We start from the raw sequence: 144179 nt of genomic DNA, 5'->3' as shown, positions 1-144179 counted from the left end.
TTTCCTCTTAGTTTGGGAGATCTTTTTGCCCTCTGTTCTACTTTTGGTTTGTGTGCCTGCTGGCCTGTGACTGGGACCGTGCAGCTCTCTTGAGCTGGTGTAGTTCCTAGCTAATGCGGTACTCATTTCCTTTTTTTGTATTGGTTGTGGCCCGAGACTACCTGTTTGCTCTTGTATCTGTTTGGGTTAGGCATGGCATGTCCATGCCCTGTGGGGAGTTAGGGTTGGTTTGTTTGGGCGATGGTGAGTGTTTGGAGGTATGTATGGTGTGTATGATGTTATGTATGTGGGACTTGCTCTTTCAGGGTCTGCAAGATGATTGGACACCGGGAGCTTTGAGGTGTACTGCTATCTTGTTTGTTGTGTGGATACTAATGCTGGGGGGGGGGAGGGGAAATATGGCTGGGACGTCCCTGCCCCCTGTCACTATAAGTCTATATTCTTTACTCTGGCCTTTTCTACTGATGCTCTATAATGGCTGAAATGAATATGAAATCTCTTATGTTGATGGAATACATTCCCCAATTAAACAACAAATCACTCAGACAACTCAGAAGGGAAGCAAGAAATGGAAGCTCAAGTCAGAAGATGAGCTTTCCAGTCTTCTGTACCGGCTGCAATATGTATGACTACCTCCCTTCGGGGATTCGGGCGTACATTTGCAGCCGATGCATGGGGCTGGATAGCTTGATATGGCAAGTCTGGCTACTAGAGAAGACAGCGATGGAACTGAAAGAACTCCTCACCTTTGAAGATAGAATCCGAGATAGAATCCGCGAACAGGAGAAGTTTCTAGTGGAGTTCAGTCTAAATGAAGAGGTCAAGGAGCTTGAAAGATTCATCGAGGAAGCTCACCAGCAACATGTGGAGATCCCAGGGCTGGAGAACTGTACCCGAGCAACCCAGGAATATGGTCTGGATGAGAGGAGAGTAGACACCCCTACAAATTCGGAAGAGACTGAAGCTGAGACTGGGGATGACCGCACACCAGGAGAAAGAGAAAGAATGCATGAAGACATCCCTCCACACAAAGAGCCGAAAACAACTTCAAGTGTATCGCAGGAGGAAGAAGATTGGCCCTACACCATGGACGTGGATTTATGACTCCCATGGAACCCCCAAATAAAGAAGATGGGGATCATCGTAGGAGACTCCATTATACGACATGTGGAGAGTGGATAGAATCGTCACCTGCCTGCCTGGAGCAAGAGTGAAGGATGTGGCAAACAGGATCTCCAGGATCATAGACAGCGTAGGGGGAGAGGACACTGCTGTGCTTATCCACGTGGGAACCAACGATGTGAGCGGACGGAAATATGACAGGGAAGAGATGAAGGGCCAGCTCCGCTCACTTGGAAGAAAACTAAAGATCAGGGAGGTGAAGGTGGCTTTCTATGAGATCCTCCCAGTACCAAGATCGGATGGAAGGAGACAAGGAGAATTGCAAGCAATAAACGCCTGGATGAGACTATGGTGCGAAGATGAAGGCTTTGACTTTGTATGCAACTGGACGATGTTCTGGGGAAAAAGCAAGTACTACAGAAAAGACGGACTACACCTCAACAAGGAAGGAGCAAGAGTATTGTCAAGCAACATGAATAGGGCCATCGAGAAGGCTTTAAACTAAAGGACAGGGGAAAGCCAACAGTCGACCACCAGTCGATGGCCCGGGAGACAGGATCACCCGAAAAAGAAACTACGGACAACTACTCAGACACGGGAGGAGACGACCACAAAGCAAATAAGGGAGATAACGCAGGAACAGAAAAGGATACCGTGAAAGAAACAGTAGAGATTGCTAAGCTTAGAAAGTCCAAGAAGGTAACATAAAGGGAGCTCAAATGTATGTATACGAATGCTAGAAGTCTGAGAAACAAAATGGGAGAATTAGAGACAATAGCAAGACACGATAAACTGGAAATCATTGGCATAACAGAAACATGGTGGAATGATGAAAATGAATGGGACACAGTACTACAGGGATACAAACTGTACAGAAGAGACAGAGTAGGGCAGAAAGGAGGAGGTATTGCCCTGTATGTTCAGGAGGGAGTGGAATCTGTTAGAGAAGCTACGGCGGATAGGAAAGAGAAGCTGGAGTCCCTCTGGATCAAGATTCCTAGACACAATGGTTCGGACACAAAAATTGGCCTTTACTATCGACCCCCAGGGCAGACAAAGGAGGCAGACTCAGAAATGATAGAGGAAATTAAACAAGAATGTAAGACAGGTAATGTAATAATCATGGGTGACTTCAATTTCCCGGGGATAGAATGGAACCTGGGAACTTCGAACTGCGGCAAGGAGGTCAAAGTTCCTGGAGGTGCTAGGGGACTGCTTCCTGAAACAAATGGTAGGAGAGCCGACGAGAGGAAACGCCACCTTGGACTTGGTCCTAAATGGTAAGGACTGTTTGTCCTATTTAGTCCGAGAATGGTCCACCGAATTGGGCTTGGAGGTTACTTTCCATGACCTTCACCAACTTTTTCAAACACTTTATACTCATGTGAAGGCTGCCTCTTTACAAGAGACCCAATTCAAAATACTCCATAGAGCATATGTCACCCTATGTCAGCATATGTCACCATATGTCAGCTCTAGGGGCTTCGTAATGGGGGCTTTGGGCAGATAGTACTTGTATTAAGTGTAAGACTCAGAGGGGGAACTTTCTTCACTCCTTTTTCGATTGTCCTGTTTTGACTTTTTGGGTACCCGTCAAGCAATACTTGTCTACCCTGCTCTGCAGGAATAATCCTGCTCTGTTACTGGGGGATGTACAAGATTTTGTACAACAGGGGTTGGATTTGACAATGGCCAAGTTTCTGTTGCATGTGATTTTCTTGGGTAAACAACTTATTTTACAGCATTGGGTGTCGGTGGATGTGCCTTCCTATGCTATGTGGCTTGCTCAGATGCAGATATAAGTCCGCTACGAATTGGATACCTACTCTGTTCGATCTGCAGACTCATGAAAGACATACTGCACTTTGTGGGAGATGTTCCTCACTGCTTCAGCCTGCCTTGATTGACTCCTGCACTGGCTGTTGTTTCCTGGCTTCCAGCTTTGCATTGGACCCTTTGTATCATGTCTCCTTATGCGCCTTTTGTGCATCATTTTGTATTTTGATTTTGTTTGTTTGGTCTCTGGATTTACTTCTGGGTCTCTCTACTGCTACCCTGGGGATAGGCAGATCCTCGGGCTGCCTCCCGTCTCTCTCTCTCTCTCTCTCTCTTTCTATCTCTTTCTCTCTCTTTCTACCTTTTTACACACTGCCCTTGTCCTGTTTGGGTCTACCGGTGTCCAGCTGTTTGAGTCTGTGCGCGTCTGTTTTCAGTTGTGTGCTGCATGGGGTGTGTGTTGGATGTTAGGGGGTTTGTCAGTATGGAATCATTTGGGGATTCTTTCTGGGGTGTATATATAAAACTGACAGGGGTGGCCATTTGCCTGTTTTATGCCTTTGTGCCTGCATCATGATTGGGTGCTAGAGTGCTTTTCTGTGCTTATGGCAAGGCTATGTCTTTCATGCAGCTGTACTGTGATTTTGCCTTGGTTCTTCATTCCTTTGTATCCCGGTTTCCTTGTGTCATAATAAAGATATTACACACACAAAAAAAAAGACTACCTTCAATTAGGATTATTTTACTGTCCCAGGAGCATCAGGCCACTAAGCCATGGCCTAATACTCCCAGGCACTGTTCCCGCTAAGCTGAGCAGGAGTCCTCCACCCAGTGGGGGAGCTGTTTCACTAGCACATTTTCAATAGTAATGGATAGGAAAGACCTGCAGGATTCCAGGGAACCTGCCAGCTCCTAGTAATTGGAAATACAATATTGCACCATCATCAACTAACAGCAATGAAGTTGGAGGATTCTCGCTCAGCTTAGATGACCAAGCAAAATGAAGAAAAAAATTACTGAACATATAGCAAACATGTTTTATTGAAACTGAGTCAACATGGATTTAGCAAAGGGAAGCCTTGCCTTAACGGTCTGCTACATTTTTGTGAAGGTGTGACTAAGCATATAGATAAAGATTAGCCAGTTGATATAGAGGGGCATACTTGAAAGGATGTCAAAGCCAGAATAGAGATGTCCATCTCATATTATTTTCCAACAGGAAACATGACAGGATTCCTGTTCAAAAATACATGAGATGGATGTTCGTGTGTTGAGGATGTCCAACATGAACAGCCATTTTACAAACATCTGTCCAGCTATATTCTTAGAAAAATGGCCACACAAACATCTATATAGAGCAGAGGGTCAGGTGAAACAGAAAAATATCTATTGAACCTGAATGTACAGGCTTATACAGTATATTTAGGTGTAGTAGGTATTTTTCTGTTTCTGGAGGGCTCACAATTTTTTTAAAAAAGTGTTAAAATGGAATTTGAACCTGGGTCCATTTGTTTAAATTCCATTGTGCTAATCACTAGGCTACTCCTCAGGCTTGCTTCTTATTTTGCTAAAAATGCCCACAATACCCGAAGCTGTCATAGAGCCTGCTCAATCAGAACACCTTTTTGTACCCTGGATGTGAGTGAAACATGACATCCTTCTTATTAGATTTGAATGTTTCTTGCTGTTCAGTAATTGCTGATTTTGGGCCCACCAAACTCCCACTCAAAATGTACCCAAAACATGCCCACTTACTATTTGGACTTACTGCATAGAGGAGAGCGTTAGAACATAAGAATAGCCTTATTGGGTCAGACCAATGGTCCATCAAGCCCAGTAGCCCGTTCTCAGGGTGGCCAATCCAGGTTACTCATACCTGGCCAAAACCCAAGGTGTAGCAATATTCAATGCAAAGCCTTTGACACTGTTCTGCACAGACATCTAATAAATAAACTGAGTGTTCTCAGTATGGGTACCAGACTTGGTCAGGAACTTGTTGAGTGGAAGGCAGCAGAGTATAGTGGTCAATGAAGATCTTTCTGAGGAAAAGAGATGTTACCAGTGGTGTGCCTCAGATTTCAGTTCTTGGGCCAGTTCTTTTTAACATTTTTGTAAGCGATATTACTGAAAGGCTGTCTGGTAAGATTTGCCTCTTTGTAGATACCAAAATCTGATAATGTGGAAACCCTGAGGAAGGACCTTGTGAAGCTTGAGGAATGGTCCGAAATTTGGCAGCTATGATTTAATGATAAGAAATGCAAAGTCATACATTTGGGCTGCAAAAACCAGAAGTTTAGGGAGTGAAAAACTTTTGTGCATGAAAGAGGAGACGGACTTGGGTGTGATAGTATGTGATGATCTTAAAGTGGTCAAACAGGTTAAAAAGGCAACGATGAAAGCTAGAAGGATGCTTGGGTGCATAGTGAGAGAAATGTCCAGTAGGAAAAAGGAGGTATTGGTGCCCCTATCTAAGAATCTGGTGAGACCTCATTTAGAATATTGTATACAGCTCTGGAGACCGCACCTTCAAAAAGATATAAACAGGATGGAGTCAGTCCAGAGGAAGACTACTAAAACGTTTGGTGTTTTTTGTCATAAGGCATATGGGGACAGACCTAAAGATCACAATATATTTTGGAGGAAAGGCGGGAGATGGGAGATATGATAGATAAATTTAAATATATTTAACAATGTTTATAATGTTACCAGCCAGTGGTGGGTTTGCCCACAAGAAAAAAAACCCACATTACTCAAAACATGGAGAAAAAAAAGACGGCAATCACCAATGATTTCAAGCCGCTTGTTTATTATACGCAGTTAAAAAAAAAAAAACTCCACAAAATAATGCAACTTTCAAAAGGGGACCGAAGCCTACCACTGTGCACAGGGTTTAAATGGAATCAGAAAAATCACAAAATTGAAAACATTAGTACTCAGCTTTAGGATGTTAACAACTCCTTCTCCTGACTCATATTTAGACAGCGAACTTCAAACGTCAGCTCTCTGAAGTAACGCCTTATTGGAGAACCCTTCCATGCAGGCTTCAAGCCTCCAACAAGACTCTTGTTTCGCCGATGAATGGAAACAGCAAAACTCCATAGTCTCTGATGATGTCACTTCCAGTGCGCTGACGTATTCACTCCACTGAATACCAGCTGATTAGAAAAATGCACACCATTCCCTACTCTGCCCCTGGAATGCCCATGGATTTAACTGCTTTAGAATTTTGCACAAACCAGTCATTTTAAGTGGATATAAGCAGTTAAGTACCACTTAAAATGACCATATAGCCACAAACAAGCTATTTAATTAGTAGGCGGCCATTTCGGGACAGTTAAATCATTTTGAATATCATTCAGAATGTTTTCATTTTGAATTTAACTTTTGGAAATCTGCATTGCAGATTTCTTTATATTTTATTCAGTAGAAGAGGAAATGTTATTTCTCCAGTGCTGCAGTACATGCCAAGTCTAAGTTCTTGGGGTTCTCAGTTCAATTTTTGTTTTCGTATTTCCATTTCTAATTTATAACTTGTATTTGGTCAGGGTCTATCTGTGCTTAAGCAACAACATTTTTTGTGTGTGGGGGTGGGGTGTAATGCTGAACCATGGAATGACAGAAGGGAAGGGGAAATGCTGGGGTTGGAGGCAGAGTTGTGGTGAAGCTGGGGCAGAACTGGGGGTAGTGTTGGGGATGGCACCTTCCCTCTTCAAACAAAAAGGTATTCTGCTTCCCTAGCCACGTAGGAAATTAAAAAGCAAAGGGCTAAAAGGCAATGTTCTGTTATAGATTGGGAACTTGTTGCAAGATAGAAAACAGAGAATGGTTAAATAATTAATTCTCTCATTAGAGGAAGAAAAATAGTGGAGTGCAAAGGAAAAGGAATCCCAAGATAATCCCACATGATGCAGACAGAAAAAAACACAGTGGGAATGGCCCAACAGTGAACCAGGATTTCATCAAGGGTGTCATTTAATCAGCAATAGTGTGCAATGCACATATGCTCAGGATAAATAATTGTAATGAGGCAATGTTTTGGTTTCAACTCATTCATCAGGAGTCCTAGTTGAGATGTCTTCTGTGTTAGCATCTAATGATAATTAGCTAATGCCAATGATATCTCAAGTTTGGTTTCTTTGATAATAATCTATTTGGTAAACCTTCGTTTAATCTTGCTAACATATTAGAGAGACAGAGATTAAGCATACCGGTGTTTAATTATAAAGAGGTAGAACTTATGCAGAGTGCCAGATTCAACTCTGGCTACCTTTTTAGGCAGATTGGCTGGACCGTGCTGTTTTTTTCTTCCAACATCAGTGGCATGTGGTCAGGGTCTTCAGTGAATCCCCAGATATAGAGCCATGTTTTATTAAATGTTTTGCCTGAAGCAGTTTGATTGATTGAGCAAACTGCCTGCTCAATCAAACTGCTTTAAGCAAAATGTAAGCACTGAGCAGAGAGTCACTGAGTTCCTCAAAGACACTGAAGGTACTACTCTTAATTTGATTGGTTGAACAGGCAGCAGTTTCTGACTGCTCTACTAATAAGATTCAGTAGTAGTGCCATCAGGGCCTTTGGTAGACTTAGCATATCTCTAGAAGGACTTGACAGCACTGATCTGCTTGAGGGGCATAGCTATGGGTGGTTCTGGGCTTGGGCCTACCCAGTCTCCATTTGAGTGCCAATGAGATGGCACAGTGCTGCTGGGGGATGCATTCAGCTACATGCAGCTCCAGTGTCCAGCAAGCAAGCAGTCTTGTAAACTAAACTAAAACTTAGTTTTATAGACCGGGTCATCAACCAAAAGGAGCTTGACTGGGTTAACAGCAATGTAATACATAATACATAAACTTGACAAGGAAAATTAGATTAGAATAGTTAGTTTCCAAAATGTTTAGCAAACAAAAAGATTTTCAGAGTTTTCCGGAATAAAGCAAAAGAACCTAAAACTGCTGTTCTGGCCTGGAGTAGGGCATCAGGGCCTCTGTCTCAGTTTCCCTGCTGCAAGAGTTCTACCCAGGTGCACATATTAAGGCAGGGAACTTGACACCAATGATCCAACTTTGGAATGTGCTCAGTTAAAAGGAAGCTTGGAATGCAACTGCTGCATCCCCTACTTCCTTCTCATCCTGGAGGGTCAGGGGGATGAAGATGAGGATGAGGCAGGAACAATGCTGGTGACTTGGAGCCTTCATGTTTCTGTTGTTGGGAGTGTTCCTCATTCGTAAGTTTCATGTTTTGTGGTGGTTGGGGGGGGCTCTCCACTGCCCAGGTTAAACAAAAAAGCTATATACTCAGTGATGGTATGCTTCTGGGTGGGATGAGGGATTGGGAAGGGTAGGGCTGATGCTGGACAATGGGGGAGGGCATGGCTGATGCTGTATTACAGGGAGGGATGTAGAGTAGGGAAAGGAATGGCTGATGCCGGCCTACAGGAACAGATGGATGGTAGGGAAGGAAAGAACTGATGCCAGGCTACAGTGACAGATTAGGGGGTAGGGAACGGAAGAGTTGAGATTGCGATACAGGGAGGGATGGGGCAGAGAAAGGGAATGTTGAGGCTAGGCATTTTTCTGGTTCCATTTAAACCCTATGCACAGTGCTGGGCTTTGGTCCCTTTTTGAAAGTTGCTGAGGCCAGGCTATAGAGAGGGATGGGGAGATGGGACAGGGAATGGAAGGGAAGAGCTGAGGCTGGGCTACAGGGAGGCATGGGGAGATGGGGAAGGGAAAGGAAGGGCTGAGGCCGGGCTACAGGGAGGCATGGGCAGATAGGGAAGGGCTGAGGCCAGGCTATAGAACAATTCCTAATTTTTTGTCCTTTATCCTGTAATTTGTGAGTGTTTGTCTGTATTCTTCATGTTACCAAGGTGAGAGATCCTGTTGACATGTGGTTTGGGTGGTGATCTATGTGAGTCTAAATTGTTTGGCTTTTCCGGTAGGATGTGTATTGCTGTTTTGTATATTTACTGCTTCCCTTTTAAAAGGTACAGTTATTGGCACTGGTGTGTTCAGAATTGATGGTGTTAAGGTTTGCAGCATAGACTCTGAGATGCTTCTTTGCAGGATATAATGTTACTTCACCAAGGGGGTATTTTACTAATAGTGCATGTTTTCTACTGCAAAGCCCATAGGAATACGAGTCCTATGATAAATAATAAATACAAGCTAGTTGTTAGTAAAAGTCCTCCAAAATATTTGGAAGTAAAGGAATTTTGTACTAGCATGATTTGAATACATTTTTTGTATGGAAAGTTGTTAGAGGAAACATTTTAGCTGTGTAGTGTATGATACAGATTCCACAGTAGGTGGGGGGGAAAATCTTGATGCTGACAGTGCATAAGTATGACAGTGCAATAGTATGATGCAGGACAGCTGTTGGGCAGCCTATTTACTTAGAAATACTCATCAAGTGTACTCTAAGGCATTATTTAGTAGTATTCTTTAAAAGCACTACTCATACCTATATACTCGTACGGTTTCATCCTCCATCATGACAACACTCCGGGTCACACATATCTTCTGGTATGGCAATTTCTGTCAAATAAAAACATTATGGTATATCCTACTACTATTACTATTAATTATTTCTATAGCGCTACCAGACGCACACAGCGATGCACAGAGTCACAAAGAATAAGAAAACAGTCCCTGCTCGAAAGAGCTTACAATCTAAACATGCAAGACAGACAAACAAGATGTCATGGATACAGTTAAGGGGAACGGTTAATCAGCGGACTAGGTTGGAGGCAGAGGAGTAGGGTTAATGATTGAAAGCAGATGACTTACCTATTTCACCCATACTTCTCAAATCCACTCTGTTAAAATTTACCAACACTGTAAAAATTCTCGGGGTTATACTAGATAAAAAAACTGACGTTTCACAAACAAATAGGATCCTTTGTTAAAAAATGTTTTTACAAACCAAGAATGATAAGGTTCATTTCAAATCTATTGGAACCATCCTCTCTTAATATCCTTCTTCACTCCTTAATCATTTCTCAATTAGATTACTGTAATTAGTTGTATAATGGTCTTCCCCAAAAGAAACTTCAGAGATTACAAATCATCCAGAATACTGCTGTTAAAATAATACATAGAAACATAGAAACATAGAAATTGATGGCAGATAAGGGCCACGGCCCATCCAGTCTGCCCACCCTAATGACCCTCCCCTGCCTTTACGTTGCAAATAGATCCCACGTGTCGATCCCATTTGGCCTTAAAATCAGGCACGCTGCTGGCCTCAATCACCTGAAGTGGAAGACCATTCCAGCGATCAACCACCCTTTCGGTGAAAAAGAATTTCCTGGTGTCACCGCGCAGTTTCCCGCCTCTGATTTTACACGGATGTCCTCTTGTTGCCGTGGGACCCTTGAAAAAGAAGATATCCTCCTCTGCATCGATGCGGCCCGTGAGATACTTGAACGTCTCGATCATGTCTCCCCTCTCTCTGCGCTCCTCGAGCGAGTATAGCTGTAATTTATCTAACCGTTCTTCGTACGGGAGATCCTTCAGTCCCAAGACCATCCGGGTGGCCAATCTCTGGACCGATTCCAGCCTCAGCACATCCTTACGGTAATGCGGCCTCCAGAATTGCACACAGTATTCCAGGTGGGGTCTCACCATGGATCTATACAAAGGCATAATGACTTCAGGCTTACGGCTGACGAAACCCCTGCGTATGCAACCTATGATTTGTCTTGCCTTGGAAGAAGCTTGCTCCACTTGATTGGCAGCCTTCATGTCCTCACTGAAGATCACCCCTAAGTCCCGTTCTGCTACCGTTCTTGTTAGGATCTCGCCATTAAGGGTATAAGTCCTGCATGGATTTTGGGTACCCAGGTGCATAACTTTGCATTTTTTGGCATTGAAGCTGAGCTGCCATGTCTTAGACCAGTTCTCTAGTAAGAGTAGATCGTGCATCATATTGTCAGGCATTGAATTTTTATCTATTGTGCTTTTGCCCACTACATTGCTTAGTTTGGCGTCATCGGCAAATAATGTTATCTTACCTCGGAGCCCTTCTGCCAAGTCCCTTATAAAGATATTGAATAGTATCGGGCCCAAGACAGAGCCCTGGGGCACTCCGCTGATCACATAATACATAAAGGGAAAGAATTTGATCATGTTACTCCGTTCCTAATAAAATCACACTGGCTTCCGATGTCGAATCACATAAAATTTTACTGTTAACAAACAAAATCTTTACATACACCAACTTTCTTGGACAGATTGATTATTCCTCTAGAACACTAAGGGATGAGACTAGCCCCCTCTTCTACGAAACTGCGCTAACGGTTTTTAGTGCAGAGAGCCAAGTTGAATGCCCCGAGCGGCTCCTGACGCTCATAGGAACTCAATGAGCGTCAGGAGCAGCGCAGGCCATTCAGAGTGGCTCTCTGCACTAAAAACCAGTAGCGCAGTTTCATAGAAGAGGGGGTAAGATCTAATACTCAGAATCTTTTACATATTCCTTCGGTCAGACATATTTTTTACGATAACACCCGAAAACTTTTTTTTTTTCTGTTTGTGCTCCCAAACATTGGAACTCATTACCGGCGCATTTAAGAGAAGTGGAAAATATTGATAAATTTAAAACAAACTTAAAAACCTTAATGTTTAGGGATGCTTACAACTTATGAATTTTCTCTGAAGGATAGGAAATCACAGACCTAATAGAAGAGCATAGTTCCCCTAACCAATGGCATACCAAGAGGGGGGCCGGAGGGGAGGGGGCGATCTGCCCCGGGTGCACGGCTTGGGGGGGTACACAGATGGCCAGGTTCGGGTCCTCCTACCCTTCCTTTCACCCGGCCGTACCGCTACAATCCTACCTCCCCCAGCCAACAAGAAGTTTTTCCGACATTAATTCTGACGTCGGAAAGGACGTTCCGGGCCAGCCAGGCAGTGATTGGCTGGCCCGGAACGTCTTCTCCGACGTCAGAATTGACGCCGGAAAGACTTCTTGTCGGCGGGTGGAGGTAAGATTTCAGGCGCGGACCAGGGGAGAGGTGCTTTTTTTTCTTTTTTTCCGCAGCAGGGAAGGCAGGAAGTAGGCAGGCAAGCTGGCTGGCTTTAGAGTTGCAGGGAGGGAGGGAGATAGATAGGCAGGCAGGCAGGCTGGCTTTGGGGGTGGACAAAATCTGGAAGGTAGTGGGGGGACATAAGAAGGAGGAACTGGGGGCACTAAGGACACTGGAAGGAGGCACTGAGGGCGCTATGAACACAAGACAGAGGCACTGGGGGCACTATGGACACAGGATGGAGACACTAAGGACATGAGGAGGCACTGGCGGCACTAAGGACACAAGACGGAGGCACTGGGGGCACTATGGATACAGGACGGAGACACTAAGAACATGAGAAGGAGGCACTGGGGGCACTAAGGACATGGGAAGGGGGCACTATGGACACGGGAAGGAGGCACTGGGGGCACTAGGGACACGGGAAGGAGGCACTGGGGGCACTAAGGACACGGGACGGAGGCACTGGGGGTACTAAGGACACAGGACGGAGGCACTGGGGGCACTAAGAACACAGGTCGGGGGCACTGGGGGCACTAAGGACATGGGAAGGAAGGAGGGAGGGAATAGAAAAGGACAATTGTTGGGCCTGAGTGCAGAAAGAAAGAAATGAAAGAAAGGATACACAGTCAATTAATAGATGTCCCCTTTTGATGAAAAAAAGGTCACGTTACCTCTGACTTACTTTCTCTGAAGCAGAGTCGGCAGTCGTGCTGAGGTGCAGGAAGGTCCTGTGCTGACTCATCTGCTGGCTCTGCTCCGGAAGAAGTAAGTTACGTCGGAGGGGGTGGACCCGGCAGACACAGTCATTGCGGGACTTTGCCACAACTCCCAGCGTCTGCTGGGTTCACCCCCTCCGACATAACTTACTTCTTCTGCAGCAGAGTCAGCAGATGAGTCATCGCGGAACCTTCCAGCATGTGGCTGCTGAGTCCGCTCCAGAGTAAATACTTCAGAGTGGGGTGGACTGGCAGCCGGCAGCTACAATCATCGTGGGACCTTGCTTGTATGAAGGGAGAGAAAGGAGCAAGATTGCTGGAATGGAAGAGTGGTGAAGGGAAAGAAATGGGGCAGGGTGGTATGGAAGAATTGATGGTACTGATAGAATTGATGTACAGAGAAAGGGGAGAGACATAAGGGGGAAGGATATTGGAGGGAGAGAAAGGGGGTAGATGCTGATTGAAGAGGGGTGGATGGCGAGAGAAAGGGCAAACATTGGATGGTAGTGGGGAGCCTATGCTGGATGGAAGTGCAGATGGGAGAGATAAGGGAGCAAATGCAGGAAGGAAATGGAAGGAGAGAAAGAGGGGAGCAGACGCTGGAGGCTATTAAACTCTTTGAAGGGAGCAAGACTCAGGCAACTGATGTTGGAACTAACAAGGGATCAGGCAATACTGGACCTGATACTTACCAATGGAGAAAGTGTCACAGAGGTCTCGGTGGGCGACACATTGGCCTCCAGTGACCACAACATGGTATGGTTCAATCTCAGGAAAGGTTTCACTAAATCTACCACACTGACCAAGGTCCTCAAATTCAAGGACACAAATTTCAAAGAAATGGGAGACTTCGTTCACCAGGCGCTACAAAGCCAAGCAGAAACCGATAACGTGGAAGAAATGTGGTCGACTTTGAAAGCAACCATACAAGAAGCAACAAACCGCTATGTTAAATCAGTAAGTAAAAGGCGAAGGAACAATAAGCCACAGTGGTTTACTGCGGAGATCTCAGACCTCATCAAGGAGAAGAAAAAAGCATTCATCTCTTACAAACAATCAGGGAAGCAGGACTCTAGAGCAGACTACCTGACCAAATCAAAAGCCGTCAAAACAGCAGTCAGGGAGGCTAAATTCCACATGGAGGAGTCTCTGGCAAAGAACATCCAGAAGGGAGATACATCCTTCTTTAGGTATATCAATGATAGAAGAAAAAACTCGGGCGGGATTGTACGTCTTAGGAATCCAGACGGAGACTATGTAGAAAAGGATTCGGAAAAAGCCCAACTATTAAATGAATACTTCTGCTCAGTCTTCACCCAAGAAGCGCTGGGGCTCGGCCCTCAGCTACAGACAAGGGTTGGCTCAGCTGACCCGTTTAGTAACTTTGAGTTTACGCCCAGCAGTGTCTAAGGTGAGCTGTCAAAGCTCAAGGTTAACAAAGCAATGGGGCCGGACAACCTGCACCCCAGGGTGCTTAGGGAGCTGAGTGATGTCTTGGCGGAGCCACTGTCCGCACTCTTCAACCTCTCCCTTAGTACAGGCAGCGTTCCGTTGGACTGGATGACGGCTAACGTCATTCCACTCCACAAGAAAGGCTCAAAGATGGAGACAGCAAACTACAGACCAGTGAGTCTAACATCGATAGTGAGCAAACTAATGGAAACTCTAATCAAACACCAATTGGATAAGATCCTGGATGAGGAGAATCTACGGGATCCCCGACAACATGGATTTACTAAGGGGAGATCATGCCAATCCAACCTGATCAGCTTCTTTGATTGGGTGACGGGGAAGCTGGATATTGGGGAGTCCCTGGACATCGTGTACCTGGACTTTAACAAAGCATTCGATAGCGTACCACACCGCAGATTGCTGAGCAAGATGAGTTCTATAGGATTAGGTGACACATTGATGCAATGGGTTGGGAACTGGCTTGGAGATAGGCTTCAAAGGGTGGTGGTGAACGGCACCCCCTCCGAAATGATGGAGGTGATCAGTGGAGTGCCACAGGGCTCAGTCTTGGGCCCAATCCTATTCAACATCTTTATAAGGGACTTGGCAGAAGGGCTTCGAGGTAAAATAACATTATTCGCCGATGACGCCAAACTAAGTAATGTAGTGGGCAAATGCACAACGGACGAAGACTCAATGCCCGACAACATGATGCATGACCTACTCCTACTGGAGCGATGGTCTAGGACATGGCAACTCAACTTCAATGCCAAAAAATGCAAAGTTATGCACCTGGGCAGCCAAAATCCATGCAAGTCTTATACCCTTAATGGCAAGATCCTAGCAAAAACGGTAGCAGAACGAGACTTGGGGGTAATCGTCAGTGAGGACATGAAGTCTGCCAATCAAGTGGAGCAGGCTTCGTCCAAGGCAAGACAAATCATGGGCTGCATACGAAGGGGTTTCGTCAGTCATAAGGCGGAAGTCATTATGCCATTGTATAGATCAATGGTGAGGCCCCACCTGGAATACTGTGTGCAATTCTGGAGGCCGCATTATCGCAAGGATGTGCTGAGACTGGAGTCGGTGCAGAGAATGGCCACCCGGATGGTCTCAGGACTCAAGGATCTTCCATACGAAGAATGGCTTGACAAATTACAGCTATACTCGCTCGAGGAGCGCAGAGAGAGGGGAGACATGATCGAGACGTTAAAGTATCTTACGGGCCGCATCGAGGCGGAGGAAGATATCTTCTTTTTCAAGGGTCCCACGACAACAAGAGGGCATCCGTGGAAAATCAGGGGCGGGAAACTACGAGGTGACACCAGGAAATTATTTTTCACTGAAAGAGTGGTTGATCGCTGGAATAGTCTTCCACTACAGGTGATTGAGGCCAGCAGCGTGCCTGATTTTAAGGCCAAATGGGATCGGCACATGGGATCTATTCACAGGGCAAAGGTAGGGGAGGGACATTAGGGTGGGCAGACTAGATGGGCCGTGGCCCTTATCTGCCGTCTATTTCTATGTTTCTATGGAGTGGACAGAGAGAGGAGAAGGTACTAGATGGAAGGGTTGGAGAAAGAGGGTACTTGATGGAAGGAGGGGATAAATAAAAGGAGGGCACATGATGGGGAGAAAAGGATTGAGTTAGGGAAACACTGGAGGGGTGAGGGAAAGAGGTGGCAAGCTTTAGGTAGACAGTAAAAAAAAGACATTGATGAGAGGGTAGTAAGAACGTAATCTAGACAGATGCAGAAAATAAATTGAAAAGGAAAATGAGGGAAAAAAGGGAAAGGGATTGCAGAGGAGAGGTAATGTAATGTAATGTAATGTAATTTATTTCTTATATACCGCTACATCCGTTAGGTGTGGGAGAGGGAAGGAGAGGAGAGAGATGCTAGACCAATGGAGGTGAAAGGAGAGGAATACAGTTTCTGGAAGGGGCATAGAAGGAGAGAAGATGCCACATAGGGGAAGAGAGATGGCAGATAGTGGATGGAAGGAAGAGAGTTACAAGAAGATGAGGAAAGCAGAAATCACAGAAGACAAAGGTAGAAAAAATTTTCTATTTATTTATTGCTTTAGGAGACATGTGTCACTGTTTCTGTGATGTTGCATTGTATGCAGAGTCCAGCTTCTTGCTGGTTCAATTTAACCTTTGTCTATGTATTTCTATTTTATCCCCCCTTTTACAAAACTGTGGAGCGTTTTTTTAGCGCCAGCCGTGGTAGTAGCAGCTCTGATGCTCAGAATTCTATGAGCATCAGAGCTGTTACCATCGTGGCTAAAATCCACACTACAGTTTTGTAAAAGGGGGAGAGGTTAGTTTGTGATGACATATTCCATACTAGGCGAAGGTGTTTTCTGTGTTCTGTGTGTTCGAAAGACATGGTTTTCTGTTAGGATTGACTGTAGGATTGATCTTTACTAGTCTGGCTTGTTTAGTTTTACAATGGGTGTATTGCTGTTGTACTTCTCACTGCAGTATGTAAGATGCTGCCTTTTCCTAGGTACTCATGTGTGACATGTGGCTTGTTACTAAAAATCATGTTTTTCGTACAGATGAGGGGGGGGGTGTCAAAAAATGATGGGCCCCGGGTGTCACATATGCTAGGTATGCCACTGCCCCTAACCTACTGTGCTACCCTTCTTCTTTCTTTCCTATAAATAATTGTAGTTTCACCCCTCTTTCCTTTTATTTTGATTTGTCATGTATCCACCCAAAATAATCTAATCTAATTTAATTTCCATTTTATATACCGGATCATTCCAGCAAGGACTCGAGCCAGTTAATAAAGATTTAAAAAAATATAATAGAAAAATAATGAAGGTAATAGAAAAATTTTCAATAAATTAGATCAGTCCTCAGTTAAGAATCTCTGAAAGAGATAAGTTTTCAGATTTTTCCTAAAAAGTGATAGAGATAATGACGTTCTGATAATCGAGGGTCGATCATTCCAAACTTTTACTATGGAATACAATAAGGAATGTGAGAATTTACCTAGGGTTTTAATCCCTTTAACAGAAGGGAAGAGCAGTTTAAATGTATGTGTATTCCTGAACTTGAAGAGAGTGTGAACCTGAAGAGAGTTAAATGATAGAGGTAATAAAGATGAAAAAATTCCATGTAAAATTTAAAAAATTACATTGGCACACTTAAATTGAATTTGCCAGTAAACAGGAAGCCAATGAAGTAACCTCAACAATGGAGAGGCATGATCATATTTATGTCTTCCAAAAATTAATTTGGCCGTAGTGTTTTAAATAAGTTGTAGCCTCTTCAGATTAAATTTGATTAATCTGATACAGGGAATTTGCATAATCCAGATGTGCCAAAATAATCGCTTGAACCAAAACCATAAAATGATTTTGATGGAAAAAACCTCAAACACTCCTCAACACCATCTGTCAAACACCATCTGTAGCCATATCAGGATCTCTTCAGGATTTCAGATATATGAAGATCAAAATAAAATATATTCCTAATCTATACTTATTGTTAACTTACATTTGTTAACTTATAGCTACCTAAATGAATTTCTATTGTGTAATTTTACTGCCTTACTGAAATTTACTAAAACTTAAATTTATACAACATCCTCAACATCCGTAAACTAAAATAGCACTATTCAGATAAATTGTTAATTTGATTATTTAAAGATAAAGAAGAATCTAAAATAAAACCAAGGATTCTAGAGTTTCCTGATTTCAATGCTATAACCTGAGGTAGATTGTGTAGTAAGGGACAAAACCATAGCAGTCTGGTTTTAGAAGTATTCAATTTCAAGTACTAATGGTATGTCATTGATTTTATAATTTTAAATGTATTGTGCACCGCTTTGACAGTTTTAAGGCGGTATATCAAATTTTAATATACAGTGGTGCCTCGCATAACGGCCGCCTCGCACAGCGAACGCTGCGCACAACGAACTTTATGTCTTGATTCGTACAACGGACTTCGTTTCACACAACGAAGTCGCCCGAGCTGCATCCTTCCGGGGTTCTTGCGGGGTTGGATCGCAGCGGGGTTGGTCGAGCCGCGAGGGTAGTCTCCTTCTCCTTACCTGCCCTGTCGCAGCCGCACACAGCCGAACGGAAATCTTCCCGATGTCAGCGCTGACGTCGGAGGGAGGGCTTAAGCAAAGCCCTCCCTTCCTCCGACGTCAGCGCTGACATCAGGAAGACTTCCGGTCGGCTGTGTGCGGCTGCGGCAGGGCAGGTAGGAAGAAGGCAATGGCGAACGAAAGAGGGGGGAGGGGGCGGTCCGCCCCGAAGAATGTGCACAGCTGGTCAGGTCCCCCGATCGACCGACAACAGGCCCGGCCGACAAACCTCCCTGCCCTGTAGCCGCGAATCTAAATTACCTCTTACAGCAGCTTCAATAATCCAGCTGCTGTAAGAAGGTAATTTAGATTCGCGGCTACAGGACAGGGAGATTTGTCCGACCGGGCCTGTTCTGTTGTCGGTCGGGTGCAAAAGCGCCACAAAGGTGGAGGCAGGGAGGGAGGAAAGGTGGAGTGGAGAAGAAAAGACGCTTAAGGGGGGAGAAGGCCGCTGAAAGCACATGTTGGAGCAGGGGATGAGAGGGAGGGATAGAAGGGGAAATATTGGACAAGGGCAGAAGGGATGCTAAATCATAGGGTGACAGGCAGAGAGAACAACAGGAAAAAGAGTGGAAGCAATCTTGAACCCTGAGGGTGAGGGCAGAGAGAGGTGGTGAGATGATTGATCATGGGGAGAGGGACAAAAGGGAATAGAGATGGGATAGGAAGATAGTGGAAGTAAAAGGACAGGGAGATGTATGTTTTTAGATGTATCTAAATAAAAATAATAACAAAAAATTTATCTTTTTTTATGTCATCTTAACATATTTTATGCTACAGAACGAATTATTTTTTTTAACATGTATTGTTATGGGAAAACGCGTTTCACATAACGAACTTTTCGCATAACAAACTTGCTCCTGGAACCAATTAAGTTCGTTGTGTGAGGCACCACTGTACTTAGAAACTTTTTAGTCTACTTTTAAACAAGGGAAGGGGCTTAACAGAGAAACTCAGGTAATTTATTCCAGTGTCCTCATCCACCTTAATCACTGGATCTGTTACCATATGACTTCTGGCTCTTCTCCAAAATCAAAATGACCATGAAAGTTAAACATTTTGAATTGATTCAGGACGTTGAGACAGCCACAACAGCACAACTAAAGACACTCATGACAGATAACATAAGAACATAAGAAGTTGCCTCCACTGGGTCAGACCAGAGGTCCATCTCGCCCAGCGGTCCGCTCCCGCGGCGGCCCATCAGGTCTGTGGCCTGTGAAGTGGTCTCTGACCACTTCTATAACCTACCTCAAGTTCTATTTGTACCCCTCTATCCTCTAGAACTGCTTCAGAAAGTGGCAAGAACGATGAGATAAGTGTGTTGGAAGTGAAGGGGAGTATTTTGAGGGGGATTAATGGCAATGTGTCTTTTACTGTAATATTTTTTTAAATATTTAAACATTCACTGTATTTTTTAATCACACCTCTTAGGTCTACTATTGAGACTGTGGAGGGGAGGGAGGGAGGGGGAGCATGGCTAGCTCCCACAGTCGGTACTGAACCTGGATATTCAGAGCCAGGCCATTTCCAGTAATCAGTGTTGAATATCCATTAATGCTGGAAAATGGAAATCAGTCTTTTTTCTGGCTGTGAGAAGAAATGGCCTTAGTACACGGGAAAGACTTTCATAAGGTCACTCTAAGCACTGTAAAAATGCTAGCGCAAGCATGGTCCCTTTTTAAGGACACAGTCACCGAGGCGCAAAATCTATATATACCGTGTATCAACAAGGGATCCAAGACGAAAAAGAACAAGGAACTGGCATGGCTCACTGTAGCAGTGAAAGAAGCGATCAGAGACAAGAAGACTGGAATGGAAATTAATGGAATGGAAAAGGTCAAAAATGGATGAAAACTGGAAAAAGCACAAACAACATCAAAGCAGGGGCCACAAGGCGGTAAGAGGGGACAAAAGCGACTATGGGGAAAAAATAGCCAAGGAGGTGAAAAACTTCAAGCCGTTCATTCGATATATTAAAGGGAAATTACCCACGAAGAAAGTACTGAGGCCATTAGATAACCATGGAATAAAGGGAGTGCGAAAGGAGGAGAAAGCCATCGCCAACAAACTGAACACATTTTTTGCGCCTGTATTTACCGAAGAGGATATACACAACATACCGGAAGCCGACAGGCTATACGCAGGAAACGAAGACGAGAAACTGACAGGGTTGATGGTCAGTCTAGAAGAGGTATACAGGCAGATTGATAAACTTAAAAGCCATAAATCCCCGGGACCGGATGGCATCCATCCGAGGGTAATCAAGGAACTGAAAGGGGCTATAGCTGAACTGCTTCAATCAGGAATGATTCTAGAAGACTGGAAAATGGCAAATGTTATGCCAATCTTTAAGAAAGATCGAGGGGAGATCTGGGAAACTACAGACCTGCGAGTTTGACCTTGGTGCCGGGAAAGATAATAAAGACACTGATAAAGGACCGCATCATTGATCACCTTGATGGACACGATCTGATGAGGACCAGCCAGCACAGCTTCAGCAAGGGAAGATCTTGCTTGACAAACTTGCTGCACTTCCTCGAGGGAGTAAACAAGCAGATAGACAAGGGTTAGCCGGTCGACATTGTATATCTGAATTTTCAGAAGGCGTTCGACAAGGTCCCGCATGAATGACTATTTCAAAAAATTGCGAGCCATGGAATCGAGGGTGAAATACTCATGTGGTTTAAAAACTGGTTGGCAAATAGGAACCAGAGAGTGGGGGTAAATGGACAATACTCAAACTGGAAAAGAGTCACAAGTGGAGTGCCGCAGGGTTCGGTGCTAGGACCCATGCTCTTCAACATATTTATAAATGACCTGGAAATTGGTATGACGAGCGAGTTGATTAAAATTGTGGACGATACGAAGCTATTCAGAGTAGGGAAGATGCAGAAGGATTGCAAAGACCTGCAACGTGACATAAACATGCTCGAGAAATGGGCTGTGACATGGCAAATGAGGTTTAACGTGAATAAGTGTAAGCTGATGCATGTCGGTAACAAAAATCTTATACACGAATACAGGATGTCTGTTGCATTACTCGGAGAGACCCCCAAGGAAAGAGACTTGGGAGTACTGGTCGACAAGTCAATGAACTTGTCCACACAATGCGCGGCGGCTGTGATAAAGACGAAAAGAATGTTAGGAATGATTAATAAGGGGATCACAAAAAGATCGGAGAAGGTTATCATGCCGGTATACTGGGCCATGATACGCCCCCACCTGGAATACTGCTTCTAGCACTAGTTGCCGTACATGAAAAGGACACGGTACTACTCGAAAGGGTCCAGCAAAGAGCGACTAAAATGGTTAAGGGGCTGAAGTAGTTGCGTACAGTAAGAGATTAGAGAAACTGGGCCTCTTCTCCCTTGAAAAGAGGAGTCTGAGAGGGGACATGATCGAAACATTCAAGATAATGAAGGGAATAGGCTTAGTAGATAGAGACAGGTTGTTCACCCTCTCCAAGGTAGGGAGAATGAGAGGGCACTCTCTAAAGTTAAAAGGGAATAGATTCCGTACAAACGTAAGGAAGTTCTTCTTCACTCAGAGAGTGGTGGAAAACTGGAACGCTCTTCCGGAGGTTGTTATAGGGGAAAGCACCCTCCAGAGATTCAAGACAAGGTTAGACAAGTTCCTGCTGAACCGGAACGTATGCAGGTAAGGCTAGTCTGTTAGGGCAATGTTCTTTGACCTAAGGGCTGTCGCGGGAGCGGACTCCTGAGCATGATGGACCACTGGTCTAACCCAGCAGCGGCAATTCATATGTTCTTATGTTCCTGTACCTTTGTAAATGGATGCCTAAGTTTGCTGAAATATATATGCCTTTTTATTCCCTACCTATAGATAAATGAGTAGTTTCTTCTTCAGTTTTGAAAGACAACAGCATCCTATTATATGCAATTATTTGCATCCATAACAATTATTCATAATGGAAACTGGAATGGCAGCTCATTGTGAATTTTGTCTTTTGTGTTATAGCTTTTCAGGGAACTGTTAAACAATTGCATGTGTAATAAGGGAGTTTTCAAATGTTCTTGACAGGTTCTACCATGAATTAAGTATAAATTGAAAAACTAACCCTACATTACCTCTAGTTTTTCACTAGTAGCACAATTCAATACTTATTTTTCTTTAATTTCAGAAATGTGTTCTTAAAGTTGAGAGAAGTGATATTCATACCAATTATGTGTTTGCTAGCTGCCAGTGAATATATAATTGGTTTATTTTCTGGATAGTAGCAATGTTCAGTGACTAAACATGCATATACTGTATATATATGCATAATCTTCCAGATTCTATATAGGGTGCCATTATTTGGGCACAAATCTCAGACATGCATGCAAATTAGTTAATGAACCATTATCAGCCACTGGTTTTAATTGGCACTCATTTTGGTTTGCACATGGATCTGCCCGAATTTTATAGCAGCTACCCCAGCTAACCTCAACGGCGGCAGCCGCAAGGGAGGGAGTTGGAGCCGGCGTGGGAGACGAACTCCGCCCCCCAACAGCCCTTGAGGTGCAAATTTTTCAAAGATCTCCATCTTCAAGGCAGCTCCACTGCCATCGGGAGCTGCCCCAGCTAACCTAAACAACGCCAGCCGCAAGGTAGGGAGTTGGAGCCAGCGTGGGAGATGAACTCCGCCCCCCAACAGCCCTTGCGGCGCGACTTTCCAAAGATTTTCACCACCAGGGTAGCTCCATTGCTATCAGGAGCTGCCCAAGCTGACTTCATCGGCGACAGCCGCAAGTGAGGGAGTTGGAACCGGCGTGAGAGACGAACTCCGCCCCCAACAGCCCTTGCAGCGCAATTTTCCAAAGATTTTCACCTCCAGGACAGCTCCATTGCTATCGGGAGCTGCCCAAGCTGACTTCATCGGCGACAGCTGCAAGGGAGGGAGTTGGAGCCAGCATGGGAGACTAACTCTGCCCCCAACAGCCCTTGCGGTGCGATTTTCCAAAGATTTTCACCACCAGGATGGCTCCATTGCTATCGGGAGCTGCCCAAGCTGACTTCATCGGTGCCAGCCGCAAGGGAGGGAGTTGGAGCCGGTGTGGGAGATGAACTCTGCCCCCCCCCCCAACAGCCCTTGCGGCGTGGCTTTCCAAAGATTTTCACCACCAGGGCAGCTCCATTGCTATCGGGAGCTGCCCAAGCTGACTTCATCGGTGACAGCCGCAAGGGAGGGAATTGGAGCCGGCGCAGGAGACGAATTCTGCCTCCCAACAGCCCTTGCAGCGCGAATTTTCGAAGATCTTCATCTTCAAGGCAGCTCCACTGCCATCGGGAGCTTCCCCAGCTAACCTCAACGGCGGCAGCCGAAAGGGAGAGAGTTGGAGCCGGCGTGGGAAACGAACTCCAACCCCCAACAGCCCTCGCGGTGCGAATTTTCAACAACTTCCTCCACAGACAGGGAGCACACAAGGGCAGACACAATACACTTAAGGGCAGACACAATACACAATCAACTATCTAACCACTGAAAACCACACTGCCTCTTATCATCTGCCCCCACCTTCATAATGAAGCTAACTCCACAAACAAACACCAAGATCATCCTATTAATAATCCTTCTCATCTCCAGTTATAAGATAGAAGCAAACAACCTACCCAACATTCCCACTAGCTCAATTGCAAACAAAACCCATCACCCTTACAGGAGAGTCCCAACAGAAACTCCAACCACCAAACAAGCGTTCAACACCCTATAACACCAGCATGGGGAAGAAGAGCAACACAACCCAAGACCAAACCTCACCACAATCCACATTCACTCATTTACCCTAAAACGAATCACAACTACCAAACAGAAACCACCACCCTTAAATGTGCCTATTAAACATCAGAGCCCTAGGCCCAAAAACAGAACGTATAAAAAACTGGATAAAAAATGAAAACCTAGACAGCCTCTTCCTCACAGAAACCTGGCTAACATCGGACACAGACCCAAGAATTATGGAAGTCTTCCCTCAGGGATACAAAATTACAGTGACCTGCAGAGAGAAAAAAAAAGGAGGTGGATTAGCAATCTTAATCAGACTCCCTAACCCTAAACATATCAGAAAAAATATCCACCCCTTACATAGACCTTCTAGCATGTCAAATCTCATCCACCACACTAAAAAACACACTAAATTGCATGCTGTTATATAACACCGGGAGATTGGACCATGGTTAGATCTGAATTTGAAAACTTCATATACCAAAATTCACTAACAGCAGCACACAACCTTATCCTAGGAGATCTAAACCTTTATCTTGAAGACCATTCATCCAAGCCAGTAGACAACCTCCTTTCTTTCCTCAATGCCTTATCCTTCCAAATTTTAAACCCACAAACTACCCATGAGAAAGGTCACCAACTTGACATTGCAGCCTTCATGACCCATCAATCATCTACTTCAGAAATTCAAATGTCTAACGGAACCTGGTCCCCATCCCTCTGGTCAGACCACTATGCTTACACCTTCAACATCAACTGGACCAAAAACAAAACCAAACCAATTTCCAAAATAGTAACCTACACATCACGCAAACGCATCAAGCCCTCCACATTCTGGTCCAAAGTAGATGAAACAATCCAAGAAGATAACCCCAAAGACTTAATTTCACACTGGGGCAATTTGAGCAATAACATCCTTGATGAACAAGCCCCACTACGAACCAAAACTAGAACCTGCAGACGATCAGACCAATGGTTCGACAATGAATTACTCCTACTCAAGAGACAATGTAGACATCTGGAAAGAAAATGGAGAAAAACCAACCTAGATCACACGAAAACTGCCTGGAAAAAAATTAACAAACAATACAAACTTCTACTAAAAGAAAAGAGGAAAAAACATTACACCAACCTAATAGGCACGGAAACCTAAGACACCAAAAAACTATTCCAAATATTAAAAGATCTAACTAACACCATATCCTATTTGACCACTAACAATAACCCGTCCCCTTCAGCCTCCCTCCTAGCAGAACCCTTCAAGAATAAAATTACAAACACCAGAACTACTCTTAATAGTAACCCAGCCCACCTAATTGAAGTCACAATGCTTCCCACAGAAAATGAATCTTATGCTGCAGACAGAACCTGGTCCCAATTCCCTAAGATACATTAGACCGAATTCAACAAACTCTACAATAAGTACAGCCACACATCCTGTGAACTCAACCACTGCCCGCCATATCTCCTGTCTTCAGCGAGCACTAAGTTCCGTACCTTACTCCTACACTGGATACAAACCATGCTCACAGACGGCATTTTCCCGACTGATCTCAGCGAAATCATCATCCCAATCCTAAAAGACCCAAAAGGACCAACAGATCACTCATCCAACTACAGACCAATCGCCTCAATACCTCTATTTATCAAACTAATAGAAAGATTAGTAGCTAAACTCCTCACCAACTATCTCGAGGACCATAACTTACTCCATCCCACGCAATCTGGCTTCAGAACTAACTTCAGCACAGAGACACTACTAGGCTCCCTTATCGACACAGCAAGACAACACCTCAGCATTGGAAAAAAAAATGCTGCTCATACAATTGGACCTGATGGCGGCATTTGACTTGGTAGACCATAACATCCTACTGCAAATCTTGGACTCAATAGGCATCTCAGATAAAGTATACTCCTGGTTTGAAGGTTTCTTAAAATCCAGAACATACAAAGTAAAATCAGACAAAGAAAACTCGAAACCTTGGTCCAACCCCTGTGGCGTTCCACAAGGATCCCCACTGTCCCCTACTCTCTTCAACCTATATACGACCTCTCTTGGCGTTTACCTGAACAAACAAGGCCTAACCTCTTATAGCTATGCTGATGACATCACTATCCTCATTCCTTTTGACCAATCAAAGCTCTTAATGACAGACACACTACACCGAACTCTAGTTACTGTTATGACTTGTATGAAAGACCACAAACTGAAACTCAACCTGATCAGGATAATTGCACACAAGCGTACTTATAGCTATTCTAGGGTTGTAAAATGAAATGACAAAAATAATGATACAAAATATTTTAATAAAATCCAAATCTTATTTTTTATTGGTTATCAATATTTGATCATAAGAGTAATCAATTATTATCAATTGATTATCATTTGCATCATGAGAATTATTACAGAAGCCAAAAGCTGGCCTTGCTCATAAAAAATTCCAACGTTTTACCAGTTACACGTCCATATATATCCTAAATGACGACATTCCTTCGTTACAATCCATCTGCAATATAATTGGTCCACATTATTTATTTCCATATAAGGCTAGCTTCATATAGGCATGTCCTAAAATTACATTCTTATATCTAAAAACTTACATTCTCACATTAAGCTTACATATTTTATAAAAAGAAGAAATGCATAGACAAATATTGTAATATACGCACAAAGGCTATACAACTTTTAAATCCTTTCCTGTAAACATCAGTGTCCTTTCTATACTGAGATCTTTGTCTCACTAAGACTGAACAAAGAAAAGATGGAAAGAGCAGGTACCCCTCCCATCAAGATTCTACGAAGTAGAAAAAAGTTGCTCAAGGTCAGAGGTCAAACACCATCTGTAGCCATATCAGGATCTCTTCAGGATTTCAGATATATGAAGATCAAAATAAAATATATTCCTAATCTATACTTATTGTTAACTTACATTTGTTAACTTATTACCTATAGCTACCTAAATGAATTTCTATTGTGTAATTTTACTGCCTTACTGAAATTTACTAAAACTTAAATTTATACATACCATTCACTGTTCCCTCTAAGCTGAGCAGGTGTCCTCCAGCTGCATTGCTACCACTAGGGGGTGGAATATTTTCAGTCGCTAAGGACAGGTATGTTCCCTGGAGTCCTGCAGAACTTGCCTGTCCCTCACAATTGAAAAATGTGACAGTGAAACAGCACCCTCTATCCAACAGCAAACTCAAGTCATGGCAAACTTAGGGCCCCCTGGTATGTGGATACCAGGTCAAAAGCCAACTCCTGTCTGCCTACATTTCCCTAAGGATTGGCCTAGTTCAGGCTGGTCACTCTTTAGGACAAAGAAGCCCTATAAACTTAAGCTTTTCCATCTGGAGTACATTTGGTATGGTAGTTATCAATCACCGAATGTCTTAGCTTGCCTTCCTGTACCAGTCAAGCACATGAGACATGTGTCAAATCAATATGTTAACTTAAAATTCCTGTCTTGAACTTTTGTATTTTTGATTATTACATTCCAGCTTATCCAATTTTTATATATTTAGCTACCAATATCACATTCTCACTTGCTCTTGGATTAGGCCCTATCTATCAACAGGTTTTTCTAACTAGTAAATCCTGGTGCAATGTGAGAAAGTGTAATAGCTGAATTTTTATGTTTGCTCACCCGTACCTGTCCAGGTAAACCAAGCTGGCCCTCCTCAGAAATACTTAAGGCATAGGACAAGGTCAAACCCAGACAAAACTAAATTCATCCTCCTAGAAAATAACAAACTTAGAAATCAACTCTATCAATTACCCTTTGCAAACCACCCTAAAACTACTAGGTATGACTATTGACAAAGGCTGCACCATGCAACCACAAATAAATAAAATAATACAGAAATCTTTCGCAGTAATGAGAAACCTTAGACAAGTCCGAAAATTCTTCGATAAAACACAATTTCAGCTCCTAGTACAATCTCTAATCCTAAGTATCCTAGACTACTGCAACATCCTCTACCTCCCCTGCCCTGCAATAATGATTAAACAACTACAGACAATTCAGAATACAGCTCTGAGACTCTTCTACTCACTGAAGAAACATGACCACATTACTGAGGCTTTCATCAACTCACATTGGCTTCCAATCCAGGAAAGAATACAATTTAAATTCTACTGTATACTATTTAAAACTATAAATGGAGACAGCTCAATCTACCTGAACGACCGCCTCATCCAAACTACCTCTACCAGGCATAGAAAAACACACACCCCATTCACTTACCCCCAATCAAAGAAGTAAAACGGAAAAAAACTATACGACGGCCTACTAGCCACTCAAGCTGCAAAAATAGATAACCAAATCTCCAACCTATTGATAACTACCCCAGACTACAAGATGTTCAGAAAGGAAATAAAAACTATGCTCTTCAAGAAATCCCTTAATAAAGCTTAATACCATGAATACCCCTTCTAACCTTCCCTTCTCCAAACCCTGATCCTTCTTATCCCTCTCTTGGAAACGATCTCTGATCTAACTTTGTAACCCTTCTCTCATAACTCTTTTTGTAATCCGCTTTGAACCGAAAGGTAATGGTGGAATAGAAATCTGTAATGTAATGACCACTTTCCAAAAGTTGTGAATCTCACTAAAATCCTTGGGATTAGGCTATCATACAAGGCTATAAATACTGTCATGTATAATTTAGAGACGAACCGGGAATCTCAAGCGCTCACAATCAGAAGCCCGAAAGTATTATCAAGGCTGGTGACTTATTTAGTGAGCTATCATCGGCCCAGTTATGTTCTCTATATTTTTATTAATTTATTAATTTAATTATTTTAAATATTTTTTCTTTTCTTTTTTAAAACAACTGATAAAGTATTCAGGGTTACTTAGCTTTCAATGAAAGCTAAGTAACCCTGAATAATATATGAGAGGGTAACAGATATTTAGAACATTAGACTACTTTATCAGTTGTTTTAAAAAAGAAGAGAAAAAATATTTAAAATAATTAAATTAATAAATTAATAAAAATATAGAGAACATAACTGGGCCGATGATAGCTCACTAAATAAGTCACCAGCCTTGATAATACTTTCGGGCTTCTGATTGTGAGCGCTTGAGATTCCCGGTTCGTCTCTAAATTATACATGACAGTATTTACAGCCTTGTATGATAGCCTAATCCCAAGGATGTAATGTAATGAGGCAAGGCTATGGTAGGGACATGGGCAGAGGCATTACCAGAAATTAGGAGTGATATAATCAGTGGCATAGTGGCCAGGGTGGAGGCAGCCTCCCCCGCTGTCTTTTCTGACCCCCCTGCCGTGTGTGCATTCCCTTCACATTCCCCATACCGTTTTAACTTTTCTAGTGCGAGCAGCATGCCCACGTTGGTGTCGGCCCACCCTTTGTTGTCACTTCCTAGGCGTGGGCCCCAGAAGTGACATCAGAGAGCACCGATGTCACTGTGGGCAGCAACCTTGCGCTGGAGAAATAAAAAAGGTACGGGGGAAGGCAAGGGGCATACGGCAAGCAGAGAAGCAGGGAAAAAGGGCAGAGAGGAGGAGGGGTGCTGCATCCTCAGCAAGACTGCTGCCGAGGCAGACCACCCCTCCTGCCCACCCCCCCTTTACTACACCACTGAATATAATAGAATAGGGTAATTTACCCACCCAACTGCCATTAGTTGAGAAAGACATGGGGGAAGCCACTACTTGCCCTGGATCAGTAGCATGGAATGTTGCTACTCCTTGGGTTTTGGCCAGGTACAAGGGGCATAGATTGGCCACCGTGAGAACGGGCTACTGGGCTTGATGGGCCATTCATCTGACCTAGTAAGGCTATTCTTATTCTTATACCAGGTTTCAGCAGGCATGTATGTGATGTCCAAAGTTAGGTACAAGAGCTACACTAAACTTGTATTCTATAAACGGCACTTCATGCAGTGCTAGGATTACCATATCACTCCAGAAAAAGGAGGACGGATTGAGACTTCTGGGGGTTTACTTGGAAATAAAACCCAGATATCTCAATCTCTCTTCCATTTTTTGGAGTCATATGGTAACCCTATGCAGAACATCTTTTACAGAATACTGGTTTAGAATAAATTTTCCCAGTGTCTAACTTTAAGTACCATTTATAGAATTCCCTCCAAAATGTGTCAATGGATTCCACCTCAACACTGAGAAATCATTCAGGGTCTTGGAAGTCAATCTAGACAGCTGACATTTGAAAATCAGATCAACAACATAATTCAAAAGTCCTTTGCCACACCACAAAGTTGAGAAGGATTAGACCCTACTTTCTCCACCAACACTATAAGATACTGCTGCCATCAACGATCTTGTCACTACTAGACTATACAATGCAATTATCTCATGACTTCTGAATACATTAACAAAGAAACTTCAACTAGTACAGAATACAGCAGCTAGACTTTTATTCAACAAATCGAGATTCAATCACGTCAATTTGGTTTCTAGTAGAGAAGTGGGCCAATTTCAAACTCTGCTGTTTAAAGTGCAAAATCCTGCATGGAGAGAATCAGGTTGGGCAGACTGGATGGACCATTCGGGTCTTTATCTGCCGTCATCTACTATGTTATGTTATTGTCTAGGAGCCTAGCTCAACCTAAATTTTAAATTATGTATCAAATACACTAATCCACAATCTGCTATTTCAAAAACCCATCTCAACCTAAACTTTGATTACAAAGGCCAACAGGCCAATAAAAAAAAAAGATTTTCTTTATGCCTTGTTTTTTTTTTACCTGTTCCTGGGGTTATTTGGGGCACTGATTCAGAAAATTGCATTGGATAGAATGCATCAGCTCTAGTTTCTTAGATATGGTTGAATTTTATTTTATTTTTTTACTGCTATTTAAAAGAGCCAATCATGGTCGGATCCAAGATGGCCGCGGATGCAAGCCGCTGAAGCAGTCGCCGAACAGACGCTAAAGTTTGAAAGCTTTTGAGCTCTTTGAGCTGAATTTTGCCTCCTAATATGCCGAAAAGAAGGGGAAAGAGCACTGGTGGGGCCTCCCTGCGTTCCGGAACACCTACCTCCGGCAATATTGAAGTGCTGTTTCGGCGTTTCCAGGGCACCATGATGACGTTGGGATTTCAGTTAGAGACACCCCATGGGAACGGAGCAGAGGTGTCTCACAGAAGTCTTGAGACCACTTTGAGCCCCGACGTAAGACCTCCTCCCTTGCACCCCCGTGCAACCAGCTCCCCAGGGGTAGAGAGCCTACTGGAAGTCGGGATGAGCTCTCCCCTAGAGGCTGCGCGGAGCTGTGTTGAAGAAGCCGTTTCAGGTTCACAGGCTTTGCAGGAGAGCCTGAATATGGACGGGAGTGCTGCAACAACTAAAACTGGACCTACTCAAGCGGAGGGAAGTGGAGGAGAGCGGTCGAATGGTGAGCACAAACTTTTGATTACACATTTACAAATTCCTACCATAGTTAAGCCCCAAGAAGTCACTTTAGATACCTTGTGGGACCTGGTGGCAAATATGGCGAAAACAATTAATGTCCAACAAGTGCAAGTGGAGGGGAAAATGAAAGACCAAGAAAAAGAAATTACTTTAATAAAGCAAGATATTGCTGACTCAAATAAATCATTAGACAGTATCAAAAATGAATTAAAATCTTCCAAACAGCTTCAAGAGACTTTAATTAAGGACAATGTAAGTTTAAGAAGGAAGATTGAAACATTTGAAAATTTTTCAAGAGGCAACAATATCAGATTGATTAATTTTCCACGAATCACAACTATTACCACGTGAGAAATGTTAAAACGATACCTGACGGAAATACTAGAAGTTCCTGAGGGTTCATTACCTCCATTTACACAGGTGTACTACCTTCCCAAGAAAAATCAAATTCAGCAACAGGAAGACAGCCAAGGTCCAATAGATGTATCGGTATTATTGGAATTATCAGATAAAGAGTTGGCTACTCCAGCAACATTAGTGGCAACTTTAGCTCTAACAATGGATAAGAACTGGATTTTGAGACTTTTCTTTAAAAATAGAGCAAAAGAATTTATGGGACTCAAAATACAAATGTTCCCAGATTTAGCCAGGGACACACAAAGGCGAAGAAAAGAGTTTCTTATGATAAAACCGGGAATTATAGCTCTTGGAGCAACCTTTTTCCTGCGATATCCTTGTAAATGTGTTATACAATGTAATTCCCAAAAATATGTTTTCTTTGAACCTTACAAGCTGACAACTTTCCTATCTCTTTCTCGGCTTGAGAAGGAAAAGAATGGAGGAGTATAGAAAATTTAAGATGTCCTCATCAGCTGACTTGCATTATCTTCCTTAATACTATTTCTTTGTTCTTTCCGTTTATAATTACATTTTAGATCATTTGTGGACTTGAGCTGATTTAAGTTAATTGGTATCCTTGAAAATTATAATATTGTTGTGATTTTCTTTTCTTGACTTAAAGCTTTCTGTACAAGTAAATCTTGAATTGTATTTTGAAAATTGAATAAATAAATAATATAAAAGAGCCAATCATGAATATTGGCCAAAAAAAAAGATTGGCCTCCGAGGGAATATATGGTGGTTAGAGGACAAAATGTAATCAATGAACCTTTGGTAGCATGAGATAGAATCATACTGCTATCACTACATATAAAGCTAGGCCTGATGAAACAATTTATAAAAGCTTTGAATAAAAATGTTAGGACACAATTGGGAGGCCTACAATTGGGATGCCATTTATAGAATTTTCCCCAAATTCTTCTCTAAATTGGTTGCTAAACACACAAATTGATATTCTTTGCCCATAGATCCCCAATTTAACATGTAAGTTTCCCATCTAGACTATCGTACTGCATTAAGACTCCTTGTACGGTATTATTAGACTTATTATATGTTATTGTATTTAGACTCGCTGTATTATTTACTATTGTATTTAGACTGTATTATATGTTATTGTATTTAGACTCACTGTATTGTTTTGTAAGTGGATCTATGATATCGTATTGTATTAAGATCTTTGCTATTCGCTGAATGTCCAGCCTTCTTATAATGTAAACCGCCTAGAAGTCGCCTGACTATGGCGGTATAGAAAAATAAAGTTATTATTATTATTATTATTATGTATCATTTGGTAGTTGCAGGGGATTTTAATATTACCAGTGACTCCTCCATTGATTGGAAGCCGCCTTGAAAATCCCCTCTAGATGTAGAGAGCAAAAGGAGTTAACTTTATGATGGAGGAACTTTCCCTGGTTGACCTTTGGAGACACCAGTAGCATGTTAATGTAGATTTTACCTTTTATTCATGCCCACATGGAGTACCACCTATGACTGGATTATGGATTATGTATGGTGAGCATGGGCCAAATAAAGCAGCAGAGCAATCCAGTATCATTGCCAGTGCAAACCAAGGAAGAGCTGTAGGCTATCTGGATACAATTACTGATCCAAGCCCACACAAGACTATGGAGTAATCAGCCATGGTAAAGGAAGAGCAAACTTCAGACAGCCCAGATAAGGCTGAGAGGGTGGATCCTCAAGAGGAACATGGACCTCAAAGGCAAGGCCTGATATAGGAGCTTATTCTATAAGTAGCAGCAAGGTGTTTAAATGAGAGTATTCTAGTCATGTACAGTACATGTAAAAATGGCCAATGACACTCATATATGGCTTACTATAGAATACCAAATAGCAGAAAAGGATGCGCCATTTTTGATGGCAGATACTTTGCTAGGAGTTAACTCAAGGCAGTGTACAGCAAGAATAAGTCAAAACTAAACAATACACAATTACAGTGGTTAAAGAAAAAAAAAAATCAGATTACAATACAAACTAAGGCATAGTATGTTACATTACAATGTCAACACAATGCTTAAAAAAACATTTTAATAGACAGCACAGGATGTAAGCAAGAAGGAGCATATAGATGGAAGAGATGAAGTAACAGAGGATAGAAAATAAGGGACTAATTTGAAGAATGTTACACATGACTCGCAACGTTCCCTCTAAGGATTGATGAGGTGTGTGCAAAAAAAAATATGCATGAGCGACAAGTTACATACTCCACAAATTTATGAGCAGGCGCGGAGGACGCATTTTTAAACAAATGTAGTTTATTCTTGTACTCCTTATGTAATTTTAATCATCTATGAATATGTTTGTATGTTTATTGTTCAAATGGTTTTATTCATTTCCCCAAATTTATTTTTGTTATACGCATTGAAAATATTTGATATTGTGTTTAAATCAAAATCTCAATAAACTTGAAACTTCAAACGAGTGCCCGTGAGATTGTGGGAGGGTTAAATACTCAAAGCTTAGAAGAATAACAATTTACTTAAAGTTTTTGCTACGCCAGCTTTCTGGTATCTTTACATACAGTGGCGTACCTAGCATATGTAACACCCGGGGCCCATCATTTTTTGGCATCCCCCCCCCCCCCCATCTGTAAGAAAAACATGATTTTTAGTAACAAACCACACGTCACACATGAGTACCTAGGAAAAGGCAGCATCTTACATATTGCAGTGAGCAGTACATCAATACACCCATTGTAAAACTAAACAAGCCAGACCAGCACAGATCAATCCTACACCGTCAATCCTAACAGAAAAGCATGTCTTTTGAACACACAGAATACAGAAAACACCTTCGCCTAGTATGGAATATGTCATCACAAACTAACCCCTCCCCCTTTTACAAAACTGTAGTGTGGATTTTAGCCACGGTGGTAGCAACCCTGACGCTCATAGAATTCTGAGCATCAGAGCTGCTACCACCACGGCTGACGTTAAAAAACGCTCCACAGTTTTGTAAAAGGGGGGATAAAATAGAAATACACAGCTTCAACGCTCTAGCTCAGGGGTGCCCAAATGTTTTGGGCTTGTGAGCTACTTTAAAATGACCAAGTCAAAATGATCTACCAACAATAAAATTAAAAAACACAAAGCACACTATACGCTGAGAAAATGTTAATTATCATTCCTATTCTGGGTTTTTTTTCAAAGAGGTCAAGGCAGATGACTCTTTGCATTGTCACCTCAGTAACAACCAAACAAAAATAGACAAATATACCCCCCATCCTTTTTATTAAACCACAATAGCAGTTTTTAGCGCAGGGAACTGCGCTAAATGCCCAGTGCTGCTCTCGACGCTCATAGGCTCCCTGCGCTAAAAAACACTATTGTGATTTAGTAAAAGGGGGCCATAGTGCAAAATATAGACAGCATATATAAATTCAGACACATTTTGATCACTAAATTTAAAATAAAATCATTTTTCCTACCTTGTCTGGTGATTTCATGAGTCTCTGGTTGCACTTTCATCTTTTGACTGTGCATCCAATCTTTCTTCCCTTCTTTCAGCCTGTATGCTTCCTCTCCTCCAGGCCTCATTCCCTCCCCTAACTTTTTCTTCCTCTCTCCTTGCCCTTTCTTTCTTTTTTCTCTCTTGATGCCCCATTTCTTTTTTTCTGTTTCCCTTCTGTCTCCCTGCCTGCCCCCTTTCTTTCTCCCTACCCTCCACAAAACCACTGCTGCCATCATCGGGGGAAACAGGCCCCAAAGCCACCGCCGCAACCATCGGGGGAAACAGGCCCCAAAGCCACCGCTGCGGCTGCCCCAAGCTCTCTCTGTTTCCCACCGGGCCAACCAGCATTCCCCCGACGTCAATTCTGCCGTCGGAGAGGAAGTTCCGCCCAGCCAGGCAGCGATTGGCTGGCCCGAACTTCCTCTCCGGCTGCAGCCTTAGGGCGGGTGCACAGCCGGGGCGGACCGCCCCCCCCCCCCTTGGTAGGACATTGAGGACGTGGCAGCGGCTCCTCTCACGAATCCCCACCTGCGTCGGAAGTCCGATGCAGTTGGGGATCTTGAGAGGAGCCGCCGCTGCATCTTTTAACTTTAAAATACAGGCCGCCGCCGCCGCTTCCTCTCACCTCCTCCCGCCCTCAAGTGAGCGACAGGGGAAAGCGTATGAGCGACGCCACTGAAAATAGTGAGCGATCGCTCATGCGCTCACCTTAGAGGGAACACTGCATGAGGTCAGACTGGTACTTGAAAATGATCTTATCTAGGGCAGGAGTAGATAAACATGTCCTGCAATAGCAGTGTATCTCAAAATGTGTGCTGCGGCACGCTAGTGTGCCACAGCAGATTCCAGGTGTGCCCCGAGATGCCGGCAAGGAGGAGAGGTGCTGGTGAAGGCTGACTGCTTACAGGACATATCTCTCGTGGCGAGAGGCACGTCCTTTAGGCAGGCAGCCGGCGCCGATGACTCTCCTCCTCGCCAGCCATCTCTCCTCCTCTCCCCAGACCTCTCTTCCTCCACTGGCGATGTGACAGGTTCAGGGTTGCAGCCAGAGGGCTTCCACGCATGAACAGACATTGATGTGATGGTGTCAGTCGACGTCAGTGAACTTCCATCTGCCTTCCGGCTGGGGTAGCAGCTTTAATGTGTCGCAGCACCAAAAAGTATGCGGGACACTATGCTATAGTTTGTGCAGCCAAGTGTCACTCCCTGTGTGTGTGTGACTTGCAAGTTAGTTACTTTTTCTAGTGAATGACATGGGGACACATTTATCCCCGTCCCTGCAGGAACTCATTTTCCCATCCAGGCAAGTTCTTTTCCTGTCTCTGCCCCATTCCTGCAATCTCTGTCCACATCTGCACAAGCCTCAAACACTTTAAAATCATAAGTGTTTGAGGCTTGTGTGGTTAAAGCAGAGCTTACAGGAATGGGACAGGGACAGTGATAAAACTCGCAGGGATGGGGAAAAATTTGTCCCCATGTCATTCTCTAACTTTTTTTCATTAAAAGTCGGGTTGAAGAATCAAGTAGAGTTAGTTTGGTATTAAGCAAAGCTTTTAAGGGAGTGCATTTTTTGGAGAAGACTTGCTAGTGGGTATCACATTGTGTGATGTCCTACGAAGATGGTGTGGTTAGGGATAGTCCTTGGGAGGACCTTAGTGACCTTGAAGGTTAAAGGTGCTCTGGACCATTTCCATTGAGGGCCTTGAAGATCAGACTTATGAGTGCCAACATTAAGCTCAGGCATTTACACCAGCAACAGAGCTGGAAAACAGAAGTGAGTAGTATGAGATAGGAAAGACTTTCAGCATGAGGACAAAGCATTGACAGCTAGTTTTCTGTCAGAGGCAATACACGTCTTTGATAAATTAATACAAAATGGTAAGTCACCAAATTATTATTCTGCTGCATCAATGTATACTTCCATATTGGTTGAATATAGGATATGAACACTTGAAAACTTGGCTCTTTTCAAAAATCTAATCACCTCCCGTGCTCTAGTATCCTGTTCCCCTCTATCTCCTCAGTCCCTCTCCTATTTCCTTTCCTTGTAGTTCCTTTCCTCTCAACCTCTGTAAACCGTGCCGAGCTCTGCGCACGCGGAGATGGTGCGGTATACAAACCTAAGGTTTAGTTTAGTTTAGTTTAGAATATAATATTATTTTAAATAGGACAGAATGCTTCTGAGAAACCAGATGGGTATTATTTTTATTTTGAGTTATTCCATTTGCAGTACAGTACCATTCGCTTGTGCTTTGTAGATCATTTTACCCACAATTGAAAGTAACACAATAAAAGCAAAAAAAGCAAACATTCTTCATAAGCTTCTTTAAGGTTTGATGAGAACATCACTCTAGCTATTGGGACTTGCTGAATATTTTCCTAAGAAAATCATTCTATGGTACAATTTTATTGATTACTAGTCATTAAGCCCGTTACATTAACGGGTGCTAGAATACATGTCTGTCTGTCTCCCTTCCGCTGACTCTCTTTCTCTCTCCATGGCCCCCTTTCTCAGTCTGTCTTTCTGTTCCTCTCCCTGCCCCTGTGTCTTTCTTTCTTTCTGTCTCCCTCCCTCCCGCTGTCTGTCTGTCATTTTCCCCCATTTTCCTGTGCAGCAGCATTTCCATCCCACTTACCTATGCAGCAGCAACAGCATTTCCCTCCTATCCCCCCCTTTCTTGTGCAGAAGCAGCAGCGGTATTTCCCTTCCCCTCCAAGTCCCTGTATAGCAGTAGCAGCATTTTCCCCCACCCCCCTTTCCCTTCTCTTACCACGATCTGGCCTGCTCCGTTTGGCCCCTCCCCCTTCTTTTAGTGCCGTTGCTCTGCTCGATCTGGCCTGCTCCTGACCCTCCCACCGCCGACAAACCTCTGGGCGAAGGTGAACGCCAGTCCCAAGTCTGAGCGATCCTCCCAAACTTGACCTCCCTTACCCGGGTTGCGTTAGCCAGTGCTAATGTGTGCAAGCGGCTGTAGCACCGGCTTCTCCACCCGGACCCTGAGCACGCGCCGCGCTCCGCCCCTTAGCTACCCGGAAGTACCGGGCTTCACTCGCCTGCTCCCAGTGGGCCAAGAGAGAGGGGGGAGTGGCTGCCGTGGTGATCTGGCCGACTCCCTGGTGACAGGAGCCGCGGCGGCACCTTTAAAGTGAAAAAATAACTGTGGCAAGGGAGCCGGCCAACTGGCAGTTCAAGTTGGAGCTTTGGTCTGGCCTGCTCCCTGCCCGCCTTGCCATATTGTATTTTTTTATTTGAAAGACGCGGCGGTGGCTCCTCTCATGATCCCCACCTGCGTCGGAAGTCTGACCCAGGCGGGGATCGTGAGAGGAGCCACCGCCGCTTCTTTCAACTAAAAAATACAATACGGCAGGGAGCAGGCCAGACTGAAGCTCCAACTTGAACTGCCAGTTGGCCGGCTCCCTTGCCACAGTTATTTTTTCACTTTAAAGGTGCCGCCGCGGCTCCTGTCACCAGGGAGTCGGCCAGATCACCACGGCAGCCACTCCCCCCTCTCTCTTGGCCCACTGGGAGCAGGCGAGTTCAGGTGAAAGGAAGAACTACATACCTGTTTAGCTCGTGGTTTTAAAGTTAGGCGGCCAGGCCAGGTCTTCAAAGCAGCTGCAGCCGCGGGTTTAAAGTTAGGCGGTCAGGTATTCAGAGCGGCAGGGGGAGGCAACCTTTTATTCAATGTCTGCCGGGTAAAGCGCCGTGCCGAGTAGAGGAAGCAAACGCCGTGGCAGGAGAGCAGGGAGTGAGTTTTTCCTATGCGGTTGTTTGGGGGGGGGGGGTTGTGAACAGGAAGTCGAGCAGAGGCGGGAGTGAGCTGTTCAGCTTCCCCTATCTTGGCAAACCGCTCTGGCGAAAATGTAGTGAAGTGCCGCGTGGGGCCGTAGAAAGAGCGGGGCATGCTGCAGTCTTGGCGGCCACGGACATACGGATCACGGAAGCACGCTGATAAGACTGCGCATGCGCCGCTTACGGTTTTATTATATAGATGGTTAATGGCACTAGTCCAAAATTAAGTAATTAGTGGATGGAAAGGTATAAACATGATGTGAACAAGTTCAGCACAAACATGTTCAAATGAACATGGACAATAAGGTCAAGGTGGTGATTTTCATTAAGAAAATTCAGCCTTTTGAACTGTATTTTTTATGCAGCTCTTTCCTGTCTGAGTGGCACCATCTAGTGGCAGGAAGTAAAAAATGACTTCCAAACAGTATTATTCATGGAAACAGATGGGACTTAAGGAAAACTGAGGGAATAGTAAAGAGAATAGAGAGTGACCTAGTGGTTAGAGATGCTGCCCCAGCACCCTGAGGTTCTGAGTTTGATCCCAGCCTGCTCCTTGTGACTCTTGGCAAGTCATTTAACTTGCCATTTTCCCAGGTACCACAGTTACATTATGAGTCTGCCAGGACAGATGGGGAAAGTACTTAAGTACTATTCAATGTATTGTAAACCACTTCGGGTGAATCTCTTCATGAAAATGCAGTTGATAAATCCCAATAAACAATCGTTAGCGTAGTGTGCTGCAAACCTGGTGAACTAGGTTCAGTTTCCTGTGTGGCTCTTTGTGACCCCAGGCAAGTCGCTTAACCTTCCGTTGCCCCAGATACAAAACTTAGATTGTGAGTGCACTAGGGATTCAGAGAGTAAGCTCAGGAAAATAAGTTATATAGGTAAGAGGGAAGGGCCTATTTTGCACCGGTAACTGGTTCATGGATAGGAAACAAAGGAATGGCGAGAGGTAAATAATGGATGGACCACTGCTCTGACCCAGCAGCGGCAAATCTCATGTTCCCCTAAGGTTAAGAGAATTAGGCTTACTTCAATCCTTTCACAAAAGCGTAAAAACTTGGTTATTCTCAAAATTTTTTAATTTATTGTAAACCAAGTCGAGCTTCATTATACGAAGATGACCCAGTCTATCTAGTCTGCCTAGCCATGCCTTCTAATATCCTCTCCTCTCCATTAGGGATCCAATGTATTTGCCCAAAGATTTCTTGAATTCACATACACTTGGGGGCTGATTCTACAAAGGGTGCCTAAAGTAAGGCGCCTAACTTAATTGGCAAAATACCTTTAACAGGCTCAGTAATTGCTAAAAAAATAATAATAATAATAATAATTTAATTGGGGAACAGGTGCCTATATGATTCTATTAAAAAAATAGAAACCTATCACATAGCACTTAGCAACACCTAACACCTAAGTGGGCATTTCTATGGGCAGAGAGTGACTTAGGCACTGCTAAGTTCGATACTCCAAAAACTTAATTACCTGAAATTTAGGTCTTTAAAACCTTGCTTACATTTCAGGCGCCTACATTTTTACATAGGCACCACTAGCCATGTTTCATTTTTCGGTCCCAGCGTTTTTGATTGCGACACGCTTGGGAACCGCAGGATTTTTTCCACCGACAAACGAAATAGTTTATGTCGGGCTCTTCATCTACTTTATATAGATATACTGATTTAAACCTGTCTCCACTCCTGACAAAGTGGCGAAACGGAGCTCTGTCGAGTGGTGATATTCATGAGTGATTTCTTAAGTAGTGATACATTTGTTTGATTGGGCTCCATCTGAGCCGGTGTATGAGTGAGTGTACTTGTGTATTTGTGTGGCACATGTGTGAATGTTTAACATTTGCCAGTTCAGTATCCATCATTTATTATTTTTGCTTAGTGCGTCTGTGTGTGTGTTTGTGGAGCTTATAACTTATAGTTAGTGAGAAACTGCACTTGCATTCTAAACGGTGGGATCTGTATTTATACTTTATATTTAGATTCCTCTTCGTATGTATAAGTGTGTATTTGGTGCTATAGACTGTATTTGCACTTTATGTTCCATTCTTGCCATACTTTTTGCACTTTATATATATTTTCGTGACATCTATTGACCAGGTATTTTTCATTATGGTGCTATAGGTTGCATTCGCACTTTATGTCTTATTCTAGTCACACACTTTGTACTTTATGAAGCACCTTGCACTTTGAATCATTATTTATTAATTATTTATTGAGCATTTATGTATTTATCTTTCTCATTCGCACTTTACACACAGACACCGTTACATCTCTCATATATTCTTTTATATGTATATTTATAGTATTTATTATATTTATTGTTGTGTGTATATGTTTTTTCACAAGGTGTGTATTCAGGGACAGTATGTATGTGTTGCCCATCTAAATCCCTTTTCCTTGGTGTAAAAAGGTCTATTTAGTTCTGGGAGGTGGTGTAATGCAGTTTGCATTTTCAGACACATATGGACTATATGATGTATGAGGCTATTCTCAATTAGACTGCGGTCTGGTGCTGGTCACCTCTTGAGATATTGCCTGAGCCAGAGGTTTACATTCGTTTATGTACGAAGGGCTCATACTGATGTCCATTATTTATTTACTAATCTGTAGATTTGCCCCATCTCCTTAGACTTTTTCACCCCAAGGATCAGGTGAGTTTGCCAATTTCTTTGTACCCTAAATACAAATGAAAGAACATTTTCTGTTGTAGCATGTTACGATTAATTTTGCTGGAGCTAAATTATAAATGTGCCAAGAAATGATTACTTTTGAAGGATTTTAAATAAAGTATATTTCTAACTTGGTTTCTGAAAGATTTGAGCCAACACTGCTTTCAGCCATCTGCCAAGAATAAAGACAAAAGAAATCCAGGGTGGATATCAGTGTTAAACAGAACTTTATACACTTAAGAGATCAGACTCCATAAGTGACGCTAGAGGGGAAGAATGCTAGCCTAGTGCCTAACCCTCAGTAAGCCTGGCTCTAAAAAAGAGGTTGTAGAGCAGGGGTGTCAAACTCAATCGCAAAAGCGACCAAAATCTAAAACATAGGCTAAGTCACAGGCCAAATTTTCTATTAAGATACTTAGGGGTCCTTTTATTAAGGTGCGCTAACCGATTTAGTGCGTGCAAAATGAGCACCTTAATAAAAGGACCCTTTAGTCTTAGCAGAAGTATAGGGTTACAACCTCTCCAACCCCATGCCGGCTCTGTGATGTAAACAAAATAAATAAAGACTTTTCCTCTCTCTTTTAGGTCCTAGTTCATATTTGCTGTCTAACACCAGTTCTGGCAGGATACACATTTCAAATCTGACATGTAATCACAAAACAGAAAATAAAATTATTTTTCTACCTTTTGTCATCTGTCATTATTCAAATCATGTTGGTCCCAGGTTCTGGTTGTCTTCTGATAACTCGCTTGTCAAGATAATAATAATAATAACAGCTTATATACCGCAATGCCGTCAAGTTCTATGCGGTTTACAAAGATTAAGCAAAGGTACAAATTGATTGACTTTAAGAGGGGAGGAAGAAAGAGGGTAAATAGGACAGGAAATCCATTTTTAAGGAGAGAGTGATCTATAGAACAAGTTATTCGCTATAGAGGGGAGAGAGAGGAGAGGATCAGTTGTCTAGATACTTTAGGAACAGGTATGTTTTCAGACGTTTCCTAAATTCCTCATAAGTAGTGGGCAAAAGCAATTGTTCTAGGTCTTTACCCCATGATGCTGCTTGGTGCGAAAGAAGATATTCATGGTGTTTTTTCAGTTTACAACCTCTCACTGGGGGGAAACGAAGTTGGAATGTGAGCTTCTCTTGTGTCTGTTGGCTGAGAAGACGAAAAGGTCAGTTATATATTTAGGGGCAAGTCCGTGTAGTGCTTTGAAGCAGAAGCAGGCAAATTTAAACTTTATGCGCGCCTCCATTGGCAGCCAATGCAGCTGCCGGTAGTAGGGTGTCACGTGGTCAAACTTCCTCAGCCCAAAGATCAGTTTGACCGCTGCATTTTGCATCAATTGTAAACGCTGCATGTTCTTTTGGGAAATTGCTAAATAGGCGAAGTTACAGTAGTCAAGTAGACTCAGTACGAGGGATTGGACTAGGTTCTGAATGCCGCTGTATCGAAATAAGCTTTAATGGATCTGAGTTTCCAGAGAGTGAAAAATCCCTTTCTGATCAATGAGTCCACCTGGTCTCTCATGGTTAGGCACTGATCCAAAGTTACACCTAGTATCTTTATGGTATGGTTGTCATTTCCTTCTTTCTCTATGCTAACCATTCATCTTCCATCTCTGTCCTCCCCTTCCATTTCCCTTCCCTCCCCCAGAGGTCTGGCATCTTTCCTTTTTTTCGTCTCCATCCCCGCAGCTGCAGCGATGGACCCCTCTTTCCCCAGATCCACCATTTCTCCTTTTCTCAACTACCCTTTCAACTAGCATCTCTCCCTCCTTCCCTACTACCCAGGGTCCACCATCTCTACTTTTCTCTACCCAACTACCCCCCTTTGCAGTATTTGTATCCCCCCTCCATATCATCCCTTGTGTCCAACTTCTCTCCCTTTCTGTTCCTTCCCTCCATCCCATTGTCAACCATCTCTCTCTCTCTCCTTTGTTTTTAGACCCATTATTTCTTCTCCTCCTCCCTACCCTTAGTCCAGCATATGCACGTCTGTTTGGACCCCTCCTTCCCTCCCTCCATGTACTTCTATACCAGGTGTCAAAGATTTCCAGCAATGAGGAAGAAATGTCTGTGCTGAGGGAAGACAGCTGCATTCAGATTATGGAACAATGCAAGATTGGTACTATGGCTCCCCCCGCCCTTGAACTGAAGAACCGGTATGCTGTCCTAGAGGAGATGAGAGCATCCCAAGGAGAGGAAGAACCAAAGCTTGAAATTCCCAAAATTACTAGATCTGTGACCACTGGGAGGGATAAGGTAGTGGTAGTTCTGAGGGGTACAGAAGCATCCATCTGCAGACCAGAGATGATGTCACAAGAGGTATGGTGTCTGCCTGGTGCCAAAATCCAAGATGTTACGGAAAGCTTGCTGAGACTCATCAAGCCTGATGACTATTCCGATGATGCTCATTCATGTTGGCACTAATGATGCTGCCAGGTACCCCTGTGAACATATCAAAAGCTACTTTGTGGCTCTGGGAGAGAAGGTGAAACAGACAGGTGTGCAGGTGGTATTTTTGTCCATCTTCCCTGTTGAAGGTAAAGGCCATGGCAGAAAAGCTCGCATCCTTGCTACTTGGATGGTGTCATCGAAAGTGTTTTGGCTACCTGGACCATGGGATGATTTTCCAAGGGCTGCTGAGTAGGGATGGTGTGCATCTATCAAAGAAGGGAAGAAGTGTCTTCGGCAGCAGGCTAGCTAATCTACTGAAGAGGGCTTTAAACTAGAATTGATGGGGCAGGGTGATCAAATCCCCCAGGTGAGTATAAGCCCTCAGGTAAGTAAATCACTGAATACCTCTACATGAATGGGAAAAGGGGGCAATGTCTGGAAAGCAGTATATACTAATATTCGAAGTATAGGAAACAAGATTCTGGATCTAGAAGCTGTGATGGAAGAAGATGAGTTGGATATAGTGGCGATCATGGAGACGTGGTTCACGGAGAACCATGACTAGGATGTAGTTATACTGGGCTATAATCTGTTCAGGAAAGACAGGATAGGAAGAAAAGGAGGGGGATAGCATTATATGTTAAAGATCGTATTAAAACCACACAATTGCAGGATCTGCAAGGCAAGGAAGAGGCACTGTGGATTAATTTGGAAAGAGGGAATGGTGAATATATTTACATTGGTGTGATATACAGGCCTCCTTCACAAACGGAAGAAATGGACAGAGATTTACAGTAGAAATTCAGAATATATCTTAAAAAGGGGAAGTTTTACTAATAGGTGATTTTAACATGCCAGATGTTGATTGGGGTATCACAATTACAGGGTCTTCTAGAAGAAGAGAGATCCTGGATTCTCTACAAGGAGAACTGTTCCAGTAGTTGATAATGAATCCTATGCGGGATGGGGTCATACTGGACTTAGTGTTTACAAACAGGGAAAGTGTTTCTGATGTTACAGTGGGTGATCATCTGGCATCCAGTGATCACTGCTTGGTACAGTTTAATATTCAGATGGGTATAGAGAGGACTCATTCAAAAGCAAAGGTTATAGATTTAAAAAACAAACAAAAAACAACTAACTTTGTTTGAATGGGGGATTACGCCAAGGAATTGTTGTGTGGAAGGGAACGTCTAGGAGGAGTGGAAATGCAGTGGACTTCTTTTCCTCTTACTTTCACTTACTTTCCTTATAAAATGGTTTGTTGCCCTTACAATAACTCCTTTCAGGTTTTTTTCCCCGACTGCTTTCCTACTTCTTCCAGCTGTTCCCACCTAGACAACAACTTCTTGATGTAATCCCCCATCTTAATAAAGTTAGTTATTTTAAAGTCTAGAACCTTCACTTTCGAATGAGCCCTCCATACATCTGCCTTAATATAGAGAATAGTTACCACTTAATGTAACACATCCACTGCGTAAGTATCTTAATCTTATTCAGGAAACAGGGCCTCAGATTCGGAGCATACGCGTAGTCCTATCATAGACTCGACTATCAGCGTATCCTTATAGCTCCATGCTCCAGTCATAGGCCCATAACCCAAATTAAATTTTTGAAACTTTTCTTAAATAGAGCTTAAATAGACTACAAATCCAAAACTTTTAAAGGTGAAACTTAAATGCTAAAATTCAATCATATACGGTTTAGGGTTGAAGCATATACACAGTGTATTCTTATTTTGATAGGCAGCTGAATTACTTATCTCAAGCAATTTTTTTTTATTTTTTTTTTTTTCTTTATTTCTTTATGGACGTGAAAGCCATAAAGAAAAAAAGAAAAAAGAAAAATTGCTTGAGATAAGTAATTCAGCTGCCTACCAAAATAAGAATACACTGTGTATATGCTTCAACCCTAAACCGTATATGATTGAATTTTAGCATTTAAGTTTCACCTTTAAAAGTTTTGGATTTGTAGTCACTATATTTAAGCTCTATTTAAGAAAAGTTTCAAAAATTTAATTTGGGTTATGGGCCTATGACTGGAGCATGGAGCTATAAGGATACGCTGATAGTCGAGTCTATGATAGGACTACGCGTATGCTCCGAATCTGAGGCCCTGTTTCCTGAATAAGATTAAGATACTTACGCAGTGGATGTGTTACATTAAGTGGTAACTATTCTCTATATGAGTAAGTGATATTTTGACCACTTGGGCTGATTATATTTAGTTAATATAGAGCACACCATGTGATGATCACCACTGTAACAGAAGCACTTTCTCCATTTGTACAGTAAGTACTAAGTCCAACCAAATTGTTTCATGGCGGATTATCCTATTTTCTTTTCTAAAGATTACGGGGAGGGGGGGGGACTCATTTGGCTGTTGTGGGATAGGGTGTAGGAATACTTGAACAAATATTCTTTTAATGTATTTTCGCAAGCCAGAGTTAAAATTTGTATACAAAATTCTGATCCTGCACAGCTCTTCCTGTGCTCAACAGTCTCTTCATCTCTTCAGTTTTGTTGGGTTTTTTCCCTGATCAACCAAAAGGAGAGCAAAACTAAGCTCTCCCATGTAGTTTTTTTCTCCAACAATGGGTTGTTGTTTTTTTATTTACTGTATTTCTTATAATGTTTCTCTTGTTGCTATGTTTCTGAAGTAGGACTTTTTTACATGACTAAAATGTGGCATGCAAACCAAACCCTTCTTATGCCTCAGTCCTGAACACATGAAAAAGGAAAATATACACTGTTCTCAAATGTGACCAAGAGAACAGGGAGATCATCTCACTCAACTCAAATAGCACTTGGATAACCAAAAAGAAGCTCATCTTAGAAACAGTCTTGCAAGAAAAGGCTTCCTTTGCACAGAAACCATCTACTTCTGCACAGATCAATTGAGAATCTTCCATGGAAAAGGTTTCCAAACTCTCAGTGCAATGGCCCCGAGTCCAGTCACCCAAAGGGCAAAGACCGTGCAGATACTTGAGCAGAGATTGCTTGCATCAACTCCATCCAAACAGTTATATAAGAGAAAGCATACCATTTTAGTAGCCTTCCTCTGGATTGACTACATCCTTTTTATATCTTTTATAGAAACAATAGTGTGTAAGCCCATTACATTAACGGATGATAGAATAGATGTGTAGACTTAGGCATTTATTTATTTATTTCTGTATGTCTGTCTTTCTTTCTCTCTCCTGCCCCCTTTCTTTTTGTCTCTCTTCTTGGCCGCTGTCTGTCTTTTTTTCTTTCTGTCTCTCTCCTTGGCTGCTGTCTATCTGTCTGTCTTTTTTTCTTTCTCTCTCTCTCCTTGGCTGCTATCTCTCTGTCTTTTTTCATTGTCTCTCTCTCCTTGGCCGCTGTCTGTTTTTTTCTTTCTGTCTCTCTCCTTGGCCAATGTCTGTCTGTCTATCTTTCTTTCTCTCTCTCCTTGGCCACTGTCTGTCTGTCTGTATTTCTTTCTCTATCCTTGACTGCTATCTATCTGCTGTCTCCCTCCTTGGCCGCTGGCTGCCTATCTGTCTTTCTATCTTTCTCTCTCTCTCCTTGGCCGCTGTCTTTCTTTATTTCTGTCTCTCTCCTTGGCTGCTATCTGTCTGGTTTTTTTTCTTTCTGTCTCTCTCCTTGGCTGCTGTCTGTCTGTCTTTTTTTCTGTCTCTCTCTCTCTCTCTTCTTGGCTGCTGTCTGGTGTTTTTTTTTTTCTTTCTATCTCCCTAGCCCCCTGTCTTTCTGTGTGTTTGTCTTTATTTCTGTCTGTCTATCTCCCTGCCTGTCTATCGTACCCCTTCTCCCACCTACCTTTTTCCATTTTTTTTTTTTAAATCATGTTTTATAGAGTGAAAAGGGCAACTAGCGCACACAAACCACCGCAGGCTCCAGCTGGAGGAAGTTCAGGAAAGCACTGCAAGTGATATAAACTGCCATGCGCGCCGCAAACCATCAAGCGCGCAAGCGCTGAATGTGCGCACACGCCGCATGTGATGAATGCGTGTACGTGCCGCATGCTGTACTACCATGTTTCTGCCATGGAGCTACGGATCACGGAGGCAGGAATCACGGCATTAGAAGTGCGCATGCGCGCTTTAGGGTTTTATTATGATTGATGCTTTTAAAGTGTTTGAGGCTTGTGCAGATGAGGACGGAGCTTGCAGGAATGGGGCAGGGACAGGAAAAGAACTCGCGGGGATGGGATGGGAAAAAGAGTTCCTGCGGGAATAGGGAAAAATATGTCCCCGTGTTATTCTCTAATGCATACTTACACCCATTCCCTCAGTGAACAACATCCTATTACTTGGCAATCTTCTGTGCAATGACCTTCTGTTGTGCTGGAGTAACATTATGGAATTCACTGGTAGAGCAGTTGAGAAAATGCACTGACAGAGGAACTTTTAGGAATTACTGGGTATTAAAATTTTAGATGATTTGTTCTTTTCTTGTGCTGTTTTAGCTATTATGTATGTACATATTTGTAAACCACCTAAGAATTAGACGGTATAGAAACTTTTAAAATAAATAAATAAATATCCTACTTCTAAGATACCAGTAGTGGTTTCAGTACTTGAAGAATGTTCATTAGCCTTTTTTTTCAGCTTTCTAAGCATCCCCAGTTCTTTCTTCAAAGATTTATTATTTTTTAATTGTTTACTTACCCCCTTCTCTTTTACTAACGCGTAGAGTGGGTTTTAGCACCGGCAGCAGCGGTAACTGCTCCGGCGCTCATTGGAATTCTATGAGCGCCAGCGCAATTACCGCCACTGCCGGCGCTAAAACCCATGCTATGCATTAGTAAAAAAGTGGGTTAGTGAAATATTTTTTACTTAAAATCATGAGCAAACAAAACCTTGCTATAGAAAATAAATTTTAAATAAAAGACAAATCCAAAAGGAAATGATCAGAAAGAAGATAATAAGCAGCCAAACTTTCACTAGTCCACAACTTAGGAGAGATCCATTTCACCACATACAGGAAAAGGCAAAGAAGAAAGCAACATTAGTGCTTATTATAGTAGCTTAAATGGTATGGTAAGTGACAGTACTATTGAAGTTGATTAAGTTTTTTTTAAAATTAACAATTGAGTTCCACGCAGAACTCAAATTAGCGCCTAGTGACTCCTGCTGAGGTGCCCTACAACACCTAATGATGCCTACCTGAAAAGTAGGTGTGGTTAGGACCAGAGAATAGGCGTGGTTGACTTAGCCTGGCCTAATATACTGGAGCCTACCTCTAGGATGCCTAGAGATGCCTAAGGGTGCCTAAATTGCTGCTAGGCATGATTCTATAAGCGGCACTGTGCAGTTGATTGACAACCATGCCTACCGACACCTACAATAAGGATGTGCTTAGGCATCATTTATAGAATCTGCCCCTTAGAGGTCACAAAGGAAGTCAAATGTTACAGTTCATTAAAAAAAAAAATTGTAGCATACACGCTGATATTTAATTAAACATTTACAACAATAACATTAAGAAGAATAAGGCCCCAATCCTCAGCACTGCCAGTTTGAGTAATAAGAATTCTCTCCTCCTTTTCTTCATGTCTTTGAACACATCTGGGAAAACCTGAACTTTAATGTTCATAATAGTAGTGTCTTTTGCCCAGAAAAATATCTGGATTGAATATATATGTTATCAAAAGGGTATTGGAGAAGTTCCTGGAGGAAAAATCCATAGGCTGCTATTTATTAAAAATTTATATACTGCATAAAACTATGCAGTTCACATATTGGTTACACACATAATATACTAATCGCCCTTTAGCTGCATAAATATAGACAAACATCTTATCAATAAAACGTTTAGCAATAAAACTGTAAAACGTTAAAACCCAGATATTCATTGGCACTATATCTTACAAGAATAAAAGTAGGTGCACTTTATAAAAAAGCATTAACAAAGAGCTGCGTTTTCAACATTTTCTTAAAATTGATCTTTCCAACACAAAAACGCAGTATACTATTGAGACAGACATGGGGAAAGCCACTGTTTGTCCTGGATTTGGTAGAAAAGAAGGTTATCTGAATTTCTGCCAGGTACTTGTGACCTGGAATGGCGACTTTGGAAACAGGATACTAGACTTCAGTGGTTAAAGCTACAGCTTCAGTTCCTTGAGGTTGTGGGTTTAAACCCACGCTGCTCCTTGTGACCCTGCGAAATTCACATAATTCCCCCATTGCCCCAGATTGTGAGCACACTGGAACAGACAGGGAAAAATACTCAAGTACCTGAATAAATCCATGTAAACTGTTTTGAGCTCCCCTGGGAGAACAGTATAGAAAATTGAATAAATAAATAGATGGACCATTGGTCTGACCCAGTAGGGCTATTCTTATGTAGCCACCACAGGGTCAGAATCCAATCTTTGAAGAAAGTCAGTTAAATCCAAGCTATCCATTTCTAAGGTGATGCCTGCACTGCACCTTCTCTTTTCTTCACTTGAGGGAGATAATAAACTAATCTAGTCTAATTCTTAGTCTTAGTCTTATATACCGAATCATCTCTTAAAAATAGGAAATTGATTCGGTTTACATAATTTGTTCACAAAGAAAGATCCATTAACATTCATTGGAGCTAAAACCTAAAAAGTGATGAAACAGTGGTTTTTAAGGTTTTGCAAAAGATCTGAAGAGATAAACACGATCTAATTTGAGGAGGTAGTCCATTCCATATCACAGTAAGTATTGAAAGGGATGTGAAATTTTACTAATGGACTTGATTCCTCTTAATGATGAAAAAGAGAGCTTATACTTATGAGTTGTTCTTGTGCCCAAAGATCTTGTGGAGGGGCATAATTGAAAGGGACGTCTAAGTCCGTTTGCGTCTAAGTCGCAAGTCGTCCAAAGTAAAAAACAGCCTAGGACACATTTTCGAAAAATATGTCCAAAATTTTTTTTGTTTCTAAAATCATCTAATTATACGTCCTGCCGATCTGATCGTCCAAGCCGCTAAATCGTCCATCTTTATACCACATTTCCGTCCAACTTTTCATCCAAGTCAAAAACACCTAGAACAAGCCCTGTTGGATGTGGGAGGGGTCTGCAAAGTGATGGACTGAACACCCAGACATACCACCTAAATAGTGGGGTACCTTACAGGGCACTGCTGTGAACTTCACAAAAAGTGTGTCATGTCTTCTCCTCACTACAGCTCCCTTATAGGTCATGGTGAGCCCCCCAAACCACCTCCAGAATCCCATACACCCACTTATCTACCACCCCAATAGCTCTTATGGCTGTAGGAGCCACATATATGCCAGTACAAAAGGGTTTTGGGGGTGTACAGGGGAGTGCACATGTTTAAGTATCAATGCAGTGATTACAGGGGCTTATGGGCTTGGGTCCTCCTCTGCATGAGTCCCTAACCCACCCCCAAGATGGCTTAAGCCACCTCTGTGCTGGACAACTAGGCTTTCCTATGCCAGGCTGCCAGGTGATGATGGTCTGGAGGCTGAATTTTAAAAGTGTGATTAACATTTTTATGGGGATGGGAGGGGGGGTCGGTGATCACTGGGGTAATGTGTGGGAGTCTGTTTTATGTGTTTGCAGTGCTTATTTGGTGACTTTAGGTGGGTTTTTATGACTTAGACCATGTTTTTACATGGTCTGTCACAACGTCCAGGTTCCATCGATCCTGGGCTGTATAACTTTCGGTTATACACGCTGTATGACTAAGTCTAAGCCGGTCCACGTCCCGCCCAACTCCCACCCTCGACACTCCTCCTGAAATGCCCCGTTTAGCTTTGGTCATTCAGCGGCACTATGAAGGCCTAGGTCATTTAGAAATACATCCAAAACTCGTTTTTATTATGGGCACTTGGACGTATTTGGGAAATATTTGTCCAAGTGCTGACTTAGGCCGGTTTTTGGACATTTTTCTCTTTCAATTATGAGCCCTACAGTGTTTAGAGATAAAGACATCAAAGGAACAAATAGTCAATGTAAAATTTTAAAAACTATATCTGTACAGGCACATTTAAATTGAACACTCAATTGAAATGGAAGCCAATGTAATTTTCTCAACAGAGGTGACAAGTGATCAAATTTTTTCTTTCCAAAAATCAGTCTGGCTGCAGCATTTTGAATCAATTGCAGCTGTTTCTCATTTCCTTTGCTTAATCCCACATAAATGGAATTACAGTAATCCAGCTGTGCCGAGATAATGGTTTGAACCAATTCTGCAAAATGATCTTGATGGAACAGATGACAAATTTTCTGGTAAGATTATTTGGCACTGAAAAAAGAGAGAAAAATCCAAAACACCCAATGCTCTAAAACAAGCATATCAAACTTGTGGCCTACAACAAACATCTTTGGGGCCCAGCCAATATAATCCAATAAATCATAACTAGAGTCACAAAATTTCTCCCACAATCCATCAGCGCTGAGCAGTCGCCTATCGAAAACAATGATACAATGTATGAGTATAACTGGTTGCTTATTCTTATTAAGTACTACAATGCGGACACCTTTGGTACCCGAGACAAGTTCGCGCCTCAATTATTATGTGTCTGGTAAGTTAATATTTCAGAAAAAGATATTGATTTTATTGAAATGTTTTATTTTTTTGTATTAATGATTACTCATTTATTTCAACTCTTTGTATTCAGTATGTCTTTATCGAAACCAAGTAGTAGTAAAACTAAATGCTGATGAACATCAAAATTTTCAAGAAAAGTGGGAATTGGAATATTTTTGCTGTGAAGTAAAAGATAAAATAATTTGCTTGCTATGTAATAATGCTATTAGTGTGCCAAAGTTATATAACATTAAATAGCACTATGAACAGCATAAATCAAAATATGACAATTACGAAGAATTAATGAAACAAGAAAAGTTGAAAGAGCTCAAGTTGGGACAGAAAAAGCAACAGTTCATATTTACTAAAGTATCACAAGAAAGTGAAGCAGCAGTGCATGCAAGCTACACCTTGTCAGAGTTGATAGCTAAACACTCGAAGTTTTTAACCAAATGTGATTTCATCAAGGAATGTCTAATTAAAGCTACAGAAATTTTTTGTCCTAGAAGTGTGAAGGTTTTTTCAAACAATCCTTGTCTCGAAATACAGTTGCAGAAAGAATTACTGGTTTGACCGGCAATTTAAATGATCAGATCAAAGCAAAATATATCTAATTTTGAAGCTTTTTCCATTGCCTGTGACGAGAGTACAGACATTGGGGGCGTAGCTCAATTAGCTGTGTTTCTTCATGCTTGCGACACAAATTTCAACATTTTTGAGGAATTATTGGAACTAGTACCGATGCGTGGCACTGCAATGGGACAAGATATATTTAATTGTGTTTATGAACTTCTGCAAAAATGCAATTTACCCCTGTCAAAACTAACTTCTGTAGCTACAGATGGAGCTTCCTCAATGGCTGGAACAACCAATGGTTTTGTGGCATTACTGCGAAAAATAACAAAGTAAAACTTGTGACGGATCCAAGATTTATCATACTCTTTGCATTATACATCAAGAAGTATTATGCAAAAAGGTAATAAACATGGAAAATGTGCTGACATTTGTCAAAAAAATTATCAATTTCATAAGATCTTGATGCTTAAATCAGTGACAATTTTCTGCTTTCTTAAGTGAATTAGAAAGCGTATATTCTGGTTTGTCCTACTTTACCGAGGTACATTGGCTATCCTGCTCCAAGGTCCTTAGACAATTCTGGGACGTGAAAGAAGAAATATGTCAGTTTTTAATAACTAAAAATCAAGACACAAGGTTGTTTTCTGATCCAGTATGGTTACAAGATTTATCATGGTTGATATAACAAAACACTTAAATGATTTAAATTTAAAACTGCAAGGAAAAGATCAGATCTATACGAACATGTGTGATCAAGTTAAAGCATTCCAATGTAAGCTAGTTCTTTGGGAAAAGCAATTGAAACATGAAGATTTAATGAACTTTCCGATATGCAACATAAACAAATCAAGTTTAGTTAAAATTGCATCATTTCAAAAATATGCAGAAAAACTTTTAAGCCTTAGAACTGAGTTTGAAAAAAGATTTGTAGATTTTAAATCTTTGGAAGACAAAGTTTTCTTTGTTTTTATCAATAAATAGAGAATCAGTATCTAATCATATGCAAATGAAAGTAATTAAGATCCAATGCAATTCAGATTTGAAGACAAAATACAGTGAAGTTGACTTGTTTGAATTTTACAAATATTTGCCAGCCAGGTTTGAAAATGCTTGAAAATTCACATATGAAATTATTTCCATGTTTGGAAGTACTTATCTGTGCAAGCAGTTATTTGCACTTATGAAAGGAAATGTCTCCTATCAGATCCAGAATTACCGACATTCACCTTGGGTCAGTTTTAAAAGTAATCACTGCGGACAAAAATTTCCCCTGAAATATGAAAAATAGTAGCAGAGAAGAGATGCCAAGTGTCAGGAAGAGAACGTTAATTTTATTGTTGCTCTTGTTCTTTTTTATACTGTACTTTTCAAAATAAACCTAAGGGCTCCTTTTACGAAGGCGCGTTAGCGGGTATAACTCACGCGACTTTTCGTCATACGCTAGCCGGAAAACTACCGCCTGCTCAAGAGGAGGCGGTAGCGGCTAGCACGGCCGGTGGTTTAGCGTGCGCTATTACACGCGTTAAACCGCTAACGCACTTTAATAAAAGGAGCCCTAAGTTTCTATGAAAAATTACGCTTTTGATTTTTTTTGCGGCCCATATAAACTTAAATCTTGTTTATTTGGCCTGTGTCAACTTTTGAGTTTGACATGCTTGCTCTAGAACAGGGGTCTCAAAGTCCCTCCTTGAGGGCCGCAATCCAGTCGGGTTTTCAGGATTTCCCCAATGAATATGCATGAGATCTATGTGCATGCACTGCTTTCAATGCATATTCATTGGGGAAATCCTGAAAACCCGACTGGATTGCGGCCCTCAAGGAGGGACTTTGAGATCTCTGCTCTAGAAGATGATTATATATGCAAAAATCACTGGAATTAAGAATAACTAAAGATGTAGCAGAATGGGATTTAGGAGTAATAATCAGTGAAGACATGAAAACTGCCAATCAGGTGGAGAAGGCTTCATCCAAGGCTAGACAAATGATGGGTTGTATCCGCAGAAGCTTTGTCAGCCAGAAGCCCGAAGTCATCATGCCGTTGTACATATCCATGGTGAGACCTCACCTGGAATATTGTGTACAATTCTGGAGGCCACAATTCTGGAGTCGAGTCGGTTCAAAGAATGGCCACCAGGATGGTCTCGGGGCTTAGGGATCTCTCGTATGAGGAAAGGCTGAATAAATTGCAGCTGTACTCACTCGAGGAACGGAGAGAGAGAGAGGAGACATGATTGAGACATTTAAATATATCACAGGCCGTTTCGAGGTGGAAGATGATATCTTCTTTCTTAAAGGGCCCTCGGCCACAAGAGGGCATCCGCTAAAAATCAGAGGAGGGAAATTTCATGGCGACACCAGGAAGTATTTCTTCACCGAAAGGGTGGTTGATCATTGGAACAAACTTTCACTGCAGGTGATTGTGGCCAGCAGCGTGCAAGATTTTAAAAGTAAATGGGATAAGCATGTGGGTTCTCTAGGGGGGTAAAGTCGAGGGGGTGGGTCATTAAAGTGGGCAGACTTGATGGGCTATGGCCCTTTTCTGCCGTCATTTTCTATGTTTCTATGGGAAATTGCCAATTTCTGGGCCAAACCATAATAATTTTGACTTTGTTGCGTTAAGCTTCACATGAGCCTGAAGTGACCACGATTGCAATTTAGATATACAAGAGTTTTTATATTAGCTGTAAAGTTGCTCAAATTAGGATCAGCTTCTAACAGGAAGAAGATATCGTCAACATAAGTGAACATCGTCTCAATGGAACTCAATTTATAGTGTTTTAATGTGGTCATATAAATGTTGAAAAGAATCAGAGACAATGAAGAGCCCTGTGGGACACTACAATCTAGTGTCCATGCAGCTGATGTCTTACCTTCAAAGTTTACAGTTCAAAACAACACAGTGAAAAACACTCAGTAAACAATAAACAACACTTTTCACAAATAAATGCATAAGGTCTAAGTTTTCACTATTATTCAATACATCACATCATTACGTTTACATATACACGGGCCAATCAAACATGAAAGGAGGAAAAAGCCTCAGACCATGTAGTATGTAGTACAAGCCAGCTGTGATCACAGCTTTAAGGCAAAGCTAAATGCCACCTCATAGGCATAAAGAACCTCCTTTAATTTGCTCAAAATGCTCTGTGCAATGCAAACTATTAAGGAAAACATTCAAATAGGTCAAAATAGCAACAAAACAGTTACTTATCTTTGCCGAAGACTGGCGCACCAACGATGGCCAGCATTTTACAATTTCTTGCTGCCTCAGGGTGTAAACCGCCAATCAATCTTGTTTTCTGTTTGTTTACTTGTTTGTTTATTTCTCACCCACCCTTATCCAGGGCGAGTTACATATTAACATCCAAAAAAAAAAAAATGATTTACATTTATTGGACAAAACACTTCAGAGACACACTATAACAAATTACATACTTACATTCCAAATCAAATTATTCCTTGGGGAGGGCAAATAAGCATCAGCCTTTTCTTCTAATCCTATATCTGAGAGTAATTGAATCAAGACTGACTACTTCAAAAACAGCGGAAAGGTCAACTGTAGTAAAATGGTATATTGATTCTGAGATACTAAGCTTTGAACCTTGGAAATCAGAGACACTAATAGAGTTTCAGTATTTAAATTAGGACAAAAACCATGATGAGATGGTAAAAGAATAGAGAATGTATCTAAATAGTTGGATAGTTTGGAAATAATAGTCTCAATCATCTTTGTAAGAAAGTTGGGACAAGAGCAAGAGCTCAGATTACGGCACGGAATAAATAAACAGCAGGAAAAAGCAGCACAAATGCAGAAAAAAAAAGCAAATATGAGAATTGCAGCAATCAGAAAAGATAAGCAACTTGGCAGAATAGAAAATTATTCAATTGCCAGCATGGGTAAATATAGGCCATAACGTTAAGTATATGTTAATAAAAGCCATAGCAAATAAACTACCTTTCAAACCATTTTCTAAATTTAGTAATGGATGCAATCTTACCTAGAGACTATGGTAGGGCATTTTTTAAGTCAGACTCAGAAATCAGTGTCTGCCCTGCACTAATTGGTAGCACTGTAGAGAATGACAGGAGGGGGGGGCAAAGATTTGTAGTCAGTTCCGTAGTCTGTAAGTGTCAGAGTAGTGTTCGCACTCTGACCAAGAAGTGGAAAATTATGGGTTCTGTTAATACCAAGCTACAGTCAGGTGGACTTCCTAGCGTTCAGACACCAGTGTTAAGTGCTGGTGCCTGAACACAGGCTGGTATTGAATATTTGGACATAAACCAGCCAGTGACTGTCAAGGTTTAAAAAGAAATGCTGACTGCGATGGATTGAATATATAGGGCAGGGGTAGAGAACTCCAGTCCTCGAGAGCCGTATTCCAGTCGGGTTTTCAGGATTTCCCCAATGAATATACATGAGATCTATTTGCATGCACTGCTTTCAATGCATATTCATTGGGGAAATCCTGAAAACCCGACTGGAATACGGCTCTCGAGGACTGGAATTCCCTACCCCTGATATAGGGGATTAATTTTAAAGAAGCAACAAAGAATCAGCTGTGGCAGACTGCCTAAAAAATGATTCAAAGTGTGCAATCAAGTCTAAGAAAGCAGCATCCATACATTAGCAGAATCAAATGTTTCTCTTATTTTATAGAAGGTTTCTGCAAGCCCATTTAGTTTCTTTCTTTCTTTTTTTTAATTTACTTTATGAATTTTTCAAGCATACCACCAAGCAAATGAAACCTTATGTGGCTTTGCAAAAGGCGAGGTTAGTGCAAGCAAATTGGGAGCATCACTTTGTAAAAAGAGCCCTTAATCACCTTACTCATCAAGAATAAATGGGATACCCATGTGGGATCCCTACGAGGGTCAAGATAAGGAAATTGGGTCATTAGGGCATAGACAGGGGATGGGTAAGCAGAGTGGGCAGACTTGGGCTGCCGTCATCTTCTATGTTTCTATTCTGGTTTTCAGATTATTTATAAATATGTTAAAAAGTGGCGATCCCAGTACAGACCCCTGGAGAATCCCACTTTTTACCATAAATATATACAGGTATGAAAGAGAACATTATTCAATGCCACATACCTTTTCCTTGTTTTTTTATATATACTTGAATAAATCTGCTTAGAAGTTTTGAACAATGCTTCTTTCCCAGCATTTGTCTCACAATCCTTAAATTGTATTAAATGGGAAGGAGCCTCAGATCCCTGTAAAAATATCATGAAGATAATCGCAAAGAATAAACCAGTGGGGAAAACCACCATTTAAAAATAAAAACCACATACACATACACACTACATAGAAAAACCACTAGTGAAATCACTGTTTTTTCACCAAATTTGTTAAGAAGATTTTGGCAATCTGTTTTAAAATACCACAAAAAGTGTCTGAAACTGCCTCTTTGGCATTTAATTGCTCATAATTTCAAAAACAGTTTAGGAATAAGTCTAAAATGAACCAGTCTGAAGATAAGAACAAGTTTAAAGACAAAAGTAAGTCTGATGAAGAATCGGACATGGAACACAAGACTGAGATTCTGATTGGGTCCTAATTGTACTAAGTTCCTCTGCTTTTTTTGTAGGAAAAGGTTCATTGCCCTGACGCAGCAGAAAAGTGAGAAGTGAAATGCCAGCTAGCTTATGTCTGCACACACAGGACCGGCAAGGATGGCAGGAGAACTGAACCTGCAGATAATTAACACCGGAGACCCTGTTCAAAGCTATGTGTTTGTAAGTTGGCCGGATGGACAGGTCCCAAACCCATCCGCCTGGTAGGCCATCCTCCGAATGGCGGGCCTAGGGCCTGATTGGCCAAGTTGCCTTAGGCTCCTCCTATGGGTGAGGCCTTAGGCGCCTGGCCCAATCAGGCCCTAGGCCCGCCATTCGGAGGATGGCGGGCCTGCCTGGCAGATGGGCTTGGGACCCGTCCAGCCGGCCAATTTACTGTAAGTGAGGGGGTGACAAGGTTGAGTGGGGTATCGGGGGGTCACGGGGTTGGGGGGGCAGTTGCGTGGGGGGTTACACCATGGCCAAGAGGGCCTAGGATCTCTCCTGCCCTTATTTTAGGGGGGTGGGGGGTCGCCTCAAGAGGAGGGATGGGCTCCCTTTTGCCGGTATTGACTGGAGGGGTCATGGGGTCACCTCGGCAGGAAGGGTTGGGCTTCCTCCTACCAGTATTGTTTGGAGGGGACGCGGGTCACCTCGGCAGGAGGGGTTGGGCTCCCTCCTGCCGGTATTGTCTGGGGGGATCATCTCGGCAGGAGGGATTGTGTGGAGTGGGGGGTTGCTGGGGCTCACACCTCAGCAGGAGTGGTTGGGCTCCCTCCTGCTGGTATTGTGTCGGGTAAGGGGGGTCACGGGGGCTCGCTCCTCAGCAGGAGGGGTTGGGCTCCCTCCTGCTATTATTATGTCGGGGGTGGGTGGTGGATCGCGATCACGGCAGGAAATCACGGCAATCGCGGCAATCGCGATCCCCGCTCGAACTGCCATGGATCGCAGCTGGAGAGATTGGGTATCTCTCCTGCCATAGTTTGCAGCAGTTCGGGGGGATCGCAATCGTGGCAGGGGAGATGAGCCAGGGGCCTCAGGTCCCACCTGTGGACAGGGTTTGAGCCACCTGGGCCAATCAGGCTTAAGGCTAGCCATTCTGGGGATGGCTGGCCTGTTGGATGGACGGGCTTGGCACCCGTTCATCCGACCACTGATTTTCAGGTACAGGGAGGGGATTGGGGTGGGGGATGATCGGGGGTTCAGGGGGTGGTCGTGAGGGGGTTGCGTCGAGGGCAGGAGGGTCTGGGATCCCTCCTGCCTGTATTTTAGTGGGGGTGGGGGATAGGGGGTTTTGGCAGGGCAGGAGGGCTTGAGATCCCTCCTGCCCCAATCAAGTCAGAGGTTCAGGGGTGCCACGGGGCAGGAGGGCTTGGGCTCCCTCCTGGTCCGATCGGCTCAGGGGGAAGGGGTAGATCACTGCAGGAGAGATGGGTCATCTCTCCTGCCGCTTTAGCGATCCCAAGTGCCACATTTGGCAGTACTTGGTGGTATCGCTATTGTGGCAGGGGAAATGAGGCATCTCTCCTGCCCCGATGGTTACATTGGGGGATGGGTAGGTTGCCAGGCCGCTGAGCTGATCGCGCCAGCCGCCATCAGCTCAGCGGCCCCTTTTTCAGCACTTATACCTGTTTTGACTTGGTCTAAGTCAAAACGTATAAGTGCCGACTAGGCAACCTGTCAAAAGTTTTGGTTATACCTGCTGTATGCCTAGGTGTAGGTCGGCCCACCTCCCGCCCACCGCCCGCCCTTTCCCCTCCTCTAAAAACGCCTCTTTTCACTCTATGCGTTTAGAGGCAGAGGAAAGGCCTAAGCTGGTTTTAGATACGTCTAAAATCAGCTTTGATTATGGGTACTTGGACGATCTGGCTTTTTGATCATCCAAGTACCCATTTAGGCCACTTGTTAGACGTTTTTTCTTTTTATTATGAGCCCCATAACATCATTGCATTCATAAAGTGGAAACTAAAGTACTGATTAAAGTGCTGTGTATACTTATAAAAGGCTGCTATCTCAGGCCTGCCATCAATTTCGTAGAGGTGGGAGATCACTGGTAGCAGTGGAAAACTAATTTAGAAGCAGTAAGGCTTCAGGAGAAAAAGGTTTAAAACGGATGTGGTTTACAAGCACTGAACACAGCACTTTATTTTGAACTGGGACTTGGCTGCACTTAACAAGAAATGTAATCTGGCCAAAATAAATTTCTAAGTGGTAAGACTACAATGAACTGCGAAAACTGAACCGTTGTGAGTAATTCAAGGACTAAAAAAACTTTTTCTGTTAGTCTTACAGAAACATGACTCTCTTCAACAGACTGAGGAGAAACTAAATGAAATTGATGGCAGGATAGAGATAGCAGCCATTTATAAGTATACACAGCACTTTATGAATGCAATGATGTTATGTGTATTATGTATAGTGTGAAATTTTAAATATGTGAGTGTTTAATAAATAACTGATTTAAATTTAATAAGAGGACATTATATATTTATTTATTGTCATGTAATGATTGCCAAAAAGATAGATAAATCATCCAATTTTTGTTGTTAGTATTGGATGTACAAATAGCTTGTCTGCAGTCAGCAGAAAAAAAAACCCTCAATTTCACAACAGTAGCCTTTTCCACATATAGCTTCAGAGGCACAACTCAATAATAGTACCTACTGTAGCACCTCTTAAAAAAATTTAACACCTGTCAAGGTATACTGTATAGATATGATACCTCAGAGCACAAACCTTACACAATATCCATACACTACCACTGTCCCACACAACTTCTCTCACAAGGTCAAGTTAACTTGATCTCATTCAAAACTAACTATTTAAATACTTTTTATCAAAACTTTTTCCTAAATAACAATCTTTTTATTTTAATCCCAGACTCGAAACAAAGCACTCTTCACCAGTAAAACCTCTCAACTGAACTCTTTGGAAGTTTAGAATCCTCACTCAAAGTTGCAAAACTCCAAACAGCTCAGTTGCAACACAACCCAGAAAAGACACCTAAGAATAAACTTAAAGCAAAAATTAATCAATGCGTTAAATCAAATAAAATCAAAAGCCATCTTTCCTTACCTTCAGCTGTCTTCCGTCACCTTTTAAAACTTTTATTTTCTTTCTTAGGTCCTGCTTAGCGGTGTCCCCACGCTCATTGCAGGCTCCCACCGCAAGCCTATTCAAGAGCATCTGCCTGAGCCAGCATAACTCTCCCACTAATTCAAAATAAAAAAACAAACAAACAAACCTCAAATGCATATATTTGGGAAAGGCTCTCTGGAACCTTTCCCCCTTCTTCTCTGGTCCTCTGCCAGCTCTCCGATGCTCCCTGGCACTTAAAAAATAACTTTACTGATGTTGTCGCTGTGCATATGCGATGATGTTATCAGCATGCACCACAGCCATGACCCAAAACACCCATGGCCCGTCATGATCCACCTCATCCTGCTCCCGGCGGCCCTGCAAACCAGACCCCGGCAACGAGCAGGATCGCAGTCTCGACAGTGGCCAGTTCCTCAACCAGCCCCAATGTGCATGGCCTCCTTTCACATCCCTGACCCGGAACCAAGGATCCAGGTAATTTATCTAATAAAACTTTAACCCTGGTTACATTAAAGCTCTCTTTTTGTTTCCTTTAAATTGTGAGCTCTCCAGAAACAGCCATACCTAGTGTACCTAAATATTTATGACATCTACAAGTCTGAAGTTTATTGAGATAGTGTGCAGTCAGGTACAGTAGATATTTCTCTATTCCTGGAAGGCTCAGCATATAAAATAAAAGAGTTGTAGAGGGATATGAACCTGGGTGCCCTGGTTTATAGTCCTTTACAATGACTATCCCTCTGCTCTGCAAGGATGTCTGTATGACCATTTCTGTAAAAATGCTGCCAGACAGATATCCTTGTCAATAGCACTGGACCTAAGTATTTGAGAAAAAATTTTTTATACCGTCTTGGCTCATGGCTGTCATGAGCCAGAAGCAGGGACCTCAATATTCTAAGGTTTACTGCTGGCAGTTGAAAGGGAAAGTGTAAGGCTTAGTAGATGTGCGAGGTTAAAGTGAGATCCTGAAGATAAGAAAATAAGGGGACTTAAAGAACTTAGTAAAGAAGTATACTGAGAATGAGTTTGTGAAACAAAAAAGTGATTTTAACGTAAAGTTATTTGTTGGATCCTTTTGAATTTTAAGGCCCTTAGGAGATTGCGTGAAAGAATGCTTTAAGTTGTGACTGTGAATAGTTTGACTCAGTTGAGGGTGTAACTAATGAATATACACTTAGCGACATATTCTATATATGGCACCTAAAAAATCAGTGTGACTAGAACAGTGCTTAGCGTAATTCTTCAAGGTGTGTATACCTTTTATAGAATCATACTTAGCATCTTTGTGCTACAAGTAACTTAGGTACAAGCATTGAGGCCAGTTAAAAACAGGCCTAAACGCCTGCTCCTCAGTTGTGTGCAGATCAGGTATATTCTATAACAGGGGTCCTTGAGAGTCGTATTCCAGTCGGGTTTTCAGGATTTCCCCAATGAATATGCATTGAAAGCAGGGCATGAAAATAGATCTCATGCATTTTCATTGGGGAAATCCTGAAAACCCGACTGGAATATGGCTCTCGAGGACCGGAGTTCCCTACCCCTGTTCTATAACAATGAATATGGTTTATAGCAGTGGTTCCCAAACCTGTGCTGGGGGACTCCCTGCCAGTCAGGTTTTCAAGATATCCCTAATGAATATGCATGAGAGAGATTTGCATATAATGGAAGTGACAGGTATGCAAATCTCTCTCATGCATATTCATTAGGGATATCTTGAAAACCTGACTTGCAGGGAGTCCCCCAGCACAGGTTTGGGAACCACTGGCTTATAGTAATGTTCCCAATCCACCCTGATCCTTCCCTGTCTTCACCCCCTTTTCAAATCTGCGCAGTGCAACTGGTGAATATTTTTTATAGAATTGTGCTTTCTGAGTTGTATGTGTAATTTTTAACTAGTTCTGATTAGCATCAGTTACAAGATGTTAATTTGCCAATTATTGGCACTGATTAGGCAAAATCAATTAAAATTGTATGCATGTATTGGCTATGCGCACAATGTGCACATACAACTTTAGGAACCATATATAAAATTTTATGGTATGGGCATTTAAAATCAATACCTAATTTTATGGTATTGATTTTAAATGACTTGTGAAAGGCTTTCTTGAAAGAAAGTGAAGGGTCAGAGATGCAATATAGACTTGTTTGGTGATCATTTAATTATGAAAAAAAAGTACAAAACTGTTAAACCCAAAGAGAGAAACTTTTAGCCAAGAACTGGTAACTGAATACTATATCTCAATACGGTTTGTTAAGAAAATTTTGTTTTGTAAAACTGTCAAATGCAAGAGTGAGTGTAAGATTGACAATTGGTAAAAGTACAAATAAAAATAAACATATGGGCACCAAGGCACATAAAGAAATACATATACAGAAGGGAAATAGATGAGGAGAAACACATCATTGAAGGGTAAAACATATCTCAATAGACAAAAAAGAATGCATTTTGAAATGCTTATTACCATTGAGGGTACACCCTCATTAAGTTTGAAGGTGGACTATAGGGGATGTATGTTACTGATACACACTAGTCAACAGTGTCAAGGCTCCACATGGGAAGCTATTTGGTGTCTCTCCTTCAGCTCAGTAGAATCCAAAGTGACCCCAGTTTAAAAATGAATGAAAAGCATAGATTATCTTAATTGTTTATTAAAGACAGGCTAGTAGATATAAAAGCAAGAAGAAAGAAAGACATCTTTGTGCCTTCTTAGAGTTCCTGAGGGTCATTTGGTGCCCACAGTACAAGATAGTATCTGGGAAGAAAAAAATGAGATAAGTGACTAATTAGGTGAAAATGTATGCACATAAAGAAAAGAGACAGAGACACAGAGAAGAGAAATGCAAAGAAAGAGAACAGATAGGGAAAATGCTTGAGCATCTGAATGTAAATCACTTAGGCTATAAGTGATCTCTCTCCACAAAAGAGGAAGTAAGGAAGAAGGAGGGAATTACAGGCCGGTAGGTCTGACTTCTGTGGTAAGCAAATTAATGGAAACGCTTTTAAACAGAGAATGATCAAGTTTCTGGAATCCTGTGGATTATAAGACTGGATTAGAGAGTTGCGCGGGGACAGAAATCCCACCCGTCCCCGCCAAAGTCCCACCCGTCCCCACCCGTCCCCGTGAGGACTCCCACCCGTCCCCACCCGTCCCCGCGAGGAATCCCTCCATCCCCACCCGTCCCCGCGAGGAATCCCCTCCGTCCCCACCCGTCCCCGCGAGGAATCCCCTACGTCCCCGCCTGTCCCTATAAACTACAGAAATAGTTATTTCATTTAATTATGCTACTGAATTAAATGCTCTGGTAGAAACCCATTTAAAAATAAGCAAAAAGACTTTATTAATTTGGAAATATTAATTGGGAAGAATACATACTTTGTAAACGGGTTTCTACCAGAGCCTCTAATGTTTATAAATTTTTATCAACACAACTAATATACTACTTTATCCTTAAGCAAAAAAAAATAATAATAATAATTTTTTTCCTACCTTTATTGCCTGGTTTCTGCTTTCTTCATGTTCTCATTCAATTCCTTCCATCCACTGCCTCTCTTCTCTCTGTGTCTTCCATTTGCTCTGTTACTGTGCCTCTCCCTTTCTCCCCCCTCCCAAATTGGTCTGGCACCCATCTTTTTCCCTCCGCTCCCTCCATAGTCTGGCACCTCTGCCTTCTTCCCTGCCAGCGTCTTCTTCCCATTCCCTCTTCCCCATTTCCTTTCAGTGTCCTTCTCCCCCACCATCTTTCCCATGTCCTGTCAGGCAGCATCCTTCTCCCCTCTCTGCCTTCCCCATGTCCTTTCAGCGGCCTTCTCCCCCCTCTGTCTTCCCCATGTCCTTTCAGTGGCATTCTCCACCCCTTTGTCTTCCCCAGTGCTTTCAGGGTCCTTCCCCCCCCTTCCTCCCGTTTACCCCATGTCCTTTCAGCGTTCTTTTCCACCCCTTTGTCTTCCCCAGTACTTTCAGCGGCCTTCTCCCCCCTTAAGCGTCTTTTCTTCTCCACTCCACCTTTCCTCCCTCCCTGCCTCCACCTTTGTGGCGCTTTTGCACCCGACCGACAACAGAACAGGCCCGGTCGGACAAATCTCCCTGTCCTGTAGCCGCGAATCTAAATTACCTTCTTACAGCAGCTGGAGTAGTGAAGCTGCTGTAAGAGGTAATTTAGATTCGCGGCTACAGGGCAGGGAGATTTGTCGGCCGGGCCTGTTGTCGGTCGATCGGGGGACCTGACCGGCTGTGCACATTCTCCGGGGCGGACCGCCCCCTCCCCCCTCTTTCGTACGCCATTGCCTTCTTCCTACCTGCCCTGCCGCACACAGCCGACCGGAAGTCTTCCTGATGTCAGCGCTGACGTCGGAGGAAGGGAGGGCTTTGCTTAAGCCCTCCCTCCGACGTCAGCGCTGACATCGGGAAGATTTCCGTTCGGATGTGTACTGCGACAGGGCAGGTAAGGAGAAGGAGACTACCCTCGCGGCTCGACCAACCCCGCTGCGATCCAACCCCGCAGGAACCCCGCGACCCTCGGAGGCGTCCCCACGGGATCCCCGCGACCCTAGGGGGCGTCCCCACGGGATCCCCGTGACCCAAAGGGGGAACCCGCGGGATCCCCGCGGGTCCCGCGGGATTCCCGTCATCCCCGTTCCCGTGCAGCTCTCTAGACTGGATGCAACATGGATTCACAAGAGGTAGGTCTTGTAAGACAAATCTGATCAATTTCTTTGACTGAGTGACCAGAGAATTGGATAGATGGAGTGCGCTAGATGTGGTGTATTTAGATTTTAGCAAAACTTTTGACAGTGTTCTACACAGATGTCTAATAAATAAACTGAGTGCCCTCGGGATGGGTCCCGAAATGACGGGCTGGGTCAGAACTGGTTGAGTGGAAGGCGACAGAAGGTAGTGATCAATGGAGATCACTCTGAGGAAAGGATGTTACCAGTGGTATGCCTCAAGGTTCTGTTTTTGGGCCTGTTCTTTTTAACATTTTTATAAATGATATTGCTGAAGGGTTGTTGGGTAAGATTTATCTCTTTACAGATGATACCAAAATCTACAATAGAATAGGTGCGCCGGATGGTGTGAATAACATGAAGAAAGACCTGGCGAAGCTTGAAGAATGGTCTGAAATTTGGCAGCTAAAATGCTAAGAAATACAAGGGCATTCATTTGAGCTGCAAAAACCCAAGGAAATGTTAGTTTGGGGGTGAAGAACTTATGTGCATGACAGAAGACAGGACAGCATGTCTCCCTCTCCTCCACCATATGCAAGATTTCTCACTTTTGCCCTTTTCTACCTCTTTGTTGCATCTCCTTGCATCTTCTCCAGCCCATGTCCAACAATTCTTCTTCTCTCCTCCCATGTGCAGCTGCTTTCCATTCCTCCCTCCTATCCCCTTGTGCAGCAGCTTTCCATCCCTCCCTCCCATCCCCCTGTGTAGCACCTCCCACTGCTTGGAAACATGCAGTAGTGAGTCCAGTATTAAAGAAACCGAGTTTGGACTCCCTTATCTTAGAACATTAAAGGCATATTTTGACTTTACCAAAATTAGTAGAAAGAGCAGTGGAATAGCAATTTACTAATTTTTGTGATAAGGTATACTTTACTTAATCTGAGACAAACAGCATTTAGGGCAGGTAATAGGACTGAGACAACCCTATTGGAGGTGGTAGATGGGCTGAGATTAATTATAGATGGAGGTGATCTGGCATTGATGGTGTCATTGGATTTATTTTTGGCTTTTGACATGGTTGATCACAGACTTATTGCATAGATTACCGTATATCGGTATTGGTGGTGAAGCTCTATCATGGTCTGAGAGATACTTGATGAGAAGGACGCTTTCTATGAAGTCTGGTTTACAAAAATCTCACATTAAGTAATTGGAGTCATTGGAGTATAGACCCCAAGGGTCCTGCTTTATCTCAAATGTTATTTAATTTGTTTATTGCCCCTTGGTTGAGTTGATTATAGAATATGGCATTAGTCTATACATGTATGCTGATGCTTTGCTGTTAATAGCAAGAGTTTCAAAGATTTCTATGAAATTATCTGCTTTACATATTTGTCTTTCTGCTATTCAAGATTGGCTATGCACTTACTGTATGTTATTAAGTGTTGTTAAAACAACAGCTTGTTGGGTTTATGCTGGTAAATTTAGGCCATGCTGTTCTGTTGATTTGTTTATCCTTGATTTCTCGACTGTGTAATCCTTTTGCTATCTGGGGGTGATTATAGATGAGAAGTTATCCTTTTCAGCCCATATTGCTGCAGCATGTAAGAGGACTGAGTAATAAGCAAGCATTTTTAACATTGGTCTATGTGATGTTTATAGCACATTTGGATTATGTGAATGCACTTTTGCTTGGTTTGTCTTCTGGTGACTTACAGAAACTCCAGCCTTTACAAAATTCTGCTTTATGACTTTTGGAAGGAGTTGGTAGGTTTCATCATGTAACACCATTATTTTTTTCTTATCATTGGTTGCCTATCCATTTTAGGATACAGTTTTTAAGATCTCGTTTTTACTTTATAAAGTGATGCAGTCTGGAGTTTTGCTACCATTGTATAAGTTGGTGATACTTTATGTGCCAGGCAGGGCTTTAAGATCTGGTACCCAAAACTTACTTGCTGTTCCTGAAGTGACATATGAGTACATATAATAAATCATATTTTTCATCACGGCCCAATTCCTTGGAATGTTCTGCTTTCTTATTTGTAGAAGAGCATTAACTTATTTTCAGAAACAGCTTAAGGCACATTTATTTCGGTAGGCTTTTACAGGTTCACCCTTGGACTTGGTTGTTTAGAGCAGTATTCTTCACCTATGGACCTGCAGAAATTAAAGAATTATTTCATGGACCAGCGGAAATAAAAGAATTATTTTGTGGACCGGCAAACTACTAAGACTGAAATTTAAAAAAAAACATCTTTGCCCTGTCCCCACGAGCTCGGTCCCCGCAAACCATTTGATCCCATCCACACAAGCCTCAAATAGTTATGATTTTATATCAAATGTATTTTATTAAAGTATAAAAAGGAACAATATTCTCTACAATTGTCATTTTATAAATACAAATAATACAGGACAAGGATCAACAAAACCCCTGTCTCCCCTCCCCCTTCACATATATCCCCTCTACTATCAAGAAAACTGAATAAGCCAAATAATTACAGAATATACAGAAATACCATGCTAACAGAATACCGCAGTCACACATGGCAGGAATAGTGTTAGGGAAGTGCAACTAGGGCAACTGCCCCCTGGTCATAGAGAGCCCTAAGCTAGCTGGAAACGAAAAAAGCACTGCCTAGGCTTTGCAGTCCCCAGTTATGTCGAACACCAGCTCTAGCAGGATGCGTATTTCAAATCTGATATATTCTAATCACAAAATAGAAATAAAATTATTTTTTTATACCTTTTGTCACCTCTGGTTTCTGCTTTCATCGTCTTTTCACTCTCTTCCTTCCAGCGTCTGCCCTCTGTCTCTTCAATCCAGCATCTGTCCTTTCCATCCACTGTTTGCCCTCTCCCCTTCCATATGATATCTGCCTTCTTTCTATGCCCCTCTCCCCTTTCCATCCAACCTGCACCCCCTCTTTCCATTTTACATGATTCGTTCCAGCTTCACTGCTCTCTTCATCATTTTTATCTCTGCTATACCAGATCTAGCATCTTAGTCCTTCTCTCCTTATTTCTCTGCTGACCCCCTTCCCAGCATCAATTTCTCTTTACTTTCTCATTCCTATCTCTCCCCTTTCCCTCATCTGATCTCTCCATTCCATCCTTACCCCTCCCCTCCTCCAATCTTCCTGCCAGCTGTTTCCTTCCTATTTTCCTCCTCCCCTGTCCAGCAGTACCCCTTCTCCCTTTCCTCCTCCCCTTATCCAATAGTAACTCTCTTCCCTTCCCTTTCCCTCCTCCTCCCCTGTCCAGGAGTACACCTTCTCCCTTCCCTCCTTCCCTCTCCAGCACATTTTTCCTCTCTCTAGCATAGCAGCAGCTCTGTGTGCTTTTAACTTCGTCACACAGCTGCCTCTAGTAGTAGTTTTGCCGCGGTTTCATCAGACAGCCTTGGGGCCTTTGCTAGGCCGGTCCTCGTGAAGCGGGCTGGCATAGCAAAGGCCCCGAGGCTGCCTGATGAAACCGCAGCTGACTAGTGGTAGCTGTATGGCGAAGTTAAATAAATACAGAACTACTGCTACTGGTCCGGGGGTAGAGAGACAAGATAAAGGCAGGAGGCATTTGCGGTAGGAGTTCCGGAAAAGGCAGGAGGCATACACGGCAGGAGTTCTGGCGAAAGCAGGAGGCATACGCGGCATGAGTCCCGGCAAAGGCAAGAGGCATACGCGGCAGAAGTCCTGGCATATGCGACAGCAACAGAAAGTTGTAAGTCAGCTGACACCAGCACTAGAGCCTCTCTTCCTGCCCAGTGTGCAGTTTGTGGAGGGGACCCGAATCCTTCACGGACATGGACCAGCAGAAAATTTTTGCCGACTGGCGGTTGAAGAACACTGGTTTAGAGGGGTTTTATTTTTAATAATACTTTGCGGTTTTGTGTATTTGGGTGGTGGGGACTTTCCTATCTAGTATATGGAGTTTTTTTTCCAATATGTGATTTTATTTAAAATTGTAAACCTCTTAGATTGCCTTATAAGTTTGCAGTATATCAAATTGAATAAATCTGTAAATCTATGTAGGACTATGTATTAATTTATGCTACAGAGAGAGAACGGCTACTAGGAATTCTATTCAACAATTTAATTTTGTCTTATTAGATGAATCTGAGTTTAAAGTAATGATAAAATGTGCAACCGATAATTATTTTCTTCATAATGAAAACTGTGGAGTGTCAGCTGTTATTTTTTCAGATGCCTCCGGGACAACTCTAAGAAGTGAGATCATTGAATTTAATGAAATCTTTGGGGATTTTCTTCTTAGAAAAAGAAAATAAACCTTTGAAGAAAGAACATAGCAGACATAGAGAATTATTTATTAGCACAAATTATATCAACTGAAAAAAATATAATTGATCATCTAGTGAAAGGGAGGGCAATTCCATGTTTTTGTACAATGCTGAATATTATTATTTAAAGATTAATATATATATGATTATCTATTAGCAAAATACCAGAAGTCTAAGAACAATAGAAAAAAGTACAGACCATTTAGAGGTCTATTTACTAAAGCCCTCTTTTACGAAGGTGCGCTAAGTGTTTTAACGCATGCTAAATCAATGTGTGCGCTTAACGCTAACACATTCATAGGATATCATGCATGTGTTAATGTTTAGCCTGTGTTTAGCGCATGCTAATATTTAGCGTGTGCTAAAAAGCATAGCGCACCTTGGTAAAAGAGGGATTAAGAGACCCTTTTACTAAGCTGCGCTAAAAAGTGTCCTGCATTATTTTTAGTGCTTGGGTTACCAATGTACTGAAGCCACTTTTTAGATTGGCTCTATAATGGCTACAATTTGGCTTTCCCTATTAATGGCCATGGGCTAATTTGGAAATTTGCACATGGCCGTTAGCACATGAACCCCTTACCATAACTTATTTTGTAGGCGGGAAATGCCTTCACACTAATCCTTTGCTAATCAGTCAGCGTACACCAATGCCCATGCACCAACTGATTAGTGCATGGTATGCATAGCACTTTGCATATGGCTCTGTTTTTAGGAGGTAGTAAGCATGCAATAGTTCTTACATCCACATAGTAAAAGCACCCCTAAGATAAAATAATTAACCACGTAAAAATCTTTTCACAGCTGAAGGAGCCCTTTTACAAAGTTGCATTATAATGTGGTCTGCAATACAGGTTTCCAACATGCTGAGGCCACTTTTGTCATGCCTACATTTTCCAATTGTGTGATAACAACCTCACGCTGATTTTCCCATTAGCATGTGGCCATTAGCACCTGAGCACTTAACTACACCTATTTTCAAGGTAGGGAGAACGAGAGGGCACTCTCTAAAATTGAAATGGGATAGATTCCGTACGAACGTAAGGAAGTTCTTCTTCACCCAGAGAGTGGTAGAAAACTGGAACGCTCTTCCGGAGTCTGTCATAGGGGAAAACACCCCCCAGGGATTCAAGACAAAGTTAGACAAGTTCCTGATGAACCAGAACGTACGCAGGTAGGGATAATCTCAGTTAGGGCGCTGGCCTTTGACCTAAGGGCCGCCGCAGGAGCAGACTGCTGGGTGCGATGGACCACTGGTCTGACCCAGCAGCGGCAATTCTTATTTTTTTATGTAGGCATTAATAGGAAAATTCTGTAAATTTAGTGGAGTGCTAAGCGCGATTCTATAAAACTTAAGCACCATTTATAGAATTGTGCCTAGTGGTGCCTAAAGTGGACTTAGGTGCAAATTGGCGTCCTAACTTTAGGTGCACCCTATTTATGCCAGGGTTTTCTGGGCCTAAATACTGATGCCTAAGTCTAAAACAGGCACCACCTACATGTCAAACATACTCACGATCTGTTCCTTAATCATGCCTACTGTCTGGTAGACACCTTGGACTAGGTGCCTAACTAAAAGTGTTAGATGCCTACTATCCAATTAACTTTAAGCCAATTATGAGGTACTAATCGCATATCGGCACCAATTAAGCTTTTTAAATAATTAATGCACCATTTTATCAAGCCACATTAGGGTCTCTTATCCCCGGCCACTACAGTATAAGCTCCGATGCTCTTAGGAACTCTTATGAGCATCAGAGCTTTTACCGCAACAGCCAGCGACATAAAGCCCTAATGGGGCCTAAGTTAGGCAATCCAGGCGCCTAATATTAGGCATTTTTTATGGAATCTGGGCCTAAGAGCCCATGTGTTAACTATGCATTAATTAGCACACGGCGATGTAGCTGCGCTAATTGATTAGCATTGGGCACTCTACTTTCCACCCCTAAACACACTCCGAGCACTAAAAAAATAAAAGTTTTTTTTTTCATGCACGGGAAGCATGTGCAGATGCCAAAACTACCATGGGATGCCCGACACTGTTCCTTCTAAGCTGAGCAGGAGTCCTCCAACTGCATCACTACCAGTGGAGGTGGTGCTTCAGTATTATGTTTTCAATCTCTAGGTTTCCGGCAGAACTTGCCTGTTCCTCACTACTAAAAATGTGATCGTGAAACAGCGCCCCACTGGCAGGACTACAGATAGAGGACTCCTGCTCAGCTTAGAGCAGTGGTCTCAAGCTCAAACCTTTGCAGGGCCACATTTTGGATTTGCAGGTATTTGGAGGGCCTCAGAAAATTAAAGAAATGACAATTTTGCATGAAGTAAAACTCTACAGTTTATAAATCTTTCCTTTTCACTAAGTCTTAATAATACTATTGTTATTTATAGCTAAAGAGACATATGATCAAGAAACTGTTTTACTTTACTGTTGTGATTCTGATAAACATACCGAGAGCCTCAAAATATTACCTGGCGGGCCGCATGTGGCCCCCGGGCCATGAGTTTGAGACCACTGGCTTAGAGGGAGTAGATATGCCTGAGCACACCCCACGGTAGTAGATTTTAACCTACGGTAAGCAGTTACTTTATGATCCATTTATAACTGTAAATGGCATGGAATATAGTTTATTATTAAAATTTATTAAAGTTTCAAGTTTATTAAAAATTTGATATACCACCTTATCTTTTATTTCAAGGTGGTTATACATTTAAAAATAGGGTAAAAACAAATAATACAATTATACATATACAATCTATTCCACTATTAAAATATTAGGCGTTACTCTGGATCAAAATTTAACAGTGAAAAATCAAGTCTATGTTGTGGTCTGAAAGGGTTTCTTCATGTTGTGGAAATTGCGTACTCTTAGAGCTTATTTCGATGCTTCGGCTTTTAGATTCCTGGTTCAGTCCTTGGTCCTGAGCCATCTTGATTATTGTAATATTGTATATCTTGCGGTTATCAAGAAAAACATCTTAAGATTATGTATTAGTCAGAATACCGCAATCAGACTTATATATAATCAGAAGAAGTTTGATCATGTTACTCCTTTGTATCGAAACTTACACTGGTTCCCCGTAGAAGCGCGCGTCTTTTTCAAGCTGGACTGCTTTTACTATAAAGTTGCTACTGGTCAAGCACCACAGTATTTGACAGACTTATTTGTTTTTCCATCTCAGAGAAACCCCAGAAAAATTCATGCTTTTTTTGCCTTTCCACCAGCTAATGGCTGCAAATTTTAAAAATATCATGATTGTTTGCTCTCTTTCCAAGCTGCTATACATGATAAGGATTTCAGGTACTTGTTCTCTATGTCCTACTCTTATCTTCATTTTAAAAGCCTACCTTAGCTCAAAGTTCGCTTTTGAACTTTTGACACTGGAGTGCAGGGGTGGGGGAGGTGAGGGGTGCAGGGATGGGGGATTTGGATCCTTTAGGACTTCGTGAAGGATCAACATGGAAGACCTTCCTGTTCTGCTATTTCTTATTGTTTGATGTTGATGTGTTGTATGTATTTTCCATAAAAATTATATTAGGCTTTTTAAAAAAACAAAGCCTATCTTTTTAATAAGTTTAAAGGTAACTAGTTCTGTCACACTTGTTCATGTCCATGAATTTTATACTATCTTTTGTGAACTGCATTGAACTATTGGGTTATGCGGTCTAGAAATTGGTTTATTGTTTATTGTATTATATTATTGACGTGTTAGTGCTTACTGCAGCTTAGTAAAAGGAATTCTAAATCAGGTAGACAACGAATTAAAAACTGAACTGTCTCACAAGCAAAAGTATGCAAATGTAGCAACCCCTAGGTTTCAGCGCTACCTTGTCCCAGAACATCAGCAAATTAGCTGAAGGTCACAGTGCCAGTTGGTAAGTTGGGTTTTCCTGGAACAGGGCACACTTCCTCCAATGCCGACTGCAGGCATTTAAAAGACATCTGTAAAAATACTTGGGTGTGCGGTGTCATGTGAGAACCAGGTAAGAAGAGACTCGTTCACAGTTTGGTTGTTAAATAATAAGTATTTATTGCACATCAAAGAATTAAAAATCTTAACTTTAGCTTTGTAACAATTTTGGAAATTTCTTTGATTAAAGAAAGTGCTGTTTCTACTAAAATCAATTAAAACCAGGGTAAAATCAGACTAAAACCGGGTAAAAGTTTTGTTATTCTTAAAATCAATTAAAACCTTATTTAAAAAAATTATAGCTATAAGATAAAGTGCTCAAGAATGTACTGTATGCATTTCCTCTTTCAGGCCAACTAAGGCCATTCTAAAGATGAACTATTAGATATGTTTTAAACATTTCTTTCTCAGTCCAATAGCTTACAGATACACTTTGTTACTAAGATACTTTGTGAGAAAATTTCTTTTTTTAATTTTCTCAGGTCACTGAAGTGAACCATGAAAAGAACTTGATCCAGGTAAGTATATTAGTCATCGCTTCTCAAAACAAAACAACTGGTCTGAGTACTCAGCCTTTAAAATTGAAGCCTTCAAAAATAGCTCAAAAGGTTTTAACATTAAAGTTAAAAGGATCTTAGACAAAACCTTTCTTCCCTTGAAGCGTTCTTGTGTAGGCTTAGGGTTACCAAAGGGCCAGATTTACCCAAACATGTCTTCTTTTTAGAGGAGAAGTCCGGGTGTCCGGATAGATTTTCAAAACCCAGCACTTTGTCCGGGTTTTGAAAAGCTTCCAGCTCGGGACTGCATCGGTTGGGCATCCGCGCGTGCGTGTGACATCACCGCGTCACACCTGCGCATGGGCAGATGCCCTCCTGAGCACAAGAACAGGTTGAGGGAGTGGGCGTGACTTGGGAAGAATGGGGCGGGCCTATGTAGAACTGGGCAGGCCTGGGGGCAAGGCCATGGGTCTGGATTATGCAATAGCTAAATCTGTTAGCCCTATGTAGGCTAGCTCTGGAATCTGGAACACCATCGGTCCAGGACCGCAGCATCAGCCTTGGATCAGGATCCACAGGAGCCAGGACTACCACCAGCGCAAGAGCACGAACCAGGAACAAGACTATCCAAGGTAAGTGAGTACCTACTGCCTATATTTAACAACTAATCTGAATAAAAATATTTTTCCGAAAAATGAAGTTGAAATAACTGAGGTTAAACAGGTACAGGAAGTTGTGGTTAAAGACTGTTAATATTAGCCGGAAACTGGAAATGATTGAAAATGGCCATTGAGCCAATAATTTGAGGTTCCTAAACTTCCCTAGGGTTTTCTCTATGCCCCCTAGGGAAATGTTAAAGAAATATTTCCTAGAAGTCTTCTCAGTATCTGAGGAACTAATTCCACCCTTCACACAAGCATACTATTTGCCTATTAGGAATACGGAGCAGCAACTGGTTAACCAAGGACAGCAGGAACCACAATTAGATATTTCCACTTTGTTAGAAACTTCTACAAAAGACTTGGCCACACCAGCAACATTTTTGGCGACTGTTGCACTGGCACCAGATAAGAACTGGATTATGAAGATGTTCTTTAAAAATAGAACCAAAGAGTTTCTGGGACAGAAAGTATAGATCTTTCCAGATATCACCAAAGAGACTCAAAAACGGAGAAGGCAATTTTTGTTATTGAAATCAGGTGTAATTTCAGTGGAGGGAAAGTTTTTTCTTAGGTTTCCCTGTAAATGTTTTGTTCTTTATGGCCCAGATAAATATGTTTTCTTTGATCCGACACACCTAACAAATTTTGTAGCTTTGAAACGTCTTGAGAAAGGTGGAACAACTGGAATAATAACTGACTCGTGATTAGAATACTCCTGTAATTTCAGTCACTTTTGATTTACTTTTCAAATGATTTCTTTCTTAATTATTAATATCACTCTCTGAAAGTCTTAGATCACAGATAGATAATTGTGGACTATCGATTGCTTAATATTGTAAGGGGAATATGTTATACTTCTCCTTTTTATAAAATTATCTTCTTTTTTTTCTTGTTCCTAATTACAATCATACTGTACAAGATACTATGCTTGATAACTTTGGGTAAAATGATAAATAATAAATAAAAAAATACATATATTTTTCCCTTTGTTGTTTGATCTCAGTTTGTCCTTCCACAGGAATCTATTATGAATCTGTCTAATTCCCCTCACCTGAAATACTGCATCCAGCACTGGTCGCCGTACATGAAGAAGGACGCAGTACTACTCAAAAGGGTCCAGAGAAGAGCGACTAAAATCGTTAAGGGGCTGGAGGAGTTGCCATACAGTGAGAGATTAGAGAAACTGGGCCTCTTCTCCCTTGAAAAGAAGAGACAGAGAGGGGACATGATAGAAACATTCAAAATTCTGAAGAGAATAGACTTAGTAGATAAAGACAAGTTGTTCACCCTCTCCAAGGTAGGGAGAACGAGAGGGCACTCTCTAAAGTTAAAAGGGGATAGATTCCGTACAAACGTTAGGAAGTTCTTCTTCACCCAGAGAGTGGTAGAAAACTGGAACGCTCTTCTGGAGGCTGTTATAGGGGAAAACACCCTCCAGGTTTTCAAGACAAAGTTAGACAAGTTTGTGCTGAACCAGAATGTACACAGGTAGGGCTAGTCTCAGTTAGGGCACTGGTCTTTGATCAGAGGAATGCCGCGTGAGCGGACTGCTGGGCAAGATGGACCACTGGTCTGACCCAGCAGCGGCAGTTCTTATGTTCTTAAATAAAACATAATTTTAAGGAAATCCTAGCTAAAATCCCATATCCCAGTTCCCAAATCCAGTGCTCTCCTGTACTGCTTTCAAACTTTCACTCAGGCTCACTCGTCAGTTAGCACATCTGCCCCTCACTATATATCAGTGGTCTCAAACTTGCGACCCGGGGGCCACATGCGGCCCGCCAGGTACTATTTTGAGGCCCTCAGTATGTTTATCATAATCACAAAAGTAAATTAAAACAGTTTCTTGATCATATGTCTCTTTAGTTATAAATGACAATATTATTATTAAGATTTAGCCAAAAGGAAAGATTTATAAACTATAAAGAGTTTTTACTTCATGTAAAATTGTCATTTCTTTAATAAGACATCAGCTCTTTTTCTCTGAGACCCCCCAAGTACCTACAAATCCCAAAATGTGGCACTGCAAAGGGTTTGAGTTTGAGACCACTGCCTTAACTGTATCCATGTATGTGTCAAGAAATGTGTCCAGATTAATTTGAATTATAAACCTGACGCCTCAGCCCCACCACTCCACCGCAATGTAAAATTCAAAGAGCGGGAGATTTATTGTGGGAGCCTCATCATTGGCTGTCGGGTTTTTATCCTAAATTTATATGTTTTTATATTTTATATTTTTTAGTAAATTTTCAGTATATATATATCAGTTTTTAAACTTAGACTTTAAGAAGTTTTAAGAAATAAATATTCTCTTTCTGAGTATCATGAATTTGATTTTGAAAGTACTTGATACTTATCTCAGCGTTAAACCCAGGGAGTCAGACCCGACATGTTTCACAACATTTGTGTTTTATCAAGGGTCTCCCTGCGGAAAAAATATTAAAAAGAGAAAAAGAGTCACATACAATTGTGTGCACTACTCCCCCCCTATCTGAAATTGTTTCACTATCCGTGGTAGTTCAAAAGTGTGCTTACCGAGGGCGCCGCCGCCATCCGACTCCACTACTTTCATGAGAAAAGATGGCGTCGGCGTCCTCGGGCCGAAATTTAAATCCTCCCTCGCTGTCATATAAAACTCCTCCCCCTGCATTCAATTGGTGCTCGCAAGATTATACCGTCCCCCACTCTATACCGATGTTTAATCCGTGGGGTTCAACTGTGTCTAAAGAAAAAATGTATCTCTGTTCAAATTCATTTAGCTTAACAGGATCCCCCCGTCCCTCCCGTCCTGTTACTTTCTTAATAACCCGCCATTTCAACTCTGTCACTGTATGTTTAAACCTTAAACAATGCTCCACCAAAGGAGCTTGCATGATCTTATTCACAATTCGAGATTTGTGCTCAGTTAGCCTGATTTTTATTTTTCTGCTCGTGCGCCCAACATATATAAGTTCGCACGGGCATACTATGACGTAGATCACCCCCTCAGAATCACAATTAGTGATATGTTGTGCCTTCAGAATATCGGGACGACCCGGAACATCCCAAGTTTTTCCTTGGATGGCTAAGGGGCACCATTGGCATCTACCGCATGTGCCGTGGTTACCTTCCACCCCTTCTCTGTCCGGACGGGTACCGAACTTCATAAAGTTCAATTGTTGGCCCAGTGTGTTACCTCGGGTGTACGCTATCATAGGGAAAGAGCACAAAACTGAATGGGGTTGGACAATGAACCAGTGTTTTCTTAATATTTGCACTACCATTTGTACCACTCTAGAGTAAGGGAGCACACAGATAAGGTTATCTTCTTCGTCCTGTGTGGTAGTTGATTCTTGCAATAGAAGGTCCCTCTGTGCATATTTGCCCCTGTTAAATGCTTGTTTGATGGATCGTGTTGGGTAACCCCTATCAAAAAAGCGTTGTTTTAAATCCTTCGCTTGTGATTTGTACTCTTCTATTGTGGAACAGATCCTGCGTATCCGCAGAAACTGTCCCACCGGCAAATTAAATCTAAGCTTGAATGGATGAAAACTGCTAAAGTGTAAAATGGTGTTGCGAGTTACTGGTTTTCTATAAAGGGACGTGTTGATTTTATCTCCTTGTATTTGGACTGTGACGTCCAAGAAATCAATTTTGGTCTTATGGCAGGTCATTGTAAATTTGATATTTGGGTCAACCGAATTTAGAAATTCTACAAAGGAGTTTAATTCTTTTGCCGTGTCTTGCCAGATGAAAAAAATGTCATCTAAAAATCTGCCCCAGAGTTGAATATGGGGCATCCATAGTGAGGTGTAAACCCAGGTCTCCTCAAATCTGGCCATATATAAGGCAGCTACAGAGGGGGCGAGGGTTGCGCCCATAGCCACCCCCTGTATTTGTTGATAAAATAAATGTTGGTATTTAAAGTAGTTGTTCTTAATAACCCACTTCGCTAACTGCATTAAAAATTCGGTTGGAATCCGATGGGACTCTCTCTTGTGGAGGGACTCCCTGATGACGGTATCATGGTAACTTGACCGAAGTATGGCTAGTGACATTGGACGTCGTTTCACTGTATACACAGATCCCCCAGGAAGAAGCTTTGACCGTCATCAGGGAGTCCCTCCACAAGAGAGAGTCCCATCGGATTCCAACCGAATTTTTAATGCAGTTAGCGAAGTGGGTTATTAAGAACAACTACTTTAAATACCAACATTTATTTTATCAACAAATACAGGGGGTGGCTATGGGCGCAACCCTCGCCCCCTCTGTAGCTGCCTTATATATGGCCAGATTTGAGGAGACCTGGGTTTACACCTCACTATGGATGCCCCATATTCAACTCTGGGGCAGATTTTTAGATGACATTTTTTTCATCTGGCAAGACACGGCAAAAGAATTAAACTCCTTTGTAGAATTTCTAAATTCGGTTGACCCAAATATCAAATTTACAATGACCTGCCATAAGACCAAAATTGATTTCTTGGACGTCACAGTCCAAATACAAGGAGATAAAATCAACACGTCCCTTTATAGAAAACCAGTAACTCGCAACACCATTTTACACTTTAGCAGTTTTCATCCATTCAAGCTTAGATTTAATTTGCCGGTGGGACAGTTTCTGCGGATACGCAGGATCTGTTCCACAATAGAAGAGTACAAATCACAAGCGAAGGATTTAAAACAACGCTTTTTTGATAGGGGTTACCCAACACGATCCATCAAACAAGCATTTAACAGGGGCAAATATGCACAGAGGGACCTTCTATTGCAAGAATCAACTACCACACAGGACGAAGAAGATAACCTTATCTGTGTGCTCCCTTACTCTAGAGTGGTACAAATGGTAGTGCAAATATTAAGAAAACACTGGTTCATTGTCCAACCCCATTCAGTTTTGTGCTCTTTCCCTATGATAGCGTACACCCGAGGTAACACACTGGGCCAACAATTGAACTTTATGAAGTTCGGTACCCGTCCGGACAGAGAAGGGGTGGAAGGTAACCACGGCACATGCGGTAGATGCCAATGGTGCCCCTTAGCCATCCAAGGAAAAACTTGGGATGTTCCGGGTCGTCCCGATATTCTGAAGGCACAACATATCACTAATTGTGATTCTGAGGGGGTGATCTACGTCATAGTATGCCCGTGCGAACTTATATATGTTGGGCGCACGAGCAGAAAAATAAAAATCAGGCTAACTGAGCACAAATCTCGAATTGTGAATAAGATCATGCAAGCTCCTTTGGTGGAGCATTGTTTAAGGTTTAAACATACAGTGACAGAGTTGAAATGGCGGGTTATTAAGAAAGTAACAGGACGGGAGGGACGGGGGGATCCTGTTAAGCTAAATGAATTTGAACAGAGATACATTTTTTCTTTAGACACAGTTGAACCCCACGGATTAAACATCGGTATAGAGTGGGGGACGGTATAATCTTGCGAGCACCAATTGAATGCAGGGGGAGGAGTTTTATATGACAGCGAGGGAGGATTTAAATTTCGGCCCGAGGACGCCGACGCCATCTTTTCTCATGAAAGTAGTGGAGTCGGATGGCGGCGGCGCCCTCGGTAAGCACACTTTTGAACCACCACGGATAGTGAAACAATTTCAGATAGGGGGGGAGTAGTGCACACAATTGTATGTGACTCTTTTTCTCTTTTTAATATTTTTTCCGCAGGGAGACCCTTGATAAAACACAAATGTTGTGAAACATGTCGGGTCTGACTCCCTGGGTTTAACGCTGAGATAAGTATCAAGTACTTTCAAAATCAAATTCATGATACTCAGAAAGAGAATATTTATTTCTTAAAACTTCTTAAAGTCTAAGTTTAAAAACTGATATATATATACTGAAAATTTACTAAAAAATATAAAATATAAAAACATATAAATTTAGGATAAAAACCCGACAGCCAATGATGAGGCTCCCACAATAAATCTCCCGCTCTTTGAATTTTACATTGCGGTGGAGTGGTGGGGCTGAGGCGTCAGGTTTATAATTCAAATTAATCTGGACACATTTCTTGACACATACATTAATCATTTTTTGTCTGGATTATATCAATCTAATTTTGGCGGCCATAGGTTTAATGAGCTTTAACTGTATCCATGACATCCTGCTTGCCTTTGGGAAGCAGAGCCGAGATTGTGATGTCATAATGCCTCATTCCACCAATAAGAGCCACCTCATCAGTGATGTCACAATGGCTTGATTGTCCTGTTCTCCCCTCTGCCCTCTAACTCAGCCAGCAGATTAACCATATCCCTTAACTCAGTGGTCTCAAACTTGCGGCACACGAGGTGCTATTTTGATGCCCTCAGTATGTTTATCATAATCACAAAAGTAAAATAAAACAGTTTCTTGATCACATGTCTCTTTAGCTATAAATTACAATATTATTATTAAGACTTGGCCAAAAGGAAAGATTTATAAACTATAAAGAGTTCTACCTCATGCAAAATTGTCATTTCTTTAATAAGACATTAACTACTTTTTTCTGCGGCCCTCCAAGTACCTACAAATCCAAAATGTGGCCCTGCAAAGGGTTCGAGTTTGAGACCACTGCTATATATTATAGGTAAGTTTAAACCCTTCACTTTTGAGCAGTGCTGCAACCTTCAACAAAGTTCTAAGGCTGTTTCCTCTCCCTGCTCTACAATAGTAACAGCTTCACTCAACTGGGAAAAAGATAATCTAATTTCCAGCTTTGTTTTGTTTTTTTAACTCAGGTCTAGTTAACTGTTTAAACACAGAATCAGACTCCAACTTCAAAGTTCTTCTCTGAGGAACAGACAGTCACCACAGATTTTAGGAGTCCACACATTTACTCAGACCACCACCCATATAGGGTCCGGGATGCTCTTCAGCCCTAACAAGCCTTCCCCCCCCCCCCTCCCAATTAATCGGGCTTGCCAGCCTGCAACACCTCCCCCTTTCTCAGGTGTTTTTGGGTTTTTAAAAAAATCTTCTTTTTATACTGGTTACACAAAACAACTGGTTACTGTGCAGAGGTAATAGTGCAATTCAGAAAATGATTTTGCAAGCCACAGTACTTTCAGAAAGTTAAAGACAAAAAGGAAGTAGCTGCTCTTTGAAAGAATTTCCCGGCTATGGTGCTTGGTCATGTTCCTACAACAGCCATGTTAAAGAGGCCCAAAGGTCCTCTAATGAGCCAAATGTGTGCAAGTGAATGCACATCCCTAAAGAAAAGAAATGGTTGCCCTTTGCTACTTTTACTGAGGAAATAATAAATGCAATTAACTCCCTACAATCCCACATCTCTCTTGGGATTTTTCAGTCTTTTGAGAAGTTAACAGCCCCTGAATTGAACTTGCTCTAGCAATGATTTCTGAAGGATAGCAGGACAGAAAGCAGTTTCTTTTTTGTATAAAATAAAGGTTAACAAACACTCACTATTATTTCAAAATGACTGTGAAATGTATGTTAAGATATGCCAACAAGACAGAGCAAAATATGTGGATATTGATTCATAGTGACAAACAATAACAAATGACAAATAACATCAGATTTGTAGTATTATAATACTGTGCATAGATTTAAAGTTCTATTTTAAGTACTATTAAGTACTATTTTTAAGTGCTATTTTTCTAAACACTAAGGCCCTGATTCTGCAAAGTGTGTCCCGATTTTAGGCAGCTGCAAGCGTCCTACAGCTGTCTAATCAGCCAATCGGGATACACGTTTTTTAAAAAAAAGCTCCCCAGGCAGGCCGCCTATATTGAAGGCGCCTCTGGGAGCCTAGGGAGGCCCGCAAAATGCCTAAGCTCGCCCTAGTAAAGGAAGAGACATTTACAATGTAGGCCAGCAAAATGCTAACCTACATTGTAAGTAGACGTGGCCGCTATACTTATCGTGACAAAGGGATCTACCTGCCGCAATAAGTATAGTGGCTGCCTGTCTGATCGCTGACAGGAGGGTGCCCAACCCTTCCTGCCGGAATGCCGCCCCCCAAAACTCCTGATCACTGGCAGGAGGTTGCCCAACCCCTCCTGCCGGAACGCCCCCCCCCCCCCGAAACTCCTGATCGCCGGCAGGAGGTTGCCCAACCCCTCCTGCTGGAACGCCACCTCCTTAAAACTCCTGATTGATGGCAGGAGGGTGTCCAACCCCTCCTGCCGGAAAGCCGCACCCCCTCCGGACCCTCACACTAATGATCCCCCCACGCTACCACCCCCTAATCTCCCCCCCAACTAACCTCTAAAGTGTTGGCCGGATGGACGGACCTTGCTGCCGTCCAGCTGGCAGGCCCACCTCGTCGAAATGAGGTGGGCCCGCACATTCCCGGCCCATTCCCTCTAAGTCTAAGGACTGATTGGCCCAGGCTCTAGAAGCCTGGACCAATCAGGCCGTAGGCATAGCGGGTCCACTCATCCCCACTAACCCTAAGGTCTGATTGGCCCAAGCACCTAGAGCCTGGGCCAATCAAGCCTTAAGCTTAGTGGGGATGGGCGGACCCGATAATCCTAAGGCCTGATTGGTCCAGGCTTCTAGAGCCTAGGCCAATCAGGCCTTAGACTTAGAGGGGATGGGCCATATTTTTTGCACTATAAGACGCACCTGACCATAAGATGCGACGTCAGAGGGAACACTTTTGGGTCAGCCGCAAGAGGCATATAGAATCCGCTGCCCGCGGTTTTCAGCGAACACTGCAGGAAGATGGAGGAGGGAGCCAGCAAGACAGAAAACACCGCATCACCCTCGAGCATGAGCGGAGCTGCACAATAGTTCATGGCCGCATGCGGCCCGCCGGCTGGATACCCCTGATGTACACCATTCACCTTTTTTTTCATTTGCTGAGTGTTTGGCACAGTGGTTAGAGCCTACAGCCTCAGTACCTTGAGGTAGTAGGTTTAAATACCACATTGCTCCTTGTGACCCTGGGCAAGTCACTTAGGCCCAAATTCTGTAACCAGCGCCTAAAGTTAGGCACCTATTTCGGAGGCGCCCATCTAGATAGGTGCCTATCTAAATCGAATAACAAGCCCAATTAAGCTTTTTAATCAGCACTGATTGAAACATAGGCGCCTATCAAGAAAAAGGCGATTCTGTAACAAGGAGCCTCTAAAAATTTAGGCGGCCTTCAAAAAAATAGGCACTTTGCATGTTAGGCGTGGGCGTGGCTATGTGTTCGGTGCCTTCTTACAGAATCACTGCTCTTAAGCGCTCAGCTAGGCGCCTAACTTTTAAGTGTGCCTAGAGATGGCTTATTTAATGTGCGCCTCCAAAAGAGGTGCCCAAATATGTGCCGCTCAGCATGCTTCACTAAACAGCACCCAATTTTACTTGAATCGCGCTGAACAGTGCCTATATAGGCGCCTAACTTTTGGGCGCTTCTTATAGAATTTGCCCTTTAATCCCCTGTTGCCCCAGGTACATTAGATAGGTTGTGAGCCTACCAGGACAGATAGGGACAAATGCTTGAGTACCTGAATGTAAACCACTTAGTTATAAGTAGTATATACATACTACTATCTGTCCTGTCCAGCATCTCCTCTCTGTCTCCAGCTCTATCCTGAGCTTCTCCCTGTTCCACATCACTGATATCTTCAGTGATGTGGCAGACAGAAAGCCCCAGCAGGGAGGGCCACATAGCAGACTGTTCAGAGTGCTGCCACCTCTGCTGTTTTTGGAGGCCTCGGAGCAGAGATAAGTCAATCCCACGATGGGAGGGTCAGTGGGATTCTGCTGCACTGGGGGATAGGAGGGAGGAATAGAAAGATGCTGCACAAGGGGATGTGTGAGAAGGGACGAAAGATGCTGCACCTGGGGGGGGGGGGTGAAAGGAAAGAGGAAGAACTGGGGTGGAGAAGAGGAAGGAAGAGATGATTGTTGTACATAAAAAATAAGACATCGCTGAAAATAAGGCAGTGTCATATTAAAAACCCACTAGGGTATATTTTGGGGGAAACACGGTAGTAGCAGCATCTAATGCAACTAGGTAAAAGTAGTAAAAATTAATGAAATTGTTACTCTAGTAAAAATAAAAGTAACAAATGTTATCCTGTACTTCTTTACAAGTATCAAAACTTTTACTTAAGTACAATAATTAGTTACATTTACTTAAATACTATACAACAATGGATGTTAAGAAAAATTTGAGTTTTAAATTAGCATTTCTTATATCATCATCAACATTTTCCATTTTAAATCAAATAGATGCCCCCATCAGTTTGAATTGACTATTGGTTTTATGTCAGATTTCACTCAAGATTTCCATATTCAGATTTTAGCTCAGTAATCTTTTATTCCTGTGATTGCAATCTAACTTCCAAATGATTAATTTGAGGTTCCATGTCATGAACTACTGGAAGCAATGTTTTAGCTAAATCTGCTGATACTAGCCAGGTACTATCCAGAGAAATATCTGTAGGTCTATATGAAAATATTCCATTTAAGGGGGGGGGGGATTCTATAAATTATACCTAAGTTATATGCCATTTTAGGCACCTAACTTCTCCCCCCCCCCCCCCCTTATGAAGCAGCGTTAGTTTTTTATCACTGGTTACGGTGGTAAAAGTTCTGACACTCATAGGAATTCTATGAATGTAGGTTTTTACCACCACAGCCAACGATTTAAAAAAAATGCTAACGTGGCTCCATAAAAGTGTGTGTGGGGGGGAGTTAATTGGTTAAATTGCATTAAATGATTTCATTTATGAGCTTTAACAAGCTCATACTTGAAGAAAATAAAATTTAATTGTGCGATAGGCATCTACCTTCTTGGGCATAATTCTACAAAAGGCAAGCATGTTTAAGGGCAGAGAAGGACTTAGGCACAATTCTCTAAAGGATTTAGGCACTAACAAAAGGTGAACATGTATCCGATTACTACCAGGATACAAACTATACCACAGAGACAGAGTGACTCAAAAAGGAGGAGGCATTGCCATATACATCAAAGAGGGAATTGAATCTACTGGAGGGAAAATGTTTGAGTACCTGATTGTAAAACCGCTTAGATAACCTTGATAGGCAGTATATAAAATCCTAATAAACCTGAAACTTGAGAACATGCCACAGCAGACAGATAAGTTAAAGTCTCTAAGGGTCAAAATTCCGGGAACAAATGGACCAGAAACAAGGATTGGCATCTACTACCAACCCCCAGAGCAGTCCGAGGAAATTGATGGAGAAATGATGGGTGAGATTAAACGCAACTGCAAGGGAGGCAACGTAGTTATCATGGACAACTTCAACCACCCAGGGATAGACTGGAACCTAGGCACCTCCGGCTGTGCTAGAGAGACCAAGTTCCTGGATGCTGTAGGTGATTGCTTCCTGGAACAACTTGTCAAGGAAAATACAATAGAAAACTCAATTCTGGACTTAATTCTAAATGGACTACAAGGACCGGCACAAGCTGTAGAAGTAGAAGGGACGCTGGGAAACAGCGATCACACTATGATCCGCTACGACCTGGACACAGGGGCAAAATATCAGTCCAGAATGACGGCCATGGCTCTGAACTTCCGAAAAGGGAATTACGAAGGGATGAGATGCATGGTGGGGAAGATTAAGAGGAGGATGAACACTGTAAAAACACTAGAGTAAGCTTGGTCCCTTTTTAAGGATACGATCACCGAGGCACAAAATCTATATATACCACGTATCAACAAGGGATCAAAGAAAAAGAAAACCGAACCGGCGTAGCTCACTGTAGAGGTAAAGGAAGCAATCAGAGACAAAAAATCTTCATTTAAGGAATAGAAAAGGTCAAAAACGGTAGAAAACTGGAATAAGCACAAACATCACCAACGCAGGTGCCATAAGGCGGTAAAAGGTGCCAAAAGAGACTATGAGGAAAAAATAGCCAAGGAGGCAAAAAACTTCAAGCTATTCTTTGAATATATTAAGGGGAAATGACCCGTGAAGGAAGCAGTGGGACCGTTGGATGACCAAGGAATAAAGGGAGCGCTAAAGGAGAACAAAGCAATTGCTGACAGACTGAACACATTTTTTGTGTCTGTATTTACTGAAGAGAATACACACAGCATACCGGAACCCATTAGGCTATATGCTGGAAGCGAAAATGGGAAACTGACAGGGTTCACGGTCAGTCTAGAAGGGGTATGCAGGCAAATTGATAGGCTTAAGAGCAATAAATCCCCGGGACCAGATGGTATCCATCCGAGGGTCATCAAGGAACTGAAAGGGACTATAGCTGAACTGCTTCAGCTAATACCCAATCTGTCGATCAAATCGGGAAAGATTTTGGAGGACTGGAAGGTGACGAATGTTACACCGATCTTCAAAAAAGGTTCGAGGGGAGACCTGGGGAACTACAGACTGGTGAGTCTGACCTCAGTACCGGGGAAGATGGTAGAGGCGCTAATAAAGGACTGCATCATTGATCACCTTGATGGACACAGCCTGATGAGGACCAGCCAGCACGGTTTCAGCAAAGGCAGATCTTGTTTGACGAACTTGCTGCACTTTTTCGAGGGAGTAAACAGGCAGATAGACAAGGTCGACCCGGTCGACACTGTATATCTGGATTTTCAGAAGGCATTTGACAAGGTTCCGCATGAACGACTACTTCGAAAAATTGCGAGCCATGGAATCGAGGGTGAAATACTCATGTGGATTAAAAACTGGCTGGAGCATAGGAAACAGAGTGGGGGTTAAATGGACTGGAAGAGCATCACCAGTGGGGTGCTGCAGGGCTCGGTGCTTGGACCCGTGCTCTTCAACATCTTTATAAATGATCTAGACATTGGTACGACGAGTGAGATGATTAAATTTGCAGACGATACAAAGGTATTCAGAGCAGTAAAGACACAGGGGGACTGCGAAGATCTGCAACGTGACATAATCAGGCTCGAGGAATGGGCATCGACATGGCAGATGAGGTTCAACGTGGATAAGTGTAAACTGATGCATGTCGGTAACAAAAATCTCATGCATGAATACAGGATGTCAAGGGCAGTACTTGGAGAGACCTCCCAGGAAAGAGACTTGGAAGTTCTGATCGACAAGTCGATGAAGCCGTCCATGCAATGTGCTGTGGCGTTGAAAAAGGCGAACAGAATGCTAGGAATGATAAAGAAGGGCATCACGAACAGTTCGGAAAAAGTTATCATGCCGCTGTACCAGGCCATGGTGCGCCCTCAACTGGAGTACTGCATCCAGCACTGGTCACCGTACACGAAGAAGGACACAGTACTACTCGACAGGATCCACAGAAAAGCAACTAAGATGGTTAAGGGGATGGAGGAGTTGCCGTACAGCAAAAGATTAGAGAAACTGAGCCTCTTCTCCCTCGAGCTGAGGAGATTGAGAGGGGACATGATTGAAACATTCAAGGTGCTGAAGGGGATAGACTTAGTAGATAAGGACAGGTTGTTCACCCTCTCCAAGGTAGGGAGAACGAGAGGGCACTCTCTAAAATTGAAAGAGATAGATTCCTTACGAACATAAGGAAGTTCTTCTTCACCCAGAGAGTGGTGGAAAACTGGAACGCTCTTTCGACGTCTGTCATAGGGGAAAACACCCCCCAGGGATTCAGACAAAGTTAGACAAGTTCCTGCTGAACCAGAACGTTCGCAGGTAGGGCTAGTCTCAGTTAGGGCACTGACCTAAGGGCCGCCGCAGGAGCAGACTGCTGGGTGCGATGGACCACTGGTCTGACCCAGCAGTGGCAATTCTTATGTTCTTATATTTGTTAAGCAGTTCATCTTTATCTTTATCAGCTTCTACATATTCTTCCCCTTCACCTTGGAGTCACCTTTGAGCCTCACAATGCCACTTTTGCACATTTGTCCGCCTTGTCAGCAATCTTTTCTTCCATTTGTATCTTTGCTTTCCTGACTACTTGACCAGCCTCTCTTAACTTTTCCAGAAATTTTTACCTGTTTTTCCTCTTTCTGGGATCGGTCGTGGTTTATGAAAGCTAATCTCTTTTTCTTTACCTTCTCAGCTACTACTTTTGAGAACCAACGTGGCCTTTTCCTTAATTTCCTTAGAAAATGGTTTGTTGCCCTTACAACAGCCGCTTGCAGTTTTGCCCACTGTTTTCCTACTTTTTCCAGATGTTCCCATCTAGACAACTCTTTGACATAACCCCCCATTCAAATAAAGTTAGTTCTTTTAAATTCTAGAACCTTTGCTTTTGAATAAGCCCTCTCTATACCTGTCTTAATATTAAATCACACCATCTATTTTCACTGGATGTCAGATAATCCAGAACTGTAAAATCTGTAAGCATTAAGTCCAGTATAGCCCCACCCTGCATGGGTTTCATTACCAACTGCTGAAACAGAAAAATGGTTTGGTTTGAGTCTTTGACAAGTCTTCTACAAGATCAGAAGCTGGGTGAGACAAAATATTTTTAATTTTTAACCTAATTGGACATGTTTAGACAACATTTACATCAGCTTTTTTGGTAATTATTAATTTTGGTCTAGTTAAACTTAAATAAAACAATCTGAAATTAAATATATAGTAGCTCATATAGTCACTAGGCACCCAAGGTGAGTTAGAAAGAATATACCAGTAGGTGTTATACATAATATAATGATATCTATAAAAATCACCCATGCCAGAATATATTTCAGTGTTAACTAAATATACTTGATAAAAAGTACCAGTCACCTTAATAAAATGCCCACAAATACCAGCTAAAGAACACATTGTGAACAACCATTTTATTGTGAAACATGATTGAACACATAAAAGGCTTTTGCTGAGTCTGCTTTAACAGCAGTTTATTACTGAAAAGTGAATCCTCAGAGTTATTCCTTCAGGTTTTCAGATGTGTATGAAATTATTTGATTTTGTGTGTGTGTGTGTGTGTGTGTAATTGCTTTACAGGACAAAAGAAACCCCAGGGAGAATAATTTTGAGCATACCATCAATCTTATTTTCACTTATAATAGAATTTCATTGTGGGGGAGCTTCCAGAAAAACTGCCGGTTTTATGTGCTCACCATCAAATACATCAGCAACATAAGTCTGGGATAGTATATTAAACAGCAATGACAATTATGATTACATTTGAACAGTCATTTCTAGTCAATAAACACATCTGATTTTTTTTTTTAATCCTTTCTGTCTGATTGTGGAGAAGGTTTATTAAATCAGGTCCTTTGTCATGCTCTTAACAAAAACAACAGTGGCTCAAGTCCAAGTTAGCAATTTAGTTCTTTCTAAATAGCCTTTACTTTTGAAAGATAGTACTTTAGAAACCAGGCCATAGTAATCATAAGTAATCTACAAGCTCACATGCTATATGATTTAAACAATTCAAAATGCAGTGGCACGCTTGATATGTGGTGGAAACAAATTCGACCATGTTTCGCCACTGTTGAAACAACTTCATTGGTTGTCTGTAAACTGTTGCATTATTTGCAAAGCCCTCGCACCAGTTTTCAGAGTAATCCACCACAAAATCCCTTGGTATTTGACACAGGCGATGGAATTATATCAGCCGTCTAGATCTTTGAGGTCTGAGGGAACGATGCAATTAAGTACAAATGAATTCTTTTGTGTTCATTATGAAAGCACAAGAACATCTGTATTCTCGATGGCAGGGGTATCTTTATGAAAGGGATCAATGAGATTACTTATGGATATGCAAAAGTTTCAAGAAGATACTGTGACTGTGAAGCCTCTGTCACTGCCTCAAAGCATGCTTTAAATCCTGCCACTAAAGAAAATGTGCCTATTCCTAAGCCAAGGAACTTGCCCATTAACTCTGTTTCCAGTGCTAAGGTCAGACAGGCAAGGCAGAACAGAAAGGGTATGGCAGAGAAGCACAGAATGTCTGTTTCAGTCTCCTATAATTCCTTTTACAAACATCCTGCTAGCTCTCAGGGCTAAACCTCAGCAAGGGTTAAGGAAAGAGGTGGGGCTGGAAGGAATAACATGCTCAAATCACAACTGAAGGTTTCACAGGGGATAAATCAAACCCAGGTGAGAACACACAAAAACAATCAGGAACTTGGCCGGAAGTAAGAACCTCCCAGAGCAGGGAATGTGAGGCTAGAAACTCAGCCTCACTGCCTTTGCCTGGCAAACCTTCTGTCTCAAAGCACAGCCATGCAGACAGAACTTTATTTCCCAGGCAGAAGCTAGCTGGGAGAGGGCTCTCTGAGCAGAGCTGGGCAAGTGCTGCTCTAGAAGATAGTATGTACTCTGCTTCAGAGAGTGAGGAGTCTCTTATGGAGGTAGAGGGAGATGTCTCCGAGGGGAATGGAATGGAGTGCAGCCCAGAAACCAGCAGGAGTCAGAATGCAGCAGGAGTCAGTAAGGTACTGTGTGAGGGAAGGGAATAAAAGTTTATTGTATAACAATGGTCTAAAGTACTGTGAAGAAACAGTTACGTCCTTATGAAGGAGTGTTTAATGAATGAGTGATTGATGTGTGAATGTGAGGATTGGTTAGTAGCAGAAATGAAGCCAGAATCCCTGTATTCAAGCGAAGCATAGTGAGGGGTGGGGGGTGCAAAGGCTGACTAACGTGGCAGAGGGAAGAAGCCTTAAGTTAATTCAGTGACCTGACATTGCACATCTCTGATACATGGAACATTTGGGAGGGAATCTTAGACCATTAAATCAAAGGGTGGATTTGGTTCCCAGCCCCACTGTCAGAGCTTAGGACAGGTCAGTGGGGAGTCCGTAATTCAGGGAGTCAGGTGAGAAAAGCTTCCCGAATAAACACTTTGCTAAACATAGTAGTACCAAGCCTAGAAGGAGAGGGGCTAGCGCAAGGAGGCCACCAGGGCCAGCCCTGGACCCCAGAAACTCCTGGATATAGGTTCTTAGAACCAGCAAGCTACAGAGACTGAACAAAGACTGGCAGCTGGACTGTGGAAGAGAAACCTTGTTTAAAAAGGAAATATTTTTTGGTTTTTATTTTTCCTTCTTGGACTAATGAAAGAATTTGCTATAAAAGTGAACTGTGTTTGAATTCAGTACATTTTCAAATCAATGTGAGCCGGTGTGGCTCCAACTAGAACCAGTGCAATTTGAACTGGATAATAAAGTCTGGAACTGGGAATTGTTGGTGGACAGTTTATGTTTTTTCTTTTCTCTGTTGTTATTTCAAAGTAGTCCTCCAGGGAGCGTTGGTCCTTGCACCTGGGGCGGAAGCTGGGTTGCTGGCACTAGGCATACCCCCGGCCCCATCACATCTTCCCTACCCCAAGGGCCTGTCGTTATAAAACCTTTCTAGACAGGACATTAGAATATCAGGCTGGGAAGATGAATTCCTGGATGAGTACTTTGATTGCCCAAGCTTATTCTTATCTTACATTTAGGAAATCACTGAAAACTTACCTATTTGATAAATAGGAATGTTGATCCTTAATTGCACATTAATGATGGGGTTTTCTATTAGGATGCATTTTATTTGGTACTTTTTAATTGATATTGTATTTAACTGATGTTGTAACTATAGTAGCTGTGTGTTTTGAAGCAATATTTTTTCTGAAATGTGTCAGTTTCTTTGTTGTGAACCGCCTAGAAGTGTTGGTGGGGCGGTATACAAGAAAATAAATTATTATTATTATTATTACTCAAAACAACATTGTTTATGGAGGCCTTCACTAAGTAATGATGTTGTAAGAGAACCTTGGATATTTGTCTGACTGTGTAGTTGCCATGTCATATTTATGATTGTATTTTGTAAACTGCTTAGGGTTAAGCGAGTAACAAATTTTTTAAATAAATAATAGACATCAAAACATTCATGTTGATGGTAGGTAACAACTGTCAAATTCTACTCCTCTTTCTCCCCTTTCCCCTAGCTACTAGAGCTCCTTAATACTGTTTGGATTCTTTGCTTAATGTTTGCATTGTCAGGGCTAAGGATTATCTATTCTGTTCATTCTTTTATGAAGCTAGTAACCTATTTCTCCCAAAATTCATAGGCTATTACCAAATTGAAAAATTCACTGAATTTAAAGACTATGGAACTCAAGTGTCTGCTGGTATCACCTTCAGAGCTAGTCTCGGTGAATAACCAACTTGCAGACTATTATCGGTCCAATTGTCTATTTATTGAATTTGTAAAGAACTTTTATTTTTCTTTTAATTTTATAAAATTTTTCTTCTTAATTTTATAAATAAATAAATATTTTTCTAATATATAAATACGTGAAAAGCTGATATTGCTATACATCCGTATTTCAGATCTTATCTGTTACTTAACTTAAATATAACTTCTTAACCATCTGTCCAGAGTTGTTATTATGACGGAGAATCTCCGTTTCGCTCTACCTAATTTGGCTAGAGCTTCTTCAGGAAAATTGAAGTTTAACGATGGTAGTCACTACAAGTATAAAAGAAGAAAATTGGTGATTTTCTAACTCACGCATTTATATCTCCCTCACTTTTATATAGTTCATCTTTAATTTAACAATTTAGCATTGCTAGAAAGTAAGAAAGAATTGTTACATCAAAAGGGTTTATTGAAAGAACAATTGCAAAATAAAAAAATGATTATTAAGACTGAAGAATTTAATCAGAAGATGGTAGAAGTAAATGAGACAATTAATAAATATCGAGATACTATTAAAAAACAAAACCAGAAAAAAGTTAACCGGGATGTTAATGATTACATAAATAACTAAGTATATAGATGGATGGATGTTTATCATGGACCAAAAAGTCAGAGATAGATCTACAGACACCAGCACTTCAGCCTTATCTAATTCCAATTCCTCTAGGAGTGACAGATCTGAAGGGAATTTTTTAGATCAAAAACAAATAAATGTACAACGAGGCAGAGGAAAAGGTCGCTCCAGAGGAAGAGGCATTGGCCGACGAAACACCCGGAACAACAATTATTAACAACGGCTGAACAAAGTCAACCTTCTACTATCATAAACATTTCAGACCAATCCTTGAATCAAGTAGAATGCAGAGTATTATCCAAGGGTCTATCATTTGTACCAACTACCCCCTACGATCATTTTCAATTTCAAGTAGATATTGAAAGATTTATAAGAACATTATTGCTTAAACAATTTTTTGGGGGTAATGAAATATAAAATGACAGATATATAGTAAAGAAAATATCATCCTGGATGCCTCCAGGTAAACTAGACCCTCTCCACGTTTAAGCAATTAGTACTTCAAGATGCATCTAAATTAATATATAAAAAAGTAGAGTCGTATAACCTCTCCAAAGAAGAACGAAAAGTTCTACAACAGGACCCAACCATTATTATTAGTAGAGCAGACAAGGGAGGAGCTACTGTTATTTGGAATGAAAAGGATTACAAATTTGAATTAAATCAACAACTATCAGATGTAACTACTTATACCCTGTTAGATCATGACCCAACACCTCAAATAAAAGCCCAAGCTTTAACCTTAACCCAGGAGTGTTTTGATGAAGGGTACGTCACAAAACATGAGTTTAAAAATTTAAACACGGAGAATACCACCATTCCGTGGATTTATTTAGTACCTAAAATACATAAGAGATTCGACAAACCCCCAGGGCGACCAATTATTTCCTCCAAAAACTCAATACCGGAACCTTTGTCCACCTATGCTGACTGCTATTTAAAACCATTAGTAGAAATGAGTGATTTATATATTAAAGACACTAGTCAATTTCTTCTATGGTTGCAGACGGTAGAAATCTCAGATCAATCCATCATCTTAGTTACCCTAGATATAGTGTCATTATATACATCGCTTCCACAACATAGCTGTCTGGAAATAACACAGGAAGCTTTGAATTCTCAAGCATGTCCACATCAATGCCCAACAGAATTCATTATGGCATTATTACATTTAGCATTGACAAAAAATTTCTTTACAGACGGCACCAATGTTTATCTACAAACAAAAGGGGTAGCAATGGGTGCCACTTGCACCCCATCCATAGTGTGTCTTTATATGAAAAATTATGAAGAAAAGTTTTTAAAATTCAACCAATGGACACAGTATATTAAGGGATGGAAAATATATATTGATGATGTATTCTTGTTATGGCAAGGTGCAAGTGATAACCTCATACAGTTTGGGAATTGGTTAAATACTAGAGATATCAACATCCAATTCACAATGAGTCAATCATCAGATGGAATAAATTTCCTAGATACATGGATTAGTAGGTCGCAAGGCCGATTTGAGTCAAAATTGTATGTTAAACCAATGGATACCACGAGCTTACTGCAATACAGCAGTTGTCATCCATCAGCCTTTAAAGATAGTTTACCATTAGCGCAATTTTTAAGATTTAGATGCATTTGCTCACATACTGAGGATTTTTAAAGATCAGCAAACAAATTGGCAAAAGATCTAAAAAATAGAGGCTACCCAGAGAGGGTGTTACGAAAATCATACCGCAGGGCGAAAAATAATCAAGAGTGGCTCTTACAATCAAGATCCAAGACTGTAGAAGATCCATCAACATCCATACATTCAAATGCTCAAATAATGACAGGGAGTACACATGAGGAGTATCAAACTTGTGTACTTAGATACAACACAGAATCACCACAAATTACTCAAATTATACGCAACCATTAGAGAATAGTTCAGAGAAATTCATGTTTTGAAAATGTGAAATTACGTCTGGCTTTTTCCAGAGCCCGTAACTTAAAAGAAGTTGTTTTTTTTTTTTAAATAACAAGAAACTTTAATCATATACAATCTAGTGAAGTATTTAATGGTTTTCATTCGAGATGTGGAAGATGCCAAATATGTTTGCTTGCAATACAAGGGGCATCATTTGAGAATCCTCTAAACCAGGGGTGTCCAACCTTTTGGCTTCCCTGGGCCGCATTGGCCGAAAAAAAATGTTTCTGGGGCCGCACAAACACGCAAACACTGCAGCATGACAGAGGAGGAAGCTGGCAAGACGGTAAACACTTGGGGGCAGCAGAAAAAAACACTGCTTTGCCCTCGACCGGGGCCGCAAAAAATACTTCACAGGGCCGCAGGTTGGACATCCCTGCTCTAAACCATAAGACCATATAAGTTGCATCATATAAGTTGCATCATCAAACCACTTGTAGATTAAAATATATGGTGTATTTAATCAAATGTCCATGCCAAAAAATTTACATCGGTAAAACAACTAGATCATTCAATATTCGAATGACAGAACATAAATCTTGTTTACATCTACAAAGGAAAGAAGCATCCTTAGTGGCACACTGTTTGACATACAATCATACATCTGAACAAATACAATGTATGATTATAGACAGGATTCCAGAATCAGTAAGATGAAGGGAAAGGGGCAAAACACTGTTACAAATAGAACAAAAATGGATAGATTGTTTACATAGCATACAACCAAATGGTTTAAATATCACCATAAATTGGCAGGTGTTTTTTTAAACAAACATTTGTAAGACATTAAAAAGAACAAGAAGGATTAAACAGTCATATAAGAGCCGCAATTATGCGATATAACTAGTGAATTTGAAGTGAATTTTTTAAACATCTTATTTGGAACAACAATTCCGTAAGAACAGACCGGAAAGACAAAAAGACAGGATATGACATATATTGCCTTTAAAAAGCAGAAAGAGTAAACATCACATCCATTTGTGACTTTAGCGGCGTCTACAGAAGCAAAAGAATGCCGAGGAGTAGAAAAAGGTAAGCACTTCTCTTTTGCTGATCAACCCCAAACATATTATATGTCTTTAGATATTTAAGTTCAAATTTAAGGACAATACGAAAAACTGTTGAAAGCAAATCAGCACCAGTAGGTCCAGTTTGGTTAGAAAAAGTAGCGGTATAAAGGTTACAGTATGATCAAAATTAAAACGCGGGTCCCTGAGTAGTTTTCTAGCAATGCTAAATTGTTAAAGATAAAAGTGAGGGAGATATAAATGCATGAGTGAGAGAATCATTAATTTTCTTCTTTTATACTTGTAGTGATTACCATCGTTAAACTTCAATTTTCCTAAAGAAGCTCTAGCCAAATTAGGTAGAGAGAAACGGAGATCCTCCGTCATAATAACAACTCTGGGCATATGGTTAAGAAGTTACATTTAAGTTAAGTAACAGATAAGATCTGAAATATGGATGTATAGCAATATCAGCTTTTCACGTATTTACATATTAGAAAAATATTTATTTATTTATAAAATTAAGAAGAAAAATTTTATAAAATTAAAAGAAAAATAAAAGTTCTTTAGAAATTCAATAAATAGACAATTGGACCGATGATAGTCTGCAAGTTGGTTATTCACCGAGACTAGTTCCGAAGGTGATACAAGCAGACACTTGAGTTCCATAGTCTATAAATTCAGTGAATTTTTCAATTTGGCAATAGCCTATGAATATTGCTAGTAACATATGCCAGGTGAAGTGTAAGGTATGCATAACGCAGTGGCGTACCAACGGGGGGCGGGAGGGGCGGTCCGCCCCGGGTGCCAGCCCTGAAGGGGTGCTCCCGGCCTTGTCGTTCAGTCCCCCCACACCCCTGAAGGACCGCTCGCCCCACTGACCTTCCTGCACCACCTGTGAAGCAGCAAGCAGCAGGATCGCGAGGTCAGCTATCCCTGAGCTGCTTGGGCGCTGCTTCCTGCGCCGCGGTCCCGCCCCTCCTCTGATGTCAGAGGAGGGGCAGGAACGCGGCGCAGGAAGCAGCGCCTAAGCAGCGCAGGGATAGCTGACGTCGCGATCCTGCTGCGGCTGTTTCATAGGTGGTGCAGGAAGGTCAGTGGGGCGATCGGTCCTTCGGGGGTGGTGGTGGTGGTGGGGACTGAACGGCAAGGCCGGGAGCATAGGTAGTGCTGCTTCATAGGTGGTGCGGGGAGGCCAGGGGGGCGAGCGGTCCTTCGGGGTGGGGCGGGTGGGCAGGCAGGCAGGCATTCAAGGGGGAGGGGGGTGACAGGCAGGCAGGCCTTCAAGGGGGGGGACAGGCCTTCGGGGGGGGTGCAGACCTTCAAGGGGGAGGAACAGGCCTTCAAGGGGGGGGCAGGCAGGCCTTCAAGGGGGGACAGGTCTACAAGGGGGTGGGCAGGCTTACAAGGGGGTGGGACAGGCCTTCAGGGGGGGTGCAGGCCTTCAGGGGGGTGCAGGACTTCGGGGGGGGGTGCAGGCCTTCAAGGGGGGGGACAGGCAGGCAGGCCTTCAAGGGGGAAAGGCCTACAAGGAGGGGGACAGGCCTACAAGGGGGTGGGACAGGCCTTCAAGGGGGGGACAGGCCTTCAAGGGGGGGACTGGCCTTCGGGGGTGCAGACCTTCAAGGGGGGGACAGGCCTTCAAGGGGGGACAGGCAGGCAGGTCTTCAAGGTGGGGGGACAGGCCTACAAGGGGGAAGGACAGGCCTTCAAGGGGGGGGACAGGCCTACAAGGGGGGTGCAGGCCTTCAAGGGGGGACAGGCAGACCTTTAAGGGGGGACAGGCCTTGGGGGGGACCCTGGTTTAGAAGTACACGGAAGGAAGGGGGTGTTCAAAGAGACGTGCATATGCCAAACTTTGGGGGGGGAATGAAGAAATAATGGGTCTGAAAATAGAGGAGAGGGAGAGAAATGATGGACCATGGGATTTAGGGAGGGAAGGAACTGAAAGGGAGAGAAGGGATGGTGTGGAGGAGGGATAGAGATATTGGATAGGAGGGTAATTGGGAAAAGAAAGGGAGAAATGGAGGACTCTGGGGTGGTGGGGAAGGAGGGAGAGATGCCGGATGAAAGGGTAATTAAGAAAAGGTGGATCTGTGGAGGGAGATGAAAAAAAGGAAAGATACCAGACTTCCTGGGGAGGGAAGGGAAATGGAAAGGGAGGATAGAGTTGGCAGATGGATGGTTAGCACGCAGAAAGAAGAAAGAAGGAGACCCTGGCAAGCAAGTTATCAGAAGAAAACCAGAGCCTTGGACCAACAAGATTTGAAATATAACCAGACAACAAAAGGTAGAAAAATTAATTTTATTTTCTGTTTTGTGATTATAATATGTCAGATTTGAAATGTGTATCCTGACAGAGCTGGTGTTGGACTGCAAACGTGAGCTAGGATTTAACAGAGAGAGGAAAAGTCCTTTTTGTTTCTTTATTTTATTTACACCACAGCGCCCGTGTGGTTAGGAGAAGCCAAAGGTGGTGAAAAAGCTATAAAACCCACCAGGAGTTTTGAAAAAAATCACCCAACTGGGCAGGAAAATCGAATCGAAATTTTTTTTCCTGAATCTGGCAGCATTAGTTTGCGCTACTGTCTTAGACTTTAGGACCTGGGATTGGGGAGAGATGGCATCCTCAGTACTTTATAATGCAAGTGAAACGAGGATTTGGTCAGACTTTTGAAGGGTCTGCAGAAAAAAAATATTGTATAGGCCGGGGACATGAAACAGCAGGAAATGGGAACTTTTCTTCCTTCTATTTTTGTGAATGGAAAGGCTGAGGATGTCAGAGAGTTCAGTTAAAATATGTGCTTTATAAGAAAATATAATAATGTGTTTTATAAAGTTTATAGCATAGCTGGCCTACCCAGTGAGGTGTTTCTAGTGGTGGTGGTGGCAGTGTGTCAATGTGTTGAGAGGAAGAGGTGGTCTGGGAAATTCTGCTGAGCAAACTCCGGGCCCATTTCCACCCCCCAGTTAGTCCACTCCACTCAACTGGTTCACACACTGAGTGGGTCTTTGGGTGTTGTGTTGGGATCTCTTCCAGTGGTTTATCAGTATCTCCTTCTGGTCCAAGGAAGGAAACTTTGTTATCCTTAGCATTGACCTACAGAATATGTTTGTAACAGCGCTGCTTGTGTGGCATTAGGCTATGTAGTGATCGAAAGAAAAAAACAGACCTTTGCACATTTTTGCACTATATGGTGGGTGTATGAGGAGATTCACATTTCCTGCACAGCTAAGTCCATGTGAAGTTACCTTGTGCTGTATTTGACATCTAGCAAGGTCTCTGTTTGAAAGGAAAGATCTAAACTTAAAAATGAAGTGGCCAGAAGTTATGGTAAAAGCAGATAGTGTAGCTGGTTTTAAGAAAGATTTGGACAAATTCCTGGAGGAAAAGTCCATAATCTGTTATTAAGACATGGGGGAAGTGTCTGCTTGCCCTGGATCGGTAGCATGGAATGTTGCTACTCTTTGGGTTTTGACCAGGTATTAGTATCCTGGATTGGCTACCATGAGAATGGGCTACTGGGCATGATGGACCATTGGTCTGACCCAGTTAGGCTATTCTTATGTTATGTTCTCATCTGTAGGGGCCTTTGTTTTCACTTCTTATTTTAATGTATTTTTTTTTCTGGGAACTTATCAGTGTTTTTTATAATGGGAACAAAAATGGAAGAGAATTAATGTGTGTGGGATGAGGGGGTAACTAATTTCTTCAGCTAAATAATTCAATCCACTTCAAACAGACATAGGAGAACTCACGCACCATTCACACACCCTCCAACCAAAAACGTCAAAAGAAAAAAACTGTTCAACAACCTCCTAGCCATTCGAGCTGCAACACTCGACCCCCAACCCTACAACCAATTGACATCGACCACATACTGCAAAACCTTCAAAAAGAAATAAAAATCCTTCTATTCAAAAAACACATAAAACCGAACTAACACAATCAGAACTGTCCCAAGCATCACCTGCAACTACTCCATATGTACTTCTGATGTCATGACAATTCAGACATAATTTATGTTATATTATGTTTGGAATATAAGAAAATTTTCACAGCCTGTTTCTATTCTGACCATTTATTCCGTTTCATGGTCATTACAAAAAATATTTTTTTACATGGGGGGGGGGGGGTGTCAAAAAATGATGGGCCCCGGGTGCCACATACCCTAGGTACGCCACTGGCATAACGTGACCATTATTTTTTTCATCAAAACAGGACATCTATTAATTGTCAGTCCCGCCCCCAATCCCACCACCAATTTCTTCCATTCATTTTTCATGTACATATAATATCTTATTAATTCATAATGGTAACCATAAAATTTAAAAAACCACAAAGCACACTATACGCAGAGAAAATGTTAATTATCATTTCTATTTGGGGGGGTTTCAAAGATGTCAAGGCAGATGACTTTAAAATATGCAATGTCACTTCAGTAATTATAGAAATATAGACACATATAGTGCAGATATAAATTCTAAAAACTGACACATTTTGATCACTAAATTGAAAATAAAATCATTTTTCCTACCTTTGCTGTCAGGTGATTTCATGAGTCTCTGATTGCGTTTCCTTCTGACTGTTAATCCTTTCTTTCTTTCTGCACTCAGGCCCAACAATTGTCCCTTTCTATTCCATCCCTCCTTCCTTTCTATGTCCTTAGTTCCTCCTTCCCATGTCCCTAGTGCCCCCAGTGCCTTCCTGTGTCCTTAGTGCCCCCAGTGCCTCCTTCCTATGTCCTTAGTGCCCCTTCCTATGTCCTTAGAGCCCTCAATGCCTCCTTCACATGTCCTTAGTGCCCCAGTGCCTCCTTCCTATGCCTTAGTGCCTCTTCCTATATCCTTAGTGTCCTCAGTGTCTGCTTCTTAGGTCCCCCTCACTGCCTTCCAGCCTTTGTCCCACCCCCTCCCCTAAGCCAACTGCCGGCCTACCTCCCTCCCTGCCGCGCCAAAGCCTGCCTCCCTCTTTCCCTCTCTCCAGCGCCTAATTCAACCTCCCCCCCCCGGTCCACTGCTGCTGCCTACCAGCCTCCTTCCTTCCCTCCCTCCAACGCCGATTCAAACCCCCGTCCGCCCGCCGTCGCTACACCTTCTTCTTACCGCACAGAAGCCTTCTTCCCGATGTCAATTCTAATGTTGGAGAGGAAGTTCCGGGCCAGCCAATCGCTGCCTGGCTGGCCTAGAACTTCCTCTACAACATCAGAATTGGCATCAGGAAGAAGGCTTCTGTGCGGGAAGAAGAAGGTGCAGCGGCGGCGGGTGGGAGTTTGAATTGGCACTGGAGGGAAGGGAAGCAATCGCCTGTCCCATTGTCCCCACACACAGCTTTGGGATGCTGTCCCTGAAAACGGGGCATTTTGGCATCCCGAAGTGGTAGGTCGGGACAACGGGACAGTTAGTCCAATAACGGGACGTATAGTCACCTTAGGTATGCACCTAGTAGAAGCTCACCTTGAGCATCTAACAAAATGAAGAATTGGGAACCAAAGAGTTAAATGGTGAACCACATCAGAACAACAAAAGAACCAGAGGTCCAACTTCGTCTGCAGTGAAAAAACAGACCAGAGCAAACAAACCAAAACTGCAGACTTGTACACGGTGCAGGCAAATTTTATTTTGACAAATAAATCTTAACTAAAAACCTTTTACCAGACGGGGGACCCAACACGGTCCGTGTTTCGGACAACCTTCATCAGGGGTCCATGGTAATAAAGGTAAAAAGAAAAATATCACAAAAAAAAAAAAGCCTGGAAAAATAGCGTTTGGTAGCACACCAGTGAATCTCCAAAATGCACTACAAGTTCGTCACAGTAACGAACTTGTAATGCATTTCGGAGATTCACTGGTGTGCTACCAAACGCTATTTTTCCAGGCTTTTTTTTGTGATATTTTTCTTTTTACCTTTATTACCATGGACCCCTGATGAAGGTTGTCCGAAACACGGACCGTGTTGGGTCCCCCGTCTGGTAAAAGGTTTTTAGTTAAGATTTATTTGTCAAAATAAAATTTGCCTGCACCGTGTACAAGTCTGCAGTTTTGGTTTGTTTGCTCTGAACCACATCAGAAGTCACTAGACTTCTTTATTCAAACAGAAATTAGACCATTAGGCCCTGATTCTATAAAATCTGCCTAAAGTTAGGTGCCGATATCAGCACCGATTCTATAAAGCTTAGGTACCCATTATAGAATCACACTCCACATCACCTAAGCATGCTTAAGTGGTGCTCAGCATCCTAATATTTAGGCGTTCCAATATATGCCAGGTTTTTTTATGCCTAAAGTTAGGCTCCAAAATCAGAGCTTAACAGCACCTGATTCACAAAGAGGTGTCTAACTCGAAAACCTGCCAATGATCCACCCTTAACTATGCCCACTTTTATTATAGGGGCTTTAGGTTAGGTGCAAACTTTTTATAGAATCAAGATTTTCAAGTTAGGTGCTTAATTTTCAATTAAGTCCAATTATGGGCTTTTGAGTGCCAATATCAGCACTGTTTAAGACTATTGCAAGATTAAAGTAGGCATTGATATCAGTGCCTAACTTTAGATGAACATTATAGAATCGGGGCCTTATAGTATAACATTGTTACAGGATGCATAAGTGCCTATTTTGTAAAGGCATATGCTGACCGATTTTCAGAGCAATTTAAATGGGCAGGAGCCTCACCCGCCTACTTAAATCACTTCCTGCCAACTAAGTGGAGATAATCAGCAGCACTTAACCAAAGAGTACTGATGAATATTCCCATAGACTACCCAACCAAAAAGTGGGCAGTTCTGGGGGCTACACTGGGGAAGAACCTAGGGTTATGTGGGTATTAGTAATATTCAGTGCCAGCATAGAAAACACACCAGTTTAGGGCAGTTCAAAAGCTGTCCTAAATTAGGCAGTTTAGCCATGCAGGTACCAGCACTGAATATTGGGTCACATATCTATTTGTAGTTGGTAAATTCCTCCCTATCTCACTCCCAACCACTCTAATAACCCCCATTCATTCTAATCCCCCCAGGCCACAATGCTCTAAGTACCTCCCCTCTCATCCTGAATGAGCCTCTGTGATGACTATGTAGTCCTTCCCCAAGCCTATCTGTCTCCCTGGTGGTCTAACACAGTGTTTTTCAACCTTTTTTGGGCAAAGGCACACTTGTTTCATGAAAAAAATCACGAGGCACACCACCATTAGAAAATGTTAAAAAATTTAACTCTGTGCCTATATTGACTATATATAAAGTAATTCTCTTGAATAGGAATCAAATAAACACAAAGAAAGTATTTTATAATTACTTTATTATGAAATATAAGTAAACAGAATAGTGAAAAATTATAAAATACTTTATTCAGTGCGAAACCTGGGCCTGTTTGGCTGAACACAAAGCTGATATTCTGGCTGGAATCGAAGAAAGACACACACGTAGCTCTTCGTCAACAGCTCTCAGTCTCTTTTGGCCTTTGCCCAAAAAAGGTTGAAAAACACTGTGCATACAAACACTGTGCATACAAACACTGTGCATACAAAAATAGACAAATATACCCTCCATCCTTTTTATTAAACCACAATAGCAGTTTTTAGCGCAGGGAGTTGCGCTGAATGCCCAGCGCTGCTCTTGACGCTCATAGGCTCCCTGCGCTAAAAACCACTATTGCGGTTTAGTAAAAGGTGACCATATTGTAAAATATAGACAGCAGATATAAATTCAGAACTGTGCATAGTAAGTGAAGGGAAGTTTTCATCTCTGGGAATTTACCCAGTTAACTATTAAGTTATTTGGGCAAATTCCTTTGAAAACTGTGGTAATACTGCCTCCACTTTGCTAAATTTAAAATAAAATCATTTTTCCTACCTTGTCTGGTGATTTCTGGTTGCACTTTCTTCTTCTGACTGTGCATCCAATCTTTCTTCCCTTCTATCAGCCTGTATGCTTTCTCTCCTCCACACCTCATTCCCTCCCCCAACATTTTCTTCCTCTCTCCCTGACCTTTCTTTCTTTTTTTCTGTTTCTCTTCTTTCCTTCTGTTTCCCTGCCTGCCCCCTTTCTTTCTTTTTCCCTGCCGTTCCCCAAGCCACTGCCACTGCCGCTGCCATCGGGGAACAGGACCCACCAATGGATAACAGGCCCCAAAGCCGACGCCGACGCATGCTCTCCCTGACGTCAATTCTGCAATCGGAGAGGAAGTTCCGCCCAGCCAGGCAGCGATTGGCTGGCCCGAACTTCCTCTCCGACTGCAGAATTGATGTCGGGGAGAAGAAGACTTATCGGCTCGATAGATTAGATCGCCAAGACAAAGTGAGTCCTGGGTGATCGACTCACTTTGCCTTGGCGAGCTACTGGCACCCCTGCCTCGGGCCCCCTGTCAGCTCCGGGCCCCTGAATGCAGGACGGGTAGTACTGCCCTGATGGCGGCCCTGCGGCACACCAGGCAACATCTCGCGGCACACTAGTGTGCAGCAGAACAGCGGTTGAAAAACACTGGTCTAACAGAGGTCATTGGAGGGAGTAGCACAGACTCATGCAGCTCCATTTCAAAATGGCTACCGTAAGGGGCAGGAGAGAGGGCACTGTGCTCCTGTCCTCAATAATCCCACCTGGACATCATCTATACTGACTATAAAGAAATGTCACACTTCAGATGTCATGCTGAAGGGTGTGTCAAAGGAACAGGATATGCTTCATTGGATGACCTTCATAGAGTCTGTCTCTACTGCCTTAATTGTTCATTTTAAAAATTTAAAATAAAGTTTATTTATTTGAATGATTTTTTAAATGCACTGGATTAAATTTCTGTTTGCGCTGCATTTGGGGCTGGATCTTTTAGGAGGGGAAGGGATGAATGATGTGGGGAGTATAAACAGACAGAGCCTGAAGTACTGAGTCAGGCAGGTTATTCCAGGCATGCAGTACAGCAAAGCAAGGCAGAAGGGATGGATTCAAGAGAGTGGAATGAACAAACAAGAGAGACTTATCTGATGATTGGAGTTCCCGGGGTAGGGTATAGAGAGAGATAAGAGAAAAGAGATACTGAGGAACCGCAGAAGGGATACTCTTATAGGTCAGTAAGAAGAGTTTGAACTATATGTAGAAATGGACAGGAAGCCAGTGGTAATGTGAGCATAACAACTCTTTTTTTTTTTAAATCTTTATTGATTTTAAAACTGTGATAGTGCAATACAAACGGTAAATCATTAAAAAACTGCACAAAAACACACTATTAACTATACAATTATTAAAATTAAACAATCATTTTCTCCCCTTCTTATCCTAGTTATTAAAACAATAATACATATGATATGATTTTAAAATTAATGAAAAAATTTAACTCCTCAAAATACATTTCCCACTCCCCACCCGTCCACCCTCCCTGGATGTGCAAGGAATCTAATAAAAAAAAAAAAAGAAAAAAACGTAACCCTAATTATAATGTTATAAAATTAGTCAATGGGCTCCATACTTCATTACTGGCCTTAGTTCCCCAACATTCCGCCATCATCCTTTTATGTTTATACGTGGCACAAGCAGTTACCCACCAAAAAGTAAAATTAATCCTATCATGGTTTTTCCAATTATGAGTAATCAGTTGAACCCCTATTCCTGTCAAGATCAAAAAAGGCAACTTTTATACTTATCTAAAGTAGGTTTAACATGAAGTAGCATACCACATATTATTGCCTCATATGACAAGGGGATAGATGATTCAAGAATGAGATTAATTTGTCCCCAAATTGACTTCAAGAAGCCAAGTATCAATGGACAAAAATATAACAGATGATCCAAAGTCCCTATATTAATATGATAAAGCCAGCATGTATTAGATTTAAAATTATCTATTTTTTGTAAACGAACTGGGGTCCAGAAAATCCTATGCAATAAAAATAACTATGTTTGTCTCATAGATGCTGACGCTGTACAGAGCATAACAGCCCTGGCAGAATACAATATAGCTGATTGCCTCACTCTCTCTTTACAAATACCTTAATAGTGGTCTCAAACTCAAACCCTTTGCGGAGCCACATTTTGGATCTGTAGGTACTTGGAGGGCCACAGAAAAAAATAGCAAATGTCTTATTAAAGAAATGACAATTTTGCATGAGCTAAAACTCTTTATAGTTTATAAATCTTTCCTTTAACATCTTTCCTATTCCTTTGAATAAACAAAAGATTATAGCAGTTATAACAAGTGTCCGCAACCGCCTTCAACTCTCACCTCCTCCAGCACCGGACACACATACAAGCTGCACTGCCTCCAATCATTACCTCCAGCCATTGCTCCAATGGTTACCTTACGTTCTGGAACGTTGCCCACCTCACTGCTGTAACCTCAATACAAGCACTTTCCTGAATCTGCACTTGATCGGACTCCACCTCACAATCACATACAGATGCAGGAAAGCGCTTGAGTGAGGTTACAGCAGTGAGACTACAACAGGAACTCATGGCAGCCATTTTGATGATGGCTTTCCACGGGGCAGGAGCATAGGACGATCGATCCTGCCCCACGTCGTCGCTAGACCACCAGGTAAGGTCTGGGGAAGGTCTGGGACACAGGAGGGAGGCAGGGGTGGGTCAGAGCCAACCCTAAAAATTATCTGAGATTTTTCAATATTTGCAGGCTGGCTCTGTCCCTAACCCCTGCGAATATTGAGGTTATGCTCTACTGCAATACACCAAACAGTTTGACATGGTTAATAAACAAAAATAAATAACTGAACATAACTGATGCAAATATAAAAATACAAGCATAAAATTCAATGTTCTTTTATAAATTTACTATAAAAATAAGTCTTCAAACTATACCTAAAGTGCATATTTGATGAAGATGGCCAAATAATTGGAAGCAACTCTTGGCTCAAATGAGCTGCTTGAAAAGATAATAACTTTCCAATCTGAGATCTATGTACTCTGCCATGTAAAGAAGAGAAAGAAAAAGCAGAATTAGGCCCCCTTTATGTCAAACCAAGTTAGGTAAAAGCTCCAACACTCATAGGAATTCTATGAGCGTCGGAGTTTTTACCACAGTTGACGGCAATTTAAAAAAACTCCTAATGTGGCTTGATAAAAGGGGTCCAGAGAAGAGCGACAAAAATGGTCAAGGGACTGTAGGAGTTGCCATACAATGAGAAGCTACAGAAACCGGGACTCTTCTCCCTTGAAAAGAGGAGACAAAGGGGAAATAATCGAAACATTCAAGATATTGAAGGGAATTGACTTAGTAGAGAAAGAGAGATTGCTCACCCTCTGCAAAGTGAAGAGAACGAGAGGGCACTCGCTAAAGTTAGAAGGGAAAAGATTCCGTACAAACGTAAGGAAGTTCTTCTTCACCCAGAGAGTGGTAGAAATCTGGAACGCTCTTCCAGAGGCTGTTATAGGGGAAAGCACCCTCCAGGGATTCAAGAAAAGGTTAGATAAGTTCCTACTGGACCAGAACATACGCAGGTAGGGCTAGACTCAAATAAGGCACTGTTCTTTGACCTAATGGCCACCGCATGAGTGGACTGCTGGGCACGATGGACCACTGGTCTGACCCAGCAGCGGCAATTCTTATGTTCTTATGTTCTACAAGATCAAACGTTTACACCGAAGCCCATAGAAGTTGAATGGGCTCTGGTGTATTCACTGCAGAAGAATTGCTACCGCAGCTTTGTAAATGGGACCCTTAAATTATTAGTGATACAATCTTGGAATTGTACTACTTCATCTGTTTTAGATAGTTTAGCAACTTTACATAAAAGGAAGTGGAAGAAGGTCACTAATCCGTGGTATTATGATACTTTGATATTGCTTAAAAAAAAAAAAGTCTTGTAGATAATTGGAAAGGCATTGGAAGAAATATAAGGATAGAAAATCTTATTTTCACTGGAGAGAAGAGATAAAGCAATATAAATTGGCTATTAAAGAAGGAAAAATATGGTATAATGATCAGCAGGTAAAGGATGCAGAGAATTAATCAAAAACTCTATTTAAGATTTATCATATTATGACCTGTTCAGATGGAGTATTGATGACTCCCGAGTCATCTCAACCTTTTACAGATAATTTAGCTCTAAATTTTCATTCTAAAGTTAACAATATTAGATGTTCATTTAGCTAAGTAATTATAGACTCAATTAGTACACTAGCTTTGAGAGAAATATCAGTTAGAGAAAGTAGACTCTGGTATAAATTATTATCCCAGTTTCATCTGAGTTGATAAAAATGACTCTTATAAAGGCCCCCTTTTACAAAGCCACACAGAAGAATGCCAGGGGGCAAATGATCCAATGGCCATTCAATTTCTATGAGCGTCAGAGCATTTACTGCGCTGGCGGCTTTAGTAAAAGCTGATTTGGGATGTATATCCATTATTTAAAAGATGTTTCTTCTGAAATTTTACAATGGCTTACTAACTCCCCCTCCCCTTTTTTTTAATGAAGCTATGTTAGGCTTTTTTATTGCCAGCCACAACGGTAAAAACTCTGATGCTCACAGAATTCCTATGAGCGGTAGATTTTTTAACCGCCACAGCTGTTGATAAAAAAGCCTAATGTGGCTTCATAAAAGCCCTTTGTTAATATAACCTTGTCAAAAGGAAGAGATATGACATCTGAGGAAAATTTTAGACTCCCCCTTGGCTTGGATCAGGAATGTCCAACCTCAGCCCTTGCCAAGTTGGGTTTTCAGGATTTCCCAAATGACTATGCATGAGATCTATTTGCATACAATGGAAGCTGTACAGGCAAATAGATCTCATGTAAATTCATTGGGATAATCCTGAAAACCTGACTGGATTACGGCCCTTGAGGACCGACGTCAGACAACCCTGCCTTAGATAGGTGAATATTTTAGAATGCATTGTTAACATGCAGTTTTTAGAGTATCTTGCTATATCAACATATTTATATTCATCACAGCAAGTCACTTGCCCAATGCATAGCACTGAGACTCTTCTACTTTAGACCCCCTTTTATCAAGCTGTGATAGGGTTTTTTTAATCGCGGGTCACTATAGCTAAAGCTCTGACGCTCAAAAGAATTCTTTGAGCATGAGAGCTTTTACTGCAGCGACCAGTGATTTAAAAACCCCTAGCGTGGCTTGATAAAAGGGGCCCTTAGTTGGTAATATAAATAAGAACATTTTGGGATTTGAAATAGAAAGTACTATAGTTCTCATGCAGTTTAACATCTCTGCAGTCTTTGATGCTGAGGGTCACTATTGTTGACTAGATTGAGACAGGAATTACATGTAGGGTATTTAATTGGTCTGAGACATTTTGAAAAATTACCCCCACCCCTTTACTAAATCATGCAAGAGGTTTTTAGCCAGATGGCTGCACGGCTCTGACAGTCATATAGTACCTGTGAGCATTGGAGCAGCACAGAGCACTAAAAAACCTCTTGCATGGTTTTATAAAGGAAGGGTTAATCATATAATATTAGAAAAATGTGAAAAAAATCTACTTTTTGGCCATCAACATGCAAAGTCCCTCAGAGATCTCCACCGTCTTCTCAGTTATTCAAAGTATATTTGAGTTCTTTGGGTAAATATTTGGATGAACAGAATATTTTTTCTCTCTCATATGCAGATAATATTTTATTCTCTGCCCAGATCAAAATACCTTTGAGAAAACTCTTATGAAGTGGTGCTACATGGCCATTGTAGATAACTGAGCAAATATTAATTTTCTTAGATTAAATAAACAGAAAAATAAACTGCTTTGGTGTGGAGATTTCCAAACAATTCCATCAGCTGAAGTTATTTTATCCTTAGGGGAATTGCTTAATATGGAAAATAAATCTAGAGTTTTAGGTGTGATTCTAGATTCAAACTTGTCCTTTGGAATTTCAGATTAATGATTTTACAAAGAATTTTACCTTGAATTTGCATCAAGGGCTATAAGATCATAATTAAGCCCTAACTGTTGGTCAGGATATTTTATGGCTCCTTTTATAAAGCTGCTTTAGGCTTTTTAATCGCCAGCTGTGGCGGTATTAGCTCCAACATGGCTTTGTAAAAGTGTGTGTGTGGGGGGGGAGTTAATTCATTACAAAATACAGCCCTAAGGCTTATCTACTCGCTGAAAAAATATGAACACATCACAACAGCATACCATGACTCACACTGGCTCCTAATACAAGCAAGAGTATACTTCAAATTATACTGCCTACTATTCAGAGCTATTAATGGAGAAAGCCCAACCTACTGGAACAACCGACTAACCCAATCCACCTCAACCAGGCACAGGAGAACCAACCAAAAATGTTAAATGAGGAAAATTATATGACAACCTAATGGCCACCACAGCAGCTAAACTAGACAGACAAATCACTAATCTGTTGTTTTCGACCACAGACTACAAAACCTTCAAAAAAGAAACCAAAACCATACTCTTCAAAAAATACATAAAACCTATCTAACACAGACAGTTCCTTCTCAAACTTCACCTACCACACACTCCACCCATATCTAATCTAAAATGTTTCTAATTACCCAACATGTATCTCCTTAACTTCTCGACAATTCTTATGTAATTCTTATGACAATTCCTATGTAATGTTACAATTCTTGTAACCTGACAACTCTTGTGTAATCTACCTTGAACCGCAAGGTAATGGCGGAATAGAAATCACTAACTTAATGTAATGTAATTACCTGGATTATTGCATTCCTTTGTATTCTATTTCATTGAAGATACGTAGGAAGTTTTGTGATACGTCACTTTTAAACAAACTACACTGGCTTAGAATAGATTTGTACTTTCATTCTAAAGTAGCCTGTATGGTTTATAAAAGTTTTTATGAGCTTAATTCAGAAAATGTAGTGCAACAGTTGCTATTTACCTATGAAAAGGTTAAATTCAAGAAGTATACAGAGGTTGAATTTAGATTTTCCATCAATAAATAACATACATCTAAAGTCTATTTGGGAACAATCTTTTACCTAGCAAGTGCTAAAATTTGGTATAATATTCTTCAAATTCATCTTATTTTCTGTTTTTCTTTTTTTCAAAAGACACAATTTACAAATAGTTTCTGAAGATTTGGGAGCCATTGACAAAATTTTGCAGAGAATGATTGTTGATTTTGTCCTTTGGTCATGCACGTCCAGGGAGGGTTGGAAAATAATTTTTAAATTTTTTAATTTGAGTGCAATTTTTGAATATGAATATGGGGAGTAATGTATTTATTTGTCATAGATTAAGATTTGATTGATTTTAAGTGCTTTTATAATGTAACATGATTGTATAATATGTTGCACTTATGTATGGTTTAAAAATGAATAAAGATATTTAAAAAAGGACACAACTTATTTTTTGATCAACAACTGTAAGTTTACTTAGTTTCAAGATTATTAAGGAAATAGAAAAGAAGAGTGCAGGAAAGAGAGATTTGCCTGATGAATGGAGTTCTTGGGGAGGAGTGCAGGGAGAGACAAGAGAGGAGAGATCTTGAGGAGATAAAGAGTAAATACACTTGTTTATGATAGAAAAATAGAATGATAGAAAGAAGGAAGTGGATGAAGGAAGAGACACATGCTTGAAGGACAAGGCATTTCTCAATAAATGAAGAGAAGTCATTTGGAAATGTCTCCCTCCTTGAGGATATGCCCAATAAACATGGGCTGATGGGGTGGATGTCATTGACACACATTGGTCAGCAGTGTTGTGATCTCGCATGGGAAGATATTTGATGGCTGTCCTTCAGGTAGTTGGATCCAAAGTGTCATTAACTTAAAAATTAGTGAAGACTACTGAGCTAGGGGTTACCTCAAAAAGCTAGGATTTACTTATATGTGCTCCTATTTAAGTGGTGACTTGACCAACAAAGTGCTGAGTTTGCTTCCGAACATGCTCAAAATAGCCAGTTTTCAGTTTAGGATTAACCATTTCTTTTTAGATTTGGGGAGTTGTGATTGATAATACTCTTTTCACTCACACATTTCAAAGGTGATTTCCTCCTCTTTTTTCACTCTCCATCAGATCCGCTCAATTAGGCCTTGTCTTCAAACGAGTTCACTCCGTATCTTAATTCACTCTTTGGTACTCTCCAAGTTGGATTATTGTAATTCCATTCTTAACGGTCTTCCAAAGTATCAGCGTCACCGGCTTCAGCTAGTTCAGAACACAGTTTGAGCACATAACTCCTCTTCTGAAAGCTGAACACATTTTGCCTATTGCTTATCATATTTCTTTCAAATACAATGTTTTTTCCTATCAGACACTTTCCAGTGGTCTTTCCTCATTTCTATTCAGTTTTCTGGTTTATTACTCACCAAAGAGAACACTATAAACTTCACAACAACTGCTAACGGTCCCATCATTTGAGACAGTTATTTCTTGATACTCACAGGAACTCTTCTTTCTCAGTCATGGCTCTTACACTTTGGAACTCCTTACCACACTACATCCGCAATGAAAGTTCACTTTCAAGATTTAAGGCACAATTGAAAGCTTATTACTTCTCACAGGCCTTTTATTCAGAATCTGACAGAGCAGATTAAAAAACAAAAACAAATAATAAACCAAGATAAATAGGGACTCCTTTTACTCCCTAGCCTGAGGTTTTATCCTTTTCCCTTTCCCACACCTCAGATTTTATTGTAATTAACCTCTCGTTCTCTCCTCATGTTCTTATTTGATGTTGGTTGTTTTTGTCCTTGTATTGGTTCAGTTTGTTTCTTAACCTTCCTTTTATAAGAGTTTGTACACTGCTTAGATTTCAACCCTGGTTTTATATTTGCGGTATATTAAATAAATTGAACTTGAACAGAAAATTAATGGTTAGCCCCAAACAGACAATTTAACCTGCGAGGAGCCACTTCTGGTCAATTAAATCACTGAATATCAAGACAAACACTACCAATAAACTTTGCAGAATTTTCAAATATTGTGCGTAGAATTTTCAAAAATTTTGCAAAGAATTCTGCTAGGAGTAAATGAGATACCTAGTTATAGGATTGCCACCATATCCCCTAATTTGGGGGTCTTTTACTAAGGTGCGCTAAATATTCACGTATGGAAGCTTTCGCATTTAGCACGTGCTAATATTTACCACACATTAAAATCGGCTAGCGCGTCTTAGTAAAAGACCCCCTTTATGAACACACTTTCACAAGCCTAAATATGTGAAAACTGCTTGTTAATCAAGCTGTAGGTACTGAATCAGTCCTGGAAAAGGTAACAGTTACCCTAGGTCAGACAGGAATAGGTATGTGGGAAGGATAGCTTCCCCTAGGCATGCATTTTGCATTCCTACACACAATATTTTTTTTACACTTGCAGTACCAAATATGGATAACACTGTACTAGCTTGCACAAAATCTGACTTACACTGGCATATGCAAGTTTTTGATGCCATCTAACATCACAGGATTGCAGTTTGACAATTTATCATTCTATGTTCATTTATTTCAGGATATCCTATGTAACTGTTTTACATCGCCGATACCAGATAAGACAGAACAATATACGAGCATAAGGAGCTAGGTTAAACAGAAGTAATGAATTTTATGCCACAGGACACGATCTGACAATTTTCTGCTCATCAGCTTTCTCCAGCATTCTTTCATACAACTCAGAAATGCTATTTAAGGTTATACCACAGAAACAGCAACAGACAAATTGTTTCTATTATTAAAATTAGTGAAACAACATTTAGATCAGTGGTTCTTAAACCCATCCTGGGAGACCTCCAGCCAGTCGGATTTTCAGGGTATCCCTAATGAATATTGTGGCAGGGAAAATGTGAGCGGACTTGCTCACCTTGCCCTCAACATAGCACCAAGGCTGAGTGATCCCTGGAGTGGCTGTAGAGGATGGGATACAAAATGAATAGGCTGATCGGAAATCACATTACTGTATTTTTTTGCACTATAAGACACACCAAGGTTTAGAGGAGGAAAACAAGGAAAAAACCATTCTTAACCAAATTGTGTACTATTTAATACAATACACTAGGCTCGGCACCCTGCCCCCCTCACTCCCTACCAGGCTCTGCACCCTGTTCCCCCTTCCCTATCAGGCTCTGCACCCAGCTGCCTTCCCTCCCTGTCCTACCAGTCTATGCAGCCAGCCCTTTCCCTACCAGGCTCTGCAGCCAGCCCTTTTCCCTACCAGGCTCTGCACCCTGTCCCCCCTTCCCTACGAGGCTCTGCACCCAGCCCCCTTCCCTCCCTGTCCTACCAGGCTATGTAGCCAGCCCCTCTCCCTGCCAGGCTCCACACCCTGTCCCCCCCTCCCTGCTAGACTCTGCACCCTGTCCCACTGCTCTGCACCCTGTCCCCCCTCTGGTGGTCTAGTGGTAGGTCGGGACAGGGTACAAGGCACAGGGCAGGTCTAGGGGTAGGTAGGTAGGCAGGAAGGCAGGCAGCCCCCTCCCAGTTCTTCCAGCGCTGTGTCGGCAGGAGCTTTCCACGCTCCTGTTCCTCCCTCGCTGGACAGTTGCCTTCTCATCTCTTGCAGCCAGCAGCGCACAAAGCAGGAGCAAGCTTTTCGCGCTCCTGCCTGGCCCCGCACCGCTCCCTGAATGGCTGCCGTCAGTTCTTGCAAGTCCCGCGACAGGCTTGCATTGAAGTTAAAAAGGTACGGGGAAAGGAAGGGGCACGTGCAGGGCAGGGGGAGGAGTGGGAAGGGGGGCAGAGAGGAGGAGGGGTGCCGGCACACCAAGCAAGATGGCATCTGGGGAGGACCCCCCCTTACTATGCCACTGTGTGCCTTAAACTTAATTCAGATCTCTTTATACAATGGGCTGCAAATAGGCACCTTTTTGCCCTCTCAATCCAAGCTATAAAATTTCCTCTATAATGTGAAGCAGTTAGCCACACTTCCAAAGCTGTAGGTAACTGCATTCTGCATTATCTGATGTACTACTAACACACAGTACTGAATATGGCTCTGTATTAGTTGCCTACCCCAAATGCTGTGAATGCCTCCTGAGATTTAGAACCAGATTCGGTACACGGTAAATGGTGCCAAAGAAAAATCCACACAGAGTGCTATTCTATAAATTGGTGCCCCAAGTTGCACATTGTTTATAGAATAGCAGAGATGATTTCTATGCCAAATTTTGGGTGCAAGGATTTACGCCAACTGAAATTTAGTGTAAATCCTTGAACGACATTTAGGCACAGATCCCCCAGTATTCATCTTTTGTGACCCCTGACCTACCCATGTCCCTCCAATGTCCACGTCACTTTTTGAGATTTGCATGCAGAGCTTTATGAAATAGCACTTAGCAAGATGCATACAGAAATCCAAATTGTTGCCAGTTACCAGTGGATTGTTACACCCAGTTGTTGGTGCTAATTAGCTCATTAGGAGGTAATTTAGTTGTATGCATATCTCAGGACAGTGTGCAATTTTGTGCATGGAAGTTTGCATGCTATTTATAGGCTCTGGGGGTTAACACATAGGTTTTGTGCCCAACACACTTTAACTTTGGCTATTAATGTATGTTACTGTGGATAGAAAAGTTTGAGCACAGCTTAGGAAATAGGCCCCCGGGTATGCAGTATTTTGCATTTGTTATGAGCAATCTTTTTGAAATAAGAGATTGCAGTTCAATACCACAGTTTCCTGTTTTGTAAGAGAACCAGAAAAAAAAAACACAGCTCAATTTAAGTGTCAAAAAGTCCCCACAGAATGCTTGGACAATTATTTGTTAAACCAAGGAAATATAGACACAAATTAATTAATAGTAAAAATTAAAATGAAATAGCTAGGTCTTTGTGGAAAAATTCATGAGCAACATTTATTTCTGTTACCACCACACACCCCCACCCCACCCTTTTACAAAGCCGCGTTAGGCTTTTTTATCACCTGCTGTGGCAGTATTAGCTCTGACATGCAAAGAATTCCTATGAGCGTTGGAGCTAATACTGCTGCGGCCGGTAATTTTAAAAAAAAAAAGCCTAACACTGAAGTCGTAAAAAGGAGGATTAATATTTTTTACCCCAAAATTTGGTTGACTGGTTAATAAACCCCAATGAATACATAAATAAAGTCTCTTCCTCTTATTTCTAGCTACCAACACTTTACATTACATTACATTAGTGATTTCTATTCCGCTTGTGCCTTGCGGTTCTAAGCGGATTACATTAGAAGATGGCTGGACATTTCCAGGCGATGACAATACAATTATTTGTATAACTTTACAAACTTTGCAAACCTAACTTTACTTAACTTTTCGTACATAACTTTACATAACTTTACGTACATAACTTTACATAACTTTACGTGGAGTTACTTTGTGTTACTTTACATTATCCTTACCGTGCTTGCATAACTTGCATTAAGTTTACATAATTTATCTTACATAATTTATCTTACATAACTTTACAAGACTTTACGTAGAGTTATTTTATGTTATTTTACCTTATTATTCCAGTACATTGCATAACTTACATTACATGATATTACAAAGCATAACCTTATGTTATATTACAACGCATAACCTTATGTTACTTTACATAATATTACAACGCATAATCTTATGTTACCAAAAAATCGTCTGTTCCTAGGTTGCTATATCTGATTTTTTCGGTATTTGGGGAGACTGTGTTTCTAGATATGAATTGGCTTTACGCCCGATGCAGCTAGATTAGATGTTGCCTATGGGGACGAAGTTGCAGTTGGTTGTGAGTTGCAGTAGGTTATGAAGGGAGAGAAGATGATGGTAGATGTGAAACAGTTGCTTGATTGTTGATTGTAACATTTGCCTTGAAATCAGATAGAGATTTAGGGGGGAAATCATCAAGGGGGGTGCTAATCGATTTAGTGTATGTTAACGATTAGCGCTCACCAAATGCTAAGATTCCCATTATATTCGTATGCATGTCTTAGCATTTAGCATGTGCTAATCATTGGTGTGCACTAAGAGCTAGATTCACTAAGCCCAGTGATCAACTTCCAACCACTTAACGACCCCTTTACGACCCGATTTCTCTCCGACCCAATTCACTAACCTCTGTCCTGATTATCCTTCAATCCATGAGGGGGAACGGCATTCAGGAAGCGATTCACTAAAATAAAAAAGCAACACCGACTGGGCTGGCTGATCCAAAAATCAGTGACTGCTGAGGACCAGTCGCTGAGGTCCTTTCCGACTACCCTGCCTTCTGCCGCCCTGCTCTCTGCCCTGCTCTCACCCCGAATCTCTCCTGCCTGCTGCCCCAACTCGCCACCTCAACTCTCCCTGAATCTCTCCTGCCTGCTGCCCCAACTCGCCCCGAATCTCTCCTACCCTTCCCACAGTGCAAACCCGTGGTTTTAATCTGTGGGTTTAAAGTGGTTTAAAACCACAGACTTGCAAAACAAGTTTAAAACCAGTTTAAAAAAAAAAACAAAACTTCTCTGCCGGCCTCGGAGGGCCAGCGCATATGCAGACCATCTACAGATGGTCTGCGCATGCGTCGGGATCACAAGAGAGCGATCCCGGCAGATGGAAGGGGGCATGATTCCAATCACCCTCATTTGCATGAGGGTGATTCGTGAATCAGCCCTCCGGATACGGATCGGATTGGATCTTATCCGATCCGTGCCCTTTGTGAATCTAGCCCTAAAATCGGTTAGCGCCCCTTGATGAATTCCCCCTGTAGGGTCCATTTTACAAAGCCACGGTAGCAATGCTGCTGCCGTAAATGCATCGAAGCCCACAGAAATTGAATGAGCTTTGTTGCATTTACCACAGCAATATCATTAACGCAGCTTTGTAAAAGAGGCCTTTGGTCATATACCATTTCTTTAAGTATAGAGACAAGTTATTTCTTTTATTTTTAATTAAATATTTATTTATAAATTTTTCCCAATAATTACATACCACAGAGCTTCTGTGATAAAAACAGAAAAAGGAATATTATAATAAGAATTAATCATTACTATTCAAATAACAAACATCATTTAATAATACTAAGGAATATATATATATATATATATATATATATATGAGTTACCACATCTTCCACTACCTTCTTATTAGCCAGCATAGCAGTTATACAGTGACTTTTAATTCCTCTTTAGCAGACAAAAAAAAATCCAATAGCTGACTTGGGTCAAAGAAGGAATACAATTTAGATTCAAATAGTATCACAAGGAAATTTCAACACATATTTTATGCCTTGGGCAAACACTCTTAGGACTCAATGCCAGGAATTCCTGGTGTCTCTTCTGTGTTTCTCTAGACAAATCAGTGAAAATACAGATCTTTGATCTAAAGAATTACTCATTCATATATCAAAAATACAAACCAGAATATTATTCCTATCTGATTCAAATGCAAAGGTTAATGGGGGTGGAGTCAAGATGGCAGACAGACCTTGGTGGCGTCTTTCACCTTTCCAGCAATTCTTTTTCACCATGGCTTATCTGCTATATTCGGCTCTGAGAAGATTTACGAGTTACTAGGGCTCCTTTTACTAAGGTGCGCTAGTGTTTTTAGCGCACGCAGCAGATTAGTGCGCACTAACCCCCGTGCTACGCGGCTAGAACTAACACCAGCTCAATGCTGGCATTAGTGTCTAGCGCACACTATTCCGTGCGTTAAAGCCCTAACGCAGCTTAGTAAAAGGAGCCCTGAGGGCCGCAGTGTTGCCTTGTCCTTGCCGATTCAGCTAACGTTGCCTCCGTTGTTGGAGCAGCAGGCCATTGCCAGCCCTCGGTTGGAAGTGCAGAGGTTGGGTTCTGCATTGGAGTCAAGCGTGGGAGTGCTTGACTCTCTGGAACACGAGGTTTCACTATCCCCTCCGACTACAATTGTACCACCGTGTCCAGCAGGAGTTCGGAACTCAGAGACTAACCCTGGGAAGTCTGATGAGGAAACTTTGGAGGTGGTACTGAGAAGGGGCTTCATCCCCGAATGAACTTCCTCTTAACCTGTACCATTTACCTAATCTTAACTAATAGCATTTTTACTTCATAGTCTATCAGTCTTTCTTCTTTTTAACTAAGGGCTCCTTTTATCAAGGCGCGCTACGGGGGTTAACGCGTCGGACATTTCATCACGCGCTAACCCCCCGCAGCAGCCTAAAATCCTAACGCTTTGTCAATGGAGGCGTTAGGTACTAGCGCGCAGAAAATAACAAACAAACTGCAAATAATGTACAAGATGCAGGCGTTGTTTATTAATAAAAATGCAGTGACATATACAACTTGATAGCCAACCAAGGGACCCGAAATGGTCCGTGTTTCGGATAACACGCCTTCCTCAGGGGCCAATGGTGGTTAAGGTATAAAGTAAACCTCATAAAAGATAACAAACAAACGCCAATATCGCAGGACTTGCTCGACCATATTTATTTGACATTGGCGTTTGTTATCTTTTATGCGGTTTACTTTATACCTTAACCACCATGGAATCCTGAGGAAGGCGTGTTATCCGAAACACGGACCGTGTCGGGTCCCTTGGTTGGCTATAAGGTTGTATATGTCACTGCATTTTTATTAATAAACATCTTGTACATTATCTGCCAGTTTGTTTGTTGTTTTCTGCTTGCTGTTTGTTTTACTGCAGACCACGTTGGATTTTTCTCCCCCCTTTTTTTGGTTAGGTACTAGCACGGCAGGCGGTTTAACGTGCGGTATTCCGCGTGTTAAACTGCTACCGCGCCTTTGTAAAAGGACCCCTAAATGTAAACCGAGTTGAGCTCCTTAGGGAGATGGTCCAGTATATAAATTGAAGATTAGATTAGATTGACAAGGATGGAGGTCCGATTTTGGAATCTGCAGTAACGTTGGGGACTCTGCTGGCAGCAATTAGGAAACTGTGATGGTAGGAAAAACTGCACAAGATATGGAAGTACTGGTTAAAAAGGTGGATGCTTTTTTTTTTAACTTAAAGTCCGACAGGAATGCATGGAGAAAATTCAAACAAACTGTTACTATGAAAGAAACAATTTCCACTGTGATAAAAGATCAGAAGTTTATTTCACGGAAACATGAACAGATTGAAAACTTTAATAGATGTTTGAATCTCAGAGTCTTAAATTGCCCTAAAAATTTTAGGTATGTCTCCCTTGGAAGTCTTAAATTTTTTGTGGAAAATTTGAAAATTTCTTAGGATAATATGCCACTTATTAATAAAGCTTACTATCTACCCCTTCAATAAAAATAAAAAGACTGAAATAGGAGACGTACCAGGTATTGAGAAAAAGAGATGTTTGGATAAATGCAGCTAGGTAATGACTCAAAATATTGCTGCTATTCTTGAAAACTCACTATCTGAAGTTAAAGAACCAGCTACTCTAATTGTTAATTTTGTATTTGAGCAAGATGTGTCATCTGTCGTGAAGCTATATTTCAAATATGGTACAACCTCTTTTTGTGGTCAGAGAATATGGGTCTACCCTGATGTGACAAAATCAACTCAGGAGAGGCGGAAAGAATTTCTTGTTATGAAAGAAGAAACAAGGAAAATAGGTACCACAAGTTTCAAGTTTAATAAAATTTGATGGTTCGCCTATTAAATCTAAGCGAATTACATAGTAAAAAGGATAGTAATATAAAACAGTAAAACAAGTTATTTTACATTAACAATTTTCAAAGGGCTGTGACAGATTGACAATACAGACGAACTAAGAAACATTAGGAGAGGACATTAGGGAATAAAAGTTACAAAATGTTGTTTCCTCAAGGGAAGAAAGGGGTATGATATGGGTAGGACCAAACGATTAGGTTGGGGAAAATGTGTGAGGACGTATTAATTGTTTAGATGTACGCAGAAAAGTTATTCTAAAGGTTAAATGAGGATTTGAAGAGATATGTTTTTAGATTAATTTTAAATAAGTTAAGATCTTTAATGTTTCTGATATATAGGGGGAGGGTATTCCAGATAAGAGGTGCCATAACTGAGAAGATGTCATGGCGTCTAGTTCCTATTATTTTCAATGAGGGGACCATTAATAGACCTTGAGTATTGGACCGAAGTGAACGTTTTGAAGTATGAGGAATTAGGAGCCGATCTATAAACTGTGGTTCATTAGTATCTAGTGTTTTAAATACCAGTAATGCTATTTTATATGTTGTACGTTGGTTGATGGGCACCTTTTTGCTTGCATATTCGTGTAAATGCGTAGATATTTAAGTTTGAGATATGTGTTTTTCCTCCCTGAACATCTAAGATCCTTTTTAGATTTTAAATAACTTATCTATTTGTGCTACATGAATTCTGTGAAATAGCCAACCAAGGATTATCTGTTACAGCCAATTGGCTTAAATCAGGTACGTTTATTAAAATCACAAAAGTAAAATAAAACAATTTCTTGATCATATGTCTCTTTTGCTATAAATTACAATATTATTATTAAGACTCAGCCAAAAGGAAAGATTTATAAACTATAAAGAGTTTTTACCTCAGGCTAAATTGTCATTTCTTTAATAAGACATTAACTATTTTTTCTGAGGCCCTCCAAGTACCTAAAATTCCAAAATGTGGCCCTGCAAAGGGTTTGAGTTTGAGACCACTGCCTTAAATGTTCTTTGTAAAATTATCCCTTTATTTTCTATTCTCCTCCCTCCCCCCCCCCCCAAGATAATAAGGGTCTGAGGAAGTGTCTATGTTTTTTTTATTTGTTTTATGATGGAATTATTAATTCTAAGAATTGTGATGGAAATTGGCACTGTGTTACTTGTGTGAGTGTTAAACTTGTAATGATTTGTTAAATAAATAAATAAATAAAAATTAAAAATTATTCAAAGGTTAACAACAATGTAGTTCTTTGGGTGATCACTTCAAGAGGTGACTCCAAAAATTCAATCAGATTAAGTTCTTCTGTCTGACCTTTATCATTTCTTTTATTCAATAATCCCAATAGCAAGTATTGGGCACTGACCAAAGGGGACATAGGGCCTCTTCTATGAAACTGCGCTAGCAGTTTCTAGCGCAAGGAACCACGCTGAATGGTCCTTACTTGAGGGAGAATACCTTATTCTCCCTCACGCTGCTCCTGATGCTCATAGAGTTCCTATGAGTGCGGGCCATTCAGCGTGGCTCTCTGTGTTAGAAACTGCTAGTGCAGTTTTGTAGAAGAGGGGGGATAGCCTCTGATGGTACCTTCAAATTCTCACTAAAATATTTCCTCCCCATATCAAGGGGGAAAATCAATGAAGATTTTAGAAAATTCACTGTAATTCTTTCTCCTTATTTGATTCTCTAGAATGATATTCCATTTTCTTAAAAAAGACTAGCTTGTCTTTTACTAAAGCAATGTTCATTGGTCACCACTTGAACCTCAGCCAATTTAGTCTCCATGGCTCTAACTTAGCTGGAATGTTGTTCAAGAGAATTATCACACTTCTCCATTGAACCAGGCAACCAGAAATTGAAGCTGTAATTTCTAAAAATGAATTATTAAGGCAATGCAAAGCATTCCATATGGACTCATTAGTAACAACTTGAGGTTTTCTTAACTCTTGCAGCGGAGGGTTCACACCCTGGGTAAGGAGCTGAAAACAATTTAATGGTCTCGCAAATCACCTCCATTCTCCAAAGTAGTAGGAGTATGGTTGGAAATCACCTTTGCAGGCCCTTCTAATGAGTCTGGAAACAGCTCACTCCTGGCCAAACCTGCACTATGCTTCATGGGAGCACATGGTCCTGGCTGCAAGGGTGTTGCTCTGGATGGAACTCAGGCTGCGTCACTGCTGCTGGAGGTGGTAAGCCCTGCCTGCCTTGCCGATCTAGGGAGTAGCATGGAAGCCATGGAAGTTTCCAAGTTTATTCATATTTGTTATACCGATCATTGATGTATATCTGGTCGACTTATAATGCTAAAATAATATAAAACATAAAATTTTAAAAATAAAAATGGGGTGGAGGGAACAAGGTTAAGATGGTAACATTTGATATAAATGATACAGCAGGAGATAGGGGAAGGGAAGAAGAGTAATTACATCAAAAAATAAAAATAAGAAGAGGTGTGAGTGGATGGGAAGGAGCATCAGGGAATGGGTGGTTGCTTCATAGAAGCGGTTCTCATGAGGGAAAGGAAGAAGGATGTTGCGTTTGAATTAGCAGTGTTATCTTATTGTTTGGAATGCGCTCTGGAACAAAAAGGTTTTAGGATTGGTTTTAAGTTTATTGAGAGAATTTTAATGGTGGAGGTGGGATAGCATAACATTCCAGAGTGTAGGAGCTGTGACAGAGAAATTTGTGTTTCTGGTGTAATAAAGATCTTTAATCGAGGGAGCAGTTAACAGGTTCTAGTCAGCGGATCTAAGGGCCCTGGATGAGAAGTAAGAAATTTATCGAGGAAAACTGGAGAACGGGTAAGTTTAATTTTGAAAACAAGCAAGAGAATTTTATATGTCGTATGGTGTGAGATTGGTAATCAGTGGGCTTCTCGAAGGAGAGGGGTGACATGATCATACTTTCTGGCTTTATGGATTAGTTTGATAGCAGTATTTTGGATAAGCTACAGTCAACGTGTTTCTTATTGAGTAATACTGTAATATATAGAGTTGCAATAGTCGAGGTGAGAGATTATCAGTGAATGAATCAAGGTTTGGATAGAGGTGGTGTCAAGTACTGAAGTTATGGAGCAAATGAGAAGAAGTTTATAGAAGCATTTTTTGGTCAGAGAGCTAATTTAGTCATGGTATGTAAGATCTTTGTCAAGGATGACTCCTCGTAATTTTATTTTGGTTTCCATTTGAATTGGACAGATTTGTCCTTTTAGGGTTTCGTTCCTTTTTGCTGGGAAGAGTATACCTCGAGATTTGGTTTTATTGAAGGATAATTTGTTTGTTCACAGCCAGTGACTGATTTTGTCTAGTTTGGAGTTGATTTCGAGAATGTTGGAGATGTTTCAGGGTTGATGGGATGAAGAAGTTGGGTGTCATCGGTGTAAGCAAAGGTGGTGAATTCAATTGATTGGACTAAAGTTAAGAGGAACGAGGAAGATATTTAAGAGAAAAGGAGAAAGAACTGAGCCCTGTGCCCTGCGTATGATTGGGCGATTCTGGTTGATGAGGTTCCTTTGCAATGTACTTTGAAATTGCAATCTTCGAAATAGGAGGTGAACCAGCGAAGGGCAGAGCCTGAAATTCCACAAGTCTCGAGACAGGTGAGTAGGTGGATATGGTCGATGGTATCAAATGCTGCCGATAGGTTGTGATATTAGGAAAACGGATTTGTGGTGATCCTGAAAGTAGTAGATGGTGGTGGTAAGTCCGAGAAAAGATAGCTTTGTTGAGTGGTTTAGGCAAAATCCTGTTTGATTTGGGTGGAAGGCATTGTTTTTCTCAATGAAATCAGATAGTTTGTTAAATTCTATTTTTTTCTGTGAGTTTGGCAATAAAGGGCAGATTGGCAATGGGTTGGTAGTTAAGAGCATTGGGTTTTGTCTGAGTTTTGGGGAAGACTAGGGCAGATTTTTGGGACTACTTTGGTTGAAAGGCTCTTAGTTATTTCAAGGAGAAAGGGGCCAAAGAGAGAGAAGAATCTTTTTTGAATGGAGGTGGAATGTTCTCAGTTGGATTGTTAGAAATGTTAGTGGACTGTATGACTTTAAATAGATCTTGAAGAGAGGGAAGTTGGAAGTTGGAAGCACCAAATACATCCAAAGTCAGCTGCCGAATTCCAGGAGATGGAGTGGGGACAAAGGGAATTTTCCACTCAGTAACCTTCCATTTTTTTACCCATTGCAAGGGAGTCAAGAGGATTTCCCAGCTAGGAACTCAGAGTTCAGGTCAATCGCTCCATTGGTGTGTCTCATACAGCCGCTATCTTGGATCACAAAGCCCCAAGATGAGTTATTTCTTAATACTAGCATGGATTTTTCTGGACTTTCTCAAGATATTCAAAAGAGGAGGAGGGATTTGATTTTCTGTTATTCTATCCAGGTTACACAATTGGAACCTCTATTTTTCTTGAAATTCCCTTGAAAGATCAGGTCTGCAAAATACTCGTACAAATTTTTTTCCAGAAGAGGCAGACAGAGGCAGATGGAGCTGCAAGCAGTCAACGCGTGGATGAGGCGCTGGTGTGAGGAAGGATTCCACTTCGTACACAACTGCACGATGTTCTGGGGGAAGAGTAAGCTATACAGGAAGGATGGACTCCACCTCAGCGGAGACGGAACGAGGCTACTTGCATGCAACATCAAAAGAGAAATTGAGAAGTTTTTAAACTAGGAAGCTGACATTCGACCAAGAGTTGATAGTTCGGGAAGCGGTATACCCAGAGGATACCATGCAGGAAGATAGCGGGGAAGACTCACCAGATCATAGGTAAGACAGAAATCCTGACTGATTGAAAAGGACACAAGATAGAAGGAAATGCAAGAAAGTAACAGGACACAAACTCAAGTGTATGTATACGAACGCAAGCCGCGTGGTTTGGAGCAGCGGCAGAGAGAGGTAGCCGGGAGGAGGAAGGAGGGCTGAGGCGGAGACAGAGGGTAGCGGAGGCGAGGGCGGGCAGCGGTGAGAGTAAGCTCTGCCCACCCGCGCCACGTCACCAGAGGAGTCAGCGGCCGGCTCCCCCTTAAGAGGAAGGGAGCAGCGGCCGAAAGCAGCACAAGCCGCGTGGTATGGAGCAGCGGCAGAGAGAGGTAGCCGGGAGGAGGAAGGAGGGCTGAGGCGGAGACAGAGGGTAGTGGAGGCGAGGGCGGGCAGCGGCAAGAGTAAGCTCTGCCCACCCGCGCCGCGTCACCAGAGGAGTCAGCGGCCGGCTCCCCCTTAAGAGGAGGGGAGCAGCGGCCGAAAGCAGCACAAGCCGCGTGGTTTGGAGTAGCGGCAGAGAGAGGTAGCCGGGAGGAGGAAGGAGGGCTGAGGCGGAGACAGAGGGTAGCGGAGGCGAGGGCGGGCAGCGGCGAGAGTAAGCTCCGCCCACCCATGCCGCGTCACCAGAGGAGTCAGTGGCCGGCTCCCCCTTAAGAGGAGGGGAGCCAACGGCGCCCAGCCGTTCGGCGTCCGGCGAAGGCGAGCGGCAAAGGCGCTCGCCTTAGCGAGAGCGCCTTTGCGAAGGAGCCTGGAGAAGGAGCCCTAAAAAGGCAGAGGGGAGAAAGCAGGATTTGAATAGGAGAGGCAGAGGAGCAGTGAGTCAGAGGACGAAAGCCAGCAAGGAGGAGTGCAAGCCAAATCGGGCTGTCCAGCAGCAACTTTAAACTCAAACCTAGACCTAATCTACTAAAACCACTACAACTTGAACTACTAAAAAAAAAAAAAAAAAAAAATCAAATTTCTTCTGTTCTCATTTATTCTTCTTCTCTCTCTTCTCTTTCAATCTAGCTGCACGCCGAGCACACCCCACCACACCGAGGAACTTCAGGTATGGGAAAGGAGAAATGGAGGCAGCAAGAACCCAGCGAAGCTTCCCAGTATACTGCATCGAGTGCCATATGTATGACTACCTCCCCTCCGGGAGGAAGGAGTACATATGCGGTCGATGTCAGGAACTGGGTAGCCTGAAGAAGGAGGTCGGGAGACTACAGGTCGGGATCCAGGAGCTGGAGGGACTCCGCACCATGGAGCAACCGTGGGAAATCATGGAAACTGAGGATATCACCAGAGAGAGCCACATCAAAGAGCAGGTTAGAGAGCTCGAGAGATTCATCGAGGAAGCCTGCAAGATGGTGGAGACACAGGAGCACCAGCAACCTAGAGGGGAACCAACAGAGGGAAGACAGAACCCACCAGACCCCAGGGGGGAAGGATCTTGCGGAGGAACTGAGCGAGCAGAAGAGGCAGAGACCCAACAAAACCCGGAGGAAGGATTGGAGGATCGAGCCACTGATACAGATTTGAGACCCAAGAGGAAGCTGAAAAAAGGGAAATCTGCAATCATAGTGGGAGACTCAATCCTGAGGGAAGTGGACAGTCACGTAGCAGGAGGCAGAGAGGATAGACTAGTGACATGTCTCCCGGGGGCGAGGACAAAGGACATCTCCGACAGAATCGAGAGAATCCTTGAGGGAGCTGAGACGGAGGAGACAGCAGTGACAATCCACGTTGGAACCAACGACGTCAGCAAAAGGAACTACAACAGGACCACACTGACCGAGCAGTTTAAGATCCTGGGGAGGAAACTGAAGCTGAGGACAAAGAAGATAGCCTTCTCAGAGATCCTGCCAGTTCCGAGGGCGGATGCAAGGAGGCAGACCGAACTGCAAGTAATAAACGGTTGGCTGAGGAGATGGTGCGATGAAGAGGGTTTCCACTTTGTACGAAACTGGCCAACCTTCCTGGGGAAAAGTAAGCTCTACAGGAGAGATGGACTGCACCTGAGTACGGCTGGAACGAGGATGCTGGCACGCAACATCCAGAACGGCATAGACATAACTTTAAACTGAGGACAAGGGGAAAGCCGAGAGTTGATCCGACATCGACACATCGGACTAGAGTATCAAACAAGGATACTGAACTGGGAAAAGGCGATAGAGGGACTGAGTGGACATTTTTTGAAAAAAAAACCAAGGACGCAAAGCAGGGGCCCAAGGAACAAATGAAACTAAAGAGCGGAAAAAGGAGGAAACAGCCAGAGCCAGAGAGACATACAAAAATGGAGAAGCAGGCTGAGGACGAGTTAGATGCACCACAGGAGCAGGGTGAGGACGAAACAGACACACCACAGGAGGAGGATGAACGAAATGAGGCTCGGGGGCTGACCAACCATGAAGGGGTAGGCAGGAGCACCAATCCACGAGGAAAACAAGCAGAAAAGGTAAACAACAGGGACTTAACTTGCCTATACACAAATGCTAGGAGCCTAAGAACCAAAATGGGGGAGCTAGAAGTTATAGCCAGCAAGGAGGACCTAGACTTAATTGGAGTCACAGAGACATGGTGGTCCAAGGACAATAAATGGGATGTGGTCCTACCAGGGTACAAACTCTATAGGAGGGACAGGACACATAAGAAGGGTGGAGGAATAGCGCTATATATAAAGGACTCCATTCCTTCAACCAGGATGGAAACAACAGTAAGGGCGGACGGCTTGGAATCGTTATGGGTTAAGCTGACAGGAGGAAAGGGAGCAGACATAAAATTGGGGCTCTACTACCACCCACCAGGACAACTGGAAGCAAATGACCAGGACCTGGAAGCTGAATTGAGGCAGGTATGCAAAAGCAGAAGTTTGGTGATGATGGGTGACTTCAACTACCCTGGGATAGACTGGAAAACTGGACACTCAAATTGCACGAGAGAAACAAAATTCCTGGAGGTGGTGAGGGACTGTTTCATGGAGCAGCTGGTCAAGGAACCAACACGGGGAGATGCCACTCTTGACCTAATACTCAACGGGCTAGGGGGACCCGCAAAGGACGTGGTAGTACTAGAACCATTAGGAAACAGCGATCACAGCATGATCCAGTGCAAGCTAGAAATGGGAGCATCAAAGGTGAAAAGAACTACAACAACAGCATTTAACTTTAGAAAAGGAAATTACGAGGCCATGAGGAAAATGGTGGGAAAGAAACTCAGCAACAGCTCAAGGAAGATGGAGACCGTAGAGGATACCTGGGCCCTAATTAAGGGCACGGTGCACGAAGCACAAAACCTGTATGTCCCCAGGTTCAGGAAAGGGTGCAAAAAAAATTGAACCAAAAACCCGACGTGGATAACAAATGCGGTGAAAAAGGCGATAAGAGACAAGAAAACATCATTTAGAAAATGGAAAAAGGACCAAACAAAGGACAACCAGAAGGAACACAAAAGGCACCAAAAGGACTGTCACCGAGAGGTTAGGAAAGCAAAAAGAGAATATGAGGAGAGGCTGGCGGGGGAAGCAAGAAACTTCAAACCATTCTTCAGGTATGTGAAGGGGAAACAACCAGCCAGGGAGGAAGTGGGACCGTTAGACGATGGAGACAGGAAGGGAGTAGTAAAGGAAGAAAAAGAGATAGCTGACAGGTTAAACAAGTTCTTCTCATCAGTCTTCACGAGAGAGGACACATCCAACATCCCAGAACCCGAGGAGCACATAAACGGAAACCCTGATGAGAAGCTAGTCCAACTAGAGGTAAACAAAGAGGATGTTCTCAGAAAGATAGACAGACTGAAGAGCGACAAATCACCAGGTCCGGACGGCATCCACCCAAGGGTATTAAAAGAACTGAGAAACGAAATAGCAGATACACTAAGCCAAATATGTAACCTATCCTTAAAAACTGGGGAGATCCCAGAAGACTGGAAAATAGCCAATGTCACACCCATCTTTAAGAAGAGATCAAGGGGTGACCCGGGAAACTACAGGCCGGTGAGCTTGACCTCGGTTCCGGGAAAGATGATGGAAGCACTAATCAAGGACGCAATCTGCGAATACATAGAAGGCAATGGACAACTGAAGGCGAGCCAGCACGGCTTCTGCAAGGGAAGATCGTGCCTCACGAACTTACTGTATTTCTTTGAGGGAATAAACAACCAGGTGGATAAAGGGGAATCCATAGACATCATTTACCTTGACTTCCAAAAAGCCTTCGATAAGGTACCTCACGAAAGACTACTTAAGAAGCTGTGGAGCCACGGGGTGCAGGGGGATATCCACCGATGGATCAAACACTGGCAGGCAGGCAGGAAGCAGAGGGTTGGAGTAAAGGGCCATTACTCAGACTGGCAATGGGTCACCAGTGGAGTTCCACAGGGGTCGGTGCTGGGACCAATCCTGTTCAATATATTCATCAATGACCTGGAGACGGGGACGACATGTGAGGTTATCAAATTTGCTGATGACACCAAGCTTTGCAGCAGGGTTAGAAACGCGGAAGACTGTGAGGTCCTGCAAAGAGACCTAACAAGGCTGGAAGAGTGGGCAAAAAAATGGCAAATGAGTTTTAATATAGAGAAATGTAAGGTCATGCATATAGGGAAGAAGAACCCGATGTTCAGCTACAATATGGGGGGATCACTGCTAGGGGTAAGCAACCTTGAAAGAGACCTGGGGGTGATGGTGGACACAACATTGAAAGCATCAACTCAGTGCGCAACGGCCTCAAAGAAAGCAAACAGAATGTTGGGTATCATTAAAAAGGGTATCTCGACCAGGACGAAGGAAGTCATCATGCCGCTGTATCGTGCAATGGTGCGCCCACATCTGGAGTACTGTGTCCAATACTGGTCGCCGTACCTCAAGAAGGACATGGCAGTACTTGAGGGGGTCCAGAGGAGAGCAACTAAATTGATAAAAGGTATGGAAAACTATTCGTATGCTGACAGGTTGAAGATGCTGGGGCTCTTCTCCCTGGAAAAGCGGAGACTTAGAGGAGACATGATAGAAACCTTCAAAATCCTGAGGGGCATAGAGAAAGTGGACAGGGACAGATTTTTCAGACTGTGGGGAACCACTAACACAAGGGGTCACTCGGAAAAATTGAGAGGGGACAGGTTTAGAACAAATGCTAGGAGGTTCTTTTTTACCCAGAGGGTGGTGGACACATGGAACGCGCTTCCGGAGGTTGTGATAGCCCAGAGCACATTGCAGGGTTTCAAGGAAGGTTTAGACAAGTTCCTAAAAGAAAAGGGGATTGAGGGTTACAGATAAAAAAGAAGAGGTAGGTTACAGAAACGGACAGGAACCACATTACAGGTCATAGACCTGACGGGCTGCCGCGAGAGCAGACCACTGGGCGCGATGGACCAATGGTCTGACCCAGTGGTGGCAACTTCTTATGTTCTTATGAGTCTAAGGAATAATATGGGGGAATTGGAAGCTATGGCACAAAAAGATAACCTTGACATCATCGGTATCACGGAAACATGGTGGAATGAGGAAAACGCCTGGGACATTGTGATACCGGGATACAAGCTATACTGCAGAGAAAGAGTAGGTAAAAAAAGTGGGGGTATTGCCCTATACATCAAAGAGAGAATTGAGTCTACCAGAGAGAACACACAGGAAATGAAAAATAAGAGTCTCTATAGGCCAAAATTCCGGGAATAAATGGAATGGAAATGAAGATCAACATCTACTACCGACCCCCAGGGCAGTCCAAATAAACTGATGGAGAAATGACGGACGAGATTAAATGCAATTGCAAGGGAGGCAACATAGTTATCATGGGTGACTTCAATTATCCAGGGATAGACTGGAACCTAGGCACCTCTGGCTGCAGTAGGGAGACCAAGTTCCTAGATGCTGTAGGTGACTGCTTCCTGGAACAACTCGTCAAGGAAAATACGAGAGGAAATGCAATTCTGGAATTAATTCTAAATGGACTACAAGGACCGGCACAAGGCGTAGAAGTAGAAGGGATGCTGGAAAGCAGTGATCACAATATGATCCTCTTCAACCTGGACACAGGGTCAAAACATTGATCCAGAACAACGGCACTGAACTTCCAAAAAGGAAATTACATTACATTAGTGATTTCTATTCCACCAATGCCTTGCGGTCAAAGGCGGATTACATCAAAGTTACCAAGAATTACATTAAAGTATGAAGGAATAGAACTTTTAGTAGCTGGAATAGCTTTTTTGTGTCTTGGGGTCCTTCTCCTATTTGTTTTGGAGAAGAGGAGACTTAGAGGGGATATGATAGAGACTTACAAGATTATGAAGGGCATAGAGAGAGTAGAGAGGGACAGATTCTTCAAACTTTCAGAAAATAAAAAAACAAGAGGGCATTCGGAAAAGTTGAAAGGGGACAGATTCAAAACGAATGCTAGGAAGTTCTTCTTTACCCAACGTGTGGTCGACACCTGGAACGCGCTTCCAGAGGACGTTATAGGGCAGGGAACAGTATCGGGGTTTAAGAAAGGATTGGACAATTTCCTGCTGGAAAAGGGGATAGAAGGGTATAGATAGAGGTTTACTACACAGGTCTTGGACCTGTTGGGCCGCCGCGTGAGCGGACTGCTGGGCGCGATGGACCTCAGGTCTGACCCAGCAGAGGCATTGCTTATGTTCTTATGTTCTTATGTCTTTCTTTTTTCTTTCAGTTTTTGTTTGTATTTTCGGTTTGTTACTATCCATGTTGTTTTTGAGGATTCTTGGTTGCTTTTTCTCCATTTTCTTTCTAGTTGTCTGCATTGTCTTTTGAGTTAGAGTAGTTTGTTGTCGAACCATTTGTCAGATTTTCTGTGGATTTTGGTTTTGGGTTTTTCTGGGGTTAGTTCGTCCAGGGTAACAGTACTTAGATGGTTCCATTTTGATATGAAGTCTTTGGGTGTGCAGTATTGGATTATGGTGTCTGTTTTTGTCCAGATGTGGTGGGATCTATATGTTTGCATGAATTGTAGGTTGTTTGTTGAGTAGTTGGAATGTTTTTGTTACTGGTCCAATTGATTTCGAAGGAGTAATTGTAGTGATCAGACCAAAGGGAACGGTTCCATTTTCCGTTTGACATTTGGATCTCTGGTTGTGTGGTCTGCTGGGACATGTAGGCTGCAATGTCTAGTTGGTGTCCTTTTTCATGTGTGGTTTGAGGATCTAAGATTTTATATGTTAAGGCTTTGAGATATGCTAGTAAGGTTTCTACATTTTTGCAGGATTGGTTTTCGAGGTGGAGATTGAGGTCTCCTAGAAGGAGATTGTAGGTTGTCGGTAGAGAGTTTCGGAAACTAAATTCTTCAAATATAGGTTTTGCTGTGCTCCAGTTGCTTGGAGTTATGTAGCAAAGTATGCATGATAGAGTTCCTTTCAGTGATGTGCTTGAAAGTTGACAGGCTAGTAAATCCATGTATTGGTCGGTTGTTTTGTCTTGTATTTTTATGTTTAATGTGTCTCTGGCTATGATGGCAATTCCTCCTCCTTTTTTATTTTCTCTGCATACTAATATTATTTTGTGGCTTTTTGGGCAGACTTCAGTTATTCTGGGGTCTGTGTCAGAGGTAAGCCAAGTCTCTGTGAGGATAAGGCAGTCTAGGTTATCTTCTTCTATCCAGTTTTTTATGCATTCTGTTTTAGGGCCTATGGCTCTGATGTTCATATATGCACACTTGAGAGTGTTGTATTCTATTGGAGCGTTGTGAGTTGTTTTGGGGTATATAAGTGATCTTTGGTTTTGTATGGGTTTGTTGGTTTTCTACTTGTTGATTTTGGGGAGGGTTGATATGTAAAAGACTGATGGTTTGAGTTTCTGTTTATTGTGAGATGGCAGTTTGGTTGGGTAATTCCTTTGGAGTTTGTTATGATTGGTATTGAATATATATTGTTTGCCTTTGCTTTCCAGTCTGTTAGAAGCAGGAGTATCAGAAGGATAGCTTGTGTATAATTTGGAGATGTGGTTCTCATGGTGGTACTAAGTATGGTGATCATTGTACCTGACCTATCTAGTTTGGTATGGATTTGAGGAGTAATGAGTTCTAATACTTTAATCAATTCTAATATTGAGTTTCTAGTCTAAAATTATTTTGTCTTTTAATGGTAATTGTTTCCAGTCTATTATAAATCTGACAATAGTGGTTAATTAATTCTAATACATTAATCAATTCTAATATATTGAGTATCTAATCTAATATTATTCTGTCTAATCTAATATTTTTTTACTAGTGGTAATAGTTTCCAATCTGCTATAAGTCTTTTATCTAGTGGTAATAGGTTGCATTAGTCAGACTTTTAAATTCGGCAAAAAACATTAGCTTTAAACTTTTAGATTCAACTAACATTTAACAAGCTATTAAGACTTTTAAGCTTGAAGAGATTTTTTTCTTTTAATGTGCTAAAACTGGTTGTTATACTTATCAGGAGGTTTTGATATCAGTCCTTCTGTTAATTTTCTGAATTTTTTCTGTCTTCGTAACGGCGTGTGCCTGCTTTGTTGGCACTTCCAAGGTTAGGACTGTGGAGATAAGACCATCTGTGAGAGATGGGTGGTATGGCCGGGCTTATTCTAATCTGTCACTTTTCAAATCCGTTGCTTCACAAAGGCGCTCACTAAGGTGCAGGCACCTTTGCCATGCGCCTTCGCTGGACGGAATTGATTTTAAAGAGGCACCCGCTGGTTCAAGGAAAGGGCGGATAGACTCCCACACCTGCAGGATTGGACTCCTGCTCTCCTTGCCTGCCTGCCCGCCGGTTTCTGTGTGGGGAAAAGTCAGTTCCCGCTGGCGTTACTGATTTTAAAGAGGACTCCGCTGGTTCGGGGGAGGGGCGACCGACTCCCATGCCTGCAGGATCGGGCTCCTGCTCTCTTTGTCTGCCTGCCCACCGGTTTCTGTGCGGGGAAAATGCAGTTCCCGCTGGCAGTATTGATTTTAAAGAGGCCCCCGCTGGTTCGGGGGAGGGGGCGGATCGACTCCCACGCCTGCAGGATCGGGCTCCTGCTCTCCATGCCTGCCTGCCCGCTGGTTTCTGTGCGGGTAGGCAGGCAAGGGAAATTATGAAGCAAAATTCTGAAGTGATTGATAGGCTTAAAATCGATAAATCCCCAGGATGGCATCCATCTGAGGGTAATCAAGGAACTGAAAGGGGCTATAGCTGAACTGCTCCAACTAATAGCCAATCTGTCGATCAAATCGGGAAGGATTCCGGAAGACTGGAAAGTGGCAAATGTTACGTCAATCTTCAAGAAAGGTTTAAGGGGAGAACTGGGAAACTACAAACTGGCGAGTCTAACCTCGGTACCTGGAAGGATGGTAGAGGTGCTGATAAAGGACCGCATCATTGATCACCTAGATGGACACAATCTGATGAGGACCTGCCAGCATGGTTTCAGCAGATCTTGCTTGATGAACTTATGCACTTATTCAAGAGAGTAAAGAGGCAGATAGACAAGGGTGACCCGGTCTACAATGTATATCTGAATTTTCAGAAGGCGTTCGACAAGGTCTCGCATGGACTACTACTTCGAAAAATTGTGAACCATGGAATCGAGAGTGAAATATTCACGTGGATTAAAAACTGGTTGGTGGATAAGAAACAGAGAGTAGGGGTAAATGGAAAATACTCAGACTGGAAAAGCATCACGAGTGGAGTGCCGCAGGGTTCAGTGCTTGGACCCATGCTCTTCAGCATATTTATAAACAACCTGGAAATTGGTACGATGAATGAGATGATTAAATTTGCAGATGATACAAAGTTATTCAGAGTAGTGAAGATGCAGAAGGATTGCAAAGACCTGCAATGTGACATAATCATGTTTGAGAAATGGGCCGCGACATGGCAAATGAGGTTTAACGTGGATAAGTGAAAGGTGATGCATGTCAGTAAGAAAAATCTTATACCGAATACAGGATGTCCGGTGCAGTACTTGGAGAGACCCCCCCAGGAAAGAGACTTGGGAGTACTGGTCAACAAGTCAATGAAGCCGTCTGCGCAATACGCAGCGGTGGCGAAAAGGGCGAAGAGAATTCTAGGAATGATTAAGAAGGGGATCACAAACAGATCGTAGAAGGTTATCATGCCGCTGTACCGGGCCATGGTATGCCCACACCTGGAATACTGCAACCAGCACTGGTCGCCGTGTATGAAGAAGGATACGGTACTACTCGACAGGGTCCAGAGAAGAGAGACTAAAATAGTTAAGGGACTGGAGGAGTTGCTGTACAGTGAGAGATTAGAGAAACTGGGCCTCTTCTCCCTTGAAAAGAGGAGATTTAGAGGGGACATAATCGAAACATTCAAGATAATGAAGGGAATAGACTTAGTAGATAAAGACAGGTTGTTCACCCTCTCCAGGGTAGAGAGAATGAGAGGGCACTCTCTAAAGTTAAAAGGGGATAGATTCCATACAAACGTAAAGTTCTTCTTCACTCAGAGAGTGGTAGAAAACTGGAAAGCTCTTCCGGAGGCTATTATAGGGGAAAACACCCTCCAGGGATCCAAGACAAAGTTAGACTAGTTCCTGCTGAACCAGAACGTACGCAGGTAAGGCTAGACTCAAGGCACTGGTCTTTGACCTAAGGGCCACCGCATGAGCCGACTGCTGGGCATGATGGACTACTGGTCTAATCCAGCAGCAGCAATTCTTATGTTCACAATTAACAGCATTTTTGGCAGCCCATAAGCTGTTACCGGAAATGAGTAGATAAATTTTAAAAATGCTGAGGGTATTTTATTTGTTTGACCTGATTTTGTAGGGTTTTTTTTTTGGGGGGGGGGTTTGGGGGGAAGGGTTGTCTTGGTATGTGTTTGGACAGCTAACTTTGTTTGCATGGTTTGAAAATTTTTCTTTTTTTAGAATTTAATATGTTCAGAGATAGTTTTATCTTATCCAAATATTTTTTTTCTGCACAAGCATTATGGCTTGATAGTTTATATCTGTTAAATATACAGTATTTCAAAATCAGTTTTTAAATACTAGAGGAAGAGATTTGTGCAGCATAGAAAAAAACCCTGCTATACACATCTTATTAATACTATGAAATCAGCCTCGAAAATGCCACCAAGGACTTATTTGTCCAAAATTTCATTGCTTATTTTATGAACCTCCAGAAAAATACCAAATCAAGGATGTATATTCCTGGTTTAGCAGTGGTTCAACAGCCAGTGCCTTGTAATTTTATACAATAGGCACTTTTTGACCCAGATAAATTCTTTTCTTCATTTTTTATCAGCTTCTCCTTGAATTTTTACTCCCTGTCACTTCTAAGTTTGATATGAATACTTCAGAGATACCATCCCCAGACTCCATATGCCAGCTCAGTATGTCAAGTATGCCAATTCGTGAAGTGCAACGTGCAGATTTTGAAAATATTCATTTTTACAAGAATGATGGTGTTTAGAAGAGAAGCCTATGGACCCAATTCTAGAACTGGTGCAGAAAAATTGGCACTGAAACAAAATTTTCTAAACACTATTCTATAAACTGCACTAAAAGTTAGGTGCAGTTTCTAGAATAGCATTTGGTGCTGGGATCCTCAAATAACTCCACCCCCCTTTTAATGAAGCCACATTAGGGTTTTTTTTATCATAGGCCATGGCGGTAAAAGATCCGATGCTCATAAGAATTCTATGAGCGTTGGAGCTTTTACCACCATGGACAGTGATAAAAACCACTATACGACTTCGTAACAAGGGGGTAAGTTAGATTTACACCAACTAAACCCCAATTAGGTGTGGATTCCCTTATTCTATAACCCCTCCTTTACTAATACATAGCGCGGGTTTTAGCACAGTCAGCGAAGGTAACTGCTCCGTGGGCTGCGAGGACCGGCACAGGATGTAGAAGGGACGCTGGGAAACAGCGATCACAATGTGATATGCTTCAACCTGGAAATAGGGGCGAAATGTCGGTCTAGAACGACGGCCACGGCCCTAAACTTTCCATAAATGATATTACAAAGGGATGAGACACATGGTGGGGAAGAAAATTATGAAGAGGATAAACACTATATAGATGCTGGAGCAAGCTTGGTTTCTTTTTAAGGATACAGTCACCGAGGTGCAAAATCTATATATACCACGTATCAACAAGGGATCAAAGAGGAAAAAGAATAAAGAACCGGCATGGCTCACTGTAGAGGTTAAGGAAGCGATCAAAGACAAAAAAAATCTTCGTTTAAAGATTGGAAAAGATCAAAAACAGATGAAAACTGGAATAAGCACAAACAACATCAACGCAGGTGCCATAAGGCGGTAAAAGTGGCAAAAAGAGACTAGGAGGAAAAAATAGCCAAGGAGGCGAAAAACTTCAAGCCGTTCTTTTGATATATTAAAGGGAAATGACCTGCGAAGGAAGCGGTGGGACCATTGGATGACCAAGGAATAAAGGGAGCACTAAAGGAGGACAAAGCAATCGCCGACAGACTGAACACGTTTTTTGCGTCTGTATTTACCAAAGAGGATATACACAGCATACCAGAACTCATCAGGCTATATGCTGGAAGTGAATACGGGAAACTGACAGGATCTACGGTCAGTCTAGAAGAGATACAGAGGCAGATCAATAGGCTCAAGAGCGATAAATCCCTGGGGCCATATGGCATCCACCCGAGGGTCATCAAGGAACTGAAAGGGACCATAGCTGAACTTCTTCAACTAATAGCCAATCTGTCAATCAAAACAGGAAAGATTCCGGAGGACTGGAAGGTGGCAAATGTTACACCGATCATCAAAAAAGGTTCGAGGGGAGACCCGGGAAACTACAGACCAGTGAGTCTGATCTCGGTACCGGGAAAGATGGTAGAGGCACTGATAAAGGACCGTATCATTGATCACCTCGACAGACATGGTCTGATGAGGACCAGCCAGCAAGGTTTCAGCAAAGGCAGATCTTGTTTGACAAACTTGCTGCACTTCTTCTAGGGAGTAAACAAGCAGATAGACAAGGGCGACCTGGTCGACATTGTATATCTGGACTTTCAGAAGGCGTTCGACAAGGTTCCGCATGAATGACTACTTCGGAAAATTGCAAGCCATGGAATCGAGGGAGAAATACTCACGTGGATTAAAAACTGGCTGTAGCATAGGAAACAGAGAGTGGGGGTAAATGGGCAATGCTCGGACTGGAAGAGTGTCACCAGTGGGGTGCCGCAGGGCTCGGTGCTTGGACCTGTACTCTTTGACACCTTTATAAACGATCTGGACATAGGTACGACGAGCGAGGTGATTAAATTTGCGGACGACACGAAGTTATTCAGAATAGTGAAGACACAGGGGGATTGCGAAGATCTACAACATGACATAATAAGGCTCGAAGAATGGGCATCGACATGGCAGATGAGGTTCAATGTGGATAAGTGTAAAGTGATGCATGTTGGTATAAAAAATCTCAAGCACGAGTACAGGGACTTGGGAGTTATGATCGACAAGTCGATGAAGCCATCTACACAATGTGCGGTGGCAGCAAAAAGGGCAAACACAATGCTAGGAATGATAAAGAAAGGGATCAAAAACAGATTGGAGAAGGTTATCATTCTGCTGTACCGGGCCATGGTGCGCCCTCACTTGCAGTACTGCGTACAGCACTGGTCACCGTACATGAAGAAAGACACGGTACTACTCGAGAGGGTCCAGAGAAGAGTGACTATGATGGTTAAGGGGTTGGAGGAGCTGCCATATAGCAAAAGATTAGAGAAACTGGGCCTCTTCTCCCTCAAACAGAGGAGATTGAGAGGGGACATGATTGAAACATTCAAGGTACTGAAGGGTATAGACTTAGTAGATAAGGAAAGGTTATTTACCCTTTCCAAAGCAGAGAGAACGAGAGGGCACTCTCTAAAGTTGAAAGGGGATAGATTCTGTACAAACATAACAAAGTTCTTCTTCACCCAGAGAGTGGTGAAAAACTGGAATGCTCTCCCAGAGGCTGTCAAAGGGGGAAACACCCTCCAGGGATTCAAGACAAAGTTAGACAAGTTCCTACTGAACAAGAACGTACGCTGGTAGGGTGCTGGTCTTAGATCAAAATTATCAGTTAGGGTGCTGGTCTTAGATCAAAAGGGCAGCCGCATGAGCGGACTGCTGGGCATGATGGACCACTGGTCTGACCCAGCAGCGGCATCTCTTATGTTCTTATGACGCTCATAGAATTCCTATGAGCGTCAGAGCAGTTACCGCCGCTAAAACCCACGCTATGCATTAGTAAAGGAGGGGGATAAATTGCAGGAATGTCCCCGATCAGCCCTTAACCCTCTCATGGCTGTACCCCTTTTTGGAATAGTGTGTAAAATTTGCAAGTAGATCCTAGTGCCTAAAATTGTGTACAATATATTTATTAACGACCTGGAAGCAGGAACACAATGTGAGGTTATTAAATTTGCGGATGACACCAAATTATACAGCAGGGTTGAAAGCAAGGGGGACTGCAAAAATCTCCAAAAAGATCTGACAGCGCTGGAAGAGTGGGCCAAAAAGTGGCAAATGAGCTTCAACATAGGGAAATGCAAGGTCATGCATGTAGGGAAGAAGAACCCGATGTTCACTTACAAAATGGGGGGATCACCGCTAGGGGTGAGTAACCTTGAAAGAGACCTGGGAGTGATGGTAGACACATCATTGAAGGCGTCGGCGCAGTGCGCCACAGCCTCGAGGAAGGCAAACAGAATGTTGGGCATCATTAAGAAGGGTATCACGACCAGGACGAAGGAAGTCATCCTGCCACTGTATCGTGCAATGGTGCGCCCGCACCTGGAGTACTGTGTCCAGTACTGGTCGCCGTACCTCAAGAAGGACATGGCGGTACTTGAGAGAGTCCAGAGAAGAGCAACTAAGCTAATAAAGGGTATGGAAGACCTCTCATATACTGACAGACTGAAGAAGCTGGGGCTTTTCTCCCTGGAAAAGCGGAGACTTAGAGGAGACATGATAGAAACCTTCAAGATCATGAAGGGCATAGAAAGAGTAGACAGGGACAGATTTTTCAAATTACGGGGAACCACAAGTACAAGGGGGCACTCAGAGAAATTGAAAGGGGAAAGGTTAAGAACAAACGCCAGGCTTTCATGATTTTGGATTGGGGGGTTTGGGGTGGGGGTGGGGGTGGGGACTGTTGGATCTGATATTCTGTATCTGATTTTTTTATATTCTATTCCTCTGGTTGGTGCCTGTTGGTTTGCTTTCTGTTATTTCAAAATAAAAATTGATTCAACATAGAACAAACGCCAGGAAGTTCTTTTTCACTCAGAGGGTGGTGGATACATGGAACGCGCTACCAGAGGATGTGATAAGCAGGAGCACGCTACAGGGCTTCAAAGAGGGTCTGGACAGGTACCTGGAGGACAAAGGGATTGAGGGGTACAGATAGGAGTAAAGGTAGGTAATAGGGATAGGTAACAGGGATAGGATTAGAGGAATAGAGGCAGTTACAAAATTAGTCAGGGACACTGTTCAGGCAATTAGGCCTGATGGGCCACCGCGAGAGCGGACCGCTGGGCAGGATGGACCTCTGGTCTGCCTCAGCGGAGGCAACTTCTTATGTTCTTATGTTCTTAATGCTAATTTGTGCCAATAATTATTACCACCCAATTATCAATGCTAATTGGATTGTTATTCAATTAAATTGTGCATGCACCAAAATTTGCCTACATAATTTTTAGCATCATGTATAGAATTTGTGGAAATACAGTATGTTATTGCAGGTTTTTAATTTATAATTTTAAAGCTTTAGAGTAGAAGTAGGCAATAGTAATTCTAAGTAAGATTGATGTCTACTCCTCCATCGCTGTGATTGCAAAGTAAAATCTTTGACCAGTGATAGTGAACGAATGATTATTTATAGTTTTTATAATACTGAAAGGTGTGTCAATTTTGGAGATGTCATAATTTTAAAAAAGCACTAGTGAAAAAATGGTACAATTTCATGTGGAAAATCAACAACTAGCTTTACATTTTGTATAATATGGGGCTCATTGTTAAAAAAGAAAGACATTCAAAAGTTGTCAAACCAGCACTTGGATGTTCTAATTGGCAAGATGTCTATGTGCCAATTTTCAAAACTGTCTTTCTAGATTTCTTGCTAGGCTTTTTGCCCACTGTATGGCCAAAATTCGAGAGGGCATGTTGGAGGCTTATTATGGGCGATCTTAACACTTGGATGTCTTGTAGTGATAAACATTTCCCAAGATGTCCAGGATGGAACTTAGATATCAAGAGCTAGACCTGTTTTTAAAAATATCTAAGTGCCAAAAAGGAACCCAAACTGACCAGATGACCATTAGAGTAGAGAATAACATGGTGACAAAATTTCCATCCCTGTGGATAACAGCGGGAAATCATCTCCATGTCATTCTTTATGGAGAGTGGGTAGAATCAAAGTATAAATGGGCACAACCACTGAGCCTCAAGCCTTGCATTGAAGAATGCTGGTGTAGAAGGGCTGAGGTTGAGATAGACACTAAAGAATGATATGGGATTGTTTCCCATGGTTATCTGTGGGGACGGGAACGGTGATGAATTTTGTTACCATGTCATTCTCTACACTAGAGAGATTAAATTAAAAAAAAAGAAAAAACCCCACACTCTCTCATTGGTCATTTATCCCCACCCACTCCTTCACCCCTCCCCCAAATAGCTGAATGAAACAGTACATACCAAACTCTGACATCTGCAGATATTATGGGACATCTTAGCAGAGCAATAAGCAGGTGTCTAGAGTAGTCTGGAGGGCGATGTAGTAAACCATAGAGAGGGGAATCCAGACCTATATCCCATCCTACCCACTACATTTATGGTGGAAAGTGAGGCCACCAAAATGCACCTAAAACCTACTGTACTGCCATATCGGTGACACCTGCAGCCATAAAGGCTATTGGGGTGTTAGACAGGTGGGTATAGAAGATTTCTGGATAATTTTGGAGTGCTCACCATAAACTAAAAGGGGGTTATGGTGAAATGTGTACCTGGCACCCTTTATGTGAAGTTCACAGCAGTGCCCTCTAAGGTTCCCCACTGCTCTGTTGACATGTCTGTGTGGCTAGTCCATTAAAAATGCTGGCCCCTCCCATGTCCAAATTGGCTTGTTTTGCATTTGGACATTTGATTTCTTAAGGGCCAGGATATCTAGATGGGTCATTAAAAAAAAAAAAAGTTGAACGTTTTGTGATTTTAAAATTGATTGTTTTGCTATCCCAATTTTTGGATGTCTTGTAGGAGATGTCCAAAGTTGGAGGCGCTCCCTTAAGACTTGCTGTTATAGTCAAGCTAAGTATTCCTACTAAATACTAAATAACTAAACATGAATATAGGAATTATTGAAACAGTAAGTAGAAAATATATTGAAATACATTGAAAAAATTAAAAAAAATCCAAATTTTAAAAAGAAGTTGATCCAATGAAGATCGGGTGCAGTGATTAGTTTAACCCTCTGAGGATCATTACCATTTCTAATTGATAATAGGTTTGGTCTTTATCAAACATCATTTTGCTTATAGTACTGAAAGTTCTTGATGTCAAAGTCGGACTTAAACATCCTATCGAAAATGGACCTCCACACTATTTACTTACTTGAAACTATGGCAAATCTAACCTGTAAACTATCTGTGTATCAAATTAGGATAAAACTTGTACCGAAAACC

This window comes from Geotrypetes seraphini, chromosome 1 (assembly GCF_902459505.1).
Source record: "Geotrypetes seraphini chromosome 1, aGeoSer1.1, whole genome shotgun sequence".
NCBI classification, from domain to species: Eukaryota; Metazoa; Chordata; class Amphibia; order Gymnophiona; family Dermophiidae; genus Geotrypetes; species Geotrypetes seraphini.
Note: the sequence above shows the minus strand (reverse complement) of the source record.